Source organism: Cynocephalus volans, chromosome 11, assembly GCF_027409185.1.
Source record: "Cynocephalus volans isolate mCynVol1 chromosome 11, mCynVol1.pri, whole genome shotgun sequence".
Taxonomy (NCBI): Eukaryota; Metazoa; Chordata; class Mammalia; order Dermoptera; family Cynocephalidae; genus Cynocephalus; species Cynocephalus volans.
This window is the reverse complement of record NC_084470.1, coordinates 85,176,598-85,320,776: the sequence shown is the minus strand read 5'-3', so window position 1 is coordinate 85,320,776 and position 144,179 is coordinate 85,176,598.

Genomic DNA, 144,179 nt, shown 5'->3' with positions numbered 1-144,179 from the left:
CATGATAATGATCATCTGGAGGGCTGGCATTCACCCAGAGTGGCTGTAACAGTTCATTACACTTGTCCTAGCCTTTAGAACAATCAATAACCCCAAATGAAGAGTAATGGTTATTATGAACCCAAACACAGGTGGATGATCCTTCCTTACTGATATTAAACTTGCATATTGCTTCCTGAGTAGTTCTCTGCCACTGCCCTTGCCGCATCCAGCCGCAGTCCTTTCCTGGAAGAACTCATAAGCCCACCCCTACCTTTATGTGAGTCTCATACATATCCACTCCTGAGCAATCCAGCTATGATTAGTTGCTTCCACAGCATATTTACTGTTTTTATTTTTATCTCTAAGGCTGCTGACAGATGATGTGTTTCTGATATTTAGTGATTTAGCCACTGCTTTTAGATATTTATATTGAAAGATTCTTTCCTTTTTTTCTCTTTACTTCCCAAAGGCTTATCGTATCTCCTAATTACTCACCCACTACTCACACTCCTGAATATAACAGTTATATTTTAATCTCACTCCAGGATAAACATGATCAAAGAAGTTTAAAATGTTCACACATTCAGGCATTCAGCCATTCAGTCACAAACAATGTATTGAGTATCAAATTAGTATCAGAGGTAGCAGGGAGTAGTGGAAAGATCATAATTGCAGTACAGAACAAGCACATAGATTTTGGAATCAGAAAGACCTAGATTTAAATTCTGGCCATTTTCTTGCCATGTGACAACAGAGATATTAGCTTCCTTGAGCCTCAGGTTCCTTGTTTATAATACGGGGCTGATTATATCTACCATCTCAGAGTATTATAGAATTCTGAGGATATACATGACACACCCACATAAATCACTTCAATATTTCTCATATTCACTCCATGAAAGTGTGGTTTTCTTTTCCAAGTAACTTCGAGATTTCAATGAGAGTTTTATAAATACATTTTCATATAATTTTTTGGTTTCAAGACAAATCGTCCTTAATGATTTTGCATATTAACCGAACTATACCCTGTTTATTTAATGTAGCTTAGGCTATTTTATAATTCCACCTTTCAAGTTATACATATCTATTTATTTCATGCATTATAAATAAAGTCTTAATTTAATTCTCTATGATACAGTGCATAATCAAATGTGCTGAAAACCTTTCAGGACCCACATCCCTTAGATTTTTCATTTTTGTTTTCTTAATAGTATAGTTAAAAGAACATAAAGTCCACAATAGATTTTTGAGGTCTGTCTCTGAAAAGCTACATGATCATGAACATGGCATTTCATCCCACTGAGCCTCTGTTTCCTCATCTTTAAAATGAACTTGATTATATTTTGCCTCACTCCTTCACTTACATCTTTTAAGATAAGGTTTTATATATGTCAAAGTACTTTATAAACACTAACAACCAACAACAAGCAGCTATCATTACGTCTTTTTGATTTTTTTTCCCTATTTTTCCTTCTTGATTATCTTTGAAATTTAGTGGCAAATAAATGAATGCCTTTCTCCTAAAGATATTTTAAAATAGTATTTATGTTTGGAATGCACATGAAAATTCACTGTAGGTAACAAATTACATTGAAAAGTTCCAGACATTTTTTTGATTCTGTAATTTGATGATTCTGACTTGATTGACTTTTTTTTCTTGGTAAGTTAATCACATAATTACAAATTAGTAGATTATTTTATGCAAGAAGATTGTTCCACAAATTAGGTCACTGTCATTTATCATTATCATTCTTTTTCAAAACATATCAAATCGTATGATCTGTTAACACCCGCCTCAGTGTATATCATATTATTCACTCAGATGAACATTATGAATAATTGCAAAAAGCTAATCAGGAAAAATTTAAAAATTCATTGTAAATTGTAACCATGAATATCTGCAATGATTAAGGCCATTATGACAACAACAAAAATGAGGTAATTTTTTGGAGCTCCTAGAGAAGAAGGGAATAGGCTTATTTGGGGTCATGCCTCTTTAACAACCCAGGACTTCATATTGCCTTTTCTTGCCATTGTTTCATGTTTGTTGTGATCGTATCTTCATAGTGGGATGGGAAAATAAGCTGTTTGATTAGGAATTGTTTCTTATATACTCCTGTATGATCTAGTCCTTCTCCATTTTCATCTCCATCAAGTGGGTAAACAGAGATGCTTGATACTAAAGAGGTAGAAGCCTATCATTCAAGATAAATACCAATTCAGCAAAAAATATAACACTAAAAGTATGGACGCGTGTAAGTTTTAGAAACCACTGTACATGCTCTCATCCCCCACCCCCCACACACACCCATTATAGACTAGGGGAAAATGAATAAGAAGCTCGTACTCTAATTATAGATGAGGACCAACTGGTACTTTTGTAATAACTAGGCTCTAATCATGCCAGACTAAGTGCCTTCCCAAACAGAATCTCTCTTTAAAGCAACCAGAAGGCAAATAAGGATAGATCTATCATAGCAGAGGATGTCTGAACACAGCCTAGGTGAATTCATCGGGTACATGCACAAAGCAAGTAACGCTTGGTGTTCCTGCAATAATTAACTTTGTATATTGCTGGAGCTTAAATAGGATCCTGGGACCATCCTTCCCAACACCCTCATTCTGCAGAAAACAAAACTCAGGCCTGGGTCTGAGCAAGTAAAACGACTATTCTGGATCAAACAGCAATAAACAGCAGAGTAAACTACAAATTTCTGGTTCCCATTCCCATTTTGCCTGTTCTTTATACAACGCTGACTCTATCTCAATGCTGGATAGGGGTTTTTTTCCACCAGTCTCTGCATGTCACCAAATCATGTATCTGATTACAACAAAGAGTTTGAATTAAGAGAATGCCATTAAAATCAATAGTATCTCTCTCCATTTATAAGCATGCCTTATGTAAAATAGAGATTTAATTGTTGCCCTGAATTCCTGTTTTGGGCTTGTGGGGGAAAGAGGTAAACGGGTTAAAATTTACAAAAGTATCCAGAACATCGCTTTGGTGGTGACTCCAAAAAATGTTGAACAGATTTTTCTGTTAGTTTAAAGGATGTACTGGACCTGAGAATACATATTACATATATAATCAGGGTACAGTCATTAACGGACAATAAAAATAGAACATCTCATCAGAGCAAAAAAATCAGGAAAATATACACACTAAAGTAAACATGTTGCATCCAAATAATTATTTTAAAACCACTGTGAGTGTAAATACATGTATATGGTAAAAATCAACTAATTACGAAAAAAATCAACATCAATAAAAGTTTTTAAAAAGTTAATTCTGTTAAAGAAAAAACTATTTAGTCAGGCTTCTGAAACTTTTGCTAGGCCCATCTGTGCACTTCCTTGTAAAATCCAATTTTGGCAAAAAAAACCCTGCTACATCAGTTTAGTAACCCCCGCCCCCCAACCCCATCCCAGATATCTGATCAGATTTCTCATTCTCCACCATCAACCAGGTGATGTCTGCTCACCTTGGAGTGTCTTCAGCAAAAATCCTGTTAGGTTGGTTTAGCCAGAATCCCACTTATTCCTGATGTTTCCCCTCAGTAATTTTCCATCCACTGACCCCCACTTTATTCCTTGGCTATAAATTCCCACTTGCCCAGTCTGTATTCGTAATTGAGCCCGATCTTTCCCTCACTGCAAGACTCCTTTGCAGTGGTCCCTATACCTATTGCAATGGCCCTGAATAAAGCCTTCCTTACTGTGCTCTAACAAATATTACTGAATAATTTTTTCTTTAATATTTCTTGGTATTAGTTAATAAATATGTGTAAGATAGATTCAAAAATGCATATGAGCACTTTGGTACAAAAATAATATTGATTTCAACACTCTGGGGTTAACTTTCTAAAAAGACCCCACAATCAAAACTGTTTTATTATGCAAAATACCTCATTCCTGCTTATTCCAAATCATAATAAAAGTAAAATGTATGAAGCTTGCTGGTGATGCCCTGGATTGTATAATCCTACAAAAGACATTAACAGAAGCTCTAAAAATCTAATTAAATTTTAGAGTGCTAGTAATGTTGCCATAAGGCCCATGTAAGCTATTATCTACATTAATAAAAATTAAATTCAGACTGAATCCATATCTGGATAATAATAAACTTGGTTTCAAGGTCATTCTTTTTTCCACACTTAAGGATATTCTTCTCTATTCTCATAAATAAAACTGGAAAACCAAAAATAACTTCTCTTATATCTCCACATTCTTCTTTTAGGCCATGGAAAAGGGACTTAGCAATCCACCACCCCCATCTTTTTTCCCCCCCATCTCACTACAAGGCTTCACTGCCTGCTCTGAGTTTGGCCACGCTCACCTCATCCTAGGGGACCATTGGATCATTTGATGATCTTACTCTGTTAGTGTCCATGACACCATGTATTAGTCCATTTTGTGAAATACCTGAGACTGGGTAATTAATAAGGAAAAGAGGCTTATTTGGCTTACAATTCTGAGACAGCTGTATCTGGCACGGGCCTCAGGCTGCTTCTACTCAGGACGGAAAGTGGCAGGCAGCCGGTGGGTACAAGCAGATCACATGGCGGGGGGAAGCAAGAGAGAGAGAAAGAAGGTGCCAGGGTCCATTAAACAACCAGCTCTCGTGGGAACTAACAGAGTGAGAACTCAATCATTACTCCCCCCACCTAGGGAGAGCATTAATCCATTCATGAGGGATCCACTCCCATGACTCAATCAGTTTCTAACACTGCCACTTTGGGGATCAAATTTCCACATGAGTTTTAGAGGGGACAACACATCCAAACTCCATCACCCCACCAGTCAGAATTCTTTCTACATTTTCATGAAAATTTTCCTTGCAGTTAATTATTGCAGGGAAAGTGTATCACAGTGGCTAAGGACATTTGCTTTTGCGGGCCTGGATTTAGGTCTTGATTCTACATTTTTATGAGCTGAATATCCTTCAGCAAGCCATTTATCTATGCCAAGCCTGCAGATTCTCATTCTTAAAATTAGGATGATATATTTAAATGTTAGAAGTTAATCATAAACAATGAGTATTTAGGCTACCTGAGGAGTTATTACTCCTTCTACAGTGATATGGACTTAATGATTGATGGAAAAAATTATTATATCTTTATAACTACATTAACTCTTAAAGACACTAGATAATTAGAATGTGCCAAAATTTATGACACACTAGGCATGTGCTTAGCATCTGTCACATTCAGTGCACTATGTTTCAGTTCCTTGGATGTGGGGAGGTGGGGGTGCTTGGACAACATACACCCATGAACAACTAATAAGAAAATAAATGTTAAATAGAGGTATATGTACTGTGTTGACCAAAGGAAAAAGGAAGTAAGAGTCATTACTACAGAAGGCAATTACTAGAGATAAAATAATAGTGTCAAGCATATGAAATCTCAACAACTTTTTCTTGATTTAAAAGATAAATTACAACATGCCTTGTGCTGCATAAGCTAAAGTAATGAATTTGGTCTTCGTTCTGTATTTGATGAAGAACTATCAACAAAACTCAGCCTTTGTTACAAAAAGGCCTCAACACAGGAAATGAACTTTAGGAGCAAGAGATTGAAGGCAGAGAGGACAATTAGGAGGTGGTTGTGATAGTCCAGGAGATATATAATGGGGTCTGAAATTCAGGCAGTGGCAGTAGTGGTACAGAAAAATAGGCTGAAAACACGGTATTTTGCAAACTCTTTCCTAGAGCTAAAGGGTTTTTAAGTTGTTGGCAATGACCAACATAAAGTGGTTTTACTTTAAGAAAAAAATGCACCATTTCTATAATAATTTGAAATATAAAATATAAATCAATTACTTTGGGAGGCATAAGTTCCTAACTTCCTTACATATATGTGAATATATACCCATACACATGCATTTAAACATATACAGATAAAATATAACATACACACATAAATATTCATACATAGAGAATAAATAAAAAGGTTATAATCACCACTGTTTGTGATCATTACTGCCCTGTCATAGAAAAAAATATGGCTTTCAGAGCAGTACTTTAATTCTCCTGTTTATTAACTGGCATACATGTAGTATGGACGCAAAGGGATAGCAGTATTCTTTCAGTGGCTTGACACTCTATGCAGCGCTGGATTCTCATGTGTTGTTCAATAAAGCTGTACAGTGTTCTTTAAATGGCACTGGCCCGTCTAGGTACAGAAACATTTCTGATATAGTCAAAGCTGCCCATGGCTCTGCTCAAGATAAAAATATCATTAACACTTGCCATCATTTAATTGCACCTGCCATTATTTTTAGTGTTTTCTCCATCTCCATTTAAATGAAACACCAGCAGTAATTTGCTCATATTGTAATTATGTGTAAGTGCCCACACAGTAGAAAATACACTAGGTTCTAGTTAGTTTAGTGGTTAAAAGAAGCCTCTAAAGCCAGACCACCTGGATTTAAATCCTGGTTTCATTTTCTACTGAGCTAGATAATCTTGAGCAAGTTACTTAAATTCATTTTCTAAATTTTCTCTTTTTAAACAGGAGATAAGAAATATAAAAAATAGATATGTATGATAGTCATATATTATATAATGATGTTTTATATACGTATGCATGTATATAATGCTATATATGTCTCTTAAAACAGTACCTGTTACATTGTAAGCACTGAATAATTCTTTGCTATTATTTTTGTTGTTATTATTAGAGTTTTGCTGTGTGATCTTAGGCAAGTCAAAGATAATACAGTAATCAGTTATTTTCCAAGAGCAAGAAATATATCAAGATTCTAGGTTTGAAGGTCTCTTTTACTGAGGATTTTTTTCTCCAGGTTACTTGTCAAAGGCTGGTGACACAGCAATGACAATAATTGGAGAAGTAAAGACTAGACATACAACCTTGGAGAAGACAAATCTCTGCCTTCCAGAGACATACAGCTTAGAAGGGCAAAGACATGAGGGCAGATATTTCAAATAAAGAACAATGTAGTAATAAACAGTGACATAAGGTACAAGGAAGGTGGCTTATTCAGCCTCATGAATTTGGTGGTGGTAAAAAGAATGGGTTTAGGAATCATGAGGAATTGGTCTAAATCTCAAGCCTACTTCTTACTAGATATGTAACCTTAGGCTAGCTACTGGACTCCTCTGAGCTACAGAAGGGTAGTAGCATAGAACTTAGCAGCAGAGGCTCCAAAGACAAACTGCCAGTGTATCCTTCACTCACTAGCTGTATGACCTTGAACAATTTCCTTGATCTCTCAAGATTTCTCATTTATACAATGGCCCTAGTATTAGCTACAATCATATGGGTTATGATGATGAGTGAATAAGCTAATAGAGATAAAGACACTTAAAGCTGCAATCAGCACATAGTAAGCACTCAAATGTTTTAGTGTCAAGGAAATTAAAATGGGACTCTTCCTGACCTAGAGTTTTGACAGTGGTCCCCAAATTAAAAATAACAGAAAGAAATCCCTACATTCTAAATCCAGGTGCTGGATCATCCTTGAAGGACTTACAAATGGAGAAGTTCCAAACAGGAGAGCCACTATTAGCAGAACTGATGAGAATAGATTTCTGGGGATTTCCTCATGGAGAGCTGTCAGTGCACTGTGCATTCCTGAACCGTGGGTAGAGGGGGAGCTTACCCCACCTTAAGTCAAGTGGGTCAAAGGCTTTTAAGCTCTTGACTCAGAGTCTGAAAGCTTGAATTCAAATCCCAGCCCTATTACTTGTTTGCTTTGTGACTAGAGACAAGTCATTCACTTCTCTGAGCCTGAGCCATTCATCTGTGAAATAGGATGAAACTACTTTGTTGTTAGTGCTGTTCTTCCCCTAGTTATTCCTTGCTTATCTACTATACCCCAGTTTATTAATCTATGACTCACAAATAAAGGGAGCAAGAAGAAAAGGAAAGAAAGATTAGACTGTCATTAGGCTAGTAGGCTGGATTTACCTTGGCTTTCTCCAATAGCTGCAGAGAAGAGTTTCGTCAAACTGCCTTAGCTCCTCAACATACTTGGCATTGTCATTTTCAGAGCAAAAAATGACGAGAGCTCAACCTACAAGATGCTGATAGCATGAAGGAAAACATATGCTGATATGACTCATCTAAGTATCAAACCTAAGTAAATTCAGTGTGTTTATTTATAGCAGGAGGTGTTTTACAGATATACACTTAGAGAGACAAACTGCAAATCCAATTCTGAATTCAATCTAAGGAGCGAAGGTGAAGGCATGAATGAGCTGCAGGATGATGTACTGGAAGACAAGAGTTTACTGAATTCTAGTGAAAGGAATCAGGGAGAGAATGAGAAAATAATTGGTATGAATAAAACCAGCCCTTTAAGAAAGATGCCAGTTAAATGGGACAGTGTTGAAATTCTCTAAAACTCTGGAGGCTATAGAAGAGAAAAACAGATTCTGTATTCAAGTCACATTAACATCACATTTGTTTATCTTTGCACCAGTGTGGCACAGCTCATTGTAACATATGTACTGCAGTCTACTTGGGTACACTAATAAAAACAGGACCATGCCACACCAGGAAAAAAGAGCCTACTCTCTCTCTCTAGGAGGAGAAAACTACACAGGAAAAAAAGACCTTCTGCTGAAAAAAATAAAAGTATCCCTCTGCCCTGGCTAATGCTGCCCTTTCCTGTGGTTTCTCCAAGGTCACAGGGCATTTTGTGATTTGTATCTCCAAACAGAGCTGGTAGATTAGGGAATTATGGACTTAAGAACCCAACCAAAATCAGAACAGGAAATACAATTTTCATTCATTCATCTATCCATCCAGCCATCAAACAGCTAGCCAAGTAACCCCTATATAAAAGAGTTTCTGCTAGGGGCTATAGGAGATAGAAAAAAGAGTAGGATCTAGTCACTGTCTTCAAGGATCACACAACCCGGACAAGGGAGAGGCATGCAAACAGTGTGGGCTTCCTCAATTTCTGTGCAAAGCTTTAAATTGATGTTAGAGAGTCAGTAGAGGAGGAAGTGGTGGAGAGGGATGGGTTTTGGAAGCTCCAGCCAAACATGCTGCCTGGCAAATACCTGGCAAGCAAAAGTTGCTAATTTTAGTAGCAACTAAACGGGACCAAGAAACAGAAATTAAATACTAACATGCAAAAAGAAATGCAAATGAGAATTAGTCAATTACTCTTATTACTACTATTATTATTATTCATGAAAAATTCGCAACAATGTCCAAGTTTTCTTTGACCTTGTATTTGAAAAATTATGCTTAATTTTTAGACAAAATTCAAGCAAAGTAAAGAGAATTTAAAACCACAATAAAACACCTCCTTAACTACATAAAAGAAAAATTTTCAGAGAGCAAAACATTGATTTCTCCTGACAAAAATAGTTTATAGATTCAAATACTATTTTCAAAACAGTACCATCCACTTAATGTTTGTGTTACGTCCCATGACATTGCTGGTTTCACCTCTATTTTCCAGATTTATCAAGAATTGCATATATGAGTAGCTGTCACCTTTATAGTCTCAGCTGTTAGAACTGGATGTGGTATGACCCTTATTAAAGAGGCATCTTAAGGATATCCAGGTACTCCTCCGACCAGCACGGAGGCTGTTTCCAAGGCCAACAACAGATATACTGACTCCAGGGTCCTCCCGAAGGGAGATTAACCGGGTTACAATCATTCTGTTTATCCTATCCCATCATTTTAGGAGAGTTGATGTCTGATCCTCTGACCTCTGTGCTGGGGAATCTGGCTTAGCATTATCCTTCAGGATTAGTAATCAGATGGAAATACAAGTCAGCTTAAGTGGACACTCAATCATGTTCAAGCTGTCAAGCCAATCAGATTTCTTTTACCTAGCGAGATGAGAGAAAAGGACATGGCACTGAAGGCATGGGATGTAGGAGATTCTAATTACCTAGATATAATAAACTGTAAACTTACTCCTTTCCCAAGGGCTACAAGTGTAATACCAAATAGCAATATTTGTAATTCTGATATTAAAAAGCCAAAGCAAAAATAGAATCACTGAAGTAGAAGATCTGCAGGGTTGGAGGGGCATTAAATTCATTTGGCTGACCATCCATCCATCCACCCAATATTTAAGTGCTAGACTGCAATGGTAATAACCACAGATCCTGTCCTCAAATGGCAGGCATGGTCTAACCGGTAATACATGAATGAAAATTCTACCATTATTTCCCAATGAATTTAGAAAAACAATACAAAGTTCTTATGTTGGTCAGCAAGGCTCTAAGTGATCTGATCCTCTGTCAATCTCTATTTCCATCACTTTCCCTCACTCATCACCTCCAGCTTCACTGGCTGCCTTTCTCTTCCTCTAATGTAATGACTGAGTTCCCCTCAAGGCCGCCCCTTCTGCCTGAAGGGTTCCTCCCACTGGTCTTCCAAGATGGCCAGCTCCTGGATATTCAGTTCTTGGCTACATCCGTCCTGAGAGAGATTTTTCCTCACCAGCATATCCTCTGTTGCCACTGCCTCTCCTCCCAGTCATTTTCTATCTTTACCCTGCTTCATTCTATTTTCCTAGCACTTTTCATTACCTGACATTATAACACACGTTGTCAACTTGTTGCCTCTCTTTACAAGGACACAAGCTGCACGAGGCATGAGTTTTTATCCATTTTATTCACTGATGTAATGGTGACTGGTATAAAGCAGTTGTTTAAAAAAACACTGAATGAAAAATTTAAAAACAGCATGTAAATATACATAAAATTACTTGCCATGAAAGAAAAGTAAATAGTTCTATAGGAGCATAAAATTAGGTGGTTGCAGCTATCCTGGAAGAGGCTAAAAAGTGTTTCCTAAGGAAATGATATTCAAACAATCACACATACTGGTTTATCAAATAAACTATGTAAATTAATATGGTCCTTCATAGTCTGCAGCATCAAAGAAAACAAGATAAACTATAAATGAAGCAGTTTATACAGAAATTAAACTGGGTAGTGAAATTATAACTGACTGCTAAACCAAATGAAGAGAAAAAAAAAATAATCAACATGGAACCGTCCCCCAGGACGAGTGGTCACTACTTTTCGTCCCTTCACAGATGAACTGGCCTGGGCTGCTGGTCTGTAGGCAGAGGACAGATCTGCCAGCAGATCAGAGACCCAGCCTCAGTGAGCTGGTTAGGTTAACACTGAAATACATATTTAAAATTGAGCTTAGTCATCTATGAATGAAATTACTTTGGAATGATCTCCAAAGTGAGAATAGATATATTCTTTCTTATTGTGCCACTGTGATTTTTGATGATTGTATTGTTTGATACAGAAGCCTAATAAGGACTTTAAAAGAGGCTGTCAGACCTTTTAGCAGATGCTACTAGAAGAGCAGTCACTTTGGTGGTTAAAGGGAGAGAAAAGCAGTGAAAGAGAAAAGGATAGGTGAGAAAAGAATAGAGGGAAATTCAGGTGTCCTGCAAGAAACTAGTGGCCCAAGAAACTGCCTGACAAATGAGACCACAACATTCATTTCCTACTCAGTGCTGGATGGGTCACCAAGAACCAGAATGGAATCAACACATCAATTATACTGAAGGGACAGGTTTGTCAAAGGAGACTTTTCCCTGTTAACGCTTCCACAGGTCTTCCTTTAAAGCCATTCCTCTCTTATGGAATTCTCTAAAATAAATTATTTTTCCATAAATAAGCTACTAATTTTATGCCAGTAATTTTTCTATTTAAATTATTAAAAAGGACCAAAAGACTTTCCCCCCTCTATAATATATTTCTTCAGAGACAAAGTGCAGATATTTAGTTGGGAATTAAAGTTGGAATAAAGAAACCAGTGTACTCGCATTAAAATTTTCAAAACCTTTTGATAATCTAGGATTCACATCAGTCACACCTAGAAGTAAGCTTCTAGATCTTATCTATCACAGAAATAGTAGTAGTGGATATATAGATATATAGATGTCACTATTTAAACTAACTACCTTAGTAGTTTAAGGTCCATGTACTACAATAAAACTATCCAAGGTGAATATTACTAAAGTTCTAAATTGTAGTGTTTTCTTTTTTAGACAAATTCACAAAGCTCCTGATGTAAAACTCCAAATGTGCAGGGGAAAGGTAAATGATAAAGATTATGGTAATTCAACATTTAGGGAACATAAGATAAAAGAAATAATTAGAGATGAAAACAAAGAAATCTTGTAATTCTGCTCATAAATAAAAAATGTCTTGAAATTCAGCAGGATGCTTTGTAGATAGCAAAATAATTCTCAATATTAGCTAGGATCTGAATTTTCTTCATCTTGTACTTAAAAACAATCCATTTTATCTCTTGGGTTATATTTGCCTAAATCTTTATGGTCCACAAAATACTGTTTTTACTTTTTTGTTAATTTTTTGCAGTTCCAGACAATATTTAAAAGCCAATAACTTGACGAATTCTATCCTTGATCCTGAGTAAGATTTAACAAAGGTACAACAGGAACATGAGGCAAAAAGAAAAAGAAAAAAGCGATCAAAAATGACATAGACACTATATATTTTCACAGGGTTGCAGAAAGATCTGACCTAAGGATATCCTAAATTCCTATTTTATACAGCTTACATCAACATGCATTTCCATTATAAATAGATTTTGCTTCATACCTAGGTGAATCCCCTGATAGTTCTTTAAATAGCATATTAAATACTAGCTATAAAATATTGGTTACTTTAAAAAGGAAAAAAGCAAGAGATGAGAAGAGGGAAGTATAGGTTGGTAACAGCCAATTTCAAATGAATGTTACTGAGAAATGAAAATAAAGCATTTTATAAAAGATTATGTTTTCCTAGGGTTTTCCATTTATATAAAAACTCACTTTACACAAGGCTTTTGTTTAAACTCAGTTCCACCTGTTTTATATACTGCATACTTGCTGACCATTTCTCAGTGGCTATACTGCTGCCTGTTGCCTCCCCACGTACCCAAGGACCCTGAGCAAAATGTGAAGGAGAAGACCTGGAGACAGCCCCTCCCAAGCCCCTTTCTATAGATAATTACTAGCAATTAGTCACACTGCAGGGCTAAGTAACTCTCTCTCTCTCTCTCTCTCTCTCTCTCTCTCTCTCTCGCTCTCTCTCTCTTACTCTCTCTCTCTCTGCACCTGCAAAAACTATGTTTGAATGCCACAGCCGAATCCACTGCAGGAATCAAAATTAAATTTGAACTGAAAACCTAACCTAATACCTTATTTATTACCTGCTACTCTCCGGAATAGAATACATTGAAGAAGAGGCTCCCAAAGGTTATACTTTATCTTCAGTTTGTTAGAATATTTCCCCATGAAGAACAGTCTCTTATGGGGACAGATAATATTGAAAAATGTAGCTTTATTTCTCTTGGGCCCTGTTGTAAACAATGCTGATTCAATCAGATCACACAGACTTTGGAGGCTTAAATAAGACACCTTTTCTTCATTGAAAATATTACTTATGAACCATATATTAGTACATGTTCTTATTAATGCATATCCTATTCCTCTCATCTCAGTAATGGGCTTCTTGGGGGCTCCCTTGTATTTATCCAAATGTTCTCACTTCTTTTACTTAGTAATCAATTACTGGAAGTAAAATATAGCAAATCATTTTGTCTTCAACAGCAATATTTTATAAATGAATTGAAGACCGTACAAGCGAATGGTGCGTGAAATTTATAGTAGATATACTGCATCATAAGGCACCAGTTTCAATCCTGAATCAACTATTAATCAAACACATGGCCATGGACTAGTCACTTAACCTCCTTTTAAATCTGTTGAATGGATGCATGGATAAAAAAATTTAGAATGTTTGGCTTTGTAGTCCACAGACATCCAATCATTCAAAGACAAACAGCTCCATTCTCAAATGCACTCAAACGTACAACAAATGGGACCTTTATCACAACTTGCTCTAGTTTATACACATTCAAAGTTAATTTGAGGAATTGGAGCTCTTGAGAACTATGAGTAATTCACTGATTATCTGCTCACAATATTTATTAAGGTTGTATCAGTAAAGCTACTCGACCACAACTATGCCGGTTGTGGTGCTCTTTTACCTGCTGTTAGTCCTGCACCGACTGGGCCAATTGTCGTGCTAAGGCTGGGTCTGGAGCCCACAGACCCCTCAAGCCCGTTCACAGACTGGGTCACAAATCCTTCACATGCCAGGCTGGGTCACCAGACCCCTTACACGCAGGTCTATAAGCTAGGTAACCGGCCAAAAGGTCCTTGGAGCCATAGGTTGGAAAGCATGGCTGGGCTGCACGGACACCTGATGCAGATGCCTGCCCACCTGCTTCGCTAAAACTTCTCTCTCTCTCTCTCTCCACAAGAATAGCAACAAAACTAAAATGATACATTAGCACACATGTGCACTAACTACACACACACATACACACACACACACACACAATTTGCTTATAAAGGATGCTGAACCACACCCAACTGGACCCACGGCGAGGGCCCTGACCAAATGATTCTATTTTCCCAACAGTATCTAATTAAACAAAGAAACACAATGACACACAACAGTTCAAAATCTCATGCATTCAAATTTAAAAATATGAGTGATTTTTAAGTCCATCAGTTAATGGATCTGAGGTCTGTGTGACTGAATCCTTCAGCAAGTACTTCTGCCAATAGGAAACTAAAAAGTGATCTGGACAGTGCACAAATATGATTGAATGCCAAGTATATCTCTGCAAATATAATATGGAAAGAAAACTGCTTTTCAGTTTTGTAAAACCTCCTTGCATTTCCCCTGGCTTTGATAATCTCATTTACTTATTGCCAGAGGCTTTTTGCTAGCACTAGTTTTGACACTCCTGATGCTAAGATTATCAAATTTATTTTCAAAGTTTTTTTCAAAAGGCACTGCTTTTAAAACAGTCAGATTGTTCAGCTAAAGAGCATGTGAACTCGATCATCTTAGTGCTGTCTGCAGAGCTGAATGCCTCAGGCATACAAAATTAAAGATCATAATCAGGCCCTCTAAGAAGAAAACTGCTTCAGTATTTGTATCTGTTTTATTGTAGTTCTCCATAATCCCATCCACTCCTTTCCATTAGCTAGCCATGCCACCAGTCTTGTCCTCTTCCTCTACTTTAGAATCGCAGACACACACACACACACACACACACACACACACACACACACACACACACACACTTCTTGAGAAGAAGAAAAGTCAGATGACTACAATATAAGTTAAAGCAGGACATTAATAACTTACTATAGATCTTTCAGTGATAATTAAAATACTATCATCATTCACATAAGGAAATGCAAGTGGGAAGAACAGCTAGATTTTTTTAACAATCACAATTTATACATCATTATAATACTAAGTAATAAAAACAGTAAATCAAAAGACACTAGTTTGCCAGATGCAATAGAACAGTGGTTTTCAAACTTCGGTATGCATAAGATTAACAATCTAAAGAGTCTGTTAAAACAGACTTCCTGGCCCCATCCCCAGCTTCTGATCCAGTAGGTCTGGGGTGAGGCCTGGGGATCTGCATTTCTAATAAGTTATCAGATGATACAAAAGTTGCTGGTCTGGAGCCCACACTTTGAGAAATCTAACGTCTTAATCTTCTAATGCGGGGGTTCTCTTGCTTTGTTTAAATTTCCCAGGAACAGAATGCACTGCAGATTCGCACCTATTTCCATAACCGTTTAAGTAAGCTTTCAGGACCTGCAATTTAAACAAAGATCTCACATAATTCTAGGGATGGTGGTTGAGGAATAGTCTATCCTGGACTTTCCTGGTCTACACTTGCTCTCTCATTGTTCCATCTTGTTAGTGGCTCCCTTCTCTCTAAAAAGTGGAGTAGAAGATATAGTAATGTTTACCCTCTCTGTGAACCAAATCGTGAAAAACACTGCTGCAGAGGTTCACCACCTGAGAAACAGGACTGCAGACTAGGGTCTACATTCCTTAGCCTGCCGGTGGTCTACCAATGTACTTGAACTGAGCATCTTCTGAAATATATGTCATTCATTGCACTGAGACTTCACTTTCTGCCTTTTACTTCTTATTTTGGCAAAGAATTTTTAACTGGAAGTGTAAATAAAATACCTGACACAAACAATAAATGAATAAATAAAAATTTAAAATAAAAAAGTAAAAAAAAAATTTTTAAATAAAAGAGTATCTTGAAAATTCTACAGCTCTGGACACCTTTCAAGTACTGGTGAAAGAAATATAGAGTGAAGGTAAGCAATCCGTTAAGAAAGGGTAGAAAGTCTTTGACCTTGTGAAGGTCAATATAAACGAATGTAAAGTAGGCAAAATAAACTCTGGGTCATCACTTCATAAACTTAAAATATAATGCAAGTGCCAATCCTGATGCTGGGAATGGGTCTATTAATACTGAGAGACAAAAGACTGCAAAGACCCAATTGAATGCTGCTTTATTTCCAAGATGCATTCCCCCACCAATAAATTAAGCATGCCTTTACCTCCAGGTTAACTCTACCCTATCACCAGGTACCCCTTCTTCCTTGCCAATATAATTTCATGAATTTTCAAAGATACAGGTGATTAAGCAACATGCTTTAAAGTTTCCCAAAGTGTATACCGGAAACCACCTGGATCATAATCATCCAGGATTTACATTTTTAAAAAGGTTTCAGATCCCAGGCCAGGGTTTTTCAATCCTGGGAACAGGTTTGGATGTCTACATTTGAATCAATGCAGAGATCATTCTTATGCACATTATATTTTTTTCAGAACTTCTCCTGTTAGATTTCTGCTTTTTTTTCCCCCCATTGCTTTTAAGTGGCTAGCTCTCTGGAACAAAATATATGGATTTCAAAACTCAAGGTTTGATTGTTTGCAATGATACGTTTTAATTTCCACAATATAAAGAGCTTTACATAAAATGCACATTTATGGCAGTGAATGATAAGTATCTTGTTTTTCTTATGCTCAAGTGATTTCCAAGAGGGGGAAAGACTATGAAACTATTAATTAAACAGAATTAATTATCAGAGTCTCCCCTTTCCTCACTAGTATTGAGACCAAGGAATAGACAATTCTTGGTTTTTTTTTAAAGATTTTATTTTATTTATTTATTTTTTTAAATTTTATTTTGTCGATATACATCGTGGCTGATTATTGCTCCCCATCACCAAAACCTCCCTCCCTTCTCCCTCCCCCCTCCCCCCCAACAATGTCCTTTCTGTTTGCTTGTCCTATCAACTTCAAGTAATTGTGGTTGTTATATCTTCTCCCCCCCCCCCCCCCCCCCGGTTTTGTGTGTGTGCGCGCGCGCGCGAATTTATTTATTTATTTATATTTTTTTCTTAAATTTTTAAATTTTTTATTTTTTCTTCCTTTTTTTTTTTTTTAAGTTTTATTTTGTCGATATACATTGTGGCTTATTATTGCTCCCCATCACCAAAATCTCCCTCCCTCCTCCCTCCCCCCTCCCCCCCAACAATGTCCTTTCTGTTTGCTTGTCGTATCAACTTCAAGTAGTTGTGGTTGTTATATCTTCTTCCCTCCCCCCGGTTTGTGTGTGTGTGTGTGTGTGTGTGTGTGTGTGTGTGTGTGTGTGTGTGTGTGTGAGAATTTATATATTAATTTTTAGCTCCCACCAATAAGTGAGAACATGTGGTATTTCTCTTTCTGTGCCTGACTTGTTTCACTTAATATAATTCTCTCAAGGTCCATCCATGTTGTTGCAAATGGCAGTATTTCATTCGTTTTTATAGCTGAGTAGTATTCCATTGTGTAGATGTACCACATTTTCCGTATCCACTCATCTGATGATGGACATTTGGGCTGGTTCCAACTCTTGGCTATTGTAAAGAGTGCTGCGATGAACATTGGGGAACAGGTATACCTTCGACTTGATGATTTCCATTCCTCTGGGTATATTCCCAGCAGTGGGATGGCTGGGTCGTATGGTAGATCTATCTGCAATTGTTTCAGGAACCTCCATACCATTTTCCATAGAGGCTGCACCATTTTGCAGTCCCACCAACAGTGTATGAGAGTTCCTTTTTCTCTGCAACCTCGCCAGCATTTATCGTTCAGAGTCTTTTGGATTTTAGCCATCCTAACTGGGGTTAGATGGTATCTCAGTGTGGTTTTGATTTGCATTTCCCGGATGCTGAGTGATGTTGAGCATTTTTTCATATGTCTGTTGGCCATTTGGATATCTTCCTTAGAGAAATGCCTACTTAGCTCTTTTGCCCATTTTTTAATTGGGTTGCTTGTTTTCTTCTTGTAAAGTTCTTTGAGTTCCTTATATATTCTGGATATTAATCCTTTGTCAGATGTATATTTTGCAAATATTTTCTCCCACTCTGTTGGTTGTCTTTTAACTCTGTTAATTGCTTCTTTTGCTGTGCAGAAGCTTTTTAGTTTGATATAATCCCATTTGTTTATTTTTCCTTTGGTTGCCCGTGCTTTTGGGGTCGTATTCATGAAGTCTGTGTCCAGTCCTATTTCCTGAAGTGTATCTCCTATGTTTTCTTTAAGAAGTTTTAGTGTTTCAGGGTGTATATTTAAATCCTTAATCCATTTTGAGTTGATTTTAGTATACGGTGAGAGGTATGGATCTAGTTTCATTCTCCTGCATATGGATATCCAGTTATCCCAGCACCATTTGCTGAAGAGGCAGTCCCTTCCCCAGTGAATAGGCTTGGTGCATTTGTCAAAGATCAGATGGCAGTAAGTGTGTGGGTTGATTTCTGGATTCTCTATTCTATTCCATTGGTCAGTGTGTCTGTTTTTATGCCAGTACCATACTGTTTTGGTTATTATAGCTTTGTAGTATAGCTTAAAGTCAGGTAGTGTTATGCCTCCAGCTTTATTTTTTTTGCTCAGCATTGCTTTGGCTATGCGTGGTCTTTTATTATTCCATATAAATGTCTGGATAGTTTTTTCCATTTCTGAGAAAAATGTCTTTGGAATTTTGATGGGGATTGCATTGAATTTGTATATCACTTTGGGTAGTATGGACATTTTCACTATGTTGATTCTTCCAATCCAAGAGCATGGGATATCTTTCCATCTTCTTGTATCCTCTCTAATTTCTCTCAGCAGTGGTTTGTAGTTCTTATTATAAAGATATTTCACCTCTTTGGTTAACTCAATTCCTAAGTATTTTATTTTTTTGGTGGCTATTGTAAATGGGCAGGCTTTCTTGATTTCTCGTTCTGCATGTTCACTACTGGAGAAAAGAAATGCTCCTGATTTTTGTGTGTTGATTTTGTATCCTGCTACTGTGCTGAAATCATTTATCAATTCCAAGAGTTTTTTTGTAGAGGTTTTAGGCTGTTCGATATATAGGATCATGTCATCTGCAAACAGGGACAGTTTGACTTCATCTTTTCCAATCTGGATGCCCTTTATTTCCTTCTCTTCTCTGATTGCTCTGGCTAGTACTTCCAACACTATGTTGAATAGGAGTGGTGAGAGTGGGCATCCTTGTCTAGTTCCTGTTCTTAAAGGAAAAGCTTTCAGCTTTTCCCCATTCAGGATGATATTGGCAGTGGGTTTGGCATATATGGCTTGAATGTGTCTGAGCCCTTTGCCAATAAACAGGTTCCATTGGTATGAAAACAGGTAGAAATCTGATAATAAGTTCAAGATGAAGAAACATTTAAAAATCTGTCTCAAGCTATCTATACCTGAAGTAAACATTTTAACACAGTTTGAAGGTTTGCACAGATCACCTTCCTACATTTAAGGTACAAAGTAGGCAAAACTAATTTTAGCAACATTTTGTTCTACTTCCTGATGAAAATGGAATTTAACATTAGGCCCTATAAATTCCAAGTCCACCATTCGATAATTAAAAAAAAAAAAAATTTGATCTGAAAAATTTTCTAGCCAATTCCAAAAGAAAGAAAAGTATAGTTCTAAGAGATATTCTCAGTTCAACGCACACATTTTATTTACAACCTACCAATCTATGGCCATGTGTATTTACAAAATAGGAAAATATATGGAGCTGTTTAAAATAAAAGATATATAAGACATTAAACTAAGACAGGAGATGAAAAACTACAGTGAGGTGAATATAAAAAAACTGCTGCCAGAGTTGAAGGTATTGTATTTTGCAGTTAATATTCCCACCAGGCTCTGAGATCACAAAGGATTATTTTCCAACACTCCATGTCCAAATTCAAAACACCAGAAGCCAATAGAAAGTAATTCTAGAAAGATTCAAAAAGATAATAAAAATCTTAGAAAATATCTAACAGAAAATACTAAGATGCAATCTTGTCTCTAAATAAAAATGATATTCCCTGCCCTCCCTGATGAGAAACTTCATACCTCAGAACTTTAACCACGTGCCATCTCCTCCAGGAGGCCTTCTCTTGCCCCACGCACCATCTTTCCCATCTCATTTATTTATCCTTGCAAGAGAGATCCCTATAACTCTCTACTTATACCCACAGTTGGCATTTACACATTATCTTCTTCTGTATATTGTGAACAAGCACACCATGTTTATTTAATCTGTAAATCCACAGCCCTGAACCAAGTTTCTGCCTGCTCTTGATAGGTATACACTCAATAAATTGCTGGTTGAATGAATAATTGTTGAAATATTCAGCTGAAAACACTGGCCAAAGGATGAAGTAATAATTGGCTCCAGCTCCAGATCTCTCAGAGCAATTCAATTCAATTCAAACTAATTCATTTTCACTCAACAGACATTTACTAAGGGTCTAGCCCTTGCCTGTAATAGCAATATAAACGTTTTTTTGACCTGCATTGTCTCTTCAACTGCCTTAACACTTTACTTTGTCAATAAAGGCACAGTTTAGGTCAACAACCAGAAATTCATTACAAGGGGTTGAAATCATAGCAGTGCTCCAGGTTTGGTGGGAAGAAAATAAGAGTAAATAGACATAAAATGTTTTCTCTAGAATTTGACAGAGATTGTACATAGGCATATATTTACATATAGGTTTTTAAAAATAACGTACCAGCCTTTCTTAAGTGGGCTTTCTCAAAAGAGGAACACCTATTGTATGTAACAGATTATGTTTTTCCCCTCTGTGTCTAGAATAGTAACAAAATAACATTAGTATTCCCTGACAGAACTGAGATAATAGTCACTCAAATAATTTCCTGTGTTCTATGGTTTAAATGAGGAACTCCAGTTAAGATAGGCTGCCAGTGTCTCTATTACAGATTGTATGGAACTATATATTTATGTGTAATTTTCAGAACTTACCTCATTGAACTGGTAATTAATTGATGGATTAATGATATTTAATAGTACACATAATCACAGGGATAATTCAAAGAGATTCACTTTTGTATTAAGCTCTTTGACTGAAAAGATTTAGATAAACGTCTCAACTCTCTACTTCACATATTTTGGAAAGACAGAGGAAGAGATTTCATGGAGAACAGTTAGAAAAAAATCCCTTCCTTGAAATGATTTAAGAGGGAGTTATTCTCCCCTGCCTCAAGGTTTAAGAGAGTTCCACACCAAATAATGACTACTTTAAATGCTTCCTATAGCCAAGATTCCTTGGGTGTATAGAGGGCTTTCATTTAGGACATTGGAGGAATGAACTAAAATTATGTAGGAGGAAACAGGAGTGGTGCTCCAAATGTATTCAAGATCACCTTTGTGGAGGGAATGTATGCTAGGTCTTTGAGTCAATCATAAAACTGGCTCAAAGGGGGAAAAAACTTGTAGTGATAAAGAACTTGCAGCTACTGAGACCTCCACTACAAAGTGCATGCAACAGGGAAAATGATTTAATTACAATACCTTTAGAGTTTCTTCCACACCTGAGATTCAATGATTCCAAGATAGTGAGCCAGCCATGGAAATTACAGAACAAACTCTGATCTTTCTCGGAATAAGTGCTCTGCCTTCAACATCTCCCTCCCCCTTCCCCCGCCAGGTGCTGCACCAGCCTGAGCCTAGGATCTGCATTCAGCTACAGCAGAGCTCCTCCCTTCACATTTGCCTTCTTTCATTCGCTGAATGTGCATGTGCCCTTCCCTTCACTTTTTTCATATCTGGCTTGCTCTTTCCTTCTTTCATTTCTTAATACATATATTTATACATTTTATTAGCTCATTTTTCTTTAATTTTATTTTTAATTGATGAATAATAATTTTATATGTTTATGGGGTACAATGTGATGTTTTGATATATGTTTATAATGTTGAATGATTAAATCAGGCTAATTAACTAATCCATCCCCTTACATACTTATTTTCTTTGTGGCAAAACACTTTCAAAATTGTTAAAAGAGTAGAAAAAAACATCTACTCCTTTAGCGATTTTGAAATATACAATGTATTATTATTTATTGTAGTCACTATTCTGTGCAATGGATTACTAAAGTTTATTCCTCATTTGTAATTGAAAAATTGTACCCTTTGATCAACATCTCCCCTTTTCCCATTCACCCTCATCCGCAAGCCCCTGGTAACCGTCATTCTACTCTCTACTCCTATGAGTTCAACTTTTTTAGACTCCACATGTAAGTGAGATCATGCAGTATTTGTCTTTCTGTGCCTGTTTATTTCATTTAGCACAGTGTCCTCCAAGTTCATCTATGTTGTTGTAAATGACAGCATATCTATAACCACAAGAATGAAATTAGATACTTATCTCACCCCATATACAAAAATCAACGCAAACTGAATTAAAGACTTAAACGTAAATCTGAAACTATAACACTACTAGAAAAACATTGTGGAGCCACTCGACCATGCCAGTTGTCTGTCTCTTTTACCTGCCAGTAGTTCTGTACCAACTGGGCCAATTGCTGAGCTAGGGCTGGGTCTGGAGCTCACAGACCTCTCAAGCCCATTCACAGACTAGGTCACAAAACCTTCATATGCCAGGCTAGGTCACAAGACCCCACACATGCCAGGCTGGCTCACCAGACCCCTTTAGGCGGGTCTATAAGCTAGGTAATGGGCCAAAAGCTCCTTGGAAGCCATAGGTTGGAAAGCATGGCTGCACCAGGAAGATGCCCAAGGCAGATGCCTGCCTCCCTACTTCACTCAAACTACTATCTTCTCTCCTCTCCTCTCCTCTCCTCTCGTCTTCTCTTCTCTTCTTTCTCTCTCTCTCTCTGAAGAACACAAGAATAGCAACTAAAAATATACATTGGTGCGCATGTGCACTAACTACACACACACACACACACTTTGCTTACAAAGGATGTGGTAAAACCACACCCAACTGGACCCGAGGCAAGGGCCCTGACCAAACTATTCTATTTTCCCAACAAACATATAGGGGAAATGCCCCACAACATTGCTCTGGGCAAAGATTTCTTGAATATGACAACAAAAGCACAAGCAGCAAAAGCAAAAATAAACAAATGGGATTGCATCAAACTGAAAAGCTTCTGCATAGCAAAGGAAACAATAGAGTGAAGACACAACTCACAATTTGTGTGAGTTTGGAGAAAATATCTACAAACCATACATCTAATAAGAAACTAATATATAAAATATATAAGAAACCCAAACAACTCAATAGTGAGAAAACAAATAATCTAATCAAAAATGGGCAAAGGACTTAAATGGACACTTTTCTAAAGATGACATACAAATCACCAACAGATATGAAAAATGCTTATCATCACTGATCATCAGGGAAATACAAGTTAAAGCCACAATGAGATATCACCTCACATCTGTTAGAATGGCTATTATCAAAAAGACAAAGGATAAGTGTTGGTGGGGGCATGGAGAACAGGAAACCCTGCACGCTATTGGTGAAAATGTAAATTAATATGGTCATTATTGAAAACAGTATGAAGATTCCTCAGAAAACTGAAAATAGGACAACCATATGATCCAGTAATCCCACTTCTGGGTATACCTCCAAAGGAACTGAATCCATATGCTGAAGGGACATCTGCACTTCCATGCTCATTGTAGCATTATTCACAATAGCTAAGATATGGGATCACCCTAGGTGTCCTTCATCAGATAAATGGATAAAGAAAATATGGTATATATACACATGAAGTATTATTCAGCCTTAAAAAGGGGCAGGGGGAGGTGGAATCCTGTCATACATGGCTCTTTCTAATACTGAAGTCTCAGCTGAGTGCAACTACTCGGAGAGACCTTTTACTGAATATACCAACTAAAGTAGTCTCTCTCTTTATTCTCTATCTCAGGACCTCAATCATTTCATTCACAATATCAGTCACTATTTGTGATTATTAATGTTTTGTCTATTTCTTCCAGCAAAATATGAATTTCTGGGGTAGGACCATGTTTGCTTTCCCAAATATCTGGCATATACAAAGTGCTCCAAAAATATTTTATTGAACACATAACTGCATAAGTACATGGATGGAAAGACAGAAGGAAAGGGATAAAGACTGGACAGTTAGTTCAGGTGATGTTTGGGTGTGGCCTGGGTAATGGCAGAAGTTCAGTTACCCAAATAATGCCAGTAATTGTGAGTTGAAGCTCAATTGGTCTAGATCTGCATAAGTGCATCAGAAATGAACAAATGAGGATATACTGGCTTGCACAATGAGAGTTACAGTGATCTTTCTTTTTGCCGTTTGCAAAGCATTATGGACTAGCTACAGCCAATCAAATAGACTACATAATGTGGTCTATTTTCTCGACATTTCTGCTCAGCTCAAGTATACTCTATATTTTTATTCACACACCTCTTTCTGTAGTATCTTCACTGTTTTAACTTCATAAATAGCCTCCTTGCTTAGTTAACCCTGATTCAGGCTTTAGATGTTAGTGCAAAAACTCCTTCCTCAGAAACCTTCTCTGACCAGATAATTATAAACTTTTCTAATGCCCTGTACTTTTCCTACATAATAATAAGTTTGTATGCTTATACAATTTCTATATCCCTGAGCTCAGGGCTAGTGTGTTTCTTTGCTCTCTGTTGTATACCCAGTGACAAGTATAGTGACTGACATATAGTATGTGTTGAATAAACATCAGCTGATTGGATTAATTATGGTTTCTCTTACTTCCTTCTTTAAAAAAAAAAGACTACATAAAATTACACAAAATTCAGTTTAATGCATCACTTTTGTAAAATACTGAAAAGTGGTGATGATTGTATCAAAATCCCCTTTTCAATGTTCTACATCCCAATCTCTTCCACAGAGGAAGAGAACTCTGTTTTGAAACTTATTCTTTGCATTTCCATACACACACACATATGAAGAGATGTATATATTTTTTCTTTGACTTTATTAAATAAAAGCATCACAAAATGGATATTGTTCTACATGTTGCTTTCCTCATATAAATACACATCCCTTCATTTCAGAACATACGGGTCTACCTTATCATTTTTAATGGGTTTAAAATATTGTAATGTAGGTGCGGACCATAACTTTCAGAACCCTCCTGCTATTGATAGATACTTAGATTATTTAAATTTTTCTTCTATGACAAGCAAAGCTTCAATGAATACCTCTGAATATACTTCATTATATGCATACTTTTGAATTATATAATCTTAGACAAAAAAATACTAGGTGAACATTAATATTTTTTCCTAAAGGTATATCATATTCCAAATGCAATGCTCAATTTATTTCATAAGTTTATCAAATCCAAAGGCTGGATATGTAAGACACTTGGTATGATTCAATTTTAATTTTCATCAGCTACTTGGAAAACCCACTAATTGTTTAGATGAGTCTGTAGTATAATTTGAGCACATCTGTCTTCTTCAGCTATTTTTGGTCCCAGGGTGATGAAACAAAACTTCAGTCAAAAGAAATATAAACGCTGAAATAACACATGTAGAATAATGGAAATGTACTACTTTTCCAAAAACGGATTAGGATATTCTCCCAACACAGCAGTTATAAGTAAATCATTGTTAAACATAATGTTCCTCTAGCTGGGCCAAACTAATTGAACAAGTATTTTTTTTTTTTAATTTGCTCCTGATAATAACTGAGACGCAAACAAAAAATTCATTTATAAAAAAATGGTGTTTTCTAACTCTAAGAAACTAAGCTATTCTTTTTATGAGAATTTTGACAGGATGCAAAAGTCAAATGGTAGGAAAATAAGAAGCATTATTCTCACAATAATGTAGAACAATAAACCTGGCACAACTGATCAGTGTACTCAACAGAATTTATGAATGGTGAAACTACCCAGTAAGAGGTTTTGTAATTGAAAGGATAATAAAGAAAAGCAAAAGTGATTTTTGGGACAGACAAAACTATGAAACTTCAAATATCCACATAGCAATCTAATGATTATCTAAGTCACTAAAACTTCTTGAAGTAGACAAATACTGAACTTATATTAACAAAACCATAACACATTTTTAACATATTTTCTCTTTTGCAGTGAATTTTAAGGTACAGTTTAGTCATTAATGTATTTATTAAATCATAATTTAATACATATTAATTAATTTATTTTGGGCAAAAAAAAAAAAGGATTCCATGAAGGCACATTTGCAAAAAAAGAAAGTTTCCACCACGACTTCTTGTTTTTGCAGCATCAAGAAGGGTGTCTGCATGAGCATGATCAATGTTCATTAAATGCACTAAAGTGACAGGTACACAAAAAGGCACCACATGCTTGTGCATCTGAGCTTTCTATAATGAATAAATGGAGCATGTGATCCCAAAGGCAGCTGTACCAGCCATAACTCTGTATTTGACACTTGACTGCTCTTAAGAGTCTGTTTGTCAAAAACCATTCATTTGGAAAAACAAAAAGAAAGAAAGGCAAAAACTCGTGAGGCTTTCCAGAGGGCAGTTATACACAAGCTTCTCAGGAATACTACTCCTAGGAGTCAGATTGCTCTGAGATGAATCAATTATTTATTTTATTGGTTATCAGTTAGTTACTGTAGGAGTTCATTCAAAGTTCATAAAAAGAATGGCATCACCTTACATGCTAAAATTCAAAGTCAATGTGAAAAAGAGGACAACTAAAGCCAATGCTGCTTTTTCAGTTTGGCATGGAAATTCAGACTGGGCACTAGAAATCCAGGACAGGTGGCAAACACCAATAAAAGGAATATAGTTCCTGGACAAGCAGCACTAACTAATTTTCAGGAAATGTTATATCTCATTACCTAATGGGTCCTGTACCCCTACACATGATAAAGCATCCTGAAACCATGTCACTCCAATTCATATCTTCCATTTTACAAAAGCCCAGAGAGTTAGAAATGAAACTAAAGCCTAGGTCTCCTGACCCCTGGACTACCACTGTTTCCACCTTGGAGATGTTTAAAGGGGGGTGGGGGGAGTTCCTCAAAAGGAATTGGTATTGAACCCAGGGTAAGGGGGAGAGGATAACACAAATTAACTTCAAAAATTAGTTTGCATTCCCCCCTTGGTCCATGCTCTAGATGTGGTCAAAACCCCTCTCTAATTCTGTTTAACTTACCTCTGGTGACAGTCACCTAGTGACATCTTGTGCTGTGCCTTTTTATTTTTATCTTTTCATTTTTAGAGAGCAGAAAGACAAAAGCTAGTTACAGAAGCAGGATTAAATAGTAGTTAAGTGCATAAAATCAAGTACGCCAGTATTCAGATCTTATGTTTTATAGACGAAATCTAAAAGGAAGGCAACAGTGTAAATGCTCACCCAGGCCAGGCTCTCACTTGCTAGTGTGTTGCTGAGCAAATTACTTAATCCCTCTTTGACTGAAGTTTCTCACTGGTAAAATAAGAGTAACTGTGCTACCTACACAAAAGATAGGCATGAGTATTATATCAGAGAAAGGTTGTAAAGTACTTAGCATTTTGTCTAACAAGGTAATTGTCCAGTACTCAGCAATTAGTTATTAATGATTATGGTGTTTCCTTATCGTCGATATGCAAATGCTAGACTTTTGGAAGGACACATACATAATTCAATACAATGCCGAGTGGGGACATGAAGAGTGGCTTCAGGTACTGATTTTCTGAAGCTCCCCATTTACAGCACAGCAGAAAAAGGAAATTAAAATCTACAATATGAAACACCCTTAAGGGTACCGTAAAGCTCACTTCCTGCCACCTCTAGTGCCTCATAATAGGCACTGCTAATTGTGTAACTTGCTGGTTATTAGGGCAACAGGAAGAGGGCTGAACTGGGACTGGAATGTGGAAAATGTACCCCGAAGCGAGGGCTGGTTCTAGAAACTCTTTCAGGAGGGCTTATTCTTGCCAGCTGGGTGTGGGGGTGTGTCTTAGTTTGAGTTCTCCCAGAAGAACATCTGTACATAGAATATAGAGTGAACACCAAGGTCATTTATAATACAACTTCTGAGTATTGAATGTTTACTTTGTTAGGCAAAATGCTAATTACTTTACAACCTTTCTCTGACATAATACACATGCCCATCTTTTGAAGTAGCAGTGTTATTCCCATTTTACCAATGAGAAACTTTAGTCAAAGAAGCAGTCTCTAAGACAAATATTAGAGTATAACTAGCTTAATTAGTAAGTACAGGCAATGCCAGAAAGGAAGTGAGGAGACGATAAAAGGAAATGAGGCATCCAATACAGAATATTCTATTCAGGCAGCTAAGATAGCAGGCAATCTTGCAGAGAAACTCTGTGAGGTGGTGTAAAACACACCTCGCAGCCTTATCCCACCTGAGGGATAAGGGAGCTAGGTTGTTTATGCAGCATCTTTAAGAGTCATTGTTTGAGGAATACTCCCAGAGAATGTTAATTCTCCTCATTTAAAGTTCAGTTATGCACAGGAGCAGTGCAATTTCCTACAGTTCCAGGAAAGAGTCCTGCTGAACAGAGCTGCACATACTAGTACTTAGAAGTAGTCCTCAGGAACACAAGTAAAGATCTGGGGCATTTAGACAGGATACTGATGTCACCAGCTGCCAGGTGTCAAAATGCCTGCTTATACCATTGCAGTGCATGAGAAACAAATCCCAGGAAATTCCCTAAGACACACCACACTGTCTCCTAGACATCATGCTGCCAGTGATCACGACTTTCTGCAGAATCCACACCTGGGACAATTCCACCTGTAACTAAAAATCACAACCTTCACATGCAGTGATTATAAACATTCAGTAGTCTGACACCATAGGAAAATAAATTTTTAAGCTGATATATGTGTTTATATTTATGTGTATGAGGGAGGAAGAGAGAAATAGACAGATAGATCCTAAAAACCACACTCCTATTTGGATACACATGATTACTCCTTTAAAGATTTGGTGAATTCATTTAAAAAATGATAAATGAAGGCATTTGGTTATCTACAGGTTTCCTTAACATATCGTTTAACTATTGCATGACACCATGTTACATTTGTTAATGGAAGTTTTAAAACTGGCTCAAAATTACATTTTAGATTTATTCGCACAATGCTATTTGACGTATAAGTGCTTTATCTTTTAGTTGCAGACTTCTCTATTTGCCGTGTTATATTATGTCATCCATTATTATATTTCCCAAAAATGCCAGCATTTTTTGAATCATTGAGCTGGAAGGGACTTAAGGAGATCAGTTTATTCCATCCTCTTCCCAGGAACAAATAAATGTTGGATATATCCTGAACACATGAGATCTCCAGAGGTATATCTCCCCCACCCCCATCCCTGTATTTCTTTATAGGGTATTCCAAGTTCTTTATTAACTCTATTTATTCCTAAAAACTATAAAATCTTAGTGATGTTGAATATTCTAAAATGCAGAAAGCTATATTAGAGTGGAATGTAGATGATATCTCTTAGAGCTTTTCACCCAATGGAATTTTTGGTACATAATTCATGTCAGGAGATTATCTGTTATATGACTGATAACTTGTAATAATGGAACATTCACTATTATTCAAAGCAGCTTATATTTTTCATCATTGGGAATATGCAATTTCTAGAAATTCTTTTTAAAACTTGAACCACATAGCTATTTAACTTCTATTAATCCTACTCCTGAACCCTGGAGCACGTTTAAAACAAATCTACTTTTACCATAACAACTTGAAAAAGTTCTTTATTTGGGGGGTCCTCAGTGTCCTTGTCCTGGAATAAAATCAAAGGCTTCTTTCATCCTATGAGTCCAATCCTTCTTTCTTCTCCTGGGATTCTCTAAACACTGTGATATAAACATCAGGAAATATAAATTATTCCTTTCCTCTACAATGTAAGCCAACACTGATTAGAAATGTTATTGATTACTTTTGTCAATTTAATGTCCCGGACATCATTTTATGCATTATCTCTTCTTAATATAGTACCCTTTTGTTTACATATATCAGAAATGCTGAATGATTTCCTTTTGTATAAACCCTGCATGTGCTTTAGAAAAGTAAAATCTTTTTACTGATTCTTTACTTCAGCTTTATCAATTGTTAGTAAATACACAATGCAATTGCCAAATTATAGCTTTTATGCTGGCATTAGACCATGTGAAGTAGTACATAACAGGACAGGAAGTAAACATTTGCCACTGGGGTAAATCCTACCGGAGCTAATAGTTTAGTAGTAATTTTAGTACCTGAACTAGTTTGGTTTTGTGTTGTGAATCGCACGTCTTAATGAGCATTTGTAACTACTATCTCTCTATCATTTTAAAGAGGTTACTCCAATTTCATTTTTTTCATATATGATGACTTTTTAATAAACTTTATTTATTAGAGTAGTTTTAGGTTTACAGAAAAATTGAGAGAAAGGTACAGAGATTCCCATACACTCCCTGCTCCCACACACACATAGCCGCCCCCATTAACAATATCCCCCACCCTACCAAAGTAGTACATTTGTTATAATCAATGAACGTACACTGACACATATCACCCAGATTCCCACAGTTTACATTAGGGTTTACCCTTGGTGTTGTATATTATATGGGTTTGAAAAAACTTATAATGACATCTATCCACCATTATAGCATCATACAGAGTAGTTTCACTGCCCTAAAAATCTTCTGTGCTCTGTTTATTAATTCCTCCCACATCCCTAACTCCTGGCAACCACTGATGTTTTTACTGTCTCTGTAGTTTTGCCTTTTCCAGAATGTCATACAGTTGGAATCATACAGTATGTAGCTTTTTCAGATTGGCTTCTTTTACTTAGCAATATGTATTTAAGGTTTCACCATGTCCTCTCATGGCTTGATAAATCATTTCTTTTTAGCACTGAATAATATTCCATTGTCTGGATGTACTATAGCTTATTTATCAATTCACCTACTGAAGAACAACTTGGTTTCTTCCAAGTTTTGGCAATTATGAATAAAGCTGCTATAAACATTCACATGCAGGTTTCTGTGTGGACATAAGTTTTCAACTCCTTTGGGTAAATACCAAGAAGTGTGATTGCTGGATTGTATGGTAAGAGGATATTTTGTTTTGTAAGTTCTAGTTTCATTTTATTAATTAGTTTTTACAGTCACTCCCCCCAGGGGTATGTTGACAGGTTATTAATATAAGTGAATGGCAAAGGAGCAGAAGTCTTCAGCCTTGCTCAACACCCAGAGTGAAGCACGAAGAAGCTCAGTGCAAACTCAGTATTTCTGAATTCAAAGCTTGATTGAGATTATGGATTTGAGTTTACTGTTTTGAAACCCGCTCAAAATGTAGTTGTTAATGTTCTTGGTTGGCTTGCAATACAGTAGAAAGTGTATGGGATTGAAGGGACTGGGTTTTGGTCCTGAATTTTGCCACTAGCTGTCTATTTGACTATAGATGAATAACTGCTGCAATGTCTCATTGTTTTATGCTCTAACGTTGACAACAGATAGGATGAGGAGAAATGAAGCGTGTGTTTTATGAAAAGCAAATGTGCCTCTGTCTGGTCCAGGACAGATAAATACCTGAAGGGAGTGGGCAGTACGTCACATAGTAGGTGAGCTGACATCCTTATTTATAACCTATCTGCCAGCTCTCAGCTGAGAGGGTTGCTTAGCAAACTGTGAGACTTCTAGTAAAAGAAGCAAGCCTTGATGCAGTAAAAAGTCAGGATACTGGAAAGCCCCTGGATTTTTTTTTATATCACAAATTAACACAGGCTTTTCAGAAGCAAGAGTGGCAATGGAGAATTCAAATAAGAAACCATGAAGAGTCAACAAATGTAACAACCACTAAGGGAGGACGATAGTCCAGTTGGGGGAAGCCTCCTACTTTGGCATGACAATTTTCTCATCTGTAACACACGAAGGTTGAATTACCTACCAACTATCATTTCTGTACATTTAAATTCTATTTTACATATATCATATAAGGCATATATTCTACTCTCTCTAATTTAAAGATCAAAAACTGATAGCATAGATAAATTAAGTAAATTTCTCAAGATCATAAAGTTAGTAGGAAAAAAAGTTAAGTTAGGGTTAGAATATAAAGTGATATATAATCTTTTAAAGATATATAAAGAATATAATCTTTTAAAGCCTCAAATTTAATGATCCAATTCTTTCTGGAGGATACAAGTGGCCCATGATATGAAATGACCATTAACAGGGAATCAAGTCATAAAAAAGAAGTTCTCTTCTATCACATAAAAATTATTCTCTGCTTAATTTTTTTTCCTCTCCCACCAGATTGTTCACTATTTAAGGACAGGACACACTAGTATGTATGTCTCTTAAAAGCCCCAAAGCATGTAACCTAATGCTTATTAAATTGCTACTGATTGACTAAATAATTCTCACCCCAATTCACCTTGTATTGAAATCCACCAGTAGTTAAGAATATTAGAGAACAGTAACACAAACGTGCGTTATGATGAGTTATCATCCTTCCAGAGTTGACACTGAAGGAGAAGAATATGGTGAAATACAGAACTCTGATGAAACAGTGCCAACATAAATTAAAAACCAAATTTAAAAGAAGACGTAAGATAAATAAGACTAACGGCAACAGCAAGAGCATTTAAATGGAATATCTTATTGTTTAGGAAGTGTATGAAACCTATAGAAATTATGTTTTTAATAGAAGGATAAAAGAAAAAAGATTAAAGAAGGAAAAGGTAAAGAAAGTTAGCAAGTCATCAAAGATACGATGTTTTACACAGATATGTATGCCAAGCAAAAGTACTTCCCCTCTCAGACTTACTACTGGACTGAAAATAATGTGATAGGTTTAATTCATTTTCTTCTTTCTCATAAAATGGCCCATCACATCCATGTCTTTGAAAATGACTTTATAAAGCCACGTGACCATTTCCCACACCTGGTTAAGCCCAATGAAACTCAGCACTATTACAAAGCTGATCCATAAACTGCAATTCTATAAAATTCATATAGATTAACAGGAGGCTCTATCTGCTATAGTTCTCTTACACAAAGAACATGAGTATGATGTGGGTAAAACATTCCGGGGCCTTTACAAACCAACACAATCAATGCCTCTACAAAATACAGTTGTTCCTTGAATGATCATTCATGCTGAGAAGGCTAAAGAGAGGGACCACATAACAGACAAGTTTGTTCTTTTCAAGTGAATGAAAGTGAGAAGAGTACATTTAACACTATAATGTATGACACCCTGGTACTCTTTTAAGTCAACTCAGGATTAGACTACCTTATCCACAGGATAAAAACAGTGGTGCTCTTAAATGAGTTAGCAAATTAGAAAGTGATTAAATCAACCCTTGCATTATACTTAACGATCTAGGTGAAGAGGAAATAGGTCCCCAATTTTGAAATACTGGAAGAGTTTTGCAATGAAGTTCACTCAAAGATTATGATTTTCCTTACTTTATGTGCTTTTCCTTTAATGTGAGAATAAATTATTCGTGGATTTAAATTAGGATTCTTAAACCTACATTCACATGTGTAATTGATGTAAAATGTTCTCTTCTGTGCTGCTTTTGACAGATTTCTGTGTTAATGTAATGGTGGTTTTATAAAAATTTTGAAGATTTCCTTCTCTCTCCATACTCTAGAAAAATTTAAATATTAAAAAAAAAATCTATTCTTTGAAGGTCTAGGTATGATCATTTTGGGGAATGTAGTTTTTGAAAACGTTATTGATTCCTTCTACAGTTAATGGTTTGTTTAGGTTTTCCTCTTTAATCTACTATGAGCTTATTCTTTTATTTCTGATTATATAAATAATACACAATCACTATAAAAAATAATACAATTACAAAGAAGAAAAGTTTTAATTACTTGAATTCCCAAAGACAACCACCCATTAACATTTTAGTGAGAATCGCTTTACATATTTCTTTAGTGCATATATGTGCTATTTTTGCTGTCATATATTTAAATTTACTTTTTTAATTGGAACATAATTGATTATACATATTTATGGGGTACAGTTGACTGTCAATATCTGTGTATGATACATGATGATCTATTCAGTATTATTTGCATGTTCATCATTACAAATCATAATTATTCTTTGCATCCATTACCCAATCTCTCCCTAACCCCCTTTCCCACCCCTCCCCCACCTCTATTAATCATAGTTCTATCCTCTCCTGAAAGTTCAATGTATTATTTCCTTCCTTCCTTCCATTTTTCCTTCCTTTGCTCTCACTTATGTGTGAGGACATGCAGTATTTCTATAAAACAGCCTTTTTATTTCACTGTGCTTTTTAAAGCTAATATACTTATTTCATCTATTGAGACATATTTATATGGGACCTACTAAGTGCAGAACACTATGCTAAGTGGTGTGGAAGAAACAAATTAATACCTAAAATGTACCCCTAAAGAGGTTGCAGTCTAATAGATGGGATGAAACACCTATATAAATAATTCAAGTAACATCTCTGGTATCTGAAAGGCATAGACATTTGGCACCCACCAGACATTCTACATTGTCAGAAAAACCTGTAATTCCACAGGTCAGGAAAGTCTTACATTTACCATTTTCTAGCCATATCTCCACGCCATCTACCATTCATATGCTAGAAGCACCATCCCTAGTGATCATGCTGAGAGGGAGATTTAGGTCTCTGTCATCCTTGGTATTCAACTAATGGCACCAATATAGACTCTGGATGCTAATATACGGATTAGGCTGAACACTCGGTTGTTAGCAACAAACACATGAAATATTTAACTGAAAAAATTCATAATTGTAGCCATCAATAGTAAGTAGTCAGAAAAATAATTTAAATTTATTATTTTAAAATCATGGATTTGTATAGAAATCTTTTCATAATGAGAAAAATATTAAGGAAAAAAAAATATTTTTCAGAGCTAAAGAATTTAGTATGATACACCTTCCTGTCCAGCAAATGAGATGCTTTCTTTCGCACCTAAAGCATTCTCCCAATATCAAAAAGCTTAGTGTTTCAAAAGGGAGATTTGAGTTTTCTTTTGTTATTCTCAGCAGTAATATATGAATTCTAAAAATAAGTGGCTGAGAATGATTCCATCAAGAACATTGTTGAACTAATTTAAACTGGAGTATATCATTATTCACAGTCAAGAAATAATCTCTCTATGGTTGTTACTGTTCACTTTCATTCAGCTAAAGTAGACATACAAGAGCCCAAATGAATGAAAAGACTTAGCCCTTTGGCAATTTATGCTACAAACAAACCAGTCAATAGATTAATGTAATTCACCTAGTACATTTTACTATGTGTATGTATGTAGGATCATTTGGAATCTTCTAAATATTTTGAATAAAAATGACTTGCATACCTGGAACAATAGCTAACAACAGCTAAGGTTTATTGAGTGCTTACTATCTACTCTGAAGGTGTAGTCTAACTTAATTACCAAAACAGATCTATAATATAGGTTCTGATATCATCCGTTATTTATAAAGGGATAAACAAGATCTACTGAATTTAAGTAAACTGCTTCAAATCCCACAAAAGCAAGTAGAAAGTCTACAATTCAAACTTAGGCAATCTGATTCTAGAGCTTCCTATCTTAACTACTATGCAATTCTACCTTTTGTTTTCAATTACAAAACATGCACATATAATGCACAAATGCGGTAAAAATTTGGTAGCTCAGTTAAACTGTGCTAAACATTGCTGTACAGTGATAAAAGTACACGTTCTCATTGTAACACAGAGTTCTATGACTCAGGCATTGGAGTCCCATTTCTTCACACATAGTAGTTTAGTAAGGGCCTACTGCACAATACATGATGAAACTTACAAATGTGTGTGTGTGTGTGTGCATATATAGAAAGAGAGAGAATGGAATGAGTAATCTATAGTAACAAGGATGTAATAAAATGTGTGATATTAAAAACAATTTAAAGGAGCAAATAATAATATGAAATATTCAAATAATGAATAAATATATGAAGTATAACAAAAATGATATGAGATATATGTTACTAAAAATGACCCAAGGAGCAAATAATCATAAAAAATAAAGTTTAAAATAAAAGTAAAGCATAAAATGATATAAAGAAAAGACTATAGAAGGCTCTAGAGTCTATATTGAATATATGCTTGTAATGAAAACATCACGGTATGAAAATGAGGAGAGAATCCTAAAGGAAGAACATGAATGTTAAGAAAGCATTGACATCTATGGACGGTCTCTGATGAACTGCATTGAATGAGTGACTATTTAGTAAATTCTAATGCTCTTTCTAAACTTCAGTACATGCACAATTGCAAGATGTCATCCATACCTGAATATGTTGGTTATTCTGTGCCTGACCAAGTTGGTTAGTCCAAGATCAAAATTCAAACTAAACACCAGAGAAGTACCTTCCACCCTTTAAGACTATTCACTAAGAATAGTCTCCTAGACAACTTTTACACAGTCTATGAATTAAAGCTCATGGACTTGATGAGCCTACAGAGCTTTCAGAGCCTAGTTATATTTTTATACTGATTCTAACATGTTTACTTGCTTGATGTAAAAAATATCAGAAGCAGAAAATCAGGAAGCTTAAGTGGTAGTAGGGAATAGAGAGTTGAGTCAAAAAAAAATGAGATATAATTGATGCCTGAGAGGAAAAGAGCAAAAGAACTATAAAAATTAAGACAATAGAAGTAGGATTCAAATAATCAATGTTTCCAACTGAAGTATAAAGATGATAATATACTTGCTGAGAAGTTATAGAAGAGTACAGTGCATTTTAGAATTTTTAATTATAATATAGATTTGAAACTTGAAAAAGGAATATTCATATTTAACTCCTTCCCCTTGATGCTGTGTTAAAAAGTGTTATTATATTAGTATTTTCCTTATGACACTAAAACAATAATAATCTAAGTGTATGCCATATGCTTAATGAGAACACATCTCTGTGAAGTACCCAAGACCTTTAAGTGAAACCTTATTAATTCATTAAACATTATGGAATACCCATTATGTTCCAAAATAAGCAAGATTCTCAGAAATCAAAGAAAGAAATTCACTCAAACGGCCCCTGGGTTGGGGATAGGCAGGATGGGATATTAAAAGATATATAAAGAAGAAAGAAAGATCAATGGCTATCAGAAGAGAAATATGTTACCCAATCTGGGTTCATGATGCATTGAAACTGAAACTCTGGCTAATGGTACAATTATGCCATGTAAATAGAAATAGGACAATTGAATAATGTGCCTTAATTTGTACTTGCTTGATAATTTCTGATATTTCAAGAACATTCAAATATAGAAAAAAATTTTAAGAATAAGTGCTACAGCATAAAAATTAGAAGAGCAAACCACAACCTCAATCTCATATACCCCCCCATGAGAGAATTGTTGACAGGTAAAAATGCATGTGTAAATATGCTTCAGTTATATCCTCCACCAAAAGAAGGATAGATTGTGATATATTCATACCATGGAATAATATGCAGCAGTGCAAAAGAGCACATTCCTGATATATGTAGCAAAATAAAAGAATCTCAAAAAAAAAAATTATATTGAGCAAAATATCCCAGATACAAAAAAAGTTGCACACTTTTGGATTCCATTTATATGAAGTTAAAGAACAGGCAAAATTAATCTGTGGTGATCAAAGTCAGAAAAGCAATTACCTCAGGATGGACGGGGGGCTACTGACAGGGAAGGGGTAAAAGAGAACTTTCCAAGTTAATGAAAATATTCCCTATCTTGATCTGGGTGATGGTCACATTGATACATATATATAGCTGTATATTAAACTTAACTTTTTTTTCAGTTGTAAACTATATCTCAATTAAAAGGGGGGAAAAGATGCTTCGAAACGCAACCACCACAGAATCAAAGGAAAGAGGCACAAAACAATCAAAGGTATGTAGTAAGACATACACAAAATAAAGCAATTCAATACTTTTTCCAATGATTTTTTTAAAAATTATAACGGAAGAGAAGAAAAGAAGGAAGAGGGCAGGGAGGAGGGAAGGGAAGAAAGGGAGGGAGGGAGGGAGGGAGGGAGGGAGCGAGGGAGGGAAGGAGGGAAGGAGGGAAGGAGGGAAGGAGGGAAGGAGGGAAGGAGGGAAGGAGGGAAGGAGGGAAGGAGGGAAGGAAGGAAGGAAGGAAGGAAGGAAGGAAGGAAGGAAGGAAGGAAGGAAGGAAGGAAGGAAGGAAGGAAGGAAGGAAGGAAGGAAGGAAGGAAGGAAGGAAGGAAGGAAGGAAGGAAGGAAGGAAGGAAGGAAGGAAGGAAGGACAATTAGCCCAGTGATTGAAAGAACAGGGAATTTTGGAATTCCCAGTTGAAAAAAATCAAATTTCCTTTTGTTTTCTTTTTTGGCGGCTAGCCAGTACTGGGGAACTGAATCCTTGACCTTGGCATTACAGGGATGATTTCTAACCAACTGAGCTAATTAGCCAGCCCCCACACTTCCTTTGCAGAGTCATTTCAAAATATTAAACAAAGCAATTATCTAAGGCTTCAACTTCCAAATCTTTTATAGTAATAGTCTACCTTCTCTCCAATAAAGGCATTTAATTCAGATTTTCTAAATTAGATTTCAGATAAGTTTATGGATTTCATTAGATAAACACCTCTTTATTTCTGAAGAAATAAGTATGCATCATGCATGTCAATTTGTAAGGTGACTAAATAATAACCACAGAAAAGTGTGACTGCATTAACACCATTGTTTTACATGTAAAGTACAGTTGAAATATAGACATTGAGCCTGTCTGTATTTGTTGGCTAGTCCTCATTTTGAACACAAAAGACTACAAAAGCAACAGCAAAACTAATAAAGAGCCTAAGGAATAGTCTGACACTATATTAATATCAAACATTAGTAAAAATCACAGTTAGCTTTCCTTAACCCAGATCCCACAGTCTGACTGTACTACTGCTTTTTTAATATGAAAGTAGAAAGAGGCAATTTATCTCTAAGCTTTATTCATATGAATGAGCTGATCTAGTCTTTGATTTTTGATATCTCAGTAACGGACATGTATTCTAAAGCAATAACATTGAAAATATGTCTGAAATTGGTTTTCTGTGTTGATACATTCTTCAGAACCCTAGTAACTTAGCCATGGCTTTCTACTGCCGTCTTATTTTGACCACCAGCAATGAAATGGGTGGTACAATATATGAGGTTACAAGACAGAATATGAAAACAGGAGAATAAAAAAAAAGTTATCTTCAAATATCCTCTGAAAGAATAAAAATGGAAGATTACCATTTTACAACTGTCAAGAGAAGGGATTAATTTTATATCATTTTCTATTTCCACTGCCTGATGTGGTAAAGTGAGATGAATAGAAGGCCATTGTCTTTATTCATTAATTTCAAGAGATTGTTAGAAGATGGAAATCTTTTGGAATTATTGTGCCTCTGTAACAATCTTTATCTAAAAACTATGACTCTTACAGAATACTCTGTTCTCTTCCAACTGTAAATGTTGTCTGAAGAATGAATTAGAGACATGCTGTCAATACAGATTTTTAGCATCTCCCCCACAAAGTTCATCTGAGGGTCTCTTGTCTTCTTTCATTTGCCAAGATAGAATTTTGTCATGAAGAACACAATTTAAATTGGATAAAGAGAAATGATTAAATGTGCATCACTGATGTCTGATGTTTCTCCTCATGAACCTGCATGGATTAGTTTATTATTGGTAAATGAAACTATATAATGACTGAACTATGATATTGCTAATTACACTTCACTTTCCCAGACACTGAAATTTTTTATCAATGTCTCAATGGAATCTTTTCATGATGTGTTGACAACGGGATACCAACAAAATATCAACTAACATTTCAGTATCTATCTGCCTGTCTATAAATGTCTACTTCAGTACATATAATTTGTAAAATTATCCATAATATGTCATTTTATATATACATAAACATATATGTACAGAGTATATATAAGTAATATATTGTATGTCTTCTTTCAAATAAACAGAATACATAATACATGCTTGCTTATGTCTTTGAAATTCATATTGAAATACAGAATAACCATTCCTGTAGAAATAAAATCTAAAAGATTGAAATATGATATGAAAATAAATGTTGACCACATAGTTATGATTTCACAGCTATGAATTCATTTCTTATATCTTTGAAATTATTGTATACAACTATTATAGTATATTGAAAAGCTATCTGGAAATAACCTAGAACTCTAAAGAAAAAAGAACATATGTTTTTATTAAATAAAACCTATAAGTTAAGTGTGCTTTATTTTATTCCTTAGAATTCATAACATTTTAGAAGATGATCCTAAAGCTGTAAATTTGTTCTGCTTAAATTCTGAGTGTAAAAACACAGCTACTGTTCATCTTCCTTAAATAATACTAATACAAAAGATAATCTCTTAATGCACAGGCCTACTTTGATCATCTGAAGAGCAGATTTCTATCACACAAAATCTGCCATATATGGTCAAAAGTAAATCTCAGAGTAAGCTTTACAAATAGCCTTCGAAACTTAATATTTTAAAAGTAACATGACCTTAGGTAAGTCATAAACAGGCATGGTCTCAATTTCATCATTTATGCAATGAGAAGACTATTCTAAATAGCTTCTAAAATCTCTTTTAGCTCAAACCCATGATGACACTGACATCTACTAATATCACATTTTATTTTATGATGAAGCTATTTTCACTTAGTATTGATAAACACTGTATTTTTATCATGGGGAGGAGTTAAGAGATAACACATATTGAAAGGTTAGTTTGGTTCTCTACTATTTCTCAATTTTCCAAGGACTGACTCTGAGGGATAAATTAGAAACTTCTGTCATCCCAAATTATTAAAATTAACCACATGCTCAGATATATACACTGAAGTTTCCCTTCATCTACATCTCTGATTATTACATAAATCAAGGCTGTGTTTCCATGAGTGACTCTGGGTATCCTTCCATTAGCAAACTCCTGGCATGACTTTCCCCTAAATGAGAATTATAAATTATATCTCTTACTACATTTTTCCTCTAGTACATCTTCCTAATATTTAATTTATAAATCATTTCCCAGATGTATAAGTAATAAATGGTTGAAGGCGGCAGACAGATCTCCAACAGGAAAGCGTCATGCTTGCTGTTTACTGCGAGGCCTCATTAAAAAGGCATCAAGAGAAAACAAAATAAAAACAATCTCGTGAACCTTTGTAATTGGTCTCAAGAGATACGTAACTCTCGGGATATCAGTACAGAAATGCCCTACTCCTAGCCCCCTCTTAGATTGCACAGAAAACATCTATTTCATGACATACTGTTTGTATGAAAGTTGCTTACGATCAGAATAAAAACAAAGCAAAAAATAAGTGCTACTTGATTTCATATATTTTCTAAAACTATATTTGACTCAGAATGACCACTATAATTCTTTGAATTACCATGTTGATCATAAATAAAGTAATTTTAAATAAATATGTCAAATATTTATCATGTACGTAGAAGTACATAGATACATACATACATATATTATTAGGAGTTCAGTAGGCAACAGATTTTATGTATCACATAAGGATTATCTCATGAAGTGAAGATTCATTTATATAATAAATAATTTTTAAATTTACCATTTGTTGAAATAGTAGATTTTTTTAAAGCAAGAAGTTCCTTTGTAGGGATGAGAATAATTTTTAATTATTTTAAATAATGTTTATTATCCATCAGACATCAAATATGACATTTTGAGTGATTTGGATGATCAATTTTAACCTATAACACTACTTCCACCTTCTCATGATCCAAAGGGAGAGTAATGTCCCAAATGATGGATGAGAAAGGAATGTCATCAAGCAATGCATGAAACAAAGTCTGCAAAAATACAGACACACCATTTGAATCTCCCTTCAGAGTTTTGCATATTTGTTTCTTTTATTTTATAATTTTTCTGTGTTTACAGACATTCTTTCATATAGTGAGATAGATTCATGGCAGTTATGTTTTAAGAGTTTTAGATCTTGGTCAATCCACAGATCAAGTGGTTCATAAAACTGATTATGAACGAAAAAAAGAAAAAGGAAAAACCTAAAAGTGTGTCAAATCTCAGCATGATTCATTAGATATATCTGGGTTTCTCAGAAGCAACTTGACAAATGATTAATGTCAATTTTTTTTCTCTGTGTTTCAAGCTAAACAAATTACCAATAAAAATAACTTCTTTATAGACTTTCTCTCCAGATAAATATACCTGTAATCATATTAATCAAACATATTTATTCCTGCCAGTTTCAAAATAATAACACATGAACGGAATTTTTTGTTCACTGTTGTACAACAAATCCTTGAATAAAAGTTGCTCAACTCAACATATGAGTTAGAAACAGAAAAATATTTTAAATGCTTAATTTTTAGTATCTGCTTTAAAGGAAAAAAAAAAAAAAATCTAAGGTGTGGAACTCAAATCCTGGGCTTTGGATTCAAATTTGCATGTCCTCAGTCTCAGTTCACCTCCTGATAAGAATTTACAGATTTGTGTTTCAACTCACAAGTAACACGTGGGCTAATAATACTTTTAGTAACAGTTTGAACTTTTTAGTGTGTCATGTCACAGGTACATGATGTCACTCTATCTCCTCACTGGTGATATTACATATGATCACTTGGTTAAGGTGGTATCTGCTGTGTTTTTCCAATGTAAAATTTAAAAATTTCCCATTTATAATTAATAAATATTTGGAAGAAGATAATTGACAGTAAGAAATGTTTATTTTTCCTCAAAATTTCATTCACTAGTTTTAGAATCCCAGTGTATCTTGTCTGTAACAATTATTAAAATAGTTTTTTAGTGACAGTGTTCCATCTCCTTTATTTTTTTCTCCATTTATTAATTAGAATTCTTCTGTAAGGAAGAGCTTGTTCATTCTTTCCTATCTACCTGTCTGTCTATCTATCTATATCAGTATGGGCTCAAAGATATTTATTTTATTCTATTGGCTAAATAAATAACTATAGTTATTTATTGGTTTGCTCTAATTTTCCAGCTTTGGCCACTGGGGCCTCTTTCATGTTGGTACCAGGGTCCTTTCACATGCGCCATTCCTTTTTGAGTACTTTCTTACTTTTTGGTGCCAAAGATGCTCCAGACTCACCTTCTATTTTCTCTACCCCAGAATCAGCTACTTCTTCAAAAAGCCCTTGGAGAAAGGTATCTAGATACCAAGATCTGGGTGCAAGGTGTGCTCATTGCCATTGGGGTGTCATGGATTTCAAGACCTCTCAGCAAACAATACTTGGAAATATGCACATTATATTCTACTAACCAAGAGCCAGGCACTTAATCCCAGGTGTTTTCACTCTCCCAAAATCTCTGCCCCTGCCCTGAAACTGTACTGTAATCTGGTAGGATTCACAAATCAGGAAAGAACGAGGGAAGAATAAGTCAATTACATAAATAATTAAAACAGAAGGAAAAATAAGAGCCTGTTATCTTTTATTAGGTTAAGAACCAGCAGATATTCTTTACACTCAGAGGAACTCTGATATACATTTACATTATGAGCCTTGTGTGTCTGAAAAAAACTTTTAAACTCAGTGCCTTTGCTTCCTTCTCTATAAAATAGGGATGATTATCTCCATCCCATATAGATGCCATGAGAATAATATAAGATACTAAATGTGAATGCACTTTGTAAATTCTAAACTACATGATTTTAGGGGTCAATTGCTGTCCAATTTGAAAATGTTTAATATCGAAAAAACAAGCAAACAAAAAACAGTTACCAGGATGTGATAGGCAGAATTGTAAAGATGTCTCCCCAAGATTCCCATTCCCTGGTTATTCCATCAAACATCAGTCTAGGTACTGCTGTGAAAGGATATTGCTGATGGAATTAAGGTTATTAAATCAGCTGGCTTTAAAAGGGGGAAATCATCCTGGATAATCCAGTCAGCCCAATTAAAAGAAGAAGAGGGAGGCAGAAGAGCCCTTCAGAGGCATGTGGAGGGAAAGATGAGAGAGGAAGGAGGAGGAAAAAGGGAGACCAGAGAGAAGCATGAGAAGAACTCTACCAAGCATTTCTGGCTTTGAAGAGAGCCACAAGCCAGGGTGTGCAGGCAGACTCTAGAATAGGAAAAGGACCCCCAGTCAACAACTGGGGGGGATCCCAGTCCTACAATCACATGCAGCTGAACTCTGACAGCAGTTTGAATGAACTTGGAATCAGATTTTCCCCTACAGCTCCAAGGGGGAAATTAAAAAAAAAAAAAAAAAAAGGCCTATCATATGTCTTGTGAGATCATAGATAGTGATCCATGCTGTGCCCATGCTTCTGACCCATGAAAATTGTGAGCTAATAAATGTTGTTTTAAGCTAAGTTTGTGCAAATTCATTAGAACGGCAATAAAAAATGAATACATGAGGTTTCTGCAGAAGCAAAATGAATTAGGGAAATGAAACAATTATTTTCATTAACTATGTCAACTCTAGAGCCTCATGTGCAATGACCACCGTTGATAAATAATAGAAATCAGAAATCTATGATGTGAGGAAATTGGGAAAGTATTATATGGACAATCTGCACTTGCATGTCCGCCACATATTTCCAAGGATTTCGAATACAGGTCACAAACCTATCTATACCCACTTTCTAAAGAACAGTATGATGATGGAGTAGAAAGAACTCTGGATTTGAAACTGATATCTTGCAAAATATATCTAATACAGGCTGTATCACTTACTAGCCTAGTGGCCTTTGGCCTTTCACCACCTCTACAACTGAATTTTCACATCTTTAACATGGGTGTAAACAGCAGTTATGTTAGTTTAAATGAGATAATGTGAGGTTTTTGTAATTTGAAAAAATACAAACAATCATCAGTTTTGGGTACATTTAATGATTCTCAGAACCTGACTAAAATAATTGCTGGTGGTCAGATTAGCTTAGACTTTTAATTTACTAAGATTGATTCACGATTACTCTGGGCTCATATCATCATATATTCTCCTACTCTGAAACTATATACAGGAATGTATTAAGAGGTGGTCTGAGGTTTATAAAGAAAGCAGGGATGGGGGAATGAAAATATCCAGAAAAACATATGGTAATGCCAAAATTTCAAATCAGTAAAAGAAGTACTAAATACGAAAAGTAATACAAAAAGAAAATAAAAAAGGTATGCTCCTTGTTACCAGTTAAATTGTGTCCACCCAAAATTCATATATTGATGTCCTAACTCTCAGTACCTCAGGACGTGACCTTACTTAGAAAATAGGGTCATTGCAGATATAATTAGTTAAGATGAAGTTATACTAGAGTAGAGTGGGCCCCTAGTCCAGTATGACTGGTGTCCTTTTAAAAAGGGGAAATTTGGACATAGAAATGTACACAAAAAGAATGCCATGCGAAGGTGAAAGCAGAGATCTGATAATACAAGCCAAGGAATGCCAAAGGTTGCCAGCAACCCACCAGAAGCTAGGAGAAAGGAATGAAACAGATTCTCACAAATCTCAGAAGGAACAAACCCTGCAGATACCTTGATGTCAGACTTCTAGCCTCCAAAACACTGAGACAATAAATTTCTGTTGTTTAAGTCACTCAGTTTGTGGCACTCCTAGCAAACTAATACACTCCTGTGTTCAAAAGAGAAGATAATAAAGAAGGAATATCCTGCATAAGGTATGACCCACTTAAAGGACTTTCCAGTACTTTAGGTATATTAAATTTCTTTAAAAAAAAAACAACAAAAAAAAAATTGTACCATAAAGAAGTTGGGAATTGCTACTTCTATATTTTATAACAAACTAGTGAATATAGTAAAATACATTGAGAGGCTTGGTTAAAATCAGAGGTACAGGAGGAAAGACTTGAACCTAAAACTTCTAAGTTTAAATCTAATCTCCTTTCCCTATGCCATTCGGTCAATTTTTCTTTGGCCCAAGTCTCAACATTTACCCAAGCTCAGATGGAAGAATCTATCAAATACAGCCCTTAGACTGTAGGCTTGAGACATGATAAAATCCCTTTAAATTCAGCTGCAAGAGAAATTTGGGGGCAGAACTCTGAAGGAAGGGGACAGCTGTCCTAGTGAGGCAGCTTCCACAAGCCCATTGTCTTGATCAGTTTGTCAAAGCAACCTGGTCAAACTGCTCAAGTGTGATTCTAGCAGAGCATATGTCACAGAACTTGTCTTTGTCTGATTCTGTTTTATTAGATTCCAGTCCAGCAGATACTACTTGCCCCAAGAGGAGCTCTAATGTATTTTAAATTCCAAGCCTAGCTCTTCTGAGAAATACTCAAAATCCAGGTACTATTTTGCTGGCAAACAAAATTTCTTCTGTAGGATTAAAATATTAAACCTCTTGAGCTTCCAGTTAAAGTGTACCTGGCAATGCACTGTGGAGAACAAACAGCCACAATTGTGTAGCGAAAGTTCGAGTGTCTACAAAGTTTTGCAGCCTATCTGAAGAGCAAACTATTAGCTATGAAAACAATGGATTTGGAATCCCTGGAGAAAACATCAAACTATGTACATTGTTCGCTTTGAATAACAATGGAATAATTCTTTCTTCTTTCTTGTTTGCCTTCCTTTCCATGAATTACTCAGATTGTCAATTTCCGATTAATCAACTCACTTGAGAAAACTAGAAAAAACAAAATATCAGAAACCTATTATTATTTTACAGAAAAAAAAAATTGGTTCTAAGTTGTGAATATACACACAAAAACATTTTAAAATGAAAACTATTTTTTATTATCTTAACTTCTGCCATGAGACTCCAAAATAGCCACTCTGCTACATTATCCACAAATATCAGAGAGATACTGAATGTCAGCAGGGAACAGTTCATCGATCTGACTCAAAGGAAATATGGTGCACTAAAAAGGACATTATACAAGAAGTCAGGAGACCTGACTTCTGTATCTGGCTTCACCACTAATGGGCTCTTTGACCTTGAGAAGCCTCTTGGAGTCTATCTCCTAATTACTGTAATGAACAAAATAATCTCTAAGGTCTATTTCTGATCTAAAATTATGAAATCCAAAAAGTTTACTAAGTAATTCTTGATTGTGATTTTGTCCAATTTGGAAAATATCCTAACTCTATAACACAAGCTGATCAAAATAAAATCATTCCATTTTAATATTTGGTGTACATACCTTAAAGGTGAAAAGTAGAAAAAAAATTAAAATTAAATGTTAACTTACCATCTGCAAAAATAAGGTCTAATGCTAATTTCTCAACACCCTCACACCTATCCCATAAGCATCCAAGAAGAAAACTATAATGACACTCTCCAGAGGGGTTAATTTCAAACCAGTGAAGGGGGGAATGGAAGAGGTATACATATTCACTTAGATATCAAAAGTTGGAGCATGGGCAGCATTTCTTCTATTATCTATGGCATAATATGAATTATTTCAAAGTAATCATTGGAAAAGTTGTAATGAAAACAATCACAAAGTTAGTTTCTTTGCTTATAGGCACAAACCCTCATCAAATATTTCATTTTAAAAATTATAATAGTCATGATATTTGCACACTTATTCAGATATAGTCAAGTAGATACACTAATATTTTTAGTAATATTTTGGAAAGGAACATTAACTTGTTACTAAATCTACATTTTACATCTATTTATTTGATTTATTGAACTAGCACTTAGTAGTTGAGTTGTAATACTTACTTCCTTATTTATTTGCAGAAATACAAACACCATCAGGTAGCAGCAAGAAAGCTGGATGGTAAGCAAGTGATTCCAAAATCTTTTAATGAAGTTTAAGAAGAAAAAAAAAGACATAATAAAAAATGGAGAAAATTTCAAAATAACACCGAAACAAGTTTCTGCTTTTGTTACAGTAGAAACATTTAAAGTGGGAAAATACTATTTCATGGTACAATACTCAGGTAAGCTCCAAAAAGAAGCTAGGTTTTCAAGATGAGGAGATGCTACATTACTAAAGGCAGAGAACATGGAAATCCTTTAAGGACTGATTTCCAACCTACAGAAGTTAGTTATATAAATATTTCTTGGGAGAACCTAACCCCATAATCAGTCTTGGTTTGTCTGCCTACATTAAATTATGTTACATGATGCACACAATTACATTTCTCCCAGAAATATTTCATAACTAATGAAATCACTCACATCTATTGATTCTATTTGAAGAAAAATGGGAGGTTACTCTTTACAAGTAGATTTCCACCACCGCATGATTATGTGGTAAGCAGATAATGATGAAACAATTTGGTTTTTACTCTTCATTGAAACAGGTATACATTTAAATAAGATTCATGGTTACTCTACTTAGAGTCCATATAACAGACTAAATCCATTAATACTCCCAACTAGAATTAATTGCAGTGGTTTTTGGAAAAGCATAAACATTCCTGATATAAAAAGTGAATGTAACAATGGATTAACGGAACATTTACTATACAAAAGGCAAATATTAACTATATTATATGCATTATCTCATTCAATTCTCACAATAATCTAATGAGATAAGTAGCATTAATATCTTCATTTACAAACAGAAAAAAAAGAGGCTCAGAGAACTTATGTAATTCGTAACAGCTAGGAAGTGGCATAGCTTATTTTCAAAAACAGCTCTATTTCACTCTAGTATGAAATCAAATGAATCCTAAGATATACCATGTAGGGGGAAAAAAATCCCCTACTACATGATCACAGTCTTGAAACTATGGTCACAGAAGTTACTATGGATCAAACTTACATATGCAAAACAAGACAAAGAAAACACCAGACAAGTACAGCAAATGAAGAAGCTTAAAATGCTTATCTTGGCTTACCAGGGCTAGTGATAAAACATCTAAACTAACCCAGGGCAACGGCAAATCAGAACAGAACATGACCCCAGAAAAACTGACACAAATATTGAGTAAAAAAGGGGGTTCTAATCCAAAGAGTCAAAAGAATACCTTTTTCTTTCTTTTTTTTTTTTTTTTGCAGTTCAAAAGGTCTTCGTTAGTTCAATGACTGCGTTGGGCCAAAGGATGTTTTCTGCACATTGCTTTCTTCCAAAGTGCTGCCTGATTCAAATTATCTTAGGGATTTTAAACTTATTTTTGATCAAGATTTTAAACTTATTTTTGATCAGGCCACTTTGAAACTTAAGATGCATCTAATTAATCAACATCTGAAAAGGCCTAAGCCCCTATATTCTGTAGTTTCATTGCAGATCCAAATATGTAATCTAAATTGCTGGTAAAACTGAAGGTAAGGGTCAAATTAGGTTAGCAAAACTGAAAGGAGAATTAGCCCATCATTTGTGACCAAGTCCATATCAAAGTTCATTTCCAAGAGTTTCAGGAACTCTCATTTCCCTACTAATACACTGTCCAACAATGATGGGCCAGAGATGGGATCTTGGAGATGCTTTGGTCATAAAGAGTTTTGTGGTTAGAGCACGGTGCTGATGACACCAAAGTCCAGGGTTCAATCCCTGTACTGGCCAGCCACCAAAAAAAAAGTTTTGTTTAAATACTGAACAAAATTTCATACTTTTTGATGCAGTGTTGTTTCAGGTCCAAATCTACCCTGTCTGTATCTTATGTACAATCTACTCAACACAGTATTACCAAACCTATCCATAGTAAACCTACTATTATACAGTTTTCCCCCTTAAGAGCAATATAATGAGTGAAACTCTTACACAGAAAATAAATCAGGAAAATATTAACTTTTCATGGTAGCTGTTGGCCAGTAGTGTAAATGGGCTTAAAACAGTACCATATTAACAATGAAACAATTTCAAGCAATTGCCTTATAATGAATATCTGCCTCTAATTTTGCACACATAATTAATTTAAAATAGAAAATGAATGATTTCACCCTAAAGAATAAACATCATCTTTTGGTTTTGTTTTTAATGAATCATACAATTATTTGGCACAATTTCTTTCAGGAAACTCTCTGGATATGAATGCTATTATTCAAGCATACTTAAAGTTTTCATAATTTTTGATGCACTGTTATTTACCTATGAAGTGCTAACACACTAACACACCTTTACTTCCCTGGCTTAATGAAGAAAACAATCTCTACTTTTAATTCTCTAACTTCATAGAGAATTCAAGCAAAATTTTGACTTGTCAGTTTCTTAAAAGTGATTTTACAGAAACAACAAAGCATATTCAAAGCATTTTTATCACCCAGGTCATTTTCATACTTAATCATTTTTATAGAATAAATTTACTCTACATTTTCCTGTACCAAATTCAACTTCTTAAAATTATTTGTAAAAAATATAATCTGTTTAAGTCAAAGAACATTGGAATTGTTGCATGTCCTCGAAGTAATAAATCTACTGAAATTTCACTGAATATGAAAGTTTGCAGAGATTTAGCAAACTAATTATTTCTAAATAATCCCTTAGAATAGCTACGTTATGAAACATAACACATTTATTTTAGCATAGCTAACCACAACATATATTTCTACTTTATTGAAATTTCTATTCATAAAACCACCAATTCAAAATCAATGGCTAGATCAGAGCCTTAGTGTTATTTCCATCTTTAAATTGTAATGCTGAGCAGCGTGGCATTTGTAATATTAGTTAAGAGTACTTACTGTATTCTCAATTTGATACAGTCTGACATATGTATATGTATAGAGCACACTTCTGAAATACCCAGAAATGGCTAAAAAAAAATTTGCACACAAAATGAGACTAATCTTGTGCTCACAAAGGAACAGAATTTAAGCTCATGTATTTAAAACCTTTTTCTGCAGAAGGTTTTAAAATAAAACATTACGTATGAAAGAGAGAACCAAAGAAGACAGGGAAACTTCATCAAGTATTAAAGCTAAGAACCCTAGCAAAAAACAAAAAGGATCATACATTCTTAGTTCTCAATTCTTTGAAGAATATAAGAGCTATAATTTAAATATGAAAAATAAGATACTTACTATATCAGATGTCTACTTTCAACATATACTGAACTTATCTTTAGCACAACTTCAATGCATGGTGCATTATTTATTTCCTAACAGCAGCAGAGATGCAAGATGCTCCAAAGCTTTACTTTCAGACAGTTTTCTTCAACCACAGTCTTTTACATATTCTGTTATTTGCTTCAGCATCTACAAAACAACTCCATCATTCACAACAATCAAAACCCCTGATGCAATCCACATCTGCTTCCTTACACTGACTTTCAAATCTAATCACACACACAAAAAAAACCCTTTCTACTTGGTATTTTATTTCAGAAAGTTTAGTGGGTTGAATATTCCAAATCCCTTCAACATTCCACAGAGCACTAGCACTAGCTGGTAAGAATTACATTACTGCAGCTTCTTAGATTATAACTGATAAGGTGAGGCTTTTACATTTATATTGAGTTCTAAGGAGCTGATGCTATACTGGTCTAATAATTAATAATTCATGGAACCAAATTACAGCGTTAGAAGGAAACAGCCACTGTGACTAGTTCTTTCATAATCTTCTGATTTATGTCTGACAGCACAGAAATGTTCCAGGAGAGGTTAACAAAAAAAAAAAAAAAATCCCAGACATAGCACTTGAGTTTTAAAATTAGTACTGCTTTTGCACAAGCTGGGTTTGCTGTGGCATCATGGGAGTTCCATCTCTTTGAGCAATTAATTCAAAGGGATTTATTTTAAATGAGCACCTGGCTAGTGAGGACTTCCAGAGCAAAGTAAGGAATTCAGGAGGTTAGGGAGGGGGCACTAAGGGCAATTTGAGGAGCACTTTGGAGAAGAAGTAGGATCTCCCCCAACTGTTTCTGAAAAGCAGGCTTTAACATGATTTCTGAGAACACACTACAGGTCCAAAGCTACCCTCTATCTCATTATTCCTCATACTTAAAAACAGCTCAGTAGGGAACATAGTTACCATGCAAATGCTATGTGTTCCTGTGTGTGTTTTGTGCTTATGCCCACGTGAGTATGTGGCTATGCACAATAATTCACAGACAGTAGCTTCTTCAACACATGGGCTGCCCATGATCTTTAAGGTTTAATAATTTTAAAGGCTATCTTTATTGAGGAATAATTTACATATAGTAAACCACACAGATCTAAAGTATATAGTTCAATCCACAATTCTATTCTATGAAGATATAGAATATTTTCATCACTCTAGAAAGTTCCCTTATATTCTTTCCCAGTCAACATCCTGCTTTCAAAGGAATGGCTTATCTAATTTCTTGCACTATAGCTTATGTTGCCTATCCCAGTGTTCTATGTAAATGGAATCATACAGTATGGATTTCTTTGTGTATGGCTTCTTTCACTCACCATGTTTTGAGATTTACTCAGGATGCTGTTTTTAGATTCATCCATGTTGCTGTTTTTTACTGCTGAGTAGTATTCCACTGTATGGATATACCACAGTTTATGTATTCTCCTGTTAATGGACACCTAAGCTGCTCCCATTTTTTGTTATTAAGAATAAGGCTATTAAAATTCTAATAAAAGGATCATTGTAGACATGTTTTCATTTTCATGGAAAAATTCCTTTGTCTATAACATAATGGCTCAGTCATAAGGTAGATGTATTTTAATTTTTTTTATGTCAAACTGTTATCCAAAGTAGTTGCACCACTTTGCACTGACACTAATAATGTATGAGAGTTCTCATTGTTCCTCATTGATCTTTTCCTTATTACTCAGTTTAGTGGATATATATTGGTATTTCAAATGATTTATTTCTCCTGTTCATTTCTCCTGTAACTAATGATGTAGAGCACTTTTTTCATGTACATATTAGTATAAGACTCAATCTTTACTAAATGTTAATAAAGGGGGCTTTGAGTTAGTGGTAGATCAAAAGGAGATTTTCCACACAGGTCTAAGCCTCAGTGGTCTTTTAAACAGTACATCTAAGAAACATTATCTCTCAACCAGCAAGGCCTTGCACCTGCCCCTCTAACCATATACTATTTGTTAATATGTGATATGGTTTTGATATGTTGCTCCTCCAAAGCTCAAGTCTGATCCCTAATGTGGCAGTATTGGGAAGTGTTTGGATCATGGGGCAGATCACTCATAAATATATTAATGCTATGGGGGAAGGGTGCATGTGAGTGAATCCTCACTCCGTTAGTTACTGAGAGATCTGGTTTTTTAAAAGGAAACTTGCACCTTCCCCCACCCCCCCCTCTCGCCTCCTTTCGCCGTGTGATCTCCTTGCACTCACTTGTCCTGCCACTTCCCACCATGAATAGTAGTAGCCTGAGGCCCACACCACAGAAGCTATCCCATAACCATGAGCCAAATAAACCTCTTTCCTTTATAAATTGCCCAGTCTTGGGTATTCTGTTATACTAACACAAAAATGGACTAACATAACATAGAAACACTAAAATCTGCCGACATAGTCTCTAGTGGCACCATTTAATCTGCTTTGATAACATTATCCTTTTGATATTTTTTTCATTCTCAATATTTAAAAATAACTTTCTTTGTATATAAAGTGGCACTTCCCTGAAATTCATATTCATTAGTATGCCTAAAAGTTTAGCTTTCATTGATGGGTTTTGGACTAAGACAGACTGGTGTTTGAATATGTGTGTGTAACTCTGACCACAGCTCAAGTCTTACTTTCCTTCTTTATAAAATGAGAATAACAGCTATCTTTTAGGATTGTTATCAGGATTAAAACAGACCTTTGGTACATAACATATCTGGACCCACCAAGAGCTGTAATGATGATGAAGGTGGGCAATAGGACTCCTATGAACCTATCTAAAGGTGATTGCAGTTCATACTAATAATTATATACTTTGAGTCACATAGTGGATTTATGGTGATTCTTTCCTATCTTTGCTTGATCTCCAGGTATATCATTTATACTCTCATAGCTTCAATGATGATAATGGTACTACTTAAAACTTCACAAGGTTTTTGTAGGAATAATAGCTGAAAAAGAAGGTAGTATTTTTTTGAAATATTCATTATTATACTTTACATAATCACACACATTAAGTTAAGGCTATATACACATATTGAATTTTTTTATTAAGTGCATATCTGCCTACAGAGTATGAGTGTGTATACATATACACATACACACATATATATTATTGTGTGTATGTATATGTATATATGTATGCATACACACATACAGTCTATACATGTCTCTATCCATATAAAAGAATAGTAGAATATACAAAAAAAATCCATATACATCTATAAGAAAACAGAAATGTACCCCAAAAGAATGACTGATTAATATCTGCTATATATTATTATCAGCAGAAAGAGAGCTCAAGACATTGTGGCAAGGTGAGAGGTGTTATGAATTGAATTGTTTCCCCCATGGTTCATATGATGAAGTCATAATCCCCGGTACTACAGAATGTAAACTTATTTGGAAATTGGATCAGTGCGGATGTAATTAGTTAAATTAAGATAAGGTCACTAGGGTGGGCCCTAATCCAACATGACTGGTGTCTTTATAAAAATGGGAAATTGGAGACAGACACAGGCACTCAGGGGGAACACCATGTGAAAATTAAGGTGACAATCTACAAGCCAAGGAATTCCAAAGATCACTAGTAAATCACCAGAAGGTAGAAGAATGGGGTGAAACATTTACTCACAGCTCTCAGAAGTAACCAACCCTGACAACACCTTGATTTAGAACTTCTAGTATCCAGGACTGTGAAATAATAGTTTTTGTTGTTTAAGCCACCCAGCTTGTGGTACTTTGTTACAGTAGCCATTAGAAACTAATATACACTAATGGGTAAGTCATGAGCTCCAGGAAAAAAGACCAAGGAATACAAAGTTTTAGTTAGATAAGAGGAATAAATTCTGATGTTCTATTGTACAGCATAGTGACTATAATAATTACTAATAATGCATTATATGTTATAAAATAGCTAAAAGAGAGGATTTTAAACATTCTACCCACAAAAAATGATAAATATTTGTGGAGATAGATATGCTAATTAGCCTGATTTGAAAATATCACAATGCATAAATACATGTATCAAAACATCACAGTGCACTCCATAAATATATACAATTATTATTTGTCTATTAAAAATTAAATACTACAAAAATAAAAACAAGAAAGAGAAGCTATAGAGAATCAAACTCATGTCTCCTTGAACATGAAGGCTTATACAAATATTTTGAATCTTATGACAAGGCATAATAAGTTGTAAACCAACAAGAGACATTTAATGACCAGGAATTTATGGATATGATGGGGAGAGTAGAGATTCAAAAGCGAGCACTGGAGGACCTAAAGAGGAGTGAGAACAAGCTAAGTATAAAGCAAATCAACAAATATCTGCCAGAGGACAGCTGATTATAGACTTCCTGAAGAGAAATCCTCACATGGGAACAAAGTGAAAGCTGCTTTTGCTTCCTTGATACTTACTTGTTCACATAAAAGATAGCCAAATAGATTTGGGAAGGCTAAGAAACAGTCTGGTAGGATTTGATTTAGCATTTCTGATTTGGGGTCATTTAGCAACATTTCATTTGGCTGGACATTACTAGCAGGGTGCAATTTGGAGAAGGTTCTGTTCTATTTTGAGCTCCATAAGAAGCAGCCGTGCTGATTCTAACATACTGATTGAAACAAGTCGAATAAAAACTCATCCCATGTACTTTATGCTGCTGTCCATAGTTGACTCATTTATCTAGTAGACTGAGAGTCCCAACCCAAGAGACTTCCCTCCCTTGTCCAAACTGGTGGGATATCAGAATCCTTTCAATAACTTTTAATGGTCACAAATTCAATCAAAAAGCTAGTCCCTGAAGTTTTTAAGATCAGGTATGGTCTTTAATTCTCAACAGTTAATGATGGAAGTATAAAATATCCCTTCTTGGGGCATGTAAATGACCAATGTAATGTTTTTGGAGCCAGTTCTCTTTCTCAAACTACATTTAAAGCTAATTTACTTGGCATCACATATAAACATTACTTTTGTTTTATCCTTTATTTATTATGCCACTCAAAAATGAGGCTTTATTCACCTGATTATATTTTCTTTGGGGGACATGGTAGAGTTTTGAGATGTGAAATGGCAATAAGAGTTAGGAAGTAAAGTTAGTATATCTGGTTTTGCTCTCCTCTAGCTCTTTGGATTTAGACAACTGCTTCAATGTACTCTTCATATAATACCAAAGCTTTTTCATTTTTCTTAGGGTTTGTTATGGCTTTATATATTGCATTTGATAATGACGCTCAGCCATGTAGAGCTGAGATAATGCAATTATAAAAATGGTCATAAAAGGAGCTAGCATGGATTTAATCAGGGAACAAGGAATCAAATGAGCTTAAAATAAGCACACACCAAATGATTCTAACACTTTGTTTCAGGTTTCTGCTTCAGTAATTTTTGATTAGATGCAGGTTATTATATTTGAAGATATGGCAAGCATCCAACCCTATAAACAAGGTACTTCTCTGATTCTAGCCATTTTATCATATTAGCATGATGCACACAGGTAGTGTGGCAGGGAAAGTCAATACTGAGCCCATTAGAAACTAAATCTGACTCCCATATTATGATCCAGCTATTCAGAATCTGTAAAAAAAACCTGTTATTAGAATTTTAAGCCAGATAATAACAGTTATGAATTCTGCTTTGCACCTCGTATTTTATAACCAAAACAACGTACTTGAAGAAAACTACATTTTCTGGAAGAAGGAAATGCTTTTTTGGAGTTTATGCTATTTAAAAGGCATTCAATTGAAGGCTCAGATTTGCAGCTCTCTGAACAAAATTTTTCAGTGCAAGAAATAAATTAAAAATCATTATTTAGAAATTAAAATGGTTAGATGAAGTTTCAGTTATATGTTCGCCATTATTTCTTTTGTAAAACTGTTCTAATTCTGCAAACATTATTTTATGACAAAAGAGGTATGGGGAGAAAAACATCTGAATCCTTTTTAGGCTGCTCATCAATCACTAGCTTTGGGGCAAATATTTAACTCGTATTTCATTCTCAAAGTAGAACCTATAAGATGTCTACCTTATCTACAATTATTACAATACGAAAAATACAAGTCTTTGTTTTTCATATCAATTTAACCTGTAATCAAGTAGAACATCAATGTTATAGCATGTGTTTTCATAAGCATATTTAAGGTACATCAGTATTTGAAGTTGTTTCTTTGTGGCTATTTTGCCATTTGATTATATAGATAGAATCTTTGACTTGACATTTTTATTAACATTTCAATTTTGGTAACTTCAGATTTACAGAATAGCTATATGCTCAAAGTCCCCAGACTGCCCACATTTTAACATTTTACTGCACTTCCTCTGTTCCTATTCTCTCTCTTTTTCTCCCTCTATACTCACATGCACACACTTTTTTCTGAACCCACTGACAGTAAGCTTCAAACATGACATTTAGTTAACCCTAAATAATTTACTGTGTATTTCTTAAAAACAATGTCATTCTTTTACATGACCCCAGTAAAACTATCAAAATCTGGAAGTAAATACTTATACAGTACTACTATTTAACCTAAAGACGTTATTCATATTTCTTTAATTGTCCCAATAATGTGCTCTAAAGCAAAAGCAAATCTGAGACAGTCCATATAATTGACATGTCACTGTAGACTTATTTAATCTTGATCAATTCCTCAATCTTTCTTCATCTTTTGTGTCCTTGACACTTTATTATTTTGTAGAATTTAGCTCTCTTAGATGTTTCCTTGTGATTGGATTCTTTTGGGAATTTTTTTGTGGTCTTCCCAGTGCAACCTATCAACAGGCACATGATGGGAATCTGTCCCATTCCTGGTCGTGCTAACTTTGATTAGTTGACTAAGGTGATACCTGCCAGGTTTCTTCACTGTCAAGTTCCTTTTCTTCCCTTTCTAGGCAATAGGGATACATCAGTGAAGGAGACAAAGAAGGTCCATTTTCTCACAGAATGTGCATCATCTCAAGGGAGGTAGAATGTAATAAAAGGGGTTGAAAAAAAGGAAAAGAGGGAAAGAGGAAGGGAAGGAGAGGAAGTGAAAGAAGTCTAGAAAGACCAAACAAACAATAAATAGATAAATTCCAGCAGTGGTAAGCACTATCAAAAATATATAATGAGGCTACTGGTAGGTGAATAGGGATAGTTTAATCAAGATGATTGGGACAAGGCCTCCCTGAGGAGTTAAACATTTCTCTAAGAACGAAATAATGAGAGGGCTCCAGACATGTAAGGATATCAAGAGGAAGAGCATTTCTGGTGGAGGAAAAGGAAGCTCAACAGGCAGGAATGAGTGGCAAGAGTTAAAAATCAATTTGGTTAGGTAAGTTTCCAATCACATTAAGTCTATGAAGCCATAGAAAGAAGTTTAGATTTTACTCTGAGAGCTAGCAAAGAAATGCAATAGTCTACTTTCTCTTTGGATAATGAATTGTAGGGTGTGGCAAGATTAGAGGAAGAGAAGCCAGTATGGGCTCATCTGTTTAGAACATTGTGTCCCAAATCTAAGCTTTTCATCCACTGAGAATGTCATTGCATTTGTTCCAGGAGAAAATAGTTCTGACATACCTATTTTGTATGCATTTTTGTATCCAGAACATTCAATTATGAGAAATAGATTAGTCATGTGTGTATAAGTGTATTGTGGTATTAATAATACCTGAAAAAATTAGCCAAATATATCTACAACCATCAGAAATATTTTATACTAGCTCTTTGAACATGTAACTCTCCACTTTAATTACCTTCTGCGAAGAGGAAATAAAAAATTGTTTTCTAAAACACAAATTGCTTAATTTCATATATTGTTAATTTAGCTCTACTGACTAAATTTGAAACAACAGCCTTGCCCAAAATCATAATGCCACACTAAATTAAGTCATTGCATGGAAACCAAAAACAATGGATCCTAAATATTATTTTAACCATGTTTTTGGAAAAGCTGACTGTACTCTTTTAGAACTTCACAGCTTGCACAGCACAGTGCAATTTTAAAATCAATTTGATTCACACTTTGTTCCTGGGAAGACCAGCTCTTTGTTTTCTGTCTTCTGATGATACACATAGTTCAGGTATAATGGGTGGAACATAAGAAATAATGAAGAATAATAGAAGTGTATCCCTTGAAAGAAGTATTGCAACTTTTGCAGGAAAAACAGCAAAGTAAAACAAGAAAACATCCTCTGAAAATTGGCTTTCTGGAAAAGCGCACAGAAATAAAAACCAAAATGAATTTCATCCAGATATCTACCTTTAGGTTTATGATCATTAAATTCCTTATAATCAAGTTTTATATTTTTTCATATATTCTCATTATTAAATATTTCTTCCACCTATTAAATAATCAAATAATACTTTAGCCAAATTTCCTTGTCAACTAAAAACCAACTATATAAAGTGGAAGAGGGTACCATTATTATATAACATCATAGACAAAACAAAATACAGGAATCATATTTCCTGTGATAAGATATAAATTCACAGTAGTAGCAATACTCTATGCTAATTTTATTTTTATTTTATATTTTTTATTCAAAATATTTTAACATTTGCAATACATGCATATACTGCAGAATGATTCATTTAGGGTAGATACATAGTTTTGTACCCATTAGTAAACCATTTTTACCTTTTGAATTCTTCTCTTTGCTGTTAGTAAAGATTTGCCTTATGAATAGTGAAAATAACTCATCAGGTTTAGTATTTGATAAGTGACTCGCAAATGGCCTTGCAAAGACATTACTTCCATTAACTAGTAGATCCATAGTCAACAGATTACCTAAAGCATTTTTCGGAGACATAACAAAAATGGACTGTGTCACATCAAAGTGATTTTTTTAGTATAACTACAGATTTTTTAAAAATATTTCATTCATTAACTTAATGTGTATTTACTATCAGGATAGATTTTTATGTACTCCAATAATTCAAGATGACACATAAAACAAACCGTTATTTATTACTATAGCAGATGGTAATAGCTAATATTGGAAGTCACTTTACAAGTTCATGTTAGCAAATTCAAAACTCTAAATTCTCTTTCCCTCAAGGTAGTCTTCCTAAAGTCAATATGTAAAACTAGCAGATGGAGAGAAAGGAAAAGAGAGATTCATGGGTTTGCTACTCATATGACTTCTATAAATTTTATCCTTCTCCCATATCAACCAAAAGTGAAGAGATAACCTCTAGCTGAATTCACAGTTGTAGTTACATCTTATCTCAAATTCCTGTGGTAATTATCTCCTATGCTCAATGTAATTTTTAAATTCTCAGTTTATCATTAACTATCCTATTAATGTGTCTGAGTTATAACCCATCTCAAATAATTTTGAAAAGGGTACATAATATTTAATGAGCAATTTGTTGAGATGTTTCCCTTTTGTTTCTAAAGAAGAAAATGTGCCCTTAGCCATCAGTATTTCAGCTAAAAGCTACAAACAAAAATAGTTTTGCAATTGTCATATATCTCCTTGGAAATTTTCTAGCTCCAAGTCTGTGAAATGTTTATTTTTCCTCTAACATAAACTTTCCCAAAAATTATTTCTAAAAATGAAAACATCTTTTCCAACAAATATTTTCAATGCAACATGAACACATATGGCAAACAATGATCTAAAAACTATGTCCAAGAAACCAGACTATTATCATTCTAGGATATTGCTAGTTAGAGGAACAGGACCCAGATGGTAAAAGCATCATTCTTTGTTGTCTGAAGTTGTTACAGTAAAATAGGTTCACAGAGAAAGACTACGGATTGTACATCTCAATAAGGTAACTTTACCACCTGGCAGCTCTGCTGCTACCACACAAAGGTTGAACAAACAGCAATACAATTTTGAGGGTGAAAAGGAAAATAATCCAGTCAGAATCAAAGAAAAAGGTTAGTTCAATGAACATTCATTCTGCCCTTCTAGAAACTATGTAAGGCGATGAGATATGAAGATAAATAATACATAGGCCCTCACATGAGGAATTCATGATCTAACTAATGACACAGATACATAAACAAATATATTGTGATAAGACAATTAACAAATGGCATACACAAGCTACAGTAATATGTAATCACTATAAAATGGAGGTGGAGTAATTCCTTCTCTTTTGAATGTAAAGAGAAGGTTTCTTAGAAGTGGTAGCTGAACATGCATGCAGTTATTCATCCATTTATCAAATACTGATAGAACATTGTTATAGGTTAAATTGTGTCTCACAAAAGATATGTTGAAATCCTAACCCCTGATATTGTGAATGTCACCTTATTTGGATACAGGGTCTTTGCAAATGTAACCAAGTTAAGATGAGGCCATTAGGGTCAGCCATAACCCCAAATGACTTACGTCCTTATAAGAAGAGGAAAATTTGGACACACAGACATAGAGGAGGGCAGAGCTTAGATTTATGCTCCCACAAGCCGCAGAACAACTGGGGCTGCCAGAAGCTGGAAGAAACAAGGAAGGATCCTCCCCTAGAGGCCTTAACAGAGCATGGTCCTGCTGACACCTTATTTTGAACTTTTACTCTTCAGAACTGTGAGAGAATAAATTTGTGTTGTTTTAAGCCACCCCGTGTGTGGTACTTTCCTATAGTAGTCCTAAAAACTAATACAAGCATCTATCATGAATAAGGCACATGAACATTGTTCAGGTAATAGCAGTAAAAAAAGACAAAGACTGTCCTCAAGATGCTAATAGGTCGCTCTGTGTAATGAGAATAAAATGTATAATAAAAAGCAAAATTGTGAACTAGTGTTGTTGGGAGAATTGTAAATGATTTGATATTACTGTAGAAAAGGTACCAGGATGATGAGGCTGGAGAGTTAGGCAAGGGCCAGAACATTTGGGGGGGGAGGGGGTTGGGGATTCGTCTTGTTAATATCAGTTATTATTTATGGTTTAAGCTAGAAAAATGAGGAAAATGAGGATATGTTTATACCTTCAATAGATTCCTCTGATAGCAGCAAGATAATTGATTTGTTCTGGGCAATACCAGGAGAGAGACCAGTCTGGAAGCTAAAACAGTAGCTGAAGCAAGAGAAAAAGGAGGACCTGAATGGAGGCACTAGTACCAACAGTGACTTTCAAGCCAAATGATTTCGGGCCGGCCCGTGGCTCACTCGGGAGAGTGTGGTGCTGATAACACCAAGGCCACGGGTTCGGATCCCATATACGGATGGCCGGTTCGCTCACTGGCTGAGCGTGGTGCTCACACAAGCCAAATGATTTCAAACTCAGACCACTGTAGAAGGGGCTATGAGGAACCAATTTTTAAATATATATATATATATATATATATATACTGTTTAAGACAATGTGCTAATAAAAAAAGAAAATTCCTCAAAAATAGGCAAAAAAAAAAAGAGTAGAAGTAATTCTGTTTAAGAAACCAAGGATATAATGTAAAGTTGACATGAACACACACACACACACACACACACACACACACACACACACACACACACACACACACAGAGTCCCTGACTTATGACAGTTCAACTATGAATTTTCAACTTTATCAGGATGTAACTCATTGTAAGTTAAGGAGTATCTGTGTATGTATGTGTGTGTGTGTGTGTATATACATATACACACACACACACACGTAGAGAGAGGGAGAGAGAGAGAGAAAATAGTGTTCTGATTAAATTCATGAGCTCCTCACAAGGTTCTCTAGGATCAAAATCCAGAATGAGCTCTCCATCTGTGTTGCAATACCCGGGACAATTTATCTAATCCCCCCAGGTCTTAGTTTCCTCAACTGTGAAATGGGAAAAATAAATAGTATATACTTCGAAGGATCATAGGAGGATTAAAACAGTTAATGTACGAAACTGTGCATAGAAAGCATGATGCACTATTTAGCTATTACCATTCTCATTTTCATCATCATCACCATCGTCATCATCATCACTGTAAATTGTTGCTCATTACTGCAGATATTTAAACAGCAGTCAAACAAGTACAAGGCAGGGATATTATAAAAAGGATTCACATGCTGTGTAGATAATTGGATAAGGTTATTGTTATCCTGTGAGTTAGGATCTGTGCTCATATAAGTCTGGAAGGTGCTACATAATATATGCTTTCTTGAGTTTCAAAATTAGTGTCAAGCATATTAAGGGTTTCAATGATCAGTGAAGCTGTCTATCTTGCTATAAATCCAGCATTTTTCAGCTCAGAGAGATGAAGCTACCCTTCTTTCACTTCATACTTGTTTAACTCAGAACATTGGTGTTATTTAACACATGCTATAGAATGTGTCTAGTCTGGAAGCAAGAAGAATAATTTTTTATTTGTAGTCTTAATCCACCAGTAATTCAAACTCAAATAGCCAATCACTTAAATGAGCAAAATAGAGGTAGAAGATACGTCCTTTAGGGAGACTAGGGAACATTTCTTAGAAAGTGTTCCTGTTTTACCAATTATAGGTTTAGACTGAAAAATGCTTCCTGAGGTGAGTAATCTAAACTCAAACTAACAAATTACTATAGGGAAAAAAAAAAGTAAGAAAAGAAAGTTCAGGCCTTATCAGTAAGTTACACATTGGGTTTTTTATATAAAGCTGTAGAGTAGTCCAGGTTAAACATACCTCTAACTGACATCACAGAACCTTACAGCTTATGTCCATCAGCAAATCAAAATTATTTCTCTGTGTGAGTGAAACAGGCTGTGTGTCCTTGTTTATACTGTTTTTGCCAAGAGATTTGGGAAGAACAGTAAACTTTCTTGCCAGTTTTAAATTTTATTTTTTAAATTTTACATGGCCCTAAAGGGACAATTTGGTCTCAGAACCTGTCCCCTTGATAGGAAAATTTCAAGTTATTGGCAAAAGATATTGTAATATATGACATTTTCTGAGTATTTTCAATGAGCTAAACACATTTTTCAAAATATGCAGTAGTTTGGAAGGAAAACAGTATCTATGTAAAAGCCTTTGTTCAGGAATAGAAAGGATTTATAAATTGTTCACAAATATTTCTATTAATTGGGAGGAAAATCAATCTCAGTCTTCAAATTTCCATCTGAACATACAGACTCTGAAGGAAGAGATCATGAAGTGTCATGAGCCAGACATTCTTCTGAGCACTTTCACATGTTTTAAGTCATCTGATTCTCACTCACAACAACCTGTGACTTTAGGTTCATTAATGTCACATTACAGAAAAGAAAATTATAGCTTAAGGATTTTAAATTATGTCCCCAAGCTCTCCCAACTAGTGAGATCTAAGTAATGGGTCTAAGTGAGGAGAGTCAAACTTGATCTTCTGATTCCCAAGTCTGGTGCCCCATATACTGTTGCAAGGGGGAAAATGTAGGACAAGATGCAACATATTACAAAGCAATATTGGCAGCCATCTCTCCCCAGAAAAGAAAAAAGGCAAAGGTTTAAAAATTCTGAAATAGTTGCTACTCAGGACAACAGACAATAAGAGTGTTGAATTCAGAAGAGTGAAAAACCCATATGATACACATGGAACTGGTCACTTATAAGTCAACTAATCCAGAAATCACAAAATAGCAGTCTTTGAAGCTAGAAAGAAATGTCTAGCCTGCCCTTCATTCTCTTAGGCACCCCATTTCCTAGATGAGGTTACTAAACTATAGAAGTAATAAGTAATTCAATCTTATGACAAATAGGATAAGAAAAAGAAAAAAATAAATAAAACTCAGTAAGTACACATGATCATCAAGTCCAATCTGGATATACTTAATTTGGTAACAGTTAATATAATAAATGACTTGTGAAAATAGGCCATTTTGTTAGATTTTCTCAGCTGTAAAGCAAGAAAATTTACTTAGCCCCTAGAAGTGGTGTTCAAATAAACCAATTACAGTTTGCAAAATGTCCTGAAAATATAGGAGGCTGCAAGAGTGGTAAGCATCCTTACTATTCAAATTAATACCAAATCTTACCTGTTCCACAGAGCTATATAAACGTAAAATAGAATCATTTCATTTTCTTCAACTATTTCCTTCTTCCAATCTACAGAATCTGATCTTAGTGCTCTTTAATATTTTATCCAAATGACTTAAAGAATCAAAAGAGAAAAACAGGTCCCTGGGACAAATAAACACATATGCAAATTATAATGTCACCATCAGAGCTGAGATATGCTGTCAAGACCTAAGTTTTACATGAAAAGAAAGAGTAGCTTTGGAAAAATCTCATGTTATTTTCTCTAACTTCTATAAAAACAATGTACTGAGGAAAGAGAATGACATTTTTACTTCAAATGATCAACATTTATTTGAGAGCTTATACTGAAGCATACAATATCTAATTAAATTCTCACCTAAACCCTATAATGCTGATAGTCTTATAACCCACAATATTTGAAGATAATGAGGAAACTGTAGCTCTGAGAAGTTATACAATGTTCCCAGCGTCATATAGCCAAATCAAGTAGTGACAACAGATTTGAAACTTTGGAATATGATTTTAAAAATAAGATTTTAACAATAAATGATATCCCCTATCCCTTGACATATTTTACAGACAGCCCCTAACTGAAAATTTATACTAACATAGCAGTTAAGTAAACAAGCTGAAAGAGGCGTGTGATACTCTGAATGCAATATCCTCATTTTTTAGATTAGGATACTGAAGTCAACCACATTAATAAAAGTAACTATCCAAGGTTCTATCAGCAGTTAGCAGCAAGAGTGGGATCAGCACCCAGAATATATAACCTCTGCAATATTGTACAGGGTTTCTCACTGTACAATAGCCAGAGTTGCATGTTTCTTGAAGAATTTTGCCAATATTGATAACCATCTAAAGAGGTGAAACTTAAAAACAGAAGAAGAGAAAAAGGAAAGAAGGAAAGAGGGAAGGAATGAAGGAAGAAAGGTAAGCAGGAAGAAAAAAGGAAAGGAAAGGAAAGGAATGAGCAGTATGATATAATTATTTTTTTTAAAAAAACTGCCTCAGTCCCTTATGCTGCTTTGGCTGTTATTGCATGATCCTATTAAAAAGATCAAATATCATATGCCTGTTATATTAGAAAATGTGTTTGCTAGGCAAAGAGTAAGTACAAGAAACACAAGCATTGTGTCTGCCCTGTTTAACCTACACAGGAATGAAAAGAAAAATTGTTAATGTATGAATGGTGATTGAATAAAGTACCTTACATTGAAAAGCTTATTGAATTATGGTATAACCTATTCATTCCTCTAACACCAATAATAACATGACACATTATTACAAAACTCTAATAAGAACATCACAAATTCTCCTGTTACTTATGGATGATTCACAGGGCAGAAAAAAATATAATGCCACTACCAGAATTATTTGTAATTCTTCTCTTCTCTCAAAAATAGGGAAAAAAATGAAAGAGGAGCTGATCCCGAAGCATCAGGTACCCTATATGTTTAAAGTGGATCTTTACTCTCATTTCTCTAATGTAAGACATAAATTAATTAGCTGTTTCTCTAGAGCATCATGAGAAGGCCAGTGAGCCAATGAAATGATAAACCCAGCACCTAGCACAATGCATAGCAAATAGGGTGCTTCCAAAATATGTTGAATAAAAGGATGAGTGTGGCTAACATTTCTACCTGTTCACCAAGATCCATTTTCTGTTTGCTGGGGGCACTAGGTTAGACTATATACCCCAACCTCTAATGCTTGGCCAAGAAAGGCCATGTGACTGAAGTCTAACCGATGTGAGTAGAAGTAAGGTGTGTCACATCCTGGCCTGCCCTATAACACCTCTCACAGTCTGCTCCAGGTTATGTCCCTCATCCTGCTGAATGGAATGGTAATGTTCAGAATCATCCTGGAAAGTACTTCTTGAAGAGGCAAAACTCTCACCTGCCTGGATCCCTAAATTACTGTATAGATCAGGTCACTACCTCCCTTCCCCACTCATAAACATAGAACCACTCAATATTTTTATGACCTTGAGAATAAAATTCTATTTTATCAACCAATGCATTCAATAAAATGTGCCCAATCACTGTATTTATTTCTCCTATCCAAATTAATGTAATGGGTATTCGTAAAATTCAAGCCCCAAATCATATGTGTGTGTATATGTACATATATATGTATACATATGTGTGTGTGTGTGTGTGTGTGTGTGTGTGTGTGTGTGTGTGTGTGTGTATTCCAAGTAAGGAAAGAGTTAGCAACTACTCCATTTCATACAGATGACTTAAAAAACCATAATGTGACAAAAGTTGACAGGAGCTCCTCTTTCCATTAACCCATTCTTTTGGAAATTGAAACCTTTATATTGGAACTTTATTTGCTTTTTAGAAATATTTTATGCAAACATATAAATATACTGGGCCCTTTCAATTTTACTGTCTCTTCGCTCTAGGATAGTGGGCTCTCTCTTTAAGATTAACTAAAATCTTAAATTAGTATGTTAGTGTGCAAAGACAATGAAACGTGTCTGACCTTTGCTGTGAAGATATCACATTTCTAGAGGAAAGCATTCACAGGACACAGAGATAACACGTCCTTTGGAGATTTAACCTGTGTGTGAGTGAAGAAGATAGAAAGACTGTGGCTTGCAGATACAGCCAATCATTCTATTAATACTCTGTATTAACAGCACAGCTCAAGATGGCATTCACATTTAAGGCAAAGTTCTATGCAACCCGTTTTCTTCCAATCAGGGAATAGAGCTGCCAGACACACTAATAACGCCTTTGTGTTAAAAATATTAACAACTGGATATAGAATCTGGGAACTTGGAATGAGAAGAGCTCTCAGTCATTTTGTTTATGTGTTAATTCAGCTGGTGCCTTAACACTGCATCAGAACTGCGCATTGAAGGATAATGAGTCCATGCATGATAAGCACACAACCAAGGTAGGGGGAGAAAGCAAATATCAAAAGTGGAAATAGTAGAGCATATTAAATGTGAACCATACAACATTTTTTTTTATATTCAAATTCTCCCCTCCACAAAATTATATAGAAACAGATAAAACATGAAAATTAAAAAATGGAAATCCTTAAGGTAGGAAGACCTAAAAAATGATGACAATAATGGACTGTGCTTAATGCATCCAAGAACACTTATCTTTATCTCAAAAATCACCTGGTGATATACAAATTCTTATACTTCAAAGCCCACTTCAAACACCACCACCTCTGTGAAGCCTTTCCTGACTTGCTCACAGCTGTTCCTGCCCAAAAGAGAAAGGTAATCTACTTTTTGTGTGTTTCCATAATTCTGGTTCTTACCACAAAATATGTCATTACCATTACTAATATTTATTGGGCACTTACTAGGAACAACAAACAAGTAAACATTCTGATGTGGATTAGAGTATAAGTTATAAAAATTACTCTATTTCAATAGGAACAGTTAGAGAAAAAGTACAGCATAGCAAATCATTTTTTTTTTTTTTAAAGATGACCAGTAAGGCGATCTCAACCCTTGACTTGGTGTTGTCAGCACTATGCTCTCTCATGTGAGCAAACCAGCCATCCCTATATAGGGATCCGAACCCGCGGCCTTGATGTTATCAGCACCACATTCTCCCAAGTGAGCCATGGGCTGGCCCTAATAGCAAATCATTTTCTGCTTGATGCATGGATTATTTATGTCTTCAAATTTATAGTGGAGTCCCCCAACATGGTCCTGGGACTACATGAGTTTATTTAGCAATTAGCACTCTATTGTCACCCAGTACAGAATAGTGGTGTTTATCTCACATCTACTTCTTTCATGAGCGGTAGGAAATAGCTTTCCTGAAAGGTAGGGCACCCTTCTACACTTCAATAAATGGCAAACTAAGAGAAGAAAGAGAAATACACCAAATATTATGCTGTAAGTGAACAGCAGAGGTTTTGTAGAACCAGCTGTTCTTTTTTTTTTTTTTTTTTTTTAACTGATGTATGTCAGGCTAGTATAAAAGAGGTGAGTTGAACATCTGGACAAAAACCAAGGCATTTAACATTTCCAAACAATTCAGAGGATGATTTATGATGCTATTCTTAGATTTTTATCATGTGTCCTCTAACTTTATGAAATGTGGTCTGGCACATAAACCAGGTGACACTTCATGATATAAAAACAGTGACTGAAGACTGATAAAGAAGAAAGAAAAGAAGAATCGTTTTTGTTTGGAGATGTTCAGAACAGGGCAGGCCCCTGGGAAGATGAGTTGAATTTTGCTCCAGCCACTGTGCCTTTCAGAAATTGGCAGGAGCTTTGTGTTTAGGCAATCACCTGCCTCCTCTATCTCTAGAAAAGGCAGAGTAGGATTTGTAACTTAACTGATGTACCTAGGTGGCCCTTTTCACCAGGGAAGCTGAGGCTGTCATATTATTGAGTATTGAAAGGCCCTGAAGAGAATAAGGCCACAGTAATATCTTTTGTATCTTCAAAATGACCCATTTCCTTCAGTTTTAGGGGAAAAAAAGAAAGAAAGAAGTGAAGGGGAAATGATAGGATGACTTGTGACATACCAAGGAAAACAGAAATGGCATGGCATTTTGACAAAGCTGAAGTTTGCTTATAAATCACTTCTCTAACAGATATCCTCTGCAAGACAAAATAATGCCTCAGAAAATATCTATAGGTATAAATTTATATTTTGTGGCAAAGATGTGCCATATATAGACACTTTTAGAGACACTAAAAGCTGTCTACTGTCATCAGCTCGTTGATTAATTTCAAATTTAATATGCAGTCTCCCTTTTTTTGAGTGGAGCAGATTTGTGCAGTGACTTTTTCAGATATCGCATTATACATGTATGGTCAGATGGATTTTTCATTTTCTTAAAGTTTATCACCCAATGCAATGATAATCAATGCTTTGTAAATTAGCTAAAATAAGTAATAGGTTATGGCACAAAATGCTAAATTATATTTACAAATAGGTCTAGCATTTTGGAAAAGTCCTCAATTTTTTTCTCATTTATCAATATTTTAACCAGTGACACTTGATTAGTATTACAGAATGTGAAGAATGTGATCTTTCATTTCTTCATTAAATAAAAATTTAAACATTCATTTACATTTGCTGTATTTATGATAGTCTTGGCATTCAACACTTTAATTTCCTCATGGTCAATCAAGTTTAATGACTAAAATATAAATATTTTATTGCTCCTAATAATTATTTCTCATTAGAAGCATAGCTTTGTTCTTTCAGATGTCTTGCCATATTAGGAAGGTCTATCAGGAATGTATGATGTCCCTACTTTATACATAAATCAGACAAGTGAGAGACACCTCTGAACATTTTTGGTTATGTGATAGTGCAACAGGTCCCCCAGTACCTGCTCTGTGAGGTATACTGAGTAGTTACAGATGATTGGTCAGCAATCTAATAAAAAAGTAACGTTTGTAAGTTAGGCTCATAATATAAACAGAAGATGTAACATCCAGGGAAAAGAATAATTCTTCTAGGCATTAGAGTTAAACTGCATTAAGAAGCATGAAAGTGAACTTCACTATGGAATGCTTTTAGGGGAGCTAGGTGACCTTTCTTACATGGACTACCTGTATTATCTGAAGCTTTGTCTGAGAGCAAGGATGGGTAAGCCTGGATTTCACACAAGCCAACTTATTCCATGACCTATGGACAGATGATTATAAATAAATGTCCATGTCACCTTCTACCTGAGGAAACCACTTTCCTTTATTGAGTTAGATAGGCACTTGTATTACAAAATAACTTTCCTCTAGGTGCTCTAAAATAGAGCTGCTTAATTATGCCTGCCACACATCCTAGAGAACAAAAATTCTCCTAATCACAGCAAAGAAATCATTAATATTGATTAAAATGTCATTTCAGTCAGAGATCAGGAACCCCCAAAAAGATCATTTTTGCTTTCCAAATTAACCATAAAAAGTTTAAACTGTAAATGAAATGCCATTCTGTGCTATTGCAACGAATTTCCAATAATAATATCTACTTAATATTGGTACAAAAACATTGCCTTAATTAGGTTGACCTTTAAAGAGCTTTTCTAGAACTGAAATTCTTTAAAATGCTTCCACATACTATATTGGCATGCAATCTATGTCCAAATATGATTATAAATGGTTTAAAATCACAAATTAATATTTGTTTTAGGCAGCAAATATTATTTTTGTCACTTCTACCAAACACCTAAGTTCTATTTAGAACCCAGTAACAGATTTAACATTTTAACACATTATTTATACTAGTTGAGAATTTGCCTAATGCTAAAATTGGATTTTTGAGTGGGGTGTGGACAAAAAAACCAAATCTACTTCAAGACACCAAGCAAACACTAAGCTATGTGTCCATTTTTAAGAATGTTTAGCATACTCATATAATCAGGACATCCATATTTGTCTAATTCTTACCTTGGCTTTCAGTGTTTAAAAAACACTTCTACGCAACTGATTCCATTTGAAATTTACAGCATTCTTGGGAAGTATGGATTTCTTTTTTTTTTTTTTTTTTAAGATGATCGGTAAGGGGATCTCAACCCTTGGCTTGGTGTTGTCAGCACCACGCTCAGCCAGTGAGCCAACCGGCCATCCCTATATAGGATCCGAACCCGTGGCCTTGGTGTTATCAGCACTGTACTCTCCCGAGTGAGCCACGGGCCGGCCCAGGAAGTACAGAATTTTAGAGATGAGGAAATAGGTTCCGACAGACTAATCATTTCACCATCTCTACATTGTTAACCAGCCACTACCCTCTGAGAGTGAGACTGGCCTCAATCCACAGTTTTTCTAAGGTTCACTAAAGAACAACATGGCTTTCTGTATCTGTAATCACTGGGTGAAACTTTGAGATTAATTGGCCTAACCCTAGCCCTCCTCCCTACCTTAAAAAATGTGGGGGAAAAGAGGATTAGAAATAAAGTGACTTTGCCAAAGTCAAACAATTTATTACAGCACACTTGACACTAAACCCCATATCTTTTCACTCCAAGTCAATTGCTCTTTCCTGCCTGTTTTCCTTGTCCAGAATGGAAGAAATAAACATTTCTGGTCAGGTTCTGAAAGCCAGGGAAAGCCAGTTCTGAAAGACAATGGATTCACCTTGGAAACATTTCTTTCCTTTTTAAATTCATGTTTTTCAGAAGACACTGGGGATTGGAACCTGGTGTCAAATTTCACCTGTGTTCCTGATTTACAGTTTTTGAAAGATGAATATACTTCCTATATGGGCTTAGACAAGCACCATTTAACACTGAGTATGTCACAGCTTATGCTAAGCAAGGAAGAATACACAAATTACAAATACTGTATATTTCATTGTCCTTTAGATTCTGTATCCTATCACATATTTCCAGCCACGATTTTCATCATTTAAGCCGATCAATCACACGAAATCATTATTTTCAAAACTCTTCACACAATTACTGTATTTTACAGCTTTCAGCCAGCATTAAAAACTATGTATATCTTCTTCATAATACTTCTTTGGTCTTTTAAGTTTTAAGCCTCTGAAGCATATGTCCTCAATAAAAATAAATAAATGTATAAGGTTACAGCAAGTGCTTGTCATTACCCCTCACCCAGTGTGTAACAAAAGATTATTGTCAGAATGATCATATTTATGCAACTTTCCTATTCTAAGCAGGAACATGAGCCCTTATTACCAGAGCCTGTATCATCATTTATACAAAAAGCCTGATGATTGTTTATTTAAATGAGATGAAATTGTTCTTATCTGAACCAAACAGCACAAAGTAATCAGATGCCGGTTTTAATTCCTCCACTCAAAATATATTTGTATACTTACAAAACTTGGCCAACTGTTGTAATGTAAATATTACAATCACATGCACTTGATTATTTAGCTTGTTTCCCAATCATCGCCTGCCAGAGGAAATTACTTAATGGAAATTACAGCAGCATCACTTCTGTTTTGAGCTTCTACCAGAACTAGAGGAAAAGTTTTAACAAGCAAGTGAACATTAAAATTCTTCCAGGTCCTTTCCTTGGTTTATTCATTCATTCAAAAAATATGTATTATATGACTAATAAGTTCAAGGCACTGGGGATACAATCCTGAACACAAATCTAGTGGGGGAAACAAAAATTAAATAATAATGAAAAAACATAAAAACAATCATTCATTGAACAAATATTTATTGAGAGCCTCCTATGTGCCAGGCACTATTACAGACATTTGAGTTACATCATTGAACACTATGGACAAAATCAGTATCCTCTTTAAGTTTATATTCTAAAATGCTGAGAAAGATCCAATGGTAAGTGCTAAAGGAAAAAAAGGAAAAAATGGAGAAGGATAAAGGTGATCCAGAGCATCAGAGTTGGGGGTTGTGATTTTAAATACGGTGTTAAGGAGAAGCTGTACTGAGTAGACTTTGAAAAGGTAGTAAGTCCTTGAATAAATACTACAAAAGAGAGACTTACATGGCACACAAGGATGTGTGAGGCATGACAAGGATGCTAGTCTTTACCCCAAGTGCAGCGGGAAGCTAACCACATAGAGTGTCAAGGTTAACTCAAATTTCTGGCTGGCTTGATAAGATGAATGGTGGGAATATTCACAAAGTCACAAAAGAGTGGAAAGGACCGGAAGGAAGCTCCTCTGGAATCAAACCATTCTTCCAGAAATGTAGCATCCAAGATATGGAAGAGATCAGCTACCACTGTACACAGTTCCCATCTTCTGTCTAAAAATTATACCCAAACACAGGTAGAGACGTTTGGATTTGAATTCTTACCCCACATACATCTGAAATCATGAAATCCCATAAAAGTAATGTAATAACTTTCCTATACTTAGTTCGTTGCTTTTAAATCATGCTTTTCAGGTGGAGAGGAGTGAAACGACACTATCACTGGGTTGGATGGGTCTTTAAAAATGCATTCCTTATTTTCCACAGAAAGAGGCAGGTGGGGGACCCGACATGTGCTTTGAAATATCAGTGTATATTCACCTCTCAGTTTAAAAAAATGGGGATAAACCTCTAAAATTCTATGATTCTTTGGAGGTATGAAAAAAACATCAACACTGATAAGCAATAAGTAAGGTAACCTATTCACTTACTAAAAATGTCAAAGGATACCTATCCTTGAGATTACCAGCATATTTAGAATAAAAGAATCATTGCAAACTATAAAACCACTTTCTCTGATGAAAAACATGCAAATTGATTTGAATCAAATCGTCTCATTAAGCAGTTGTCTTTCCACTGTTGTGAGATCAAACCGGAACAGAATCAGCAGGGGGTATTTCATCACTGTCACCTCTCCCTCCTCTACTACCCTGTGCTCATTTCATTCTTTTGGATATCATTAAACTTGACTCTGCTACTCTGGTACACTCTAACCCAGTTTTTGTTGTTGTTGTTTTGTTTGTTTTGGTAAGTCATTTTCACGCCCATTTTATGATTTCAGGCAAACAAAAACATCACAGTTATGAAACAGTTCTCTCCAACATAATATCAGTAGTGAGCTTTTTAAAAATTTTAATGGATTTAAGCATACCACAGAATGACTAACATTGATCTTGTATTAAGCACTTTTAAAGATATTTAATAGCAGAAATGTATTTTATGACATGAGGTCTTTAGATGTGGATAACTAACCTCCATAGTGGCCTCAGGTTATAAATGCAGTTTTGTATTAAAGAAAGCAGAGAGAATGCAAAGACAAAAGGATACTTATTCCCATGTTCTAGAACTAAAGGTAGTACTGGTACTCAATTTACCAAGGCTGGACAATTTGTTGGCAAGACTGGGTGGCTGCAGTCTCTATGAGTATACAGTCTCTTTGGGAAATTAAGTGTAAAAGTGTATCAACATGGACAATCATATCCCATATCAAAAAAGAGGTAACAGTAGTAATAGACCCAGACATTCTCAAGAGGGAAGCATTATTTTACTTAGAAGAAATGATTAAACCGCTACTCTATTAGTGTAGATAAAAGAAAGGAAGCTGGTTCTAAATCAATGCAATCATTATTATTTCTGTTTTTTTCTTTCTTTTTTTTTTTAACCTTTGCAATAAGTATTGTAATTTATACCATTAGATACAAGGCAGGGCTATATCTCAGAGAAGGAACTTGTGCTTTCATGAGAATTTGTAAATTTCTAATTTCCAAGAAAGAGGAAAGAAGCATCAGGTTTGTAATACAGCTTGAACACTCTGCTGCATGAGCTCAAATCCTGAGGATGGAGCCCTTATGTGTAATGGGGTCATCCTACTTTGCCTAAAATTAGGAATATTTGTGATTTTTGGTAACTTTCCTAATGGTTGAAACCTTCTGCTAATCTTTGTACAGCTAAGGCATCCTTGGAGAGCCTCTTGCTCTTCATATTAATATCTGTCATTTAACGCTTAGGGGGAATAATGCAAGTTGTTAAATAATAATAGCTCTCCACCACTGGAAGCACCCCAGGCTCCCAAGCCTGGGCAGTAGGGGGGCTGAGGGCCTCAGCCATGCCCTCCCCCCACCCCCCGACATCCACAACCAGCCCAGCAACGACCACTGAGCTGCCTCGGACCCCCCCCCCACCTGCCTTTGGCCTCCCCTGCCAGAATAAGGGGGGTGCCAGGAGCCTCAACCAAGCCCCCCCTACTCCTCCCACCCTATTTCCTTTTCCCTTCCCTTCTCCCACTCCCCTCCAACTGCTCCACAGGAACACCTTAGAATGTAAAAAAGAAAAAATATATATATATATTAATAAATAAATAAATTAAATAATAATGGCTCTGCTTTTTATTTTTTATTTTTTAGTTAGTGCAAGACAAAGGATAACAGTATAATGAGAATAATGAGAGGGGAAAGTCACATTATTCTTACCTGTTTTGTGAATAGAAGTTTAAGAATGCTAGTTTTCCAAAACTCAAAAGAAATGTGGACAATGCCTAGGTTTTAAAACCAGCAAATCACTATTTTTATTGACATATTTCTCCCCTTTAGCTCTAGGCTTAGCTCAACACACAGACGAAAGTTTAATTTACCATCCAATTTTACATTATCATTTTCCTCTTCACTTCTCTATAATGCTTGAGGTGTGACTGTAAGTTAAACAGAGAAGAATATCTGTTTCCTTATTTTGTAGTCACAACCTTGCACTTCAACACTGCAATAGTGATTTCCTAATACAGTTAGAGATTTTTACAGCTTTGCACTTGAGTTCAATTCTTTTTCTTATTATTTAAGGAAATGTTGAAAGACCCAGTCCATTCATATTTATATTCAAGTACCATCCATAATATGAAGAATTCGTACATATGAGAAAATAGGCTCAAAAATGTGCCGGCTTATAAATGCTTTGGAAGTAATGGTGACTTGTCCATTAACTCCTATAAATTTGTGGACTGTCATAAAAGGCAGGAGAATTTGGAGATAAAGGAGGTAGAGACAGGCAGATTCAAAAAAAGGACTGGTTTTGAGTCCACCTGACCTATGCGCATGGGCATACATATTCATACATAAAGTTAGACCAATTGAAATATAGACGAAAGAAATACCAATATCAGTAGCAGAAAAATGAGTGTTGTAGCTATATTAGTTTATTTTTAAAGTACTAACTTGTTAACCCACAGCGAATCATTGAGAAGATTCTTATGTAAGTAAATCTAGAGGTTAAGTTCAATAGAAAAATAACAGTACTTATGGATCCTGAGGCAAATTTAATGATACTTAGTAGGGCCAGGAGATTAAAGCCTCAAATATTGTGAACCTTTTTACGAGTCATAGAGAAAAAAGTTTTAGTGGATTTTTTTCCCCAGTGTTAAAAAAAAAGAAAAACTAAACCCAAAGCCAAGAGGGAATTTTCCATCAGTGGAGAGATATGCTACCTTAACTTATCCACTGTACATCATAACTATAATTATATTTTCAAGAGTGGTTTGTGATTTTCTTGCCATGCACTAAAAATCTGATTGAAGGTGGATAATTTAAGCTTGCAAATACACCATTAGTAATTTTCTTTTGTGTATTTTAAAGGAAAATCTGGAAAAGCAACGTATACGTTTTGCATGTCTCATTGAAGAGGTTTTCCCCAATAATAATAGTGTGACTTTTAGGAATACAGTATTTGTTCATGTTAATCTGTGTTTTCTATGATTTATGTTGCTTTTTGTTTTGTTTTTATGCTGGAAACTGCTCTTTTCACTGTTTATGTCTAGTCTTTTATCAGAAAACCTTGAGTACACATACACACACACACAGGGGTGCTTAATAAATATTATTAGAAAATGAAGGTTAAATATATATAGATCCAAGAAGTCTCACATATTAAATTTAAAGGATCATCACACAAAGTACTTATATCCTTAATATTTTAGGTTTTCACAAACTTTAGCTAACCATGAATATTGCCACTTTCAAATGTTTGGGTGCACTTCATTAAACACAGTATTCTTTAGCTATTGCAGAAAATTATTCAAACATAGTCAACAAGACAATCCTTACAATAAAACCTCAGAAGGAAATGATTTTGAAAGAGATATGGAATATGTCAAGGTAGATTTTGCCCCCTTTCCGTTATTTTTTAACAAAGAGGGAATTGCAGTGTATAAAAGTACATCACGGATAAAAAGAGGCATGAGTTCTAAGTATGAATTCCAGAATTTAGGTCCTGATGTTTAATATTATGTGGATCACTTATAGAAAGACTTTACTTGGATGCAAACTGACAAAGTTACCTGCTGAATTTAGTTTCCTAAACTCTCACTTAATTACACAATGTGAAAATGCACTTTTTCCACCTGTAAAGATTCACTTTTCACGAATGGATATAGCCAAAGAATGAAGAGGATTTCCAAATGTTAACAGGCTTCCAGTAGAGAACACAGTAGAATGGAATTGAGAGTCGAGGCTCAAAGAATAAGTTAACAATGTCATATAATTAAAATTACTGTAATATTTTCATACCTTATTTAACCCTATATCAACAGGCCCAACACAGACAGGTTTTTGTGTTTTCATTTTGTTTTATTTTCTCCTAACATTAGAACAGGTCACTATTTCTTCATCCAGCACTATACATGATTGACTTTTAGCTTGCGTTTGGGGGCCACATAGTATAAAATTATTTATATTTAACCTCTAGAATCACATCGGGCATGGAGGATACTCACAGGAAGAAGGCAGTGGGAACTCGGAGAACAGAACCTCACATCTCACTTTAGCAAATAGGATTATTAGTGGAATGTAAGGAAGAAACATATGCACCCTCCACTCTTTCTCTCCCTTACATTTTCTTCAATCATTGTTCCTTTATTACGAACTGGGAAAAATAGAATTTGAAGAGGTAAATTTGTGTTTAATGTAATTCTACATCATTAATATTAATTTGATTAGGCCTGGGAAGTAATGAAAAACATGATCACAACAGAGATTAGAAAGGTAAGCCGAGGACAGATCACGGAGCATGCTGAATGTCAAGATAGGACTCTGTACTCCAGAAAATGAGGGACCAAGAAGAACTGTGTTTCAAAAGAATAAATCCTTAAAAACTACTGGGAAGTGCAGATGAAAAAAATGCCAGCCCGAACCAAGTGAGGTAACTTGGCATTCAGGAGGAGAAAAGAGATGCTGAATATATTACTACCTGTACTCATTACAATGGTTTCAAATCGCCTTGCAGTTTTTTTCCCACCCCCAGTAATAAAATAATAATATTAAACCAAGTAACTACTGTAGGAGCTTTCAAAATTGAACATTTAGAAATACGCTTCAGTCATCAGGTGAAACACATACAAAATATAAAATATTGTATTGTAACTTCCTTTTCCCCAAAGGATACATAAATTCTTTAAAAAAATGTCTCTAGTACAAAGTTAAATTTCATCATTATTAATAGTATCTTGTAGAATATGAAAATAGTATATTTGAGGCAGAAAAAAATGAAAATAAAGAAAGAGAGAGAGAAATTACAAGACTTGGTATTGTCATGGCAATGGCCTAGATTCTCCACAAAGAGTCGTCTCTTGTTAAAATAGTAACAATAGAATTTCTTTCCCTTAACTTGTTGGAATCACTAATAGGTGCTTTCAGTTACCAGGAAACCAAGATTCATAGTCCCAGGTTTTGCATAATTTTTTCTTCTACTTGCAACTTCCAAAATACAATGCAATACAGTATCCATTGACTTTATTTGCTTCATAAGCAAAGCCTGCATTATAATTATTTTAACTGTCCTCCAGGGACTCAACTAGATTAAAAGAGATTTAGAATGGCTATATTGTTGAAAAATGCCAGAAGGTTCTTTGGAAATGATCTAACTTACATTTGAGGGTTTTGAAAAGAGAAATTCTATTACCGTCACTTTGAAAATTTCAGTAATACCCCTTCCTCTGCTGGTATGCCAACACTTAGCAGTCCTTGGAAATACAAAGATTAACAACAAAATAGAAGGAAAACTGCAAGTGCAGCAACTGCGATGATGAATATGACAGCACTTTCCAATTTACTGGGTTCCTATCTAGCACCGTGCTAGGCACCTTATAAACATCCTGATGACAACACTGAGATAAATATTATTTCCGTTTTATAGAAAATGTCCCAGCAGATCAGAGAGTTAAAGTTGCATTGTCAGCTCGTTTCAGCATTGAAGTTCAAACCTACAATGTCTGACTTCTAAATTTAATTTAGCTGGAATATGCCATGTTGCTCCCAAACTCAAATCCCCAGCTAAACAAGGTTAAGAAGTCACATTGAAATATTATAGCACCATATCCAAGCAAAGCTCTGGCTCTTAGATATCTGGAACATAAAATTGCCTAGTCTGTTATAAATATTCTGTTCTTCAATGATCATTAAGAAGTGATCACATAACTGGAAATACGCAATACGCATTATTTATTTTCTATTTGTAGGAAATCACCTACATTAAGGCTATAGATTATGCGTTACCTTACTATTTATTGTTTCAGTCTTTGGCAGAATTACTACATTCCTTGCTTTATGAAGCCTGCTATCAATACTACCTTGAAGATGACTTTAAATTATACAGAAAGATACTCTGAAGAGGATGCTGACCAGTTATTCTCTATCTTTACAAAAGTCTATAAAAAGAGGAAGGATGTTAGACTTTGGCAAGTTTTGGAGACAGCATCAGGGTGCATTGAAAAGAAAACAGGCTTTGGAGTCAGATAGATTTGGATCTAAGTTGCAGCTCCCAGGAATTGCTAACCAAGACACCCTGAATAGAATTTCCACATATATAAAATAGGGGCAATAATAACCTCTATTTCACATGGTTGTTATACAGCCTTAAAGCAAGACATATAAATCACCTATCTCTTGTATGTTGTAGGGAGAAACGTTGCAGGCTTAGGAGTCAGAGAAAATAGTTCTCATCACATGTTTACCAATTACTAACTGTAGGGTCTTAAATAGTAGGGTATTTTAGCATTTCTGAGGCCTAGTTTTCTGAAATTCATGAGAAAATAACAGCTGCCATAGAGAAAGGACAAATGTGGCAGGCTTAGCATAGTCCTGGAACTTGGTAAATAACCAATAAATATTAGTTCCCTCCCCTCTTACATAGGAGACATTTGAAAAATGCTGGCTTGCATCCCTTAGTATTATATAATAACACCTTACCACAAAAGGACTAAAAACCAGCTTACCAAGGGAGAGGTGCAGAATGGTGATGCTTGGGCATTTTACATATAAGAGAATCAGCCAACCCTGATTGGTTCAGATATGAACACTCACAACACTTCCATCATTAAAGTATTATAAAATATGCTCCTCTAGAAACTTAGAACATAACATTCTCTGTTTTACTTAGGCTTTAAGTGTGAGAGCAATGTGTGTGTCTATCCTGCTCCCTGACAGAGCTCCAGTGACTATCAATAAGATCTGTGCTCAATGTATACTTAACTGAACGGAGTCACTAATGCTACAACCGCACAATATTAAGTGAGAAGCTATTTCTTTGGCTATTTTATGTGGAAAATACTTTTATCTTATAAAAGAAAAGATTTAGTTTTGTTTTATAGCAGAGCATGTGACTTCCAGCTTAAATTACTCAGTTCTTATTCCAATATACTTGCATAAACACACTAGTTAATTAATTTCACTTCTATAACGGGGAATGGATGTATGAGTTAATAATGCCAAAGTCACAGAATGACCTCAGGATATGGTGTAGAGCTGGGTCTCTCTACCTGGACACTTAAAACATTTGGGGCCAGATAATTCTTTATTGTGGCGGCTATCTTGTGCATCCTAGGATGTTTAGCAGCATACTTGACCTCTACTCACTAGATATAAATAGCATCCACCCACCCCCAGTTATGACAACTAAACATGTCTCCAGCCTTCACCAAATGTCTCCTGGGGGACAAAATCACCCCTGGTTGAAAACCATTGCGGTACACAGTGTCTGTATTGATACAAAGTCTTTTTCCTCAATGAGTTGCAAATTAAGATGCGTGAGGTTAATACGGGTACACAACTAGAAAGGAGACAGAAACAAAATGCTATTAAGTTTAAAGAAGAATCTCTTTTTTTAAGAATCTAGCATTTCATCACATACTGTCTCATATGAGTATACCATGTCCATGGTACACGTCACTTCCTTATCTACATTATGAGCTGCTTTAGAAAAGCAATGATATATCAAGCAATACCTACGACGGAGCCACAGTGAACATTCATAGCAATCAACATTCTGACTGATTACGCTACTGGAAAACCTGAACTCCACACCAGTCTTTTAGAAGAGGTAAATGTCAAGCATTTAAAAAATTTTTAAGTCAGTTTTCAGCTTATGCAAGACTGTGTTCACATTTCATTGGGCAAATATAGAATACTAAAATACTGAGAAAATTCTATATTTTTTAGTATTTCCAGTTCAATGAAAGATGAAATAGAATTGTTTAGGGGGGAGGGGAGAAACCCCTAAAGGTGCCAGAAACATTACTGAACTGAAGAGTAAAATATTTTTTACTGCCCAAAACAGGGCAATAGTAATTAATCATTAATTCATGCTTAAACTGTCCTGTTTAGAAGTTCCCAAACAGAATAGATGTGTCTTGCAATCTCCTACTTACTATTCACCATCTCTTTCCAATATTATTTCTCCTATGACTTTTTCCATATACTTTGTGCTCAAACTAGTACAGGTCTTATCACAAGATACAATGATAATCTGTTCACCTGGTTTTTACTCTGCTTTAAATATTAACTCTTTTATTTATTTATTTCAATTTTTTTGCATCTGGGCAGTATGGGGATCTGAACCTGTGACCTTGGTGTTATAAGGCTGCACTCTAACCAACTGAGCTAACTGGCCAGCCCCTATTAGGGGCTGTAAAGCAAGGCCTGTGTTTAACAGCATATTGCACAATACTTAGAATTTGGTAGGAACTCAAAACTATCTGTTTAGTAAGTGAATGAATAAGTGACTACACAGTCAAAAATACATGATTTATGTTAAGCACATGCTAACTTGGTTTTGGGGGTTTTTTTGGTGGCTGGCCGGTATAGGGCACATGCTAGTTTGGATTTTACTCTTAAGTCTGAAGGTAGAAAATGAGAATTTGTTATAAATCATTTTGTTAAAACTCCCTTCATATTTGTGAAACTTCCATCAGGATTACAGCACCTAAGGTGTTTGTAACAGACACACCAGCAATTCAAAAGAGGAGCTCTTAAATAAACATTGGGGTATTATACACAATACAAATAATGTATATTGTACATTATACACCATAATAATTACAAAATTGTATGCAGTTCTCTCCAACCAGACAATGAGCCCTCCTAAAAAAATGAGTCCACTCTACCTGTAAACTCATGTCCAGCTAATTAAATGATGCAGGCCTGATTGATATATCTGTTTGGCATTAAATCTTACAAAGTCACCATTTCATTATATCAGAGGGCTGTCACAGGTTGATTAAAATCTGCAAATCACTATTTACTATAATTCAGTTAAAGAAGATGATTATGTTACTTGGATGAAGTGAAAAGGTCCAGAATGATTAAATGACTTGACACAATTATGATATTCATATATCCACAAGTAGTACCCACTGCAACTAGAAGGCAGGGAAAAGTATGCTCCTTAGAGGCTCCTGTATTTGTAGAAGAGAAAACCACATTCTTCTGCACACATGTCCTATGACTGGACGAGACATATTTCTTCATTCATGACAAATTTGATATTTCATAAAAGAGTCTTAGTCTCCTCAATCAAGTAACTATACTGGGAATAAAAAATGATTTCTACAAAACTCTAATATAGCAGTTCATTACATATAACCGTAAATTGACACTAATAATACCACTATAGCTGCATGATGATAAATGACTATGCACTTTAGTTCTGATTTGTGTTGCCATTATTTACCATTAACTCTCACTTACACATGCTAATAGGGGAAGCAAGGGTGTGGGGAATATGAAATAGCAGATCATCTAAAATTATTTTTAATTGGTTCTGGAAAGCATTATTTTTCCTTCAGCAAGTTTGCAGTACTAATTGTTCAGTTTTGATTACAATTAGAATTTATTCCAGTCACCCAAGAACATTCTAGGAGCCAGAGGTAAGTAAAGAGAATTATCATTCTGCTATAGCCTATTCATAAAGATATTAAATGCTTCAGGGAATGAGAAGAAAAGGATGAGTGCTTAAATATACCAAGCACTGGTTAAGTGCTTTTCAATATGCTGTCATTTCATCCATGTTACTCAGTGAAGGAGATGTTACTATTTCCATGCTGTAAGTGCAAAAATTGAGGTTCAAAATGGTAAGTTTGCCCAAAGTCACAGAATTACCAAGACATGTTATTACTCAGACTGTTAAGTGGACTGTGATATCCAACTTGAATAGATAGAAATATTGTATTCTTTTTCTTTTGTTTCCTTTTTTTTTTTTTTTCCGGTCAAGTATTCTAAAGATAAGATTAGCAGAAACTGTTAGAATTCAAAAGAAACAATTTTTTCCACAGCGGACATTCCTTCATCCACACTAACTAAAAATGTTGCATTGGGGTAAAACAGATGTTCCCGATCCACTGATTATGCTACACAGTAGGTTTATAAATCAAATGATAAGTGTAGAATTCATACATTTTATTACATAAAAGACAGTAGTTGGAGTTTTTTTTAAAAACCTCTGAGTGAAATATGATATGGTCTGTATTCTTTCAGAAATATATTGAATATCACAATATATTGTATTTTACAGATGTTAGAGCATTATATCAAACACAAACAGGATTAAGAAGATGATAGCAATTTATTGCAGTTAATCAAAGCTAAATTATACATCGCAGGATCATATAATTGGAATTGGACAGTATTTATTTTTTGCATTGAGAAAGGACACAGCCAGGGGCTGGCCTGTGGCTCACTTGGGAGAGTGTGGTACTGAGAAAGGACACAGCCTGCTTGCTGGAAAAATCCTTAGTAAATCTGAGTTTTCTTTTCATCGGTCCCCTTTATTCCAAGTTACTCATCTTATGGCTGAAAATATACTCTCAGCTGTCAAAATTTTAGTATCAATGAGCAATCTCTCTGCAGCCTGGGCTTTACTTTGCAAAAGCTTGGCTGAAAAATAGATAAATCTATCTTTCTGTCTATGCTTACAATACCTGCTGGAGCTGAAAACCACACAGTGATAGTGAATTAAGGTTATGCATGCAGTAATTTTCACTAAAGTGAACAAAAAAACATGGAATCAACATAATAAATATGAGTATCTGAAGTTGGTAAAGTCAACAGAATTTCACTTCTAATTCCAGCACTGCTACAAAGTAGTTTGTCCTTAAGTAAGTGACCTAACTGAACTGAAAATTTCATTTTGTTCAGGTCTGAAAAAGGAAGTTAGAATATTCTCTTCTGTTCTGAAAAGTCCAGTGATTCTAGATGTAAAAACAATATCTTAACATCATTTCTACTTAAAGTATGGTCTGTGGGACCACCAGCATGAGGATCACTGAGAACCTGTGTTGGGAAAATAGAATAGTTTAGTCAGGGCCCTCACCTTGGGTCCAGTGGTTCAGCATCCTTTGTAAGTAAATTGTGTGTGTGTGTGTGTGTGTGTGTGTGGAGTTAGTGTGTGTGTGTGTGTGTGTGTGTGTGTGTGTGTGTGTGTGTGTGTGTGTGTGTGTGTGTGTGTGTGTGTGTGTGTGGAGTTAGTGCGCATGTGCGCCAGTATATCTTTTTAGTTTTGTTCCTATTCTTGTGTTCTGAGAGAGAGAGGTAGAGAGGAGTTTTAGTGAAGCAGACAGGTGGGCATCTGCCTTGGGCATCTGCCCAGCGCAGCCATGCTTTCTAACCTATGGCTCCAAGGACCTTTTGGCCAGTTACCTAGCTCATAGACCTGCGTGTAAGGGGTCTGGTGACCCAGCCTGGCATGTGCGGGCTCCAGACCCAGCCTTAGCTCGACAATCAGCCCACTTAGTGCAGGATTACCAGCAGGTAAAAGAGCCCGACAACTGGCATGGTTGAGTAGCTAGACAATCGGTGTCAAGAACAGGATAAGTAGCTCTGCAATTGGTGCTGTGAGCAGGATTCCAGACATTAGCAGCAGCACCACAACCTGGTGGGAAATGCAAAATCTCAGGCCCCATCTAGGCTTCCTGGAGCAGAACTTGCATTTGCGTTTGATAAATTATCATACTTAAGATTGACAAGAGATCACACACGTAAGTCTGAGAGGTACTGGTCTACCTATCAAGTTGTGATAACAAACACAATACCACCTACTGTGCATAAGTCCAAATGGGTTGACAGTATTGGAATTTGTAGGAAAAATGTGGTAGTCTTTAACAGTATTCAAATGTCTCTTGTAAAAATTCACTCCGCTAACTTAATTAAGAGATAGACATCACAAAAAAGACCAAAGCCAAAGACAGCATGTGTCCCCTGCTCTCCCTTTTTAAGCTATAAAGCACTTTGCCTGTAATAAGTTTCTGACCAAAGCTGGAAAAAATACAGTAAACCATCCTGTCCTCTCCATCCACAGTTCCCCCGCAATATAATTAGAAATACTGTAAGCAATAGGAAATGAAAACCCTGATTATTGTTGAATTTTCTTTGACACAGATTTAGCAGTCAGAAAGCACTAAGTCAATCTGTCGTGGGACAAGCTCGGTAAGAAACACTCCAGACACTCGGTGGGTCGGAGAGTCTGAAGGTTTATTATGAGCAGGACCCAGGTGAACTTTTTCCAAAATCCTGGTACCCTGAACATGAGTTTGACAGGGTTTTTATAGGCCACAGACTTAGGTTTAAACTTATATTTTAGACAAACAGCTGTTGGTTTCAGTTCCTTCTCACATGCCTTAGGAACAGGCAAAATTAGAAAGGGGCAGGCTAGTGAGATTACTGAAGCAGAAATGCCTGCAGGCAGTTCATTATTAGCTAGGCTGAGTTCTGGGTGCCCTGGGAGATAAGCACATTTAGTTACAGAGGCATTTTACAAGTTAGTCAAAATTTTAATTTTTGAATTCTCTCATCAAATCAACATAAAATGTACCCAGGCAACTACTGAGGGAAGTTCTAGAACGCAGGAAAGAAGTGGCTCCCCTGTTGTTAAGTGTTCATATTATACATTAACCAGGGATAAGTCCCACCCCTGCTGTAATTTGAGTTAGATCATAATTGAACATTTGAAACAGAGTAAGGCTAGGCCTGTGAACCACACTGACTCCATTTTCCCTGCAGAGGACACTTTACTTTTCTACTCCTCAGACACAAGAACCCTAGACAAAGGATTACCCCATGGGCCACCCTGACAAAAGACTGAGATAAGAGAGAAAACAGATACTGACTGAATTGCAAAACACCTCCCAAAGCTTGTTTACCATAATTGTTAAAGTTACAGATTAACCTTAAGACCCCCTTTAGGAATTCCCACCTGTGCACAAAGCATCAAGGTGACTGCTACAGTGACCCTCCTGGGGTGACAATGATGAACACCACTGCCATTTTGGACCTACTGAGCATGTGCCCATGACACAACCAAGAACAGAATGGACCACCTCCAGTGACGCTGGCCTGTACTTCTTAACTTCTTTCCCTATAAAAGACCCTGAACAGCTCCCCTCAGGGTGCTAGTTTTACTGTCACCACCCCCCTTATGAATAAGTCTATCTCCTCTTTTAATAAAGTGTTGCTTGCTTTACTGCTGGGTACACTGTTCATTTCTATGACTTTGGAATCCAAGAGCCTAATTTAATCACTGGCAAAAATTGTAAGGCTTTGGGCATCAGAAAAGACTTTAGACACAAGAGGCAAGTGGCCACTGGGACTATTTTGCTCCCATGTCTTTGCTGCTGGTAATTCTCTCCTGGAGTCCCCAGCCTAAATTCTGACAAGGCAATGCTTTATTCTCTTTTACTGTCCTTTCTTCCTCTTTTCTTCTTCTTTAAAGTGACTGCCAGACTACTACAGCTTAAACTCCTCTCAACTTGTGAGAAGCATGCTCCTTCTGGCTGGCAATGGCTTGCACTGACAGGTAACTAGCAGAGGTGGGAAGGCCAGTCCCACACCATAAAGACCTTGCTTGAGCAGGTTCCCCCGTCATCATGAGAGTGGTGGGGATTCATTCCCACACTGCGCAGTGACTGGAAGTCCGGAAGCCGCTAAAACTCTCTTTACCTTTCTCTGATTTTCTGAGCCCTCTTCTGCTGTTTGGTTGGATTGTATCCGCTACTATTTAGGTGCACCCTGGAGGGCTCCGAGCTATGCTTTATTTCTGATTTTCGGAGACCTCATCTGCTGTTCTGTATAGGTGCACCCTGGAGGGCTCCTGGCTACGCTTTGTTTCTCTGATTTAAATCTAGTCGGTACTTTTCTTCTTTGTGCCGACAATAGTGGGGAGAACTGCTTCTATCAATTACTGTCAGTGGACTAGGTTGGCCCCACTGATTGGGACTAGGATAAACTGGACCCCACTGCTCCTTTTTTCTCTTTGCTTGGTTAGACATTTAGTTGAGTACCGGTAATCTGAATAAACCTTCTAATCCTTGCACCAACTTTTTGACTTTCAGGTCATTTGTTTAATGCGGGAGGGCAAGCCAAGCCTGGTCTGTCGGTAACACATAGACAGCAATTTGCTCAATATTTTTTTTTTAAAAAAATCTTTAGGTTGTCTGCCAAGCATACAACCCTTTCTCTTAGAAAGAAGTCTGGTTTCTCCTGCACCACAAATGGATAGGAGCAGAGAATTTTTTTCATTGTGGAATTTTTTATTAGGACTCAGAAACTAAATTAGTCCTCAACAAGGGAGCCGGTGGGTGGGTTGTGTTAATCCAGGAAGGCTGGGATGGTGAATTTCAACTGAGTACATAGTAAAGTAGAAAGAAGGAACTGCAAAGAGAAAAGGAAACACCATGGGAGAGAGGGAAAGAGAGAGAGAGAGAGCATTAGACAGAGAGCTAGCTGAGAGTGACCACATGGTCCCAATAATACAAAAAGGGTAACCTTTGTTCCTGACCTGAACATAACGGTACTTCATAGCTGAATAATCTGAAAGATCCCTTCTATCTTTCCAGTAAACTAACTTTTTGCTTGGGCTAGTTTAAGGGGTTTTCTGATTCTCACAACTGAGATTATTTGACCAGGACTTTCATCAAAAGTGACCAATGACAGAATATTTATGCTGAATATTTTTATAAAGACCCAAAAATCTCCTTGAAATCAACAATGTAATTTTAGTTCACTGACTGAATTGCTGGCCGATCTTAGGCAAAACATCTCTAATTCTTTACATTTCTGTATTACTACCCTTAAATGTGCACAAAATTCTATCACAATGCCTTGACTCCCAGGTCAGACGTTAGGAGAAATGCTAAAGCTACTTGAGAAACAGGCATACTGTGCGTAATTCAAGAATGTTACTAAGAAGATGCTAGCTTAGGGGAATTAAGAGCAGCTCTGGCAAATTCAAATAGCTATACAGCTTCTGAAGCTGCCCAACTACTGACACAGCAGGGCTTATCCACTGGGAGGCTATAACTCACTTATTCTCCCAACTCCTGGGTGTAATCTGACACAATGTATCCCCAAGACACATCCTGCTGTTAATGCTCCTATTTCTATCTTGGAGCTTTTAATTTGTATTTTCCCTAAATGGTTTATGTCTGCTTGTCAAGTGGGATTCTCACCTCACTTGGAACTCCTGGCTCTCTGATAAGGAAGAGCAGGCAGCAGGGAGAGCTGGCATGCCTCAGAAACCCGTGTAAGCAATCAACAACTACTTTACTGCCAAGTGTGATTTTTCAGCAGCACCAGCTGAAAGCAGTACAGAACAACTGTCTCCTGCTAATATCAGATTCTCATACACAAAGTTCTTGTTAGTACTTCACCACCTTGCAGATGGTAAGAGTTTAGGGTGCAACTAGTTGCTCTGACATCACTCTGGTGGGTGCATTTCTTGAAACATATTTGTATAACCCCTTGCACTTAAGGTCCCCAAACATTCAGTTCCTATGTATCTTTAGGAATATAAACAGTGGTTATGAATTCTGGCCATGGAATCAAGATGGAACCGAGTTTGAATCCCAACTCTGCCACCCAGTTACCCTAAGTAACCATTCCGAACTTCAGATTCTTTATCAAAAAAATGAAGAAAATGATAGAACATACTCTCAGGTTAGATCATAAGCAGTAAAGAAGAGAATGGTATTTATAAAGATTAGGAAAGCACCGGACACATCATAAATGCTCAAAATATGTAATCTGTTGCCATTATCATCATCATCATTGAGGACTGCTTTATGTTTTTGTTTGTTTCTTTGTTTTTAATCAGTATTATTTTAATTAACAAATCATACCATAACTATATACATTTGTGGAATACAATATGATGTTTTGATATATTTCAACAATATATAATGATTAAATCAAGCTAATTGACATATACCTCACCTTGCTAGCTTATCATTTTTGTGGTGAGACATTTTAAATTTACTCTCTTAATTATTCTGAAATACATGAGTACAATACGTTATTACTGACTATAGTCACCCTGCTGTGCAATACATCTCCAAATGCATTCCTCCTCTCTATCTGAAACTTTGTACCTTTTGACCAACTCCCGTTCCTCCTCTCAACCCCCCAGCCTCTGGTAACCATCATTCTATTACTTCTATGAATTCAACATTTTTAGATGCTACATACAGTAGTCACCCCTTATCCACAGTTTTGACTACCCACAGACAACAGCGGTCTGACAACATTAAATGGAAAATTCCAGAAACAAACCATTCATAAGTTTTAAATTGCGCAGAGTTTTAAATTACTGTATAAGTGAGATCATGTGATATTTGCTTTACGCTTTTAATGCATGTGAACTCTCCTGTGTTTTCCTATGTTTCTGTTGAGTACAGCTAAACATCATCCAGTTATTTAGTGGGAGTAAGGTCACCCTTGTTCTGTTTATGAGGGAGAAAAAAATTTGTGGGAAAGCAAATTCTCACTATCCACATGCTGAATGTCAAGAATTTAGTTTTTTGTGACTCTGGGTGGCTCTGGACCAAACATTTCAGACCCTAAGTTTCCTCCACTATAAAATGAGAGATTTGGTCTGGATGTTCCTTGGGGTTCATTTCACTTCTGGTGTTCTGAGTTTATTCTTTCCAGTTTGATTATTAATTGAGCTCATATTCATGGCAGGAGTTGAACTACAGTATATAATTCCCCAATTATGCAATAAACAGAACTTGAGCTTCACCAGTCAATATGTTAAACCGATATAGGGATTTTTATAAACAGAATTATTAAAACATGGAAATATTATGCTGTACAGAACTCAAGGTATATAAGTTAGGTCATTTTCACTGCAGGCTCTATCATGTGTTGGGAGCAGCATTAATCAGGAGAGGTTAGGCTCTGCTACAATAATCCAGGAATGCAAATGGCTTAAAACATTAAAGTTTTATATTTTTCTAACACAAAATCTGGTGCCATTTGCCTCCTTTGCTCCCCATTTTTCTTTGTTACATTTGCCTTGCTTAAATTTTCCTTGGTTAGTGAGACATCTAGATAGTTCCTGATTAAATTCAATTTAAAAGCATCAATTAAATATTGACTGAAAGCTATTCATTTCTAGCTATTTCATGAACAAAAAATTAATGAAAAGACATTAAGAGAGATTTAGGTCCTCAGTGCATAATAGCTTTAGAAGTGCCTTAAAAAAAGAACGACTGCTAGAATTCTACTCTTATTTTTTTCTTTATTTAAGCATCCTTATTTTGTCTTTATCTTATACTTGTACACAGCACTCTAGAGCAATTGCCTGTCTCTTTTGTTCAAAATTATTAGTATCAGCACAAATCTGTCCTTGTGTACTTTTGATGTTCATTTTTTTTCACTTCCGTCAACTACTTGGTAGAGGTTTTTATTTTCCCGCTATCTTTCTCCCTGCAGAGTAAGATGAGGTTAAGACCATTATTCAGCAGCTGTGTCCAACCACCTGCTCTCCTAATCCTTGGTTTTCAAGCTCTTAAGAACACTGCCAGGGATACCTTAGATTCAGTCATTGCCAACATGGTTAATCCTGCTTTTCCCTAACACTTGGCATCCAACTACTTTGAAGACAGACGTAATTATGGCTCTCCTTTAAAACCTTCATTCTCCTAGCAAGGATCTAGTTAGCTTTCATCTTATCTCTAATCTTTTATTTCAAAGGTGGATGAAAAGATAAAATAACCTCTACCATTTCTTTAAGACACATTCGGTCCTTGACCTTTGAGCCAAGTGCCTGTCTCACTTCAAAATAGATCTTAATGGGAAGGGTAGATCGCTTTCTTTCATGCCCTGCCCCCAGCAGCTCAGAAGAGATATATTAACATCACCCTGTTGTATGATATTTCATCCTTTTCAGATAAAGTTGGTTGTTGCTTCCCTTCAATTTTATTGCACCAATCCCCGGGTTTAAGCTTCTCAAATTTCTCTAGCTTGTTTCTGGTTGTTTGTTTCAATGTTCTCAGTTCATTATATTGGTCTGTCAGCACTCCATCTGAGATCTGATTCCACTCTGCATTTGTATGTCTCCACTGGGTAATATTATCCATGTCTATGTGTTTTCCAAATCAGAGCTATGCTAATATTCTGCAGATAGTCCATCATCGCCCCCCTCCCTCCCAGCTTGGATTTTTAATAAATTATCTGTATGATATTCAGACAAATATATCATCTTTGTTTTTTTCCTTAAAATTTACATGGCTAAAATATGAACTGACAGCAATTCATTTCCCTCCTGGGTAATATCTGTTAGTGATGCTCAAATCATGGAGTGTGTAGTTTTATGACCACTCTTGAAGAAGAAACTCTAAAGAGAATTACACTATGTTCTGGGTGATTTCTGAAGTTTACATTCTTTCATTTCATGTGTAATTAGAAAGATGATTCTATACTAAATATTCTAAAAACTTTGTTTTGCAATTCTGACAAGCTACCATATATCTTAGTTTAAACATGACAAGGTACAAATGCACCCTAATTTCTCTTTTTGTATGTAGAAAGTAATAATGCAGGCTTACTTTGGAAGGTCATTAGAAAAAATATCTTATAGTAATCAATAAAAGCTTTATGTTACCATTACCTCTTGAGACCCTTAAAATGGCAAACCCAATTTCATTCAAATCCTGGGTTTAATTAGAAATGATGGTTCTTTCCACACACTTACATATAAAATACCACAAACTAAGTTGGGTAAAGACATACTTTTTTCGTAACATAGGTTAAGGAGAATTCTGCTGAAAATAATAGAAGAGTTAAATTTTAAAGTATTTGGAATGAATTAGTATCTTTCCTAAATTATTTGTGTTAGCAGACAATAAGAATCTTTCATGGCACCAACAAAAGGAAAGGAAGAAAGGGACACAGAAACCTAATAGGGCTTTGTCTGGCTACAACAAGGGCTACGGCAAGGCTAATGTCACGAATCCTGCTCACTGTGCCAATTGTCTAGCTCTTAATCCTGTCCGTGATGCCAATTGCAAATCTAGGCAACCACACTAGTTGTCGTGGTTCTTTTACCTACCAGTAATCCTGCACTGACTAGGCTGATGGTTGGACTAGGGCTGGGTCTAGAGCTCTCAGACCCCTCAAGCCCATTCACAGACTGGGTCACAAACCCTTCACATGCCAAGCTGGGTCACCAGAAACTGGCCCGCAGGTCTCTGAGCTAGGCAACTGGCCACCTGGTCCATAGAAGCTGCACGTCTGGAAAAACATGGCGTGCAGGGCAGGCGCCCGAGGCAGTAAAACATCACCCAAAGCAGCTCCACATTGCAGGTGCACTTACTCCACCCCCACACACAATGTTTACTGAACGACCCTGAAGAGGCTCTGAGGTGAGGGGAGCCTGACCAAATTGTTCCATTTTCCCAACAATCCAACACTTCAGGGTCCCTCGCCACAATCTATGTGTCCAGAATCTTCCGCAATGTTCCCTTAGTGAGGATAAATGACTCTTACATTTACATAACCCATTGTCTGTTCAATATGCCTTAAGACTTGCAGTTCTATCCTTTTAACTGTCAGTTGCCTATGTCTGGTTAGTAGTCACCATTGGTGTGATCCTCCATGCAAATCCTGCAGTCATAGTGATGGGAAGTTCAATGCATATTCAGCAGGCCGATATGTTGATCATGTGACTCTGGTGCAGTGCCTGCAGCCAGAACACTTAGCCAAGGCATCGGCTTCATCATTTCCTGGACTGGCTAAGGGTAAGTGTCCTATGACATGGAAAAGAATCACTTTTTTCCCATGCTCGGATTCCCATAACTCTGGCCACATGGCTTGTCCCCACAGGGGACGGTGGCCTACCATACAAGTAGAAATCTAAAGGGTTAAACCTTTGTACACAGCCAAGCTGTCAGTACAGATGGTTAATGGCCCAGGCTCATTCTTTATCACCATCCATACTGCTCTCAATTCAGCCCATTGACTGCTTTGCCCTGTACCATTTTCATACCACATGGTATCTGCTGAGTGCTGGAGAGCAACAGCTGTCCACGATACTAAGGGTCCCATGCTAGAGCCATCTGTATACCAAGCTTGCTCTGTGATAGGTCCTTGTCCCTCATGGAAAGTTGTAGCCTCTACCTCCATGGGTAACGGCTGTGTCAAAGTTTCCACAACATCTACTGGGGCTAGAACAGTTTGCAACTCTTTACACAGAGAACTCGTTGACATAGTCCTCCTTTGTTCTATACATGCTCCCAATTTAGACAAAGTGGGAGTCTGAGCTACACCTGTTTTAGAGTTGCTGGCCCACATGCACAGCCAGCCTGTTATGGGGTATGTCATCCTTACTAGGATTTTGGCAGTTCCTGTGATAGCTTCAGTGGCTATCAAGGCAGAATACACAGCTGCTAACTGCTTTTCTATTAGGGTGCAGCAGACTTCAGCCCCTTCCAGAGCTGAGACCAGAATCCTACAGGCATGCGGAATCAGTCTTGTCTCTGCCACAAACCCCATCCTAATCCCTCTTGGGTTATATGTACATCTAACTCAAATGGCTTAGTGGGGTCGGCCACTTGTAAAGCTTTTGCTTGCTATATTGCCCTTTTTTGTAGCCTGATAAGCTTGTTCTACTTCCTCAGTCCAATCCCACAGGGCTCCTTTCTTTGTCAATGCATATAGTGGGCATGCCATTTGGGCCATATGGGGTACAAAAGCTCTCCAGTACCCCAAAAGTCCCAAATACGTCTGTGGCTGAGCTACCGTTATGGGTTGAGGGTAAGCCTGTGTCTTATCTATAATAGCTTCTGGGATGACCCTCATTTTACCAGACCAGACCACTCCCAGGAATTTGACTGACAGCCCAGGTCCTTGCACTTTGTCTGTGTTCACGGCCCACCCACATTGTTCCAAATGACTTAGCAGCTTTGGAGCTGCCTGGGTTAAATCTGCAAGAGAATCAGAGGTTAGTAACACGTCATCAATGTAGTGAAACATTGTAACCATGCTGGGCCTAGTCCACGTGGCTAGGTCCCCAGCCACCAAACCATGACAGATGGTTGGACTATGCAGATAACCGTGGGGCAAAACTTGAAAGGTCCACTGTCTTCCTTCCCACGTGAAGGCGAACTGATCTTGGCTATCAGCTGAGATTGGAGTGGAGAAAAAAGCCTTTGCAAGGTCCAATACATGATAAGTCCCCAGCTGAGTCATCAGCTGATCCATCAAGTCATGAACTGAAGGCACAGCTGCATGCAAAGGAGGCACTACTCTGTTCAGTTCTCGATAATCTACAGTCATTCTCCAGGTACCATCAGGCTTTTTCACTGGTCACACCGGAGCATTAAATGGGCTCTGAGCCAGATGAATAATACCAACTTTCTCTAATTCCAATATAGTAGCACTTATCTCTGCATGTCCTCCTGGTAGGCATTACTTCTTTACATTAACTACATGTCTTCGCTTGGGTAACACCTGTGGGTCATGTCTAGCATATCCTCGTAACACAGGCTTTACTGTCCATATTCACAGCCGAAACTCTCCAACTGTTGTTTGCAGGTGCAAAGCAAAAAGTACATCCATGCCCAAGATGTATTCAGCTACAGGAGATATATATACAGTATAAACATGAGGGAGGTTATCTTCCCATGCCCAATGGCAATGACACAACTTTGACCTCAGTAGTATGTCCTCCATAGCCATCTATATGAACTGTGGCCCCTGGAAACTTACCTAGATTGCCATGTATCAAGCTACATTCTGCACCTGTATCCACCAATGTGAAAATATGCTGCACATTCGTCCTCGACCAATATATTGCCAATTCAACATGAGGCCTCTGGTCCTCGCCTGCCCCCAAAAGACGAGTACCTTGGCCTGCTCCCTAATCAGAATGGAACAGTTCATCCGCCTCCTCGAGAGCAACCAAAAAGTCCTTTAACTCCACTGAGCATACCTGTTTCCTGACATTTGGTGAAACATTGTTCAGGGTGCAATTGCTGCCACAAGGCAAACAGAACGGCATTTGGCTGCCAGTCAATCTTCTTCCTATCAACCCCTGCTGCAAGCAAGTCAAGCCACATCTGCCTACAGCTAGTCTTGCTTGGTCCCTTTGGGATAAAATTCCTAGTAATTCTTGGGGGTTTGGTCTTAGCCACCTTTTGGACCCCTTTTGCTTGTCTGCTATCCTCTACTTCACCCAAGCTGGCTATCATGGTTGTTATCTCATGTGTAGGACAACCAATGTATGGGGCCAGTATGGCCATCAGTGACCCAAAGGACGTTGAAGGGGCATTTTGCAGCACTATGTCTCTTGTGCTGCCTGAAAAGTTTTCATCATCCAGGCCACAAGTGTTCACATTAAACATGGACTGCCGCATCCCCAGCTCTCAAATGATTTGGACCACCTCAGCATACGTTTGCCATTTACTAACAATCTTGGTTAGTTCTCCAGCATTTGCCCACACAGTTCAGGCAGCTGCATTCACCCAGTCCACCAAGGAGTGATTACCTCATCCAAGTGCATATCTGCAGCTATTTTGCAGCCATTGTCTCAGGGATGGGTGCATGGTGATGGAGGCCAATTTCTCCACCTCCTCACCAGAGCACATTACACTATCCATCCCTAGGTCCCATAACCGCAACAGCCAATCTACCAGGGACCCCCCATGTTTCTGCCTGAACTGTCTCCCCAAGTCAACCGGTTCAACCTGGGTATACGAGACATAGGTGGTGAACTGGGTCACCTGTGGATCGCCCACCAATTGTCCGTCCAGTCCCATAGGCTGCTCATGCCTCAATTTCTTGTGCACCTAGAGATGCACGGTTTCCCCCAACTCACCATTGGGTTGTTCGTCTTCCTGGTGTGAGGGGCAGGAGTAGCCAGTCGCTGCACATCATCCTCTAGGACATTTATCCGTGCTTCCAACGATTCTGCTTTCTGCCTCAAATCTGCCAGTAGTTACACATCATCCGCCAACAACTCTGCTTTCCACTTCAAATCTTGATCAACTTGCAGCAGAGTGAGCAGCAGCCAGGCTCCAGTCAGCAGAAAAGTGGCCACTGGGCACCACACGCTCAAAGACAGCCTCATTTCCTCCACCTCCCAAGGGGTTTTCTGCCATAGTACCTGGTCTATGCTGCCTTGCAGTACAGTGTGCAGCAACCAGGTCCCAGTCAACAGGAAGGTGGCCATAGGGCACAGCATATTCACAAATAGCCACATTTCCTCCTTCTTCCAAGGGCTTTTGGCTCCTGCATCTGCTCAGAGTCCTGTCACAGGCTACGCCAAATGTGGCATAATCCTGCCCAACTACGCCAATTTGTCTTGCTATTGCTAAGGCCTACTACAATGCTAATGTCGTGAATCCTGCTTGCTGCACCTACTGTCTAGCTCTTAATCCTGTTCGTGATGCCAATTGTAAAGCTAGGCGACCACGCTAGTTGTTGAGGCTCTTTGACCTGCCAGTAATTCTGCACCAACTGGGCTGATGGTTGAGCTAGGGCTGGGTCTGGAGCTCCCAGACCCCTCAAGCCCATTCACAGACTGGGTCACAAACCCTTCACATGCCAGGCTGGGTCACCAGACCCCTCCCCTCCATGCCAGGCTGGGTCAGCAGACCCCTTCACGCAGGTCTCTGAGCTAGGTAACCAGCCACATGGTCACTGGAAGCTGCAGGTCTGGAAAAATATGGCCATGCAGGGCAGGTGCCTGAGGCAGTAAACCACCAGCCAAAGCGGCACTGCTGTGCAGGCACACTTACTCCACCCACACACACAATGTTTACCGAACAACCCTAAACTGGCTCCAAGGTGAGGGGAGCCTGACCAAATTGTTCCATTTTCCCAACAGGCTTTATTACCAAGCGAAGGTTTGTACACAAGTACACTGGCATCTCCACCAGAGAGATATGCATGTGCCTCCGGCCTTCACCACCCTCTCTGTCCCACTTGCAAACTCCTAATGGCCAACCTCTGCCCCTCCAATCCCGCCTAGTGCACAGGCCCTGGGTGATCCAGTCTGAATATTTATGAGCAGCCTCCCAGGGGCATGTCCCTACTCCGCCCCACCTCACTTGTCAGATCTAAACCTGCTAAACTTAGAGAAGAGAATACATTTCTTTAAGGCACTGAGTTTCAACTTCTTATTTCATAGATTGGAAAACTTGATCCTAGCAAAGTTTAATGATTTGTCTAACATTATTCATATCAAAATAGAAAGAAGACAAGAGATTTGATATTCGTTCTTGCTTTTCTTCCCATTAGTTCATATAGAGAGATGAGTCATACAATTAGAAGTGCATTATGGATAGTGTAATTTAAACACCTTTTCTTACATATTAGAAAGTTGATGTTAAAAACTTCCAGTTTGGGGGCTGACCACATGGCGCACTTGGGAGAGTGCGGCGCTGGGAGTGCAGGGGCACTGGGAGTGCAGGGGCACTGGGAGTGCAGCGGCACTGGGAGTGCAGCGGCGCTTCGTGCGCAGGTTCGGATCCTACATGGGGATGGCCAGTGCGCTCACTGGCTGAGCACAGTGCGGGCGACACCAAGCCAAGGGTTGCGATCCCCTTACCAGTCACAAAAAGGACAAAAATAAATAAATAAAATAAAATATTTTTTTAAAAAAACTTCCAGTTTTGAAAACATCTTGGACTCAGCTAATGTAGACCAATGCCCACCTATAAACTCAGAAAAATAATGAATAAAATATAACCAAAACAATATATATTTTTTAAATGTCATCAAGCTTAAACAAAAGAAAGTGAATGTTGAACATATCATAAAGTCACAGAGGAAATGAAGACAAAGCAATAAGTTTTAGCTGATGTGGTGGTGATTCAGGGACATACTGGTCAGTGCTATATGATTGAATGGTGCTGAGCCAGGGTATTAATGTCTAATGAAGGATGGGAGACATAGCCTCCAACCACAGAGAGACAGGTCTGAAATCCCTAAATCCCTAAAACATAGATCTCCTAAATCCATGCAAGGCAACTAGAAGTACTATGCAATGTGTGCTCAAAAACAAGCATGGAGTTTTGTTGTTTCTGAACTCAATATGTCCCCTGTAAGAAACGGAAACCTCAAGCCTGGGCCAGGCATGAGTATATGATCTAAATATACACTACTTATGAAGTGCAAGAAATTAACACAAAATCTTTCTGGTATCCTTTAAATCATAAGACCTCAATAAAGACAAAAGCAAAACCACTCTTAAGCTATGCTTTCATAACATGGAGTCCACAGCATTCTCACAAGAAAGAAATATTTATCTCAGGAGAGCTCACAACATAAAATTACAAACTCTATGTGCAAAAATAAAATAAAATAAAAGAGTCAGCTGGCACAGTAAAAGAAACATGCAATGTAAGCACTAAAAATAATAAAAGATTAATGAACATGGGTAGAAACTGAGTATGTAAAATAATTAGGGATACAAAGGAATTGAATCTATAACAAAGCCACAGAACACTATGATTAAAAAAAAAACAGAAAGAGAAAATAAGAAAAAGAAAAAAGAATAAGGAAATAAAAAAGACACAAATGAACAATGACAGTGTGTACTGTTGAATATAGTAATTATCCTGATTTGAGCATCACATATTGCACACAAGTATCTATATTAAACTCTGTACCCCACAGACATGTACAATCAACTGTCACCAAAAAAAAAAAGATAAACTAAAGAAGAACAAGAAAAAATAATAGAATAAAGAAAAGAATAGAATAATATATTAGAAATATAGAATAGAATAAAGAAAAAATAATAATTGAATTTTTTTTAAAGAAATGGAAATTTGGGGTAGCCATTAAGTGCTATTCACAAATATGGTGGCTCTCCTTTCTTTCCAGGTGATGACTATATTTCCTCTGGAGTCATAAATGGCCAGATGGCTTATTTTGCCTATAAAATGTGAGCAAAAATGATATGTGTCAATTCTCGGAAGAAGCTTTCAGAGCCAGTTCATGATCCCACAGGTTCTCTTTATTTTGCCTCAGCAATGGTAGAGACATTCCCAGATGAAGCCTCCATCAGCATGGGTCCCTGAGTAAATATAATGAGCAGACGCTCCCTGTTAACTTGCACTGTGCATGTAGCATGAGACAGAAATAAACTTTGGCTGTTTTAACCCATGAGATTTGGGGGTTACTTGGCAATGCAGCATAAACTAGCTATCCTGACTGATATTTAAAAAGTTAAATAGCAGAATAGACACTGATGAAGAAAGAATTTAAAAATTGGAGGAGGGGTCTGAGGAGTTTTCCCAGAATGCAAAATGAAGATGTAAAAACAAAATAACAGAAAAGGGTAACTAGAAGTTATGGATTGAAGAAATAAATGGTACAAAATATGCCTAATTAGATACACAGAAAATATTTTAGAAGTGTCCATATTTAAATCAATAATGCATAAGAATTTTCTAAAACTGAAAAAGAAAAATGTACCCTGATTTTGAAAAATAGAATATCACGTAAGAAAAGCTAAAAATAAAAATGCATACTTGGACTTATCATGATGAAACTGCAGAATTCCAAACATCAAGCAAGAAATTTAAAGCAAAGAGAGAAAAATGGACAGTTACGCACATAAAAATATAATTTGAATAACAGCAGACTGCATTATCTGTAGTAATAAAGAGTAGAGAACAATGAAACAGTATCATCAAAGTGATGAGGAGAAGAAATATCATCAACCAAGAATACCAAACTTAGGTTAACATTATTAAAAAACAATGGCAAGGTCATGGGTTTGGATTCAGATTCCCCATACCAGCTGCAGCCCCCAAATAAATAAATGAATAAATAAATAAATAATGGCAAAAAAAAATAACATTTAATGACAAAGATTACAGAGTTTACCATTAAGAGAACTTGCTGAAAATTTAATGGGTATTTTGAGTAAAGGGAACTTACACTCAAAGAAAGTGAGATGTTGGAAGCAATGATGAAAAATAAATTGGGAAATATATAAGAAAATCTATGTAAGCTGTCTTGACTGTATTAAAAACAACAATAATGATTACTGATTAGAAGAAAAATAAGGTTGAAGTAAAATACTATTCACACAAGAATAACTTGGAACTTTGGGTGGTACAATTTGAGTTAACAATATTTAAGTTTTATATGAGAACATTGTTAAATTTCGCTTTGCTAAGTTTAAATTTTAAGGGAGACACTTAGAAATACCCAAAATGATAGAAAGAAGGAGTGGAATAAAGAAAATTCAGTTAATCCAGTAGAAACTGGAGAAATATACAGAAGCTAAACACCTGATACAAAATAAGATGGTAAGGAGAACACTAACAATATTCTAGGAACCAAAATAAGTGCAAACAAATTCAACTCCTTTGATAAAGCAGGAAAAAAAATTGCACAAAAATACAACTATATTCTACTAAAAGGAGACACATCTAAAATAAAACATCAGGATCAAAAACAAAGTAGGAAAGAAATCTCAGGCAAATATAATTTAAATAAAGCAGGTATAGTAATATAATATTATATGAAATAAATATTACATCAAAAAGCATTACTGAGAATAAAAAGAGAATGATGCTATATGATCAAAGGATCAGTTCATCAAATTTACAGAAATTTCATGCTCATTTGGGGTAGTTCACCTGCCCAGCATCACACAACAAATTAGTTATAATACAGAACTCTGCTTCTTTATTACTCCATTTTCTTCCATTTCTTTATACAATAGCACTTAACACAATGTGTGTCTTTTTTACTAGTTTATTATCTGTCATTACATATCACTAAATAAGGTCACTCCCATCACATATCAAACTAAAAATTCCAAGGAATATACGTATTTTATTTTTCACCATATTAATCAGTCCTAACACATTCTGGCATATAATTAGCTCCCCAAAAATACTTATTGAGAGAACAAATGACTCAAAGTCTCCTGATATTCTGGCCATTCAACGTAGCATAATCCTTTCCATTATCCATAGAAATAGCATAAAGCAGCAACCGGATCAAATGGAGCAATTCATATAGACACTTTTTCATAATTAAGATTAAAAATTTGTGCTTAACATTATAATTTATAATATACTTCACAGAATAATGCAATTATCATTTATATTCCCACACTATGACTTTTATTTCAATTTTCAAAGACAAAGGCAAAAAAACCTCTATAACATTACTGAAAGAAAAAAATAATAAAAATGATGAACAACAGAACTGCACATTTTCAGGCAGCAGCTTATTTTCTTATCGGCAGCAGCTTAAATTGCATTCAGAAGCATATGCACAGAAATATTTTAATATAAGGCAACAGGGATATGTTCTCTTAATTCTAACATTCCACTCATGGTATGTTAATGTTCCTCTCTCAGCACATGTAATGTTACCTCTGCTAGGGAAGGCTCTGTCAACTATCAAAAGAAACACAGAGAGAATAAAAATGATGTTTCTCTGTTAAATATTTCCTTGCTATATCAAAAGTCCCTGAGAGGCTGATTAAATTCAATAAGTGCTCAGAAATTCTAGCCATTCTTCCTGGCTAAGATGCCAATAAGAGAAAAGCCATCCCTGGAATAGCTGAGCTGCCAAAAATCTAATGTTATAGCCTAATATTTACAACCAAATAACACTAATTATAAAAATATCAGTTAATGATGGCCTGTTTCCTAAGTGGCACCACAGTAAGTACTTGACACTTAATTTTCCTAAACCAAGAAAATGGCTATCATTACCCTAATTTTGTAGTTTGAGGAACCTGAGGCTCTGAGAAGTAGTAAAGGATTTAAAACATGAACTCATCTCTTTCTGACTCCATCACTCAAAACCTTTACATGAAATGATGAATCCTGACAATTACAAATCTGACTTGGTCTTTGGCCTTGAGGGGTAGGCCAGTCAGGACTTTCAGTAAGATAGTGTTCATTTATTTAAATGACTGTGTCTGCTATTTTATTACATCTCCTAGTCACCATAGCTGAAGCTGAGATTTTGTCTTCCTAAAACATATATTTCTTTATTATTTATTGAGATATAATTCACATACCATAAAATTCACCATTCACTGGACAGTCCAGTGGCTTTTAGTATATTCACAAGGTTGTGCAACCAACACCACTATCTAAGTCCAGAATATTTTCATCACCCCAAGAAAGAAATGTGACTTTTAGCAGTCTCTCCTCATGTCCCTCTCCCCTTAGTTCCTGGAAACACCAATCTACTTTCTGTCTCTATAGTTTGCCTCTACTGGACATTTTGTATACATGGAATCATACAACGTATGACCTTTTGTGTTGAGTTTTTATTTATAATAGTTTCAAGGTTCATCTGTGTTGCAGTATGTATCAGTACTTCATTTGCCTAATGTATTTTCATTGTTAATATAACCTAACAAAAGATTAAAATTATTTGCATCAATCTAGAGGAGAAGAATCTAACTATCTTCTTCCATTTTCCCTTTGTGTGTAGGTTAGATTAAATTTTGTTTCATTAATGAAGCATCCTAATGATGCAAGCCCATGAAGAGTATTACAGTCTCCATTTTACAGATGGGAAACAGAGACTCAGAAAGGTTAGGTTATATGCTGAAATATTAGAGCAAGCATTCAAGCACAGGGCTTTAAACACAAAGCCAAAATTATTTTCACTTAGTTGATGGATAAATGACAGGAGCAACTAAATGGCCCATTCAACCACTGAACCTACAATCTTTGTTTCATAAGAGACAGACACTTAGAAGCTGAGCTAAGCATACATCTCTGTGTAGCTGAGGATATTGAACCCAAGCGCCTACTGACCATGCAGACAGCACATCACATGGCATGATGAACTGGAAAAGGCATGGGAAGGCAGCCGCTGCTCAGTCAAGCCCTCTGGCCATCTGGGATAGAAATATATTCTGATTTCTATTAAACGAATCATCTTTTCTATGTGAAATCTCTTAATTTCTAATTGGAGAAATCTCCTAATTCCTAATTTAATTGGTTGGCAGCCAATTAAACTTTGTTTTTTGTTTTGACATGAAAATTTCAAAAAGTGCAAATGTGTAAATCAAAATAACTGTTTGGGGCTGTTCTGTCCCTTTGGCTACCCACTCTTACAACCTGTGGTAGAGGATGAAAGGCCAGGATACCAGAGGGGTCTAGGGCCCTCCTTAAGTAGCCAAGGGAGGATCACCAAAATTTGGGAAAACCTGATTTCCTGCCTTTCTTTCAGTCTTAATTCTGGAAATTCCTAACAACGTAAGGAGAGAGGAACTAGAATAGGTCAGATGTCATTAAATCTTTCATTCTTTCCATGGATAATTACTGAGAATATCCTCTGTGCATGAACTGCCAGGTTCATGAAATAATATGATGACCAAGAAGATATGATCTCTGACTTCAGAAGTCTACAGTGGGAGAATAAGATAATTAAGCAAGCAATTACAGTACAATGTGATTATCAAATTGTTTACATTGATGTTGACACAGAAGGGAAGCCTAGGCCAGACAGGAGAGTCAGAGAAGTCTTCCTGGAAGAAGTGAGTTCTCAACTGGCAACAAAAAGAGCTGATCAAACAAGGATGGGAGAAGATGATAAGGAAAGAACAGAATATTATAGAAAGAAAAAATAGAATGAGCAAAAGCTAAGTAAAATATTGCATATTTAGACAGTTTAAAGAATTTCAGGTTGATAGAACCTATTTTGTAAGGTAGAGGGTGGGGGAATGAAATGAAGTTAGAAAGGTAAGCAAGGACAAAATAATGCAAAACCTTCTAAAGCTATGTTAAAAAGCTGAGCATTGATCCAAATTAAATAGAGAACAAAGAAAAATATGTTAGTAGTTGTGATAATCTGACCAGATTTAGGAAGTGACTTAGAAAGATCACACCCACTTCATTGTGTAGGATGGACTGTAGGTAGACAAGACTGAGGAGGTAAAAACAGAAAAGAAGTTAATGGCAAGTTTGAGAACACTCAGAATATCCTGGAATAATGCCATCACCATAAGAAGAAGGTTGGCTCCTACTGGAGCAGAGACCAGGTGAAGCAGCTTACAATGACCTGCGAGCTGGGCTAAGACACATGAACACACCCAGCCAAGACTGGAGGAGTCTGCTCCCATCAGAAGACCAAGCAGCTGACTCCATGCTATGGGTTAAATGTGTCCCCCAAAAGTTCATGTATTGGAAACTTGATACCAAATACAACAGTGTTAAGATGGCCGGAAATCCAATTACAGTATTTCAAAGGTGGTCCCTTTAAGAAGTGATAGATTGTGAGTACTTTGCCCTCATGAATGAATCAATCCATTCACAGAGTAAAGGGCGTGGCTCTGATGGCACTGTAAGGAGGGCAACTGAGAAGATTAGTTCTCTCATGTTCAACTCATTCTCACCATGTGACAGCTAGCATTGCTGTAGAGAAGGCCCTCACCAGAGGTATTCCTTGGACATTGGCCTTCCCAGCCTTCAAACTACAAGAAATAAATTTCATTTATTTTTAAGTTACCCAGTTTCAGGTATTCTGTTATAAGCAACAGAAATGGCCTAACACATCCCATACACTCATAAGAAAGAAACAATAAATGGTTAGTGTTTTCAGCCACTGAGTTTTGGGGTGGTTTGTTACAGAGCAATAGCTAATTGGTAAAAAATACCTTACTCCATCTTGCGTATGAAAAATATCTGAGGAATCAAGTAAAATAAATGTTTTTCTTAAATTTTTTAAATTTAGGGTGTTAGAAAAAATCTCTGAGAGTCAGAATCATGCACCAATATTTACCCAATGCCATCAATCCCTGTACTGAGTAACTGAATATTTAATTTTTATCTTACTTGGGAGGAAAGTTGTCCATCAGCAGGTAATTATTGTACCTTTAAAATAAGACATTTGTATATAAAATAAGACATGTGTATACCAATGGAATAAGACTTTCCTACATCCCACCTCATGTTAATATTTTTCCCCATAAATACCTAGTTAACTATAGTTAACTTGAATGTCACTCAACTCACCTTTAAAGGATAAATGCTAGTATGGGTTAATTACGTCCCCCAAAGAGATATGATGGAACACTAATCTCCAGAATCTATGAATGTGACCTTATTTGAAAAAAGGGTCTTTGCAGGTGTAATCGAGTTAGGATGAGGTTATATTGGATTAGCATGGGCTCTAATCAATGACTGGTGATTTTATAAGAAGAGAGAAATTTGGGGAAAAGGCCACTTGAAGACAGAAGCAGAGATTTGAGTGATACACATACAAGCCAAGGAACACCAAAATTTGCCAGCAATTACCAGAAGCTAGAAGACGCAAGGAAGGATTCCTACTGCAGAACGGTCTGACAGAAAGTGGCCCTGCCAACATTATTTTGAACTTCTAACCTTCAAAAATGTGAAAGAATAAATTTCTGTTGTTGTTTTAAGCCACCAGTTTTTGGTACTTTGTTAGATCAGCCTCAGGAAACTAAAACAAATAACAACTTTACATTCATATTTTATTAAGGAAAAATTTGCATATACTGTAAACAGTTACATTGCTTATATTTTATCTTTTAAAAGCCTTCAATTTTAAGACCTGAATATTTGTAGGACTTCGTTACCTTAACATTTGTGTTGATGTGACTGCTAAAACATCCTCTTCTGTAAAACTACTTGGCTAAAGGGCAACAACCTTTATTTCATTCCCAATATTCTTTCTATAACACCAAATTCTGAAGTTTTTGAATTACCAAATTAATCAGAACCACAGAAAACCTACCTGAAAATATCTTCTCCAGACAAAAATGGGAATGGTCTCTATTTCCTAGTTTCAAGTCTTAATTTATGTAACTTCACTACCTCCATTATCTTCAACATTCATACAAACATCAGAAACGATCTCGTGGTATCACTCTGTAAGGAAAGGGTCTCAATGTTTCCATAGAAACTAAGAATACTAATCAAAGTTCATGTGAAGTACACATAAGGAAAATCTTCCCTTGTGGGAAGCTTACCTTTTAGGGGAGCTCTTGGAGCCACATGCTGTGGAGTTACTATATGTCAATGATTCCTAGAATAAAAAATATATATATATATACAAGTAAGTACATTTTTCAAATGTGGATAGGTTTATATGCAAATAATGCTTACTATTATCTTTGCCTTCTAAAATTAAATGAGAAGAAAAAAAAAATTATTTTTAAGTTGGTGGGGATTTCCAGCCTAACAGCATTGCCTAGATGAGGAGTGAGGATGCCACATTCCCTCCTTTGCTTTGCTTCCCAGTAGCTAAGTGACTTCTGACAAATCAATTCACCATTCCATCCTTTCCTGGTTAGAACAATGGCTCGAGGAGCCTGTGAGATTGTGTGGTACGCAGATTAAATAAAGGAAACAATTTCCTGAGAAGGTACATGAAATGGGTTTTTAAATAATAAAAATCGTGCAATGAACTAAGAGGCATCCTATGGTTTTTGTTAGATATATGAATACATAAAACAAGGGTAACTACAACAACAAAAATCTTTATGTAAATATCCATTATATCTTCTGTTAAGTCTACCAAGTTAAACTTTAATTGTTAAATAATTTCTACCTCAGGGTATGTTTTTCCTGAAAAAACAAATTTGTTTTTTCCCCTCTAAGAAAAATATATACTTGATTTTACTAAAATAAATGTATATATTCACAACTTCATGTTTATGTAAGTGTGTGTGTATTCTCTAACCAAGTTTCTACTATAAATAACTTCACTTCTAAGTAAAATAACTCATTTTTTTAATAATTGAAAATATTTTATGTAGATATACATAGCTTTGCCACTTATGTATATCTCTAATTATACAAGTCTACTTTGATTTATATTTAAATATAGCATAATTAATTGAGATAGAAATGCTATATTATCTTGATTAGTTATAAATACTTCATCATATCTTAAGTGCATGTCTTCTCCTGCTGGGTAGCAGAACAATCCGTCTCTATATTAAATACCTGAGTACCTTTAATCTCAGGATAGTATCAGTAATATCCAAAAGGTAAGGACCAAACAAGTATTCTTCATATTTTTAATATATCCAGAAAAGTAACTTTTTCCTGTCTTTTCTCACATATTCTAAAAACATAAATAAAGTTCCACAAATGATTATGACAAATGTAAGGAAATATTTCCTATGGAACAGAAAAAAATATATATTCAAGTTAACTCTGAATCACGAATGCATTACCATCTGCTTCATTTTAATACAGTCAGTCACCAGCTGTATGTATGTGAATTGACTACAAAAGTTCAGTCTGTATCTAAAAGCCTGACTTTGTCTTTTACATTAAGGACAGACACTGATACAAAGCTACAGCCCTATTTACTGTTGGCATTATCTGCAACTCCACCCTATTTATCAGTAACAGCAGTAACAGTTAAAATGATAATAATCCTAAAGACGTTGGTCAAAGTTTCGTGTTTTCTTTTCAGCATACATATATATATACATATGTATATATATTTTTTTATTTTATTATTTTTTTCTTTCTCTTCTTCACAGAATGAAGTAATGGATTACATTTATCTCCTCCAGTAGGATGATATATTCTTAAAATGAAAACTTAAGTTATAATTTTATTCATTAAAATGATTATGTTCCTCTTGTTTGAAAGCACAAGCTCTGGGAAAATTTGCATGTGATGGAATATTGGTTCAATCATTTACTAGCCATGTGATCTGGAAAAATTCTTTAATTGATATAAGCCTCAATTTTACCTCTAAATAGAGACAAAAGCATTATTCATCCTAAAAAAATATTTTAATTGCCACATTAATAGATAAAATATTTCAGGTTAGGCATTCAGTCTAACCCCTACCTAGACTAGTATCCACTCGTAATAGTAGTGTTGGTATCTTGATTCTCATACATTGCAATTAGTCTCATGAATGATGACTGTACACTCAAACAGTAAAGTCAGCACCTAAAGAAAACGCAAGCTCCCAAATATTTGCCTATTATTTAAAACATCACTAGATTCACCCTTTAATTTTTGTAATTGCTTCCAGAGGGAACCCTGGCTAAAAGAACTTATCTTTGGGTGAACTAACATATCATGAATGCTTTTATCAGATTAGTTAGCTGCCATGGGGCAAAGAGCAATGCCAAAGAAAATGAAAAGCAGGATGGAAGAGTAAGAAAAGTAAGAAGAAGTGGGCCGGCCCGTGGCTCACTCGGTAGAGTGCGGTGCTGAAAAGTAAGAAGAATTTCTGGGACTGACCCCACAAAGACCTCTGAATCAATATCTCCTTCTTAAAGAACTTGTCCCACCTGTAGATCCTAGAAAAGACAGCCCTATGTACTATGTGACTCTGTCTAATCGGCCACAGTATTTGAACCATCAATTAACATTTGACCCACATTAAGCCAATAAGATTCTCTCTCTTAGAGATTCTGAATTGCAACACTGAGAACTTGAAGCATGCAAAGTTGGAATTACTGTTAAAGAAGTCAGTCTATTGAAAAAATCAGGGAATGAAATACAGAAAACCGGAGTTGAGATAACATAAACCCTTTTTCCTGATCCCCATGAGAAATGAGGGATTGAATATAAGGTAAAAGAGGTGAGAAGTAGCCATATCTCCAGATTTTCCAAGTCAAGTCCCTATGAGGTCAGGCTTTACCTAGTTATTTGTTTTAAATGGTTGTTGGGTAAGAAAGCTTGAGCCCACTAAAGGCAAGCTTTCCCATCTTTATGCCTAAAGAAACTGAGAGAGACATATGAATGAGCAATCAAAAGAAGTGAACCAAAAAATCACTCTGGCATGCTAACAATCTATGAATTTACAAGGAAATCTCCATCTATAAATTTTCTTGGCTTATAAATATGAATCATAGTCAACTGTTGTTCCTTTACTATCATAGAGTAATAGCTTTTACATAGACTTTTTTTTTTTTTGCCTGACAAATCCTTTATTTTTTTTTATTTATTTTTTTAAAGCAATTTATTTATTTATTTATTTTTTAAATTTTATTTTGTCTATATACATTGTGGCTGATTATTGCTCCCCATCACCAAAACCTCCCTCCCTCCTCCCTCCCCCCTCCCCCCAACCAATGTCCCCTCTGTTTGCTTGTCGTATCAACTTCAAGTAATTGTGGTTGTTATATCTTCTTCCCCTCCAGCCCGGTTTTTTTTTTTGTGTGTGTGTGTGTGTGTATGTGTGAATTTATATATTAATTTTTAGCTCCCACCAATAAGTGAGAACATGTGGTATTTCTCTTTCTGTGCCTGACTTGTTTCACTTAATATAATTCTCTCAAGGTCCATCCATGTTGATGCAAATGGCAGTATTTCATTCGTTTTTATAGCTGAGTAGTATTCCATTGTGTAGATGTACCACATTTTCCGTATCCACTCATCTGATAATGGACATTTGGGCTGGTTCCAACTCTTGGCTATTGTAAAGAGTGCTGCGATGAACATTGGGGAACAGGTATACCTTCGACTTGATGATTTCCATTCCTCTGGGTATATTCCCAACAGTGGGATAGCTGGGTCGTATGGTAGATCTATCTGCAATTGTTTGAGGAGCCTCCATACCATTTTCCATAGAGGCTGCACCATTTTGCAGTCCCACCAACAATGTATGAGAGTTCCTCTTTCTCCACATCCTCACCAGCATTTATCATTCAGAGTCTTTTGGATTTTAGCCATCCTAACTGGGGTTAGATGGTATCTCAGTGTGGTTTTGATTTGCATTTCCTGGATGCTGAGTGATGTTGAGCATTTTTTCATATGTCCGTCGGCCACTTGTATATCTTCCTTAGAGAAATGCCTACTTAGCTCTTTTGCCCATTTTTTAATTGGGTTGCTTGTTTTTTTCTTGTAAAGTTCTTTGAGTTCCTTATATATTCTGGATATTAATCCTTTGTCAGATGTATATTTTGCAAATATTTTCTCCCACTCTGTTGGTTGTCTTTTAACTCTGTTAATTGCTTCTTTTGCTGTGCAGAAGCTTTTTTGTTTGATATAATCCCATTTTTTCACTTTTCCTGTGGTTGCCCGTGCTTTTGGGGTCATATTCATGAAGTCTGTGTCCAGTCCTATTTCCTGAAGTGTTTCTCCTATGTTTTCTTTAAGAAGTTTTATTGTTTCAGGGTGTATATTTAAATCCTTAATCCATTTTGAGTTGATTTTAGTATATGGTGAGAGGTATGGGTCTAGTTTCATTCTCCTGCATATGGATATCCAGTTATCCCAGCACCATTTGCTGAAGAGGCAGTTCCTTCCCCACTGAATAGGCTTGGTGCCTTTGTCAAAGATCAGATGGCAGTAAGCGTGTGGGTTGATTACTGGATTCTCTATTCTATTCCATTGATCAGTGTGTCTGTTTTTATGCCAGTACCTTACTGTTTTGGTTATTATAGCTTTGTAGTATAGCTTAAAGTCAGGTAGTGTTATGCCTCCAGCTTTATTTTTTTTGCTCAGCATTTCTTTGGCTATGCGTGGTCTTTTATTATTCCATATAAATGTCTGGATAGTTCTTTCCATTTCTGAGAAAAATGTCTTTGGAATTTTGATGGGGATTGCATTGAATTTGTATATCACTTTGGATAGTATGGACATTTTCACTATGTTGATTCTTCCAATCCAAGAGCATGGGATATCTTTCCATCTTCTTGTATCCTCTCTAATTTCTCTCAGCAGTGGTTTGTAGTTCTCGTTATAGAGATTTTTCACATCCTCATTTAACTCAATTCCTAAGTATTTTATTTTTTTGGTGGCTATTGTAAATGGGCAGGCTTTCTTGATTTCTCGTTCTGCATGTTCACTACTGGAGAAAAGAAATGCTCCTGATTTTTGTGTGTTGATTTTGTATCCTGCTACTGTGCTGAAATCATTTATCAATTCCAAGAGTTTTTCTGTAGAGGTTTTAGGCTGTTCAATATATAGGATCATGTCATCTGCAAACAGGGACAGTTTGACTTTATCTTTTCCAATCTGGATGCCCTTTATTTCCTTCTCTTCTCTGATTGCTCTGACTAGTACTTCCAACACTATGTTGAATAGGAGTGGTAAGAGTGGGCATCCTTGTCTAGTTCCTGTTCTTAAAGGAAAAGCTTTCAGCTTTTCCCCATTCAGAATGATATTAGCAGTGGGTTTGTCATATATGGCTTTAATTATGTTGAGATACATTGAGATTTATTTTTTCAAAAAGTATTTATTAGGAGAAAGAACAGAACAGGGTTCCTAACCTCATGAATTTTGCTGTCAAAATAAAACTACTACTCTGCCATGCCCCCATCCAAAACAAACAAACAAAAATCATCAAAGTATACATAAACAGTAATAGAATATTTTATTTTAGTAATCCTTTTAACAAAACCATAGCATTTCAGGATCATAATGGATGTTGTGCTCATGTCACATTCAGCATGTTCCTAGCATGACACTAATCACATATGTTTATCACTGTCCTCCTCAGTCAACACACACACGCACACACACCTTTTATTGTAGGAAAGCAGGTACCTTACCTTATCTTACTTATCTTACTCTTCAGTTTGAAGCTGTAAATGCTAGTACAACCTGGTTGAAAACAGATGCTCCTTACTGCCAGTATGGATCTGGCCATCCCATCTTAGGCACAAGTGGTGACAATTTGCTTTGTACCCCATGAACATTCATAATCAATAAAAATAAAATAATAAAATAATAAAATAAAAAAATAGAAAACAGATGCTCCTTAAACATTTGCTAACTAAATAAATGGATCCAATACACTATCTAAGTGGAAGTAAGGGATATGATTTAAAAATAAGTTCAAATTCCACAATATATTTTTGTGACCTCTCTTAAAAGGAAATTTCTAATGATATTTAGGTTAATGTTAAGAAGTTCCTGATTTTATAAGTAGAAATTTTTATACCTCATTGGAAAAAAAGTTGAATGGCCATACTCTATTAGGGGAAAAAGTGATTTAGTTAAAACTTTCAATCTCAGATGTGCCAGCATGAACAGAGATGAATCAGGTAGATAGACACCCAATTTCATTCCTTGAAAGAGGGTAAAAACAGGATTTCTTCTTGGCCACTTCTGTGCTGCTTTACACAGGGAAAGAAACCACTCATCTATTATATTCAATTGGCTAATAGCCTCTCCCTAGGGGACAGGGAAAGCCCTTTCATTTCACTCATCTTCTTTAAGCTCAACTACTTTATGCATAAAATGAGCCCAAGAATTTCATTTTCATTTTATACTGTTGTTGTGAGAACAGATTGAATTAATCCATGTAAAGAACAGTACCCAGCTGATAATATGCACAAAATAAATGATAGCTATCATTATAATAATTACTTTTAAAATCATTGAAAACTTATTAAATTTTCCAGGTTCACATCCATAGCTTTTACCTGCTATCATAATAGTTTTATGTTATAGTTAAATTTTAGTTATGGTTTTTACTATGAACTCCGAAAAAAATCCCATGTGAGAAGAGACAGTAAATTATGAACAAATGAATAAATGGATGAATCTCCCTCTGGTCAGAAAGATTGGATCCACGAGTTTTGAACAAATCAGCTGTTGTCAACATAAATTCACTGGTTGTATTACAATACAAAGGAACCAGAAATCCACAAATGACTGCAGAGCTCCTCAGCTGAAAGCAAATAGGAACAGGCAGCAGCTGGCAAGGCCCGGGTCAAAAAGGATGATTTTACTCTAGGGAACAAAAAGTCTTGATCTAGACCCTTTCCACATACCTCAGAACCAAAAGGTGTGTTGATTATTTATTTAGAACAAAAATAACCCTTCCCAAGTGACAGGTAAGAGCATGCAGATAATTCTAATGAATATGTTCAAAAACCAGATGAGACATCTCTAAGGTTTTCAGTTCTCACAGACAAAGCATGCATGATTAGGAGGGAGGAAAGAGTGTTCTCTTCATTTTGTCCACTGGGGTCAGCCACATATAATTGATCACCGTAGGTTACAACTCTCTTATAATTGTGCTTAATTACTCTGCACATCATGCATTCAAATCAGTAGATAAAACATAGATTTTGAAGTCCAATTTGAATCTCAATGAAGTTATGTAACTCCTTATAGTCTCAGTTTCCTCTGCTATGAAACAGAGGAACCAAATTAACTACCTTCAAAGGTTCTTGTAAAGATAAAATTATATAATGAATGAAACCTATCTCATCTGTAGCAGGTATTCAATCAATAATGCCTGTTTTTATTAACATTATTTGAACTTGAAAGGACAGCATGAAGTGAGAGGAAAGAGTTGGCATTCAATAACTATACTAAAAGGCCATTGTATTTAAAGGGCTTTTCCTTACATTTATCCTATTTTGCTTCGGTTGTTGATGGCATTTTCCATCACTGAACCAGCATGTATTTCCCATAGGTGTTTACTTCATTCATAAGTAGTTAAAACCCAACCTGAATTTTCTGTGGGAGGTAAAAGTCATGTAGACATTAAATTATCCATGTTTATTTCCAGAATTTCCATTAGCTTTGCTTGACATGATTTAGTACTAGCATCACAGTTACTAAACTAATACTAAGCAAGAAATTACATTTAAATGCATTTTTCAATGGTAAGTGAGATGCAATTTTAATCGTGCTGTCTAGCTATAAGCAAACAAATGGTCATTTGATTCTTTTATCATTATTACAACGAATAATATCAACCACAGAGATCACTAATGGGTTCCCCCACACATACTCAAAGTAAACAACAATACGACATGATACATAACAGGCTTTAGAGTTATTAAGAGATAATCACATCCATGGGATTTTCGTTGGGCACAATCAGTGGCAGTGCTAAAATATGATTATCTCTCGATAACAAGGGTCCCTACAGTTTCTATAAAGTGCGAAAAAAGTCATTACCTTAGGAAAAATGTGTATTTATTTCACTGAACCATAAAGCTAACTAAATTCTGGTTAATGAACAGTGGCATTCCCTGAGATGACAGTATTACACAGTGTAGGAGATTTTCTATCAAGGTCACATAGGCACCATCACCTTGAAGAGTCTGGCTTGAAGATTCATTTTCTGGAAGACTATTTTCTGGGGTCTTGACTACAAGATAAACAGAGTTTGGAGATGCTTAAGAGCCTGAAGATCTATGAATCTATTTAGAATAAGGAGGGGACTGACAATAGCAATGGGACTGGCTTAGGCTGCTCCTCAGTTGTAAGGTTACAAACATGAGATTCTGAACTTCTCAAGTTGTCCTGATGTAACATAATAAGCGAACCTCATTTGAGAGCCTAGAGACAGATGTTTCCAGCCTACATGAGGACCCAGGACAAACAATCAGTGACATCAAAATAGGGAACTGCTGTATGTGGTTTAGAATTCAGAGATCAGGAGAGAGAAACAGGTATGAGTCTTTGCCACTCTCCTCAAGGGTAGGAAAAAGTCTCATATACAAGACAAGCGCTTTACCTGAGTGTTTTAATCAACAAGAAAACTATCCTCTCCTAAAATTACTCAGAGCATGATACTTTCTTATCTCCGTAACTCAGAAAAAAATAGAGAAAAGTTACTCTTTTTGTAGTCTCTTTTCTAATCAATACGATGCATGAATAAAACTCTCCTCAGAGTTACTAGGTGTCTTAGATTAAGAGTCCTCCCAAAACTTGACTCTCACTGTGATAGTGTTAAGAGGGTAGGAAATCTTATTATGGTAATCACGAGGTAGGCCTTGAAGAGGTGATTAGATTATAGGACGATGCCGCAGTGAATGGATTAAAAATGGTGGGCATGGGCATAGCTTGGAGGGCTTTAAAAAGAGTGAGTGAGGACGTGAGTCTGCTCTCTCTGCTCTGCCATTTTGCTATGTGATAAACTGCTGTCACTAAAGTCACCAACAAAGAAAGCCTTTGCCAGATGTGTTCCCTGGACTTTGGACTTCCTAGCCTCTGAAACTATAAGCAATAAATTTCATTTTCTTACAAATTACCCAGGTCTGTGTATTTTGTTATAAGCAACAGAAACGGACTAATATACTAGGAAAATTAAAGGAAACCATTGTTTGAAAGCACCTTGTAAATATAAAACACTATATTTGTCAGATATTAAGACCATCATTATTTGGAGAGATTACTTACATAAACCTTGAAATGGGGAAAGAATACATAATTTCTCAAAGGTTCTGCCAATAACGTGTTTTGAATTTATTTGTAAGAGATAATGACAGTCCAGAGAATATGTAATAATCATCATACTGTGATATTACTGGAATTGTACTTGGCATTATGGCCCATAAGTCACTATGCTCAAAAAAATCTAAAGTCTTCAAATATTGCAAAGGTGTCATCAATTTTAAGTGTTTACAGCAACAAAGAGCTGTAAATTGTTATTGCTCCACATCAGTGACTGTCAACAAGGGGTGATTTTTTTTGGAAAAGCCTGGAGACATTATTGATGATCATAATTGGGGAGCAGATGGGGTTTGTTACTGACATCGCATGGGTAGAAGAGAGCAATGCTCCTAGACCCCCACAATGTACACAACCCTGTTCTAACCACAGGCACTTACTCTGAGCACTTAACTCATTATTTGAATGACTTGAATCACTGGGTGCCACCCTGAAAAACTCCCTTATCAGCCTTTATATCCTAGGAATAAAGAAGGTAAATCATTTTCTTCAAAATACTGAAGCCCATATCAAAATGTAGGCATTTTAGCCCCCGGAATTTCCAATAAGGAAAATTATCAGGTTTGGCTAAATGCAATTCCATCCTTTCCATTGGGAAACCATATGGGAAATGTCAACTTGTTGGCAATCTGCAAAACCAGAAAATAAAAATGTTCAGGGTTCACCATTATCACAAAAAATTGGCACAGCTGTAAGACAACTTGTCACTATACATTCCCAAGTCATGTATTATGCCAATTTTTGGCATTCCACAACTGTTTAACGTGTCACATTATGTGATGTTATATAAAAATATATTGGACATTTAGAATGCGATATTTCCTATAGGTGCTTGCCTCTTATCTCAGTATTACTAGTGTAGGGGAAAAACAGTACCTACATTTCTGTACAGCAAATGGAAGACAAACAAAATAGAGCATAAATCACAAAAACTGTAGAAGGACAGTCTCCATACTTTCACATGGACAATTTCATACACTCTAAGAAGAAACACAGCACAGAGTAGTGGTTGAGGGAATCCCCAAAGTGTGAAGAGTGTTTTTGTAATGCTAATGAAATGACCTGACTGATGGCTGGGGGCTCCTGGATACTTCAGGATGGGAGTAAGTTGCCAGGAGAAACAACCCAGTGATTACAGGGTGGGAACCTTCAGCTCCACCTACCCACCTCCCTTCCTTCAGTGAGGGGAGAAGGGCCGAAGGTTAAGTTTATTACCAAAGGCCAGTGATACAATCAATCATGCCTGTGTAACGAAGCCTTCTTAAAACTCAAAAGGTCTGGTGAGTTTCCATGTTGCTAAACACTTGGAAGTGCTAAGGGGGCGGCCCACCAAAGAGAGTATGGAAGCTTAGCACTCCGTCCCCTACACATTGGCCTATGCATCTCTTCCATCTGGCTGTTCATCTGTATCTTTTGTAATATCCTTTGTAAGTAAAGTACTTTCCTGAGTTCTGTGAGCCACGCTAGCAAATGACTGAACCTGAGTATGGGATCATGGGAACCTCCTATTTATAGTCTATTGGTCAGAAGCTCTAGAAGCCTAGATTTACAATTGGCATTTGAGGTAGGGGGGCAATCTTGTAGGACTGAGACCTTCACTGGTGGAATCTGACTCTAATTCCAGGTAGATATGGTCAGAATTGAACTGAATCATAAGCATGTGCCTGAGAATTGGTGTATGGTGGGGGAAAACACACATCTGGCTACAGAAGTGTGCTGTGCTGAGTGCAAGTACAGAAAATAAGTTTGTTTTTCCCTTTATAGACTCATGGGACTGTTACAGGGATTACATAAATTATTGTTTAATAAGTGCTTAAAATTCTTCCTGGTATACAGTATGGGTTATTTTTAATAAATAGAGACACCTCTATAAGGCAGAGTGTATTATCTCATTTGTAGAAGCAGTAACTAAAGTTGTGTGAGTTGAAGTAACTTTCTCCAGAAATCATTGGTTCCACAATTTGAGTTTTTTGTTCTGCACAGCTCTGGTGATTGCTGTGAGAGTATTCAACTCCTTGAGCAATTATCACGTACACACTGCACAACTTTATGTAGTGAGTGACATAATGGAGTGTGAGGAAGAAGGAAACAGTCTGGAGGCCTGAGGGGCTAACAATCTGATAATTCCAGGCAAAAAATGTGTTCATGGTCATAAGTGACTTGCATATAATGGAGACAATGGCAGGGGCTCTGCTGTGGATTGAATATTCCCCCAAAACTCATTGAAGCTTGACCCCACTGTAACAATACCAAGAGCGTAGGAAACCTAATTATGGTATTTGAAAGGTTGGGTCTTTAAGAGGTGATTAGGTTGTAAGGACTGTGACCTTGTAATGGATTGATCCATTCATTGGGTATGCTTTATAAGGAGGGCAAATGAGCAGGTTAGCCCTCTCTTGTTTAGCCATTCTCACCATGTGACATCCTGTACTGCTGTGGGGAGTCTCCACCAAGAAGACACTTACCAGATGTGATCCCTGGACCTTGGACTTCACAGCCTCCAAAATACAAGGAAATACATTTCATTTTTTTTATAAATTACCCAGTTTCAGGTATTCTGAAACATAGGGGTAAGGGTGCAGCACAGCTTTGAAAAATGTGGTCATAGCACTTCTGACAGTACACGCTATTATTTTTATTTTATAAACATTTTAATTTAAATTGATGTGTACTTATTTAATGCATATGTAAATATTTATATTTTATGTTCAATTTCCATTTATGCCAAGTTTTACTATATTTATATTTTTGATATGAATGCTCTTCATATACAAAATTAGTTTTAAAATTCAGTAGATTTTTAATAGTAGAGATGGTATGCAGCTATATTCAGAAAAATGATCATAGTATGTCCGTGTCCAGAATTTGGACAATTCCAATATAAGGAAGAAAAGATTTCTCACCCATTGCAAGGTTCATGGTTGAGGCCCCTATAACAAATGACAAATTAAGAACAGAAAAGCATACACATTTATTTAATAGAAGTTTACATGACACGAAAGTCTTCAGAAATCATACCCTAAAGACCAAAGGAAAACTATTTTTAATAAACTGTCCTGCAGAGTTATAACAAGAGGACAAGAAGGCATGATCTAATGGTAATAAACTGTGGGGAACTTAGCAAGGCCTGTTTGTTCAGATTCTTCTTGGAATCTCTATGTGACACTGCTTTCCTCTGGGTGTAGGGCACGATCACTCCAGAATAAGGGTTTTATGACTTATTTCAGGGGAGAAACATTGACGGGAATTCTTTCTAGTTTTCTCAAAGGCCATGTTTTGGGTTAACGTGTCCTGAACACAGTCACTGATATGTGAAAAGGGAGAATCTACATGAGTAATCAGTTCTAAGAGCCTAGAATAGGGGGTTTCTAAATACGGCCCCTGCTTTTTGCTAGAAACTTCATCCTGGCTACCTGGAGGAGGATCGCTAGATCCCACCACTACAATTACCAATGTGCATCCTTTTTTATATATATTGCTATTCATGGTCCTTGAGGAGATCTACATTGTTTTCCTTAAAGACAGAAGGACTAATTATGCAATGTCTTTTTGAAGGGAAACTCATCTAAAACAAAATGTAAAATACAAAGCATGATCTGGCTGTCTTCCCTAAAGAAGAGATATGCTGATGCAAAAGCGAGTGCCATCTGAGCTCTGAAATGAGTCTTCAGGATTGGTATGTATTTACAACATCATTGAATAACCATGAAGAATGAAATAGAAACTAAACCACATAAAGGGGATGAAAGAAATACTATTTTACAACTTACTGAATTGAGCTACCCTCACCATAATTTCCAGGATTGATTTCCTGCCTAATTTTGAAGCAAATAGCCATCAATTGGGAAATCCATGCACAAGTATGTAAAGAATGCAAACATTTCCTACTCAGTGGAAAATTTCTTTACACTTTTTGAAAAGAAACTTAGCACTTCATAGACACACACACACACACACAAATATTTATTCCCAGAATCCCTGTATTCTATAATTCTATACCACCTTGATGAAATTTCCCAAGATCACTATAAATTACCTGTGGCTTAACCAAACTCCAGGGCAGGTAATGCTACATTTGAAACACTTTGAATATTATCTTGCTGTCCTACATCTTTGTAAAACTTTTTTTATGGATAGTCAAATCCAAGAGAGCTTGGTAACATAGTAAGAGAACAGGCTTTAGAGTTAGAAAAAGGCTGAATCAAATCCTAGCTTCCTCATTTACTTCTGTATGATCGTGGGCAAAGTATTCTTTCTTTGCTTTGATTTGTACATCTATAAAATGGAGACCATAATATCTTTATTGCCCAGGGCCTAGCACATAGTACTAACTCAAAAATAGGCAGCCACTCCTATTCTTGCTTCAAGAGAAACTCTAATCCCCCATTCTGTCCTTATAAGGCATCCAGTAACCTGAATGAACAAGTTCCCATACTGAAGAAGTTATAGAAATCATTGTTCAATTATCTCTCTTACAGTTGGTATATGCTAAAGAGCATTTCCTTGATGGTTTTCTTAATTCCCTGAATTAGGGCTCTCTGGAGAAACATAAACAATAGGATGTGTGTGTGTTTGCATACACACATGCTGGGGGTCTTTAAAAAGTTCAAGGAAGGATTTGCATTATCTTTTAATTCCATTTTTCCACAAACTTTTTGAAGTACTGTCAGGGATATGTGTATGTGTGGGTGTACACATTATATATGCATATGTGTGTGTATATATATACATATATATGGAGAAAGTGAGAGAGAAACTTAGAAAGAAATTGATTTATTACAAGGAATTGGCTCACACAGTTATGGAGGCTGATAAGTCTCAAGATCTGCAGGGTGAGTCAGCAAGTTGGAGACCAAGGAGGGTCAATGGTGTTCTTCTAGAACAAGAGCGGGCAGGCTTGAGACCCAGAAAAAGCCAATGTTTCAGTTCAAGTCCAAAGGCAGGAAAAAGCCAGTGTTCCAGTTTGAAGGCAGTAAGGCAAGAGGAATTCTCTCTTACTTGGGTAAGGGTCAGCTTTTTGTTTTATCCGGGCCTTCAATTGATTGAATAAGACCCGCCTAATTACAGAAGGCAATCTGCCTTAGTCAATCTACTGATTCAAATATTAATCTCATATAGAAACATACAGAATAATGCTTGACCAAATATATCTGGGCACCTGGTGACCCAGTCAAATTGACAAATAAAATTAACCATCACATCCCCTAAAATAAATATTTATTCTTTTCACTTATATCAAGTTATAATTTTCCCCAAAATAGGCTCAAACACTGTAAGGTAAGTTCCACTTTTTTTTGATAGTACATTTTTATCAGGAGAAAAAAAAAAGACGTCTAAATAATGCATTTTTATTTCTACCAATTTCTAAAGCATATATATCTGTACTACTGTTGGAGTGCGCAGGATGAGGACATGTTGGGACCTAAAACCACATACGCTGTAAAAGATTTTAAAAGGACACAGCTTTTTCTTTCTTAGCATGCATTTCTTTGATTTCCTTTTTTCCCTTGGTTATTTGATAGTTTGAACCTTGGTTATGGGTCAAGATGACATTATTTACATGAATGTAAAGTTGTTTTCCAGCCAGCCTGGAGCTGCAGACTTGCACGTACTATCCAGACACTGGGAAACCAAGGACGGCATTGATAAAGCTATGCGGATTCCACCCTCCACCCCTAGCAGGACACTGAGATAACAAGGATAGAAGCAGAAACCAGACGAGTCTTGGCAGGGACTGCCCCTGGCTCCTTGCACATCCGCCTCCCTCCTGCTTTTCATTTCCCATGTTCTATTCCCTCAGCTCCTCTTTAACAACCCCCGCCCCCCCCAGACCCTATAGCAGGGAGATGGTTCTAGTCTGTCTCCTCAGACATCTGATAATAAACTTCCTGCCTCGCACCAACATCTGGGACTGATGAGTCTTTTGTTTCTGGGCAGAGAGTGGTGGGACCTGGATGGAAGCCAGTAACACTACTATGTTGTTGTATTATATGCATAATAAAACGTAAACAAAGACTGTTAAAAAGGACATTAAATACTAAAATAAAAGTCATTGTACTTTCCCTATCCTTGAATGGATGCCTTGCCTATAACCCACATGTGTACGGACCACTGGTGATTCCCTTAACATAGAGCAAAGAGATACTGAAATAGAGAGAAAAACTGAAGACTTTTAGTTGAGAACTTCCAATTGAGAACATCCACTGGGGGGCTTGAACTGAATAAATTCTGCAGCTTTCCCAGGGCTAGAGATGCTGGAATTCCAAAAGCCAAAGTAGAAAGAACTTGAAGAACACCTGGATATTCAACTGAACCCATAAAAAGGATATATACTCTTTAAATTATTGAGAACCCCAAAAAGCTTTTATTTAGTGGGTTAAGTTTATCAATATTTAAGCATTAGAAATTAAAATGGAAACTTCTACAAATACTTATTAATTCATTTAAAAATAATAATTCTCTTACATATTAACATAAATGGTACTTAATGGAAAAATATTTAATTATCTGAAATAAAAAAATAGTGAGGACGGTGGCATGTTTTACATTTCCACAAATCTCTTTTATGTCTGGCTCAATAGTAGACAAGTAGATTCTCCTATTTGCTTCTGCATTCAGTCTTATGTGATATCAAATGTCATGCAGTCTCTGGAAAATTCCAGTTGTACACTTGTGAGAGATTGAGAGTGAAAAATGCAGATGCCTTCTTAGTATTATTATGAAAATAGCTTTGATCTGACAGACTACTTGAAAGTCAATGTGACCCCTTAGAGTTCCCTGGACCATACTTTGAGAACTACTGTAAGAGGATGCCTTGAAATTAGAGGATAAATACCTCACTCAAAACAGGGAAATAAAAAATTGGCGAGGAGATTTTTCATAAAGAAATTTCAGCTTAATTTTCTCTTTAATAGAGTACTAAATAAAGCATCTCTGCTTTGGGGGAACCATTATGACTCCTGATGATTCTGTTTGCAAGGATGAGGAGCTGGGGTCTAGGGATTAGGAGGAATTACATGATCCAGGCTGGTCCATTTCCCTGGGTTAGAAGAACATGTAAGAGCCAAGCAGACTCAAACACATTTTTTCTGAGATTAATCTATGAACATTGGGAAAGGTGGGTCCTCTACTTTTTGGGGTCGGCTCAACGTTCTCAGCAGCCACCTATCCCTGGCCACAGACTGAGGGAAAGAGAGCTGGAACACACAGAGAAACAGCCTAGTGAGAGCACAGTTTGAACCTATGGATTAGTTAATTATACAAATTAAAACTGAAACCAAAAGAGTCCTGGCGATACCCAAAAGAAAACACATTTCTGGCTCAGAGAAAGCCGTATTTTAAGTTACCTTCTTAAGCTTTTGAATAACAGGACAATGATATAGTTCTGACAATGTTCATACCACTCAGAACACATATGCACATTGTACAGAATAAGAGTGTGTCAGTATGAGTGTGTGTATGTGTCTTACAAGAGGCAATGCCATGGGAAAAATACTACAGACACACTATCTAGCTATTCTCTCCATCATCTTTCTCTTCTCACCCCTCAATGAACTAAAAACCTAAGCTACTTTGAGCTAGGACAACATCTTGTCCCTGGGATTTCACACCATACTATAGACTGCTCTTCTCAACTAGGGCACTTTTCACCTCACCCCCCCCCCCCCATCAGACAGTAGACAATATCTGGAGACATTCTGATTGCCACGACTGTAGGGGGCTAGGTGTTATTGATATCTAATGAGTAGAGGCCAGGAGTGCTGCTAAACATCCTACAAAGAAATAGCCCTCACAACCAAGAATTATCCAGCCCAAAATGTAAACAGTGCTGATGTTCAGAATCCCTTGTCTAGGAAATAACCTTGGCTGGGAATCATCTTCTTAGCACTCTCTGGATTGCCAATGCACTACACAGATTCCCAAAAACATACATGCTATATGATAAAGCCCAATACTAAACTTTACTATCTTCCAAAGCTGTTTGTATTAATACTGTATTGTTCATACTTCAAAAGTAATTTAATTTGAGTCAGTGCACTACACTAGCCCACATGAGAGCATACACAGACACATGAGCATGCGTGTGCTGGCTTAATCAAATCAAAGTTGCAATGGAATAGTTGCTTTGAACACAATCTGTGGGGGCTGAGGGGTGGGGAGAGGGCAGGGGAAGTATCAAAGAAATAAAAGAAATTTAACTGCATGAGTAAACTGTTTAGTTTCAAAATGTGTTCATTTGGTTTGCAACACACCCAAACTGTGTAAAAAGAATGGGTGATTGTTTCAACCTAGGAGCATTGAGCACTGGAGGAAGCAGAGACATCTAAAAGTCTATAAACATGGAATCAAATGAACTTGAAGCAGAAAGGCACTTTAAGGGAATGATGTGCACTTTCATTTACCAGGTTTCATGAATCTTCACGAGACCATGGCATACAAAGATGTTCTCTCAGATTCTACAATTTCCATTCACTTTCTCTCTCCTGTCTTACTTTACCTCCCCTTGCCACTTACAGTCTGTGCTCTAGGGACAAACTAATGGGGCTTGATTTTGTTACTTCGGAGAGCTTTCCTATAGGAGACTTCATCCTGTAATAATCATAGTTCCAGCAGTGCATGTCTATGAAATTAAAATGGAGAAGACTGATTCTTCAGCTATGTGATTGCTGTTATTGACAGGCACTCCAGATCCGTCTCTCAAGAGGCAAGACAGCTTTTGCAGGAAAAACACCTTTGCTTGTCAAGCTGAGGCTCTGTGCTGCTGAGATGGCAATTTCAAGTCCATATGACAGCAACTAGACATGAACTAGAGTACTCAGGAAAGTGAACTTCAGTAATCCTCTGGTATTCCATTAATCTGAAATCCACTAATCCGAGACTGCAATTTTTTCTCTATTTTGAAGCTCTGATCCACTTAGGATGTTAAATACAGCTAGTTGCTCAATAAAAGGAAAAGATACTTCTAGCAGTATACTTCAGACGATTAAATTTCTAGTATTTTAAGGTCTAAGTTTGGTTCACTTAAAAAAAAACTAATATATACTTTATTACGTAGAGCTTACATTGCGTAAAATCTACCATTTTAGCCATTTTTAAGAGTCCAATTCAGTGGCATTAGGTATGTTCAAAAGATCGTGTGGACATCTCCACTAACCATTTCCAAAACTTTTCATCATTCCCAAAAGCAAATCTGCAACCATTGAACAATAACTCCCCAGCCCCTGGTAACCTACTTTACATACATGGCATTTTATGTCATTTATTATTTGTCCTCTTGTGCCTGGTTTATATCACTTAGCATAATGTTTCAAGGTCCAACCATGCTACTGTAGCATGTATCAGAATGTCATTACTTTTAAAAGGCTAAATAATATTCCATTGTGTGTGTATACCATATTTTGTTTATCAGTTAACCCATCAATAGGCATTTGGGTTGTTCCAACCTTTTAACTATTGTGAATAATGCTATGAACATTGGTGTACAAGTTATCTGTTTGAGTCCCTGCTTTCAATGTAAATTTTGATTCATTATTGCTCATTTAAAAACACAGCCTTACAGCTGTAAAGTGTGTTACAAAATAGATAAAGTAATTTAATTAATATTTTATCATGTGATTCTATGTGAACTTCGGGCATAGGTAGAGAAAATTTTTACGTATATAAACACTGTTACTTAGGGCATTTTACTTATTTCCTAAGCATACAAAACAAACAAATAAACTACCGGTGTTAGTAACATTTTTTCCTCTCTATATGTGGCCTCCCAAAATCCTAGTCCCTATTACAGACCATGAACATGGATTTTGAAGGGAGACTGCAGTTAACAATTTATTGTATAATTCCAAATAGCTAATAGAATTTTCAATGTTCCCAACACAAAGAAATGGCAAGTATTTGAAGTGATGGATATGATGATTTCCACGCTTTGATCATTGCACATTGTATATATGTACCCAGATATCACAATATACCCCATAAATATATACAATTATTATGTGTCAATTAAGAAAAAGTAAATTTAATTTAAAAAACACTACTCTATTTCAAAGAAGCTTACTACATCTTTGGTTAAGTTAAAATGAAGGTCAAATCATGTCACCAAATATCACGACTCCTTTCTCTCTTACGAGCAGAACTGGACATAAATGATTCTGAAGTTTATATGACCACAAACGTCCTTAACCACACCAATGATTCATTCAGTTGTTTCACAAAGGGATATTTGAGATACTAGGTTATATAGAATCAAGACATCAGAGACAACCTTGTCTTGACACAGCTAAGCACAAAAAAACCCAATAAATTTAAAGCTCATGTGTAGGAAAAATAATGAAACAGTAGTACTGAAAACCCATTATTACTTATAATTTAATTGTAATAGTTATAATTGCATGCTAAAGAGTAAAAATTTGGAAATCTTATTTTAATAGAGTAGCCTTTTAACTTAAACAATTGCAGAACTCACATTTTTTTGGATGTTAATAAACATCCAAAAAACTGTGAGTTCTGCAATTGGTATGGGTCACTCTGGTAAGATGATTTTATTTAATCCTCATGGCGATCCTGTGGGAACAAACTGTTTTATTTCCATTTAAAGCTATAGACACTAAGTGTTTTAAATAACTCTCATGGGGGACACATGGCTCATAAATGGTGGAGATAAGACTTGAACCCATTGCTATGTGATTCCTGAGTCGAAGCTATTTACAACTATACTATCTAGAATTGTTCCAAGCCACATTTCACAACTGGGGCAATGCTTCAGACAAATACGTGTTTATGAGGGAAATAAGAATTAATGTGCCTTTTGAATTAAATGGGTCCCTTCAGAGCTATAAGATGGAGCCAGCTCAGACTGCTTTTGACAGAGCCCAAATTACCTGGTATTTCTGAGAATTTAGCAACTCAACATGGCCCCACATGGATTCATCTACCATTTCTCTTAAACCTCTCCCCTGAGATGCTAATGTTGGCAGTTACCTCTGAAATAAAACTATTTTAGCATATCCAGAATATTTCAAAGAGAATTTCACTGTTGCTATTGTAATTGTTCTTAATTATAAGTGTTGTTCCCCTTAGAGCAAGGAAACACAGGGTGTTACTTATCCTGTTTGCTTAAAGAAAAAGACTGATGATAATCTATAAAGAAATTATCACTGATGTTTCTTTTTCCTATGTACTGACATGAATAATTTTAGAAGTCAACAGTATGCATGGATCTGAGTTCACATTGATAGTTTCTCCAGAATAATTATTCTGGAAAAAAAAGTGACATAAGCAACTTAGAACAACAGTCATTATTAACATGGTAAAATAAATGGAATACTGACTGATGTCTTGTGTAAAATTAATGTACCATTAACCTTAACTATACCAATAAATTTACATTATGAAGGTCAGCTACAAGAACAGTTATTCACCTTGGATACACAACAAATATACTTTAACCTTATGTTTACATGGTATGTAGATGTTCAAAGGGAAAGATAAATGAAGCCGAATATTAAACGTAATTTGAAATAAAAATATAAATTTGGGTACATAAGCTAATATCAGGTCAGGATTCCCTATCTTATATTACTGGCAATTTCTCCTCTAATTTATCTCTTGATTAGGTTTTTATCAAGTGGATTGGACCATGGTTTCTTTCTGCATATATTAACACATCGATGAACATTCTCAGGCAGCAAAACATTTTAGAGTTTGAAGGATCACAAGAGATCATTAAATTCCACTTTCTTGGTCTAAATATGAGGAAACCAAAGATCTAGAGATGCTTCAGAACAGACTGAGGCTCAGTCTAATTCTCATTCCAGAATTATATCATCCACAGCCTGACTGATTCTCATTTCAGCTGTGTTCTCTTTGCTAAGACGCTTTCTGTTTTGATTCTCTAATTCTGACAGGTTGCAGAAGGCTAACATTTTAAAAAAGTAAAACAGAGGTAATAATGCCTAATATACAAATTTACTATTATGGACAAATAAAATCTTTTTTGAGATCTTACTTAAAAAGTGTAAAATGTTATAAAATTGTTTATTATTATTATGAAAGAGGGACTTGAAAAAGTTGAACTCTCTTTTACAAAGTCTCATTTTGAACCAAAAAGAATATATAGAGGCTTTCAGACCAGAAAAATGTGGTTTCTCGGTATGGATTATCCAAATTACTGGCTATCACTCTTGAATATATCTGGATATTCCAGATGTCTAAAATCATAACGCTAATATTTATCCTATATGGTACTTGTGAATATTAAATAATAAAATATTTGGAACAATGCTTGAAGCCCAGTATAGATATGATAAAAATTGAGGAATATTAATTTTCTTTAGAATAAGTATAATTAAATTGCAAAATTTTAAATAGTGTTACCAGGCAGAGGCAAATTTGGATTTACAAAATAATTTTTTAGCAATCAAGAATTACTTGACTGGCCTCGCCGTAGTATAAGCAGACATACAACTTAAAGATACAAAATGAAAAATAAATCTGCACATTGAGAGCATACCAAACACCCTTAAGCATTCTCAATTAAAATAGAGTAGCTGCATCTCTCACACCTTAGAAGGATAGAAATATACATAAAACTGGATTAATCATGGAAATGCTTCAGTGAGGAGGAACACAGAGTCACTCATACATTCAAGGGAAAGAAATTCTTATGCTGGCTGGTTTCCCATAATAGCCTGCCACCAAAATAAAAAAAAAAAGGGAAAGAAATCAAGAAATCCTGATGTGTCATAACACACTTACATATCCCTGATATTCTGACAATTCCTCATGGAGGCAGGGCCAGTCTCCTCTGGAATAAGCTACCTTTCTAGTAAGAATAGCTCTAACAATGTGTATTTCTAGCACATTATATATCTTTTCCTATTTACTGTATAGAGGAAGATCTATTCACATGATTACCTATTGAAGTACTCAAACTTTTGGTTATAATATATCAAATCACTCTCTCTAAAATTAACGTTCAAGTTAATTTTGACTTAAATCTAGAGAAACACAAAACAATGGGGAAAATGAAGTCAAAAGACTAAGTGTTTTGTACTGAGTCCTAGAACTCATACCCAAGACATCTATACTGTTGATGCAAAAGTTAAGATAACACTTTGAAACACCATTAGTCTTCTCAGGAAAAAATAAAATAAAATAAAATAAAAGGGATGCCAGCTCCCTGGGACACAGACTTGGAGTGATAGCACATCAGTTGTTTTAAAGAAATTACTAGCATGCTGTGTTTGGTTTCCTGTCTCCCACCTTGCATTTTACAAACTGTATCAAAGCACAGAGTATAACAGCTCCAATTTCTTTCACAGCAGCTGCACTGTGTGAGAAAAATTGACAGATTAACTAGAAGAAAGCCTCCAAACTCACTGTAAACTATGACTGCCCATTAGAACAGAATGGTAGGCCAAAGAATACACATCAAGAAATGCCTTGGCAATCCACGGCACCTTGAATTGGTGGATATGATAATGCTCTTCAGGATTTGTATGAGAGAGGGAGAGGCTCCATCCATGAACAAAGACCTGTACAATTTTGCTTAGGACTCACTCAGGGTAAGAATAAAGATCTGGAGCTGAAAAGTAGCTATTGATTTTTCTTAGTATTTGGGTTATTATTTTGATGAATCCTCTGTCTGCTAGCTTCTTCTGAAAAATAAACCACACTAAACATATCTGGTCCTTACATAAATTGATGAGATTAAGCTAAACGAAATCCCAACTGCTTCACAGACAAGCAGCACATTTAACTGAATTCAGACATGCAAACTTGTCTTCTTAATGATAATCCATCAGGTCTACTCTCGTTGATACAGAAACTTACAGTGTGCTTCAGAAATATTTGCAATGTAGTTCGTACAACCATGCTAAAGAAATGGGTAGTATTGATAGAATGACTGCTATTTTAGAGAGGTCTCATAGAATGATTACTATTTTGGAGAGTTTCAATGGGGGCCTATTAGGCAAGGCAATTAGGAAGGTGATAGTGTGGTGCATGTATGAGGGATGAAAGGAAGACATGGGAGATGGAGAGAGAAGTTGTGAAAGAGAAATTAGAGGAAGAATACATTGGATCATGCTCCACTTTTGTGCTACTTATTAAAAGAGTTTGCATCAATAGGCATTTCAAAGTTCACCATGGATAAATTAACCCTTTCAAAGGGCAACTGCAATATATACTCGACTGGGAAGATGTGATATGGTAGGCAATGTTTTCTGCTATATAGATGGATAAAATGGATAAAAATGACATCACAATAGACTATAGCTTATGCCTCTATCTTATGGGATTCCCTTAGGAAAAAGGCTGTCAAAATATTCATTATAAACCTCAGTTAAAGCTTTTATTAAAACTATTTAAATTATTGGCAACTTGCAATTTGGGACTTTATCCCCAATCATTCAGTATAATTTGAGCTTCCACAGATTTTTAAGTAAGATAGATAAGTAGGGGTAAATGCCTCAAATATATCTTGATAGGGCATGTCTTAAAAACCATGTTTTACTGTCAAACAGATGATTTAATACATAGAAATAGCATAGTATATGCTGGAGTATTTAATCTGTACTTTCTGACAATTAGCCAAATGTTACTATTATTTTCATTTATTAATTTGTTGGTTTCAGCATTAACATCATGAGATTGTGATGTAAAGAAGGAAGTAAGCTGTGTCATTTTCATAAGATAACCTACATCTTTGAATAAAATACAAGAATGAGGCATTCAAGAGGTAACATTTTTTCAACAAATACAGTGTAACAATGTGATCAAATAACACCAACAGGGAGAAAACTCAAGTTAAAAAGGTTTTTGGCTATGTGATATTTAGGACTGGTTTTAAGAAACTCCACAATATTTGTTCATGAATTCAACAAACAATGTCAAATATGTGTTCAAGGCACTCTTATATACATACATATATATAGCCTGGTAAATATAGTAAACTTTCTGATGTAGATTTTTTCAAATAAAATTAAAAAAAGTTTGACACAACTATTAACATAATCCATAGTTAGTACATGGGACTCCAAAATTCATTTCTTACAGTTTCATAAACTGGGAAGCCCAAAGTCCAGGGAACACGTCTAGTGAGGGTCTTCTTCTGGGTGGCAACACAGGGTATTACATGGTGAGAAATGGCATGAGCAAGAGAGAGATAACCCTCTCACATGCCCTCCTTATAAGCCATCAGAACCACGCCCATTACTCCATGTATGGATCAACCCATTCACAAGTCCTCACAATCTTATCACCTCTTAAAGGCCCCACCCTTAAAATACCATAATTGGATTTCCCACCTTCTTAACACTGTTACAATGGAGACCAAGTTTCCAACACAGCAACTTTTGGGGGACACATTTGACCCATAGCATATGGTTATCTCAAGTTCACTTTTATCCTGTTATAATGATCTATTTTACATTAGTTCCTTAATCAATCTCAGTTTCATCTGATATATGATGAGATCATGATTCAACCTCCACTTTTACCCATTGTCACATCATGCTCATATACTCCATACTCACAGAGCTTCACTGAAATGCCAACCTCAACCTAAATTTACTTCAAATATGAATGTGGGTCTGTTTTTTAATCTTTTAATTTATTTAATCCATCTAATATTACATAAGCATTTCATTTTATAAATTTTGTAGCTATTTTCAAAATTCTCTTGGCTATGCTTGGATATTATTCCTCCAAATAAAACCAGAATAATTTTTGAATTCATATATATATATATATATATATATATACACACACACATATATATATATAGTATGTATATACACATACATACATATGTATGTGTATGTGTGTATGAATTTAAATTCTGTATAATGTTCAACCTTGTCATTTTATTCAGACTTCATGTCCTTGGCAAATTATTGTGGTTTCCATCACATAAGAATTGCATATTTCTTGTTCAGTCAATTCCCATGTATTTATTATAGTTTGTGGCTATTACGTATCTTTTCTATTATACATTCTTGTTTGTTTTAGGAAAAGAAAATGCAGATGAAATAGAAATAGTGCATTTAAAAGGTGTTATAAAACGAACGTTTTTTTAGTTTAAAGTTTTGCAATTTATATGTATATAAAAGAGGGCAATTATATTTCTTACAAGCAGAGATAATTTTATTCACTTGCCAAAATTTTCACTTATTCCTTGTTTATCCCCTACTACATAGGCAAAATTTCAAGAATAAAGTTAAACAAAGTACTACAAGAGAGCACCCTTTATTTGTTTGTTTGTTTGTTTGTTTTAAATTTGGTGGACATATCTAAACTGCTTTCTCTTTAAGTGCTATACTGACTTCGATTTTGATCATATAAATTATCAATCTATTCCTAGATTACAAGTTGCTTTTGGTGTTTTATAATGTTTCAAAATCAGGAATAGATGGAAAGTGTATTAAACATATGCAGTTGGTTGTGACGTGAATGCCCCTAGTCTAACAGCTTTCAGAATCACTACCACACCTCGAGCCTTGGTATTTATTCAGTGTGTCAGATTCTGTATCAGGTGCTTTCTGATTATGCTGCTTCATGATGGACATTTGTCAGTTTTCCCTCTGTTTCCGTACTCTGTACCAATTTCATCAAATAAAATTACTCATTTATTACTGATATGAAGTAGTTTATCCATTAAAGACGGTAGCCTACTGCATTTTTCGGAAGTAAAAATGACAACTTCTCAGTTTTCTGTTTTTGTTTTTTTTTAATTTCTGCATTATTTTGTTTCTTCTTCTTCTTCTTTTTTTTTTTTTACTTAACTTCGATCATTTGTATTGCTAAGAAAATCACCCATTTCTATTTCTGTAACATTTTTAATCTCTTCTGTATTGACATAACCCCCTTATACTTAAAAATTTAGTGTATTTTCTTTGTGTTTGTTTATTTTCTGTATGAAACTTTTGAACAGTTTGTGTGTGTGTTGCTTTTAAGTAACAGCTCTTAAATTTGTCCAACTTATTTTCTGTTGTTGTATTATTTAATGATATTTTTCATTATTTTCCTTACTCTTATTGCTTTATTATCTTTTCTTACTATTCAAGTTGAACATTGCTTCATTTTATTTACAATATTTTATGTGATAACATTTTATTTAGGGCCATCTATTTACCTGGAGGTACAATTTTGGGTCCTGTCTCAGATTTTGACATGCAGCTCTTTTATTTTTGTTATGTTCTTAATAGCATGTAACTTTAGTTTTTAACATTATTTCTAATTATATAAACCACCACCTCCTACCCACAAAAAAAAATCCCCACAGACACATCTACACATAAACACACACACAGCCAACCAACCAAAACTCCAGATGAGTCTAAACTACTTGGCTTAGGTCAACTCATCTGAAAACACAGCTTTCTCCAACATTTAAAAATAATTAGTTTATTTTTTCAAAAACTGTGTTCTTTGTACTCACAATGTCATCTGTGTTTGCACAAAGCAAAATCCAAAAAGCACTATAATGTGTTATTTAAAAGGACTGAACCATTTGGGTCATAATAGGTGTCACATGGAAAACCATGTATACTACATTACACAGACTTCAGGATTTCCCGGGAAGAATTTCCTCCTGACTCATTGCAAAGGGAATTTCCTGTAGATCTTTGTAACAAACTGGCAAATGACTAACAGGTTTATATCAGCCAGATTAGCTAGGTTATAGTCCAATATTAATATCAAAATCAGTGCCTTAATACAAGTTATTTTTCACTCATGCTCTATGTCCAATGTTGATTGACAGCATTTGCTCACCCTAATTATTCAACGTGATGAAAAATATTTAATATCAACACACAGTTTTGAAATCTCCACCACAGTGAGAAAGGAAAAGGAGAATTAGGCACTGGTTTTTAAGCCTTCCATCCAGTTCTAATTCATGCCACTTCTACGCATATTCCATTGGTTACAGCAATGTGCTTGGCCTCATTCTGGGGGAAGTACAACTGCCATTTACTCAGAAAGAGATAAAAACCAGAATATTGATGAACACCTTTAAAGCAACCATAAAACTCATTGTTTACTTTTACCTTTAAAAAAAAAGTTTTCTCGTATCATGAGAACCTTCCCTTTTTTCTTAATTCATTTTTATTCATCTGTTTAATGAATATTTATTAAGTGCTTACAATATGCCAGACACAAATCCTTGATTAAGTATCCTCCAAATTCCATAACTCAGGAAAATATCTAAGGATTTCCTGAGAAGTTTTGTTAATCTTTAAATGAAGGGCAAAATAATCTAAGAAAAAATACGTAATTGCTTAGAAAACATATTTCTATTCAACTGCTTTCCATACAAGCAATTTTTCAAATTACCCAATCATACAGTTTCCAAAGTGTTAGAAATGTGTATAAGCCTTTCTTGCAATAACGAGTTACCTGTATAGACAGCAAATTAAATGCACACTAAAAACTACTCTTAGCATGCTAGAGCAGTAAAGAAAACCTATTGAAATGCTTTCCTGCTGAGTGACCAAAAGGAGCATCAGTCATTTGTTCTCACAGGTGCACAGCTACGTTCTCTGTCAAGATTGCTTCAAATGACACTCTATGTACTACTTTTACCTCAGATGATTAAAAAGTACATTGACAAAGAGTCATTAAAAGCTCCAATAGAAAGAAAACCCAACTGTTCTAGTGTCAGTGAAAGCCTTCTTTCTGCTTCTTGTCAAATATGTTCCTGTTTGATATATTTCTTCAATGGTTCCAAGAAAATAATGAAGCAAATTAAAATCAATATAAAATTACAAATCAAAATACTATTCTAGGGTTGACAGAAAGACAGAGGCGAGAGTATTTCAAATCAAGGGGGAAAAATCCATCACCAACTCAATCTGCAATGCCTTGCTTTCTGAAGAGACTGTGACTCATTCCTGCTGCTATTGCTAGGCAAGGCAGGTTGAATCAGGAATGGAGAAACAGCCTTCAATTAGAAATTCATTGAATTTTGTCAGGTCCAATAAGATATTAATGTTATTTCAAAGGAGAATGGTAGGTGTGTTTTTTATTCGGTCTGCTTCTGTTTGTGATATTTTTATTTCATGCTACATTCCTTAGCTGTTATTTTTCATTCTTCAAAAATGAGAAAAGTGTGAAAAACAGAAGGATAAAGTCAAGGGAGACTTTTGGTTTATAAATCAAATGTGAAAATTTCAGAACACATTTACTGCTTTGAAAGACAGGTGAATCGCTGTCATTTGAGAGTTAACCAGATTTGTGCATTCGAGCACTGCCAGTAAGATTTAAATATTCAGTTGCAATCCTTTTATTTCTGTAGTATAATAGAAAATAAGTGGGAGCACAGAAAGAGTGAGCTTTAGGTAGGGGAGGGTTAAGAGGCTTTCATAACCACAGATAATCATGGTGAATTTAGATAAAATATCAAACAACACCTAAAGTCTTACAGGTGCTTAATATGCCACTGAGGGATAAGAGAAGCCATTTTTCAAAGGCAGCAAATAATGCTGTATGTTTTAGGTCAAACATTAGATACAGATGATGGCATAAAACTAAAAATAAGGACAATGTATAATGAGGCAAAATGTATAATGAGGCAAAATGTGCTGAGGTGAAAAAGTGGGAATGCTTACCCTTATGTTATAATGTCTCTCCAATAGTTTTGCAAATCATAAAGGGCATTATTTTAGGGACAAAAAGAATAAAGGCATTCTGGATTATGATATAAATTAAAGCCATTCTCCCTTGTAAACTCTGTAGTGACTGAGAAACACTTCTTAATGCAGATCTAATAGCTCCATAGCCAAACAATGCTAACCTGCAAAATGGGATTTTCAGGGTCAGTAGGGCTAAACTTCTCATTTTATGGAAGAGAAAACTGAAGTCTGTAAGAGTGGGAAACTTGAAAAGCACCCAGTATATTAGTTGAGGGCTAAAGCCAAGTCATTTGACAACTGCTCCAATACTCTTCCTCTTTCTCAGTCAAGAGAACACATATTCATTCATCCGTGAGTTTGGTTCCAACAACTAATATTTAGAAACTCTTGGAGTATTTGATTAGAGTCTGATAAAATTTGAACAGATTCCAACTGACAACTGAAATAAGTTAGAATAAAAAGAGTTAGTGACATGAATGTAACCAGCATACTATAGAGTGTTCAATACAAGTAGGCTTTCACTAATGTTATTTCACACCATTATAAAGATAGGCAGGATTTATGTAAGTTTGAGGAAAAAACATGAAAGCAAGTGTTCCAGACTTGAGCTGGTCCTGAGACTTTCCACATGTGAAAAACAGAGGTTGGCAATTGGTTCCTCTTTGACCCTATTTGCCTATTAGACATAGCTTGTTTGGGTTTTTGTTTTTTTTTTAAATCTCTATTAGTTGTCAACATTAAAAAATTGAGGGATTTCAAAAAATCTAAAATTCTGATTTCTTTTGACATATTGGAAGTCCTGGAATGACTGACACACTATACTGAAGTGACCTAAACCATGTATAATATTCTGCCAATTCCCTGCCAGGTGAAGACCTAAACTTCCCGGATGTCAATGGGAGTGAATAAGTAAAAAGAGTCACAAACAAAAGAGTTTGACTTATTTAAGTTATATAGAAAACAAGTAGCATAATGGCAGACAAAAATTCTACCTTATCAGTAATTTTATAAAATAAATATAGATTAAATGTTGTAATTAAAAGGTACGTATTTGTAGATTGGTAAAAAAAATATGTGATACAACCATATGCTGTATTCAAGGGAAACATTTTGGATTCAAAGACACAAGTAGGCTGAAATTAAAAGCATGGAAAAAGATATACCATGCAAACAGTGACCAAAGGAAAGTGGAGTAGAAATATCAATACCAGATTTTAATGCCTTAAGCCAAAAATGTTATTAGAGATAAAAAGGGCATTTTATAATGGTAAATGGGTCAATCCATCAGGAAAATATAATATGTATAAACATATACATGGGGAGGAAAAAAAACAGAATGTAAAGGAGAAAGAGAAAATTCAACAATAATAGTGGGAAACTTTGACATTCCTCTTTTAATCGTGGAGAGAAAATTACACAGAAGATCAACAAGGATAGAGGAGACTTAAACAACACTATAAACAAACTAGATCAACAAACATCTACAGAACACTTTAGTCCAAACACCAGAACACACATTCTTCTCAAGTGCATGTGGAAACATTTCCAAGTTAGACTATAAAAGGTCCATAAACCATATTATTTTATATTTTTATATATATATAGAACGTTATAGACTATATTAGACTATAGGTTTTATATATGATATAAAAGGTGGTAAAACAAGTTTCAATAAAAGTGTTGAAATCAAATAAAGTATGTTCTCTGACCCCAGTGGAATTAAATTAGAAATCAAAACCAAAAGGAAATTTGAAAAATTTGAAAATATATTAAAATTACATAACTTACCCATAAAAAAACAAGGAGTCAAGGAAGAAATCATTTACCTTGAGGTGAATTAAAATTATGACACAATATGCCAAAACTTATGAGATGTAGCCAAAGCAGTATTCTAAGAGAAATGTGTAGCTGTAAATGCCTATATTATAAAAGAACAAAGAGTTTAAATCAATAACCAAACCTTCCACCTTAAGACACTGGTTTAAAGAACAAACTATACCTGCAGCTAGCACAAGGGAGAAAATGATAAAGATTGGAAAGAAAGTGAATAAAACAGAGAGTAAATAAATAGAAAAAAAGGAACCAAAAAGTCAGTTTTTGAAAAGATCGGTAAAATTGATAAAACTTTAGCTAGATTGACCACACACACACAAAAAAATGGAGAACATTCAAAATCTTAAAATCAAAATTAAAACAGGGGAGATTACAACCAAACTTACAGACATTATAAAAAAGAATTATAAGGCAATACTACAAGCCATTGTGTATCACCAAATTAGACAAAAATTCCTAGAAAGATACAACTACTGAAACTAAGTCAAAAAGAAATAGAAAATCTGAAAATACCAAGTGATTAAATTACTAATCAAGAAAATTCCTACAGAAAAGCCAATCACCAAAAGGATTACTTGAAAATAACTCAAAAGGAAATACTACAAAATGTTTAATGAAATTCTCCAAAAAATAGAAGGGGAGGGAACACTTCTTAACTTACCCTAGTTCCAAAATGAGAAAAGAACATCACAAGAAAGTTACAAATTAATACCCTTTATGAAAATATACACAAGAAATTAAAGAGGACACCAAAAGATAGAAAGACATTTCTTGTTCATGGATTGGAAGAATCAATGTAGTGAAAATGTCCATACTACTCAAAGATATTTACAAATTTAATGTGATCCCCATCTAAATACCAATGGTATTCTTCACAGAAATAGAAAAAGCAATCCTAACATTCATATGGAATAATAAAACACCCCGAACAGCCAAAGCAATCCTGAGCCAAAAAACTGAAGCCGGAGGCATTACACTTCATGACTTCAACTATATTACAAATCTATAGTAATAAAAACAGCATGGCACTGCCATAAAAAGACACATGGACCAATGGAACAGAATAGAGAACCCAGAAATCAACCCACATATTTACAGCCAACTGATCTTTGACAAGAGCACCTGGGGAAAGAATGCCTCTTCAATAAATAGTGCTGGGAAAACTGGATGCCATTTGCAGAAGAATGAAACTTGATCCGTACATCCACCATATATGAAAATCAACTCAAAATGGATTAAAGACTTAAATATAACACCTAAAACTTTAAAACTCTTAGAAGAAAACATAGCGGCAACACTATGACGTAGGACTGGCAAAGACTTTATGAATAACACCCCAAAAACACAGACAATAAAAGAAAAAAATAAACAAATGGGATTTATCAAACTTAAAATTTTCCTTCTGCACAGTAAAGGTAACAATCAACAGAGTGAAAAGACAACCTACACAATGGGAGAAAATATTTGCAAACTATGCATCTGACAAGGGATTAATATCCAGAATATACAAAGAGCTCAAATAACTTTACAGAAAAAAAAAAAAAACAAATAATACAATTAAAAAATGAGCAAAGGAGCTGAATAGACATTTTTCAATGGAGGACATACAAATGGCCAACAGGTATATGAAAAAATGTTCAACATGACTAATCATCAAGGTAATGCAAATCAAAACCACTTTGAGATATTACCCCACCCCAGTAAGACTGGCTATCATAAAAAAGACAGAGAATAACAAATGCTGGTGAGATGTGGAGAAAGGGGAACCTTTCTGCACTGTTGGTCGGAGTGTAAATTAGTGCAGTTGTTATGCAGAACAGTACAGAGGTTCAGGTTCCGAAAACAACTAAAGCTAGAACTACCATATGATCCAGCAATCCCACTACTGGAGATAGATCCAGAGGACTGGAAATCATCATGTCAAATGGATACCTGCACTCCTGTGTTTACTGCAGCTCTATTTACAATAGCCAGGCAATGGATCCAACCTAAATACCCATCTATGGATGACTGAATAGGGAAAATGTAGTACACACACACACACACACACACACACACACACACACACACACACACACACAATGGACTACTACTCAGCCATAAAAAATAATGAAATTCTGCTATGTGCAGCAACATGAATGAGCCTGGAGAAAATTATCCTAAGTGAAACAACTCAGGTACAGAAAGAAGAATACCACGTGTTCTGACTCAAAACTGGGAACTGAATCCATAGTTAGCTAACTATCCCAATTTAACACATTGTACACAACTATTCAAAATCAATGTTGTACCCCACATGGATGTATAGTAAATGATCTTAAAAAGTTAAAAAAATAAAATAAAATAAAATGCTGGGGAAAAAGAAAATATACACAAAAATCCTCAAAAAAACAAATCCAGCCACATATATAAAAAATTATACACCACAACCCAGTGGGTTTATCCGATTAATGCAAGATTTGTTCAACATATAAAAATCAGTCAATGTAATGCACCATGTTAATACAATAATGGACGAAAGCCACATGATTTTTTATAGATGCACAGAAAGCATCTGAAAAAAACACAACACCCCTCCATGACAAAAACACTCAAGAAACTAAAAGGAAATTCCTCAAACTACTACAGGGAATGTTTGAAAAACCCACAGCTAACATCATATTTGTCAATGAAAAACTGAAAGCTTTCCCTGTAAGATCAAGAAGGCTTCTCTCACTACTTCTATTTAATATTGCAGTAGAGGTTCTATTAAGGGCAATTAGGCAAAAGAAAATGAAGTAAAATGCATCCACATTGGAAAGAAAGAAGTAAAACTACCTTAATTTGCCAGTGACATAAATAGAAAATCCTATGGAATCCACAGGAAAGTATTAGTAATAAACAAGTTCAGCAAAGTTAAAAGATACAAGATTAATATATGGAAATCAGTTGTATTTCTATACACTAGCAAGGAGCAATCCAAAAATGAAATTTAGAAAACAATTTCATTTAAAATAGCATCAAAAAGAATAAAATACTTTGGAAAAAGTTTAATAAAAGATGTACTAGGTTTGCACACTGAAAACTACAAAACACCACTGAAAGAAATTAAAGACCTAAATAAATCGAAAGGCATCACACATTCATGGACTAGAAGACTCAGTATTGCTAAGATGGCAATACTCGCAAATTGATCTACAGACACTGTGCAATGCCTATCAAAGTTCCAGGTGACTTTATTTCAGAAATTAACAAGCTGGTCCTAAAATTCATATGGAAATTCAAGGGGCTCCAAATAACTAAAACAGCTTGAAAAAAGAACAATGTCAAAGGACTCATACTTCATATATCCAGAATATACCAGGATATATCAAGAACTCTTACAACTCAACAATAAAAAACAAATAACCTAGTTAACAAAACAAAGAATTTGAAAAGATGTTTTTGCAAAGAAGATATACAAATGGGCAGCAAGTACATGAAAGGATGCTCAAATCATTAGTAATTAGGAAAATGCAAATCAAAACCACAATGAGAAGCACTTCACATTCACTAGGGTGACTATAGCTCAAAAAACAAGCAATCACAGTTGGCAAGGATGTGAAGAAATAAGAACCCTCATACGTTGTTGTTGAGAATATAAAATGATGGAGCCATTTTTGTAAGCAATTTCATTGGTCACTTCCCAAAAAGTTCACTGTAGAGTTACCACATGACCTAACATTCCCATTCCTAGGTCACCTATAAGAAATAAAAAATCATATGTCCACACAAAAACCTGTACACAAATATTCATAACAGCATTATTTATAATCTTAAAATAATGGAACAGCCCCAAAGTCCATCAGATTAGGAATGACCAAAATGTTGTATAGCCAAATACTGGAATATTATTTATCTGTAAAAAGGAATGAAGTACTGATAGAAGCTACAATATGGATGACCTCAAAACATCATGCTAAGTGAAAGAAGCCAGACACAAAACGCTACATATTATACTATTCTGTTGATGTGAAATGTCCAGAATAGGCAAATCCACATAGGCAGAGTGTAGATTAGTGGTTGCCAGTGCCTGAGAGAGAGGCAAATGTGGAGTGGTTGCTAATGGGCATGGGGCTCCTTTTGGTTTTAAAAATCTTCTGGAATTGCCTAGTGATAATGACTGTACAACCTCATGAATATACTAAAAACCACTGAGTTGTACACTTTGAAAAAGTCAAGTTTATGGCATATGAACATTGCAATTTTTTAAAAAAGAAGATGAACAAAAACACTTTCATGAACATTATCAGTATAGTATGTGGGTTAGCCTCCATAAAAAGGCAGAACTTTGAAAAATAGGACATTAGCGTAGAACAACAGAGAAGTCAAATCTAGCAATTGGCAAAGTATATTACTTAAAAATTCAACAAAAAGTTGATGCAAAATATAAAGCAAATAAATACACGAAAAAGTCATGATCAACCAAAAAATACATAAAATAAAATAAAATAACTCCTGGAGACCTGTCTGAAGCAAATATATAGTGAAATAACTTTCAATTAATTTCCTGATAGGAGCACTTGATCTCAGCTGTCAAATATGTGTATCCTTTCTTTTTTTCTTTGAACAGAGTCCATTCCCTAATAGGCATTAAAACTATTTACTGCCATGCTGGCTGTTAACTACCCAGGCCAGAGTAGAACCAGAAATTACTAGCACCAATAATTGTGGGAAATTTATGATCATTCTGTCTCATTCATACAGCAATTTTACAAGTGTCAAAATTTGAAAACACATGACAGCTACAAGGAATGTAAAGACCATAGCAGCACTAGGGAAATGGTCTTATAAATGAATTCTACCTGCCACAGGGAGCAAGAAATAACTTTCTAATACCCTCTTTATTAGTCTCCTAATATTTTTAGAATTTCGGTTATGACCCTATTACCTATTTATGAATGAATAAATAATTGCATAATTTCCCCATTGGCCAACAACTTTTTAAAAAATAACATATTGGATGTTTTAAAAAGATACAACCTCACCACATTATCACATATAAAGGCAATGTTCTCAAGCCACATACCATAGATTACAACACAGAAAACCCATTCTGTTTACTCACTTCTGAAAGTAAATATACTGGAAAGATGTAATATTATTGGACACGCTGTTTGTCCAGTAGGATCACACAATGTGATAAAGCCACTCTTCACCTTTATTATTTTCCTAATTACTAAGGCCAACAGTGTTTCATCTAAATTATGTTGTGAATTCAAGCGGCAAGATGTTAAGTGTCTTGCTCATAAGTGACAGAACACACCTTTCCTCCCTTTGGTCCATCTTTAATCATAATCAATGTCAAGGATCATGTAAAATTCAAAAACGTACTAATAAAATCTGGCTCTAAATATGTATCATTGAATGTAAATGGTGTAGATTAATAATCTGACTAATATTTCCAGTGTGGTATTTATACCATGCAATTAAATTTCATCCTTTAAATAAAATACACTTTAGTAACAGAGAACATTGAGCATCATAACTAAGCTACATAATTATTACATAAAGCATTTAATAAAGGATTTATTTTGATGTAAATGATGAAATTAATAGGCATAAAAATCTGAACTTTCAAAGAAAATATTTTATAAGAGAAATTTTCTACTTTACATGTTGGCTCTCAACTTCCCATTACAACGTAATGAACAAGTAATTTCACCTAATGATCCTTACTTGATAACACCACCTTGAACAGCCCATCGAAAGGCATAAGGACTGAATATCATTGTGCATTTCACCTATTAATATGTAATCTAGACTTACAACAAATTTGAGTAACACCCAACCAAAGGTATCATAATCTAATATCTTTTGTAAAGGAAAAATCCAAAGCTTATAATCTTTTGTGATGGAAAATATACTTTTTACAGGGCCGGCCCGTGGCTCACTTGGGAGAGTGTGGTGCTGATAACACCAAGGCTACAGGTTCAGATCCCTATATAGGGATGGCCGGTTAGCTCACTTGGGAGAGTGTGGTGCTGACAACACCCAGTCAAAAGTTAGAATCCCCTTGCTGGTCATCTTTAAAATATAAAATATTATATATATTTTATATAGATATTTTATATAAACATATATAATATATATTTTATATATAATATATATAATATATTATATATATTTTATATTTTATATAATATATATTATATATATATTATATATATATTATATTTTATATAATATATATTTTATATTTTATATTTTATATATTTTATATTTTATATAATATATATATATTTTAAAAATATATATATTATATAAAATATAAGTATATATATATATATATATACTTTTTTACACAGTATTCCAAGGATCTTATCTGCTATGAAAACCTGCTGAAAATGCTTTCCATTTTTTATTGCAACTCGGGTAGTATGACTCTAAAGCCACCTTGAGCTAAGTACTCAGCTGAAGGGAGCTGAGAGTTCAGATAGAGGGGAAGTCCATGTACTCCTACCTATGCTTGCTTGCCTTATTACACTTCTCTGAGGGTCACAGTAGGATGAAACAGAGGTGCCTCTATGACTCAGGAACCATAAGCTCAGAGCTGTTCTCTTTGCTGAAAGTCAGCTGAACTGTCCAAATTATCAAGTACAAGAGAACTGCTGTGGTTCTGAGTCAATCCTAAATAATGGGAGAGAGACAATAGAGAGTCATAGTTAAATGAGCATGGATTAACATCCATCAACCAATGAACGAATGGT